This window comes from Ceratotherium simum, chromosome 33 (genome assembly GCF_057802395.1).
Source record: "Ceratotherium simum simum isolate JZ-2026a chromosome 33, ASM5780239v1, whole genome shotgun sequence".
Taxonomy (NCBI): domain Eukaryota; kingdom Metazoa; phylum Chordata; class Mammalia; order Perissodactyla; family Rhinocerotidae; genus Ceratotherium; species Ceratotherium simum.
In genome coordinates, this window is record NC_141932.1 from 22653535 (window position 1) to 22794412 (window position 140878).

At 53.2% G+C, this 140878-nt stretch overlaps 5 protein-coding genes across 10 annotated transcripts in view; 2 read left to right on the forward strand and 3 right to left on the reverse strand.

Moving 5' to 3' along the window:
• Positions 1 to 12087: 12087 nt before the first annotated feature.
• On the forward strand, positions 12088 to 14478 carry SYCN (syncollin). Its single transcript, XM_004441595.2, has 2 exons — positions 12088 to 12403; positions 14444 to 14478. Exons 1-2 carry the CDS (start codon positions 12088 to 12090, stop codon positions 14476 to 14478), a joined length of 351 nt encoding a protein of 116 aa, XP_004441652.2.
• Positions 14479 to 14688: 210 nt separating this feature from the next.
• NCCRP1 (NCCRP1, F-box associated domain containing) lies at positions 14689 to 18400 on the reverse strand. Its single transcript, XM_004441508.3, has 6 exons — positions 18092 to 18400; positions 17470 to 17532; positions 17334 to 17385; positions 16667 to 16762; positions 16059 to 16197; positions 14689 to 15928 (listed from the first exon to the last, which is right to left on the reverse strand). Exons 1-6 carry the CDS (start codon positions 18378 to 18380, stop codon positions 15788 to 15790), a joined length of 780 nt encoding a protein of 259 aa, XP_004441565.1. The 5' UTR covers positions 18381 to 18400; the 3' UTR covers positions 14689 to 15787.
• A 12998-nt stretch (positions 18401 to 31398) lies between these two features.
• Positions 31399 to 76527, reverse strand: PAK4 (p21 (RAC1) activated kinase 4). 6 transcript variants are annotated; one of them, XM_087421776.1, is made up of 12 exons: positions 76403 to 76527; positions 48623 to 48935; positions 43758 to 43831; positions 42304 to 42557; positions 39762 to 39851; positions 39034 to 39492; positions 38369 to 38815; positions 36879 to 37012; positions 36381 to 36507; positions 35121 to 35246; positions 32939 to 33073; positions 31399 to 32405 (listed from the first exon to the last, which is right to left on the reverse strand). In XM_087421776.1, exons 4-12 carry the CDS (start codon positions 42505 to 42507, stop codon positions 32250 to 32252), a joined length of 1878 nt encoding a protein of 625 aa, XP_087277902.1. In that variant the 5' UTR covers positions 42508 to 42557; positions 43758 to 43831; positions 48623 to 48935; positions 76403 to 76527; the 3' UTR covers positions 31399 to 32249. The 6 variants fall into 6 exon arrangements, with proteins under 6 accessions (XP_087277902.1, XP_087277903.1, XP_087277901.1 ...); XM_087421777.1 differs by lacking the exon at positions 76403 to 76527 and adding an exon at positions 52566 to 52718; XM_087421775.1 differs by lacking the exon at positions 48623 to 48935.
• Positions 76528 to 84273: 7746 nt separating this feature from the next.
• On the reverse strand, positions 84274 to 97689 carry ACP7 (acid phosphatase 7, tartrate resistant (putative)). The gene is made up of 12 exons (XM_004441505.3): positions 97423 to 97689; positions 92306 to 92506; positions 91820 to 92002; positions 90797 to 90920; positions 90503 to 90565; positions 90291 to 90405; positions 90093 to 90200; positions 89947 to 90004; positions 89792 to 89859; positions 89608 to 89679; positions 86579 to 86716; positions 84274 to 85457 (listed from the first exon to the last, which is right to left on the reverse strand). The coding sequence occupies exons 1-12, from the start codon at positions 97541 to 97543 to the stop codon at positions 85392 to 85394; spliced, it is 1317 nt and encodes a 438-aa protein (XP_004441562.1). The 5' UTR covers positions 97544 to 97689; the 3' UTR covers positions 84274 to 85391.
• A 348-nt stretch (positions 97690 to 98037) lies between these two features.
• The window catches only part of FBXO27 (F-box protein 27), a 48278-nt gene continuing 5437 nt past the window's right edge, over positions 98038 to 140878 (forward strand). Inside the window, exons 1-3 of the mRNA XM_087421782.1 lie at positions 98038 to 98741; positions 139681 to 139858; positions 140299 to 140676. Of these exons, the coding sequence (XP_087277908.1) occupies positions 140325 to 140676 (352 nt within the window). The 5' untranslated portion in view covers positions 98038 to 98741; positions 139681 to 139858; positions 140299 to 140324. The remainder of the gene's footprint in view (positions 98742 to 139680; positions 139859 to 140298; positions 140677 to 140878) is intronic.

Consider the following 140878-nt stretch of genomic DNA (forward strand, 5'->3'; position numbering starts at 1 on the left):
AAGAAGCGAATGTTTCAATTCGAGTCCAAAGGCCAGAAAACACTGATGTCCCAGCTCAGAGTCAGACAGGAGAAGTTCCCTCTGATTCAGCCTTTTTCTTCTATTCAACTGATTGGATGAGGCCCACCCATATCAGGGGGAGCAATGTTCTTTACTCAGTTTCTCATCCAGAAGCACCCTCAGAGACACACCCAAAATAATGTTTGACCACATGACTGGCCACGTCGTGACCCAATAAAGTGAACGCATGAAGCTGACCATCACACTCCTTTTCCAGGGAGTCCATTTGTCCAAAGAGTTGTCTGCATCACTGTCTCCACTTCCTCTTCCGTGTCTCTTTTGATGTGTTCCAATAAGGCTTCACCCCAACCACTCCGCAGACTCAGCTCCTGTCCAGACCACCAGTGACCTATGTGTTGCTAAACCCAACGGTCGCTTCTCCGTCCACTCTTTCCTGATCTTTCAGCAATAGTTGACATGGTGATCATCCACATTCTTCACTGGCTCCCACTTGCCTGGTTTTCCTCCTCTCTCTCCGGTGGCTCCTGCTCAGTCTCCTTTGCTCATTCTTCTTCTCCTCTCCCACTCCTAGACATTGGGATATACCAGGGCTTGTCCCAGCCCTTATCTCTCATCCATCTGTGATGGATTTATTTATTCTCATGGCTTAGAACCGCCCCCCCGTGGTCATGGCTCCAGTGGCAGATTGAATTCTTGGTGCAAATTTTCCCCCTCCCTGAACCCATACCCTTGTCATGGCCTCGCTGAAGGTAGAGTTTACTTCCCTGACCCCTGATTTTGGACCCAGCCATGAGCCTTTGTCTAGCCAATGATATCTTTGTCCAGAAGTGACAACGTGCTGGTTCTCAGTCTCAGCCTTACGAGGGCTCATGGGTTTCGCTTGCCCTCCTGGACTTTGGCCACAGCAATGAGAAGAGCTCCCCTGGTTTGTTGCTATCTTTCAGCCTGGCCTCAGACCTGAGCCAGCCAGACCCACAGCTTGAAGCAGAGCGCCCCAACTGAACCCAGTGGCATTAGCCAACCCCAGAGGTCAGGAGAGCCACCCCTGGCTCATCTGCTGATGCCTGGGCTAAGTAAGTAATTATTGTTGTGCTTTTGAGATTTTTGTAGTTGTTTATTACGCAGCACAAACTGACTGATACAACTCCCAAACTTAGACCTCACCCCTGAGCTCCAGGCTTATACATCAAACTGACTCCTGACAATTCATTTGGATGTCTAATTGGCTCCTCAAATTTATCATGTCCTGCTCTCTCCATCCTAAACCTGTTCCTTCTATAACCTTTCTCATCCCAGTAAACAGCAGCTCGGTATTTCCAGATCCCCAGGCAAAAACCCTGGATCACCCTTGGCTCCTCTCTTTTCTGTCATCTTCCACGTCCATTTAGCAAGTCCTGTTGACTCTGCTTGTGAGTATATGCTGAATCTGACCATTCTCACTCCCTCCAGTGTCTCCACCTTGGTCCTGTCTGCACTCTCCCACCTGGACCATGGCGCAGCCTCCTCCCTGGGTTCCCCACTCATGCCCTGAACCCCCAGTCTGTTCCCCACGTGCAACCAGAGGGACTTTGTGGACACCTGAGTCAGGTCACGTCCCTCCTCTGCTGGGAGCCCTCTCCTGGCTCCACCTCACTCAAAGTAAAGGGCAAAGTCCTTATGTAAGACCCTACACGACCTGCCCCCTTGACCTCTCTGACCCCATCTCTTCCCTTCTCCTCCTACCTCTCTCACTCTGGCCACACATACTCCTTGCCATTCCTCAGATCTTCCTTTGCACAGGCTGTTCACTCTGCCTGGAATGCTCTCCCCTCAGGATTGCCATGGCTCCCTCCTTCCCCTCCTCAAGTCTTTGCTCAAATTCTTCTTCATGAGGCTGCCCTGGTCACGCCATTCAAAATTGCTTCCACCCTACTCCATCCTCCCTGCCTGCTTTGCTTCTCTCCATAGCCCCATGTCCTGCTGTGTGGCATTCAATCATTTCCTTTATTTTATTTTGTTTATTGCTTGCCTCCCCAACTGGAAGGTCATCTCCAGAAGGGCGGCATTTTTTGTCTACTTTGTGAAGTCACTTATCTCCCCCCAAAATGTGAGTGGTATGACGTGTTCTTTCCGGACCAAAGCTTTAAGGGCCAGTGCCCACTGTGCCTGCTTTTTCCTGTGACCAGAGACTGGCAATGACCCAGGTCTTGGCTGCTGTCACCCTGGGTGAGGACAATGACAAGCAGAGCCCCAAACTGACCTGCGACAAGCACATGGGGTGAGAAGGAAATGAGCCTGTGCAGGTGTGACCCCCGGGGTCTATTTGTTGCTGCAGCAAAACGCAGCCCGTCTTGACTGACAGGCTCATTGTCACCATCCCATCGAGTGTCTCTGAGAGTAAATGAGAGCACGTGTGTAAGGCCCCTGGCAGGGGAGCCGGCACACAGTCAGGGCTCAAGAAGTGGTAGCTATTATTGGTATTAGTTTCAATGCTACTGTTAATTTCGAGTGTATTGACACCAGTCAGTCTAATCCATCCCTTGCCTTCTAGAAGTTCCCTCCCCCAGCTCCCCATAATCACTCTTTTTTGGTGAGATAATAATTGACATATAACATAGTTATATAGTTTCGGGTGTACAACATAATTATTCGATATCTGTATATATTGTGAAATGACCACCAAATCAGTCTAGTTAACATCTGTCACCACATATTGTTACAAAATTTTTTTCTTGTGATGAGAACTTTTAAGATCTACTCTCTGAGCAACTTTCAAATATGCTATACAGTATTATTAACTATAGTCTCCGTGCTGTACGTTACATCCCCGGGACTTATTTATCTTATAACTGGAAGTTTGTACCTTTTGATCCCCTACACCCATTTCACCTGCCCCCCACCCCTGGCCTCTGGCAACCACCAATCTGTTCTCTGTTTCTTTTTTTTTTTTTTTGTGAGGAAGATCAGCCCTGAGTTAACATCCATGCTAATCCTCCTCTTTTTGCTGGGGAGGACTGGCTCTGAGCTAACATCTATTGCCAATCCTCCTCCTTTTCTTTCCCCAAAGCCCCAGTAGATAGTTGTATGTCATAGTTGCACATCCTTCTAGTTGCTGTATGTGGGACGCAGCCTCAGCACGGCCGGAGAAGCGGTGAGTTGGTGCGCGCCCGGGATCCGAACCCTGGGCCGCCAGTAGCGGAGCGCGCGCACTTAACCGCTAAGCCACGGGGCCGGCCCTGTTCTCTGTTTCTATGAGTTCGTTTTGGGTTTTTGTTTTTTTTATATTCTACATATACGTGAGATCATATGGTATTTGTCTTTCTCTGACTTATTTCACTTAGCATAATGCCCTCAAGGTCCATCATCTTGTCACAAATGGTGAGATTTCCTCCTTTGTTATGGCTGAATAATATTCCACATTTTCTTTATCTATCGATGGAAACTGAGGTTGCTTCCATGTCTTGTAAATAATGGTACAATGCACATGTGGGTGTAGATATCTTTTTGAGTGACTGTTTTCATTTTCTTGGGATAAATACTCAGAAGTAGAATTGCCAGACCCATAATCATTTTCATTCCCTGCAAGACTTCAGTCAACATTCGATTTCTCAAGGAATCTCCTACCCCAGTCACATCTCCTAGGGAATATGGGAGTTTTTAGGGCAAAGTCACTGTATTCATTTCCTATGGCTGCTGTGACAAATCACCACAAACTTAGTGCCTGACAACCACACAAATGTGTTCTCTTATGGTTCTGGAGGTCAGAAGGCCAGCATGCGTCTTCAAGGACTAAAATCAAGGTGTCGGTTGGGCTGATTCCTTAGGGAGAACCCAGGAAAGAATTTGTTTCCTTGCCCTTTTCAACTTCTAGTGGCCGCCTGTGTTCCTGGGCTTATGGCCCTTCCTCTAGCTTCAGAGAACATCACTCCAATCTCTCCTCCGTCTCCTCTGTCGTCAGCTCTCCTTCTGCCTCCCTCTTAGAAGGACACGTGTTTCCATTTAGGGCCCACCCAGATAATCCAGGACAATTGCCCCAGATCCTTAACTCAATCACATCTGTAAAGTCGATTCGCCAAATAAGGTCACATTCACAGGTTCCAGGATTAGGACCTGGAGAGCCTTGGATGCCGTTATCAGCCTACCACAGTCAGCCCTCTCTCTACCCTACCCAGGTGTGGAAAGGCTGGATTCCCCCCTTTTTTTTTTCCTGGATATCCATGTCCTATCTCTGTCATCCCTCAACCTGCCTCTTACCCAAGCTTTGTGACAATACCTCAATATCTGTTCTCCCTTCAGTAATAGGAACCTTGATTTTTCACCAAGTCAAGACTCAGCTTCTTGTGACATCGTGTGCCTGCCTGTAGCTAAGGTGACAGCAGGGTGAAGACAGAGTATCGCGGCATTTCTGGGAAGGGATCTTAAAGGGTGAGGCATTCCCTTCTTCTTCCCTTACTCCTTCCCATTCTCCACCTGTTGTCCGAGATGTGGATGTGAAGGAGGGAGCTCAAGCAACCACCTTGGACCATGAAGAGGAAGCCACATATGGATGATGGGGCAACAATATAAAAAGAGCTTGGGCCTTGACATTGGAGCCCCAAACAGCTTGAGTAGCCACCTTTCTTCATATAAGAGAGAAGAATACTTCTCATTTGTAAAAGCAAATGTTAATTTCTGGTAGACAGAATAATGGCCTCCGAAAGATGTCCATGTCCTAATCCCCAGTCCCCGGGGATATGTTATGTCACGTGTCAAGAGGAAGTTAAGGTTGCAGATGGAATAAAGGCTGCTAGTCAGCTGACCTTAAAATAAGGAAATTATCCTGGGTTATCTGGGTGAGTCCAATGTAATCACTAAGATCTTTTAAAGTGGAAGAGGGAGCAGAAGAGGAGGCCAGAGTCAGAGAGAGAGTTGAAGATGCTGTGTTGCTGGCTTTGAAGAAGAAAGGGGCCATGGGCCAAGGAATGCAAACAGCCTCTAGAAACTAGAAAATTCCAGGAAATGGGTTCTCCCCTAGAGCCTCCAGAAGCAATGCAGCCCTGCTGGCACCTTGATTTTAGTCCACTGAGACCCATTTTGGATTTCTGATCTCCAGAGCTGTCAGATAAGAAATCTGTGTTGTTTTATTTATTTATTTTTCGGGGGTGGGGGGGGTGGGGATTGGCCCAGCACTAACATCTGTTGCCAATCTTCTTCTTTTTCTTCTTCTTTTTTCTCCCAAAGCCCCAGTACATAGTTGTGTATCATAGTTGTAGAGTGGTAGCTCTTCTATATGGGACACTGCCTCAGCATGGCTCGATGAGCAGTGAGTAGGTCTGCACCCGGATCCTAGCCGGAGAACCCCGGGCCGCAGAAACAGAGTATGAGAACTTAACCACTACGCTGGCCCTATGTTGTTTTAAACCACTACGTTTGTAATCGTTTGTTATGGCAGCAATAGAAAACCAATGCATCATTGATCCAGGCTTCTTCCCCTGAATCTTTGTCTTTAAGGCCCCTGATTAATAATAATAATCAAAACCAACATCAACATTAATACTTAACATACTGAGCACTTCCCGTGTGCCTGACACAGTCTCAGCCTGCTGCTTTTATTGTCTTATGTAAGCCACACACAGTCCCACCACGGATGTGCAAAGCCTTAAATACAAATGTGAGAAAACAAAAAAGGCTGAAAATTCACCAGCTAAACATCTATCTCACATGTTAGGATGAGAACAGCACACACAATAAACTCAAAGAAAGCAGAATGGAAGAAAGAATAAAAACCAAATGCACAATAGAAACTAACGCTATTTATTATTATTAACGAAAGAAGATCAAATCAAAGAAAAAACAAATATACAATAGAGAAGGTCTAGAGAGCTAAATGTTGGTTACCATCAGTAAGTTGAAAAGACTAATAAAACTGTTGCCATTATATCTTTTTTTGTGTGTGTGAGGAAGATCAGCCCTGAGCTAACATCCACGCTAATCCTCCTCTTTTTGCTGAGGAAGACTGGCCCTGAGCTAACATCTATTGCCAATCCTCCTCCTTTTCTTTCCCCAAAGCCCCAGTAGATAGTTGTATGTCATAGCTGCACATCCTTCTATCCTTCTAGTTGCTGTATGTGGGACGTGGCTTCAGCATGGCCGGAGAAGCGGTGCGTCGGTGGGCGCCCGGGATCCAAACCCGGGCCGCCAGCAGCGGAGCACGCACTTAAGGGCTAAGCCACGGGGCAGCCCGCAATTATATCTTAAAACTGATTTTTTTTTTTTTTTTTGGTGAGGAGATCAGCCCTGTGCTAACATCTGCCAATCCTCTTCATTTTTGCTGAGGAAGACTGGCCCTGGGCTAACATCCGTGCCCATCTTCCTCCACTTTATATGGGACTCCGCCACAGCATGGCCTGCCAAGCAGGGCGTCAGTGCGCGCGTGGGATCGGAACCAGTGAACCCCGGGCCGCTGCAGCGGAGCGCACGCACTTAACCGCTTGCGCCACTGGGCCGGCCCCCAAAACTGATTTTTTAAAAAGAGAGAATGTACCAATGACAACATAAGCAATAAGAGAGGAGATGTCTCTTAGAAGCCTCAGAGCGGTAACTAGCTTTTATGTGTATTATCCCCACTTCACAGAGGAGGAAGCTGAAATTGACAGAGGTTGAGTAACTTGCCCAAGTTCACGCAGCATGTAAGTGGCAGAGTCGGGATTTGAACCAGGGGTCCAGCCCGCCAGAGCCAGCGTGATGAACCTCTGTGCTATGGCGCCACCTTGCGGGTGCTTCCAGCCTCCCCTAACCCGCTCGGCGGCCAGCGAAACCCGGCCGCCTCCGCCGGCTCAGTTTAGGGTTTCCACCGTCCCCGCCGCAGGCACACCTGGGTGACAGCTGTTCCAACCACTAGGAGTTTCACACTCAGCTTCCTCCACAGGCTTCTCTCTGAAATTTCACTGGAGTTTCTCTTTCCGTCTCAACCACTCCCCTGCTGTGCCCCCTGGCCCTGCTCACGTCTGAATTCCTGCCACGCCCTGCTGGTGGCAGGTTCCCTACTGAGAGCTGCATTCTTGCTGTATTCCTGGCGGCACCTGGGAGCTTGTAGGAAAAGCAGAACCTAAATCTTACCCCAGACCTGCTGAATAGGGATCTGGATCTTAACAAGACCCTCCCTGCCCCACCCCCAAGAGATCTTGGGCACAGTGAAGTTGAAGGCCCCCTAGACCACAAGGGGCCTGTGGGACCCAGGGAGCTTCGAGACAAGGGCCTCACCTGGGGCAGGTGTATCTGAGAAACCCGTCTTCAGCCATGACCCGAAGCTAGGTGATGACTAATCTTCGGTCTCTGTTGGAGAAAATTCAGGTTCATTCCGGGCATTGGGGTTCTAGGTACTGTCTTCTGAGACCACCTGGGACCTGAAGAGATGTCCCTTTTTCTTTTGCTCATGAATTTTTTTTAATCACGAAAACTATATGAAATAAGCTTTACAGGCGCTGAGCAAATTGAGGTATCAATACAGAAAATTCTAGATGCCATAAACATCCAGTGCCATATGAAGCCTTAGAAGACCACAGTCTTAACCAAGTGGTTCTCAACCCCAGTGTGCATCAGAATCACTAGGAGAGCGAGTTAAAACTCAGATTGTCGGCCCCACCCCTGGAATTTTTGATTCATAGAATGGCGGTGGGGCTGAGAATTGGCATTTCTAGTAAGTTCCCAGAGGATGCTGATGCTGTTGGTCCAGGGACCACACTTTGTGAACCACCGTTTCCAAACCACAGTTATTCCTGCTTTGGACGGTCATATGAGCCCTTAAGAATTATATAGAAATAATCCCATCCAGTAATTTATCTTCGCAGAGGTATAATGAGTTCTGATGATCCAGTGTGAACTTAAATGCTGATCTGAATATTTTCTCATATTATGCAACAGATTTAGCATTTTCACTTAAATTATGTGCCACCTATACCATCGTCTGTGTTCAGGTACTGCCTTGAGACAAATACTCTCTTTTTTCTTCTAGTGTCAATTTCATATGTATACCAATCTCCTTTTTTATGGTCTGGTGAAAAATGTCGAATCAAGGTTGTGAGATCTGAAAGGAGGATTTGTTTCTTACTCTATGAATCAAAATATATCAGTGGATAGTTAAAAAAAAACACCCTTGCTATTCTTCCCACTGCATTCCCAGAGTCCTTTGCAATGCCCTGTTATAACTCTTCTCACATTGTGTTTGAATTATTGATTTCCCATCCAATTTTCTCAAGGGCTTGTGGCTTCCTCAAGGGCAAGACATACTTCCATTTGAAGAAACAAAATAGGTAGTAAGGAGATGTTTATTTTCTTGCTGCTTGTCCAGTTTGTGTTAATAAACAGTAAGGAAGTTGTTTCTGGGTGAAGATGCCTGTGGATGCTCATGTGGGCATGTCAGATATGTGTATAAGGTTTTGCAGATTTTTTTTTCTTTTTCGTTTTTTTTGGTGAGGAATATTAGCCTTGAGCTAACACCTGTTGCCAATCCTCCTCTTTTTGCTGAGGAAGATTGGCCCTTGGCTAACATCCGTGCCCATCTTCCTCCACTTTATATGTGGGACGCTGCCACAGCATGGCGTGATAAACAGTTTGTTGGTCCAGGCCCAGGAAGCGAACCTGCGAACCTAGGCCACTGAAGCGAAACTTGCAAATTTAACTGCTACAACATCGGGCCAGCCCCTAGGGTTTTGCACTTTTGAGATTTCCTGGGGTGTAGGGTGGGCGTGGTTGAGGGCTGGGGGCTTGTGGGTGGTGGGGGGGTGTGATTCTGTTGGGGGGGCATTGTCTGGGATTGTGTATCAAGCATGTTTCTACACTCAATGAGTGCAGTTCTCTAGAATTCACCAATGAGAATCAGTGGCCTTCAGTGGCTGACTGTGAAGACGTGTCCCTACCCCTGCCCGTGTGTGTCCCTGGGTTGCGATGCTGTGCCCACGCCCTGGGTCTCCGTGGGTTGTCTTTGACGCTGGCTGTGTGGGTCCTGTGTTCTGTCTGCGGGTCTGCCTCCCTCTTAGAGTCTCCTCGCTCTCCCACGTTGCCATCCGGGTCTGAAGCTCAGGGCCCTCCTGGCTGAGTGGGGCTGTAGGCGACTGTGCCCATCTGTGCCACACTTCCCTGGCTCCGTTCCTGAGTCCAGGGCCCTGGCGGAGCTGGGAGGGGGGGGCTCTGGGAGGTCAAGTTAGCGGCTGGAGATTAGATTTCATGGGATAATGAGAGGAGAGGAGGGAGAAGATCCAGCGCTGGTCTGGGGCAGGGCCAGGCCAGGGTCCAGGGTCTCAGAGTGATGATAAGAACAGTCATAATAGCTCCCGTTTATGGGGCACCTACCACGTGCAGCCACTGTGCTTGGAGCTATATAGATTTATATTTACACTATTGTATTTATTCAATATTATATATTAAGTATTTATATTATATTTATAAATAACAATTGTGTGAATTATTCCTAAGGTTTATGAATAATACTTTATTATATTTGTTATAAACTATTAGTAATTTTTTTATTATCATTTTCTATTATCCCACTGAAAGTAGGAGGAAACTGAAGCTCAGAGGTGAGTTCACTTGCCCAAGGTCACTCAGCAGGGGGACAGAGTCAAAATTTGAACCCACTTCCAACTGTTTCCAGCCTTTGGCTCTTAACCACTGCATCCCTCTGTCCAAGGGGTAAGACAGCATCAGTGGGGGGGCCAGTAGAGCATAGGGTTAGCTGAGCAGCTGTGGATAAGAGCAAGTTGTTGGTGTTGTGTTATGCTGGTTTACGTTTATTGCGGCCTTACTAGGTGCAGGCGCCATGCCCAGGGCTTTCATAATAACAATGACGGCAAATGCTCTACAGCACCGAGCAAGGGCCCTACTGTGTGGGCTGTTAGTGAAGCCGGTACCTGAGGGTTACTGTAAATATTCAGTAAGAACATGATTACCCTTCAACCTTGTTCCCAACACAGACACAGATGAAAAGAAGTTAATCTTGTTAATTTGCTGTTTTCTCGTTTAACCTGAGGGATAACTCAAGGTCACAAGGATTTATGAGCTTGTTTTGCAGAAGAAAAAAGAATGCCTGTAAGGAAGTTACGACCAGATAACCAGCCCCCAGCTGCCCTTGACGCCCAGAAGTCTGACTGCCCTGGGGCTTATCTGGAGTGAAAGAAACATGGACTTCCCCTTTTCTTTCTCCAAAATCCCTCCTGCCAAGCCCTTTAGCTCTATAAAGACACCCTCCTCTGGCTTTTTTCACTTGTTAAGGTGGATTTCAAAGAACGTATCCTCCCGCCTTCTCCTTTTGGCCAATTGGAATAAAACTTTCTCCCTCTCCAAGCACCATTGACTCAGGGATTGGCTCACTTCACATGGGCACGTGAATTTGAGATTAAGAGGTTCGGTACCACCATGTGCCTTCATTCATTTACTCCTCACACCAGCATTCTGAGGTGGATACCGTCATTGTTTCTGTGAGGCCCTGAGGTGAACTCATGGCAAAGGCTCATGAGGAAGCTGGGATTTGGCACCAGTCGGCCTGGCTCCTAGGCTGTTCCTTTAATCCCTGCACTTTCTTTTTTTTTTTTTTTTTATAATTTTATTTATTTATTTATTTTCCCCCCAAAGCCCCAGTAGATAGTTGTATGTCATAGCTGCACATCCTTCTAGTTGCTGTATGTGGGACACGGCCTCAGCATGGCCAGAGAAGCGGTGCGTCGGTGCGCGCCGGGTATCCGAACCCAGGCCGCCAGCAGCGGAGCGCACGCACTTAACCGCTAAGCCACAGGGCCGGCCCCCTGCACTTTCTATTATCCCTTGTAATCTCCACCACAACACTTAGTGTAGGAAGAAATACCACCCATTTTACAGATGAGGAAACTGAGGCCTAGACTTGGACTCACCCACAGAGCCACAGACTTGAACCATTGTCTGTCTGATCAGCTCATCCACACTCTTGACCCTGTTCTCTTCTGGCAGGAGGCCAGAGATTCCAAAGAACCTGTGAAGGGCCTTGGCCAGGCTCCCAGGTGCCCGGGGCCCTGTCCTCCCCTGAAGTCCCCGTTCCCTCCCCTTCCTGTGCTGCTCCTTAATTTTTCCCTTGACGTGTGTCATTTCTGCTTGGTGATCGGTGAGCACTCATTGTATATTACAAGAATTTCCTATTTTTCCCCAGGTTAGGTTTTTGTTTATGTGTTTGTTGCTATACAAAAGGTTTAAGTTTTATACAGTTCAACAGGTTTTATACAGGTCCTCTGTTTATTTCATAGATTCAAAATTTCCAACCTTGGTTAAGAAAATCTGGCTCCTGGGGAGTGGGAGTCTGGGGGGGCGTGGGGGCAGCCTCTTCTTCTCTCCCTCTCCCCCTCCCAGGCTTGTCCTTCTTGGAGTGGGGGGGGGGTTGTTTGATGTCTTCTTGTTAATTTGTAAGCACTCTTTATATATTATAGTTATTAACTCTATGCTGTTCCAAGTGTTGCAAAGTTTTCCCCAAGCCTTTTGTACATTGCCTTGCAACATTTTTTAAGTATTAAGCAAATATGTTTATCTCATGTTTCCCAGATTCTGGGTTTCCAACCCTGGTTAGGAAGATCTCCCACTCCTCAGGGGGCATGGGGGAGGGGAGCTCTCTCCCCATCTCCTCCCCGCCTCTCCCTTTCCCTCCAGGGCCCCTTTCTCCTTATCTCCAGCTTCTACTTTCGCAAGGTCCTGCCTCTAGGCAAGGGGACCCGCCCAGCCTGGAGGTGCAGCCCCCCTCTATCCTATAAGCCTCTGCTTATTTGGAATTGGGGTTCCACTCCTTGCCAATTTTTAAGCATTCTTCCTACCTATAGCTATTAGCCCTATGCCATCCTCTGTATTGCAAGCGACTGGTCCTCGAGTCTTGTAATTGGCTTTCTTTATAATGCTGTTTGCCACATAAAATCTTAAGGTAAATTTTATACAAATATGTCCATCTTGTATTCATCCTTGTGGGTTTCCTTGGTTAGGAAGGTCTCCCTGCTCCTGGGGGAGGGGGCGCCCTCCCCTTTCCTCGTATCTCGCAGCTTCTCGGTTCCCACGGGTCAGGCGCGTAAGAGCGCGGGGGCGCGGCCCCGCAGTGTCGCCATGTCCCCGCTGTGCCCGCTGCTGCTGGCCCTGGTCCTGGCGGCCGTCTCCGGCGTCCGAGGCGCCTGCCCGGTGCCCGGCGACCTCAAGAGCGCAGACGAGCCGCGCGCGTGCGCCAGCCTCTACGACGAGAGCGACCCCGGCTACGAGCACTGCTGCGCGGGCGCCCACCTGCCCTTCCTGCCCTCCGGCTGGGCGAACACGGCCTCCTCGCCTGTGGCGGCCCAGCGCCGCGAGCTCACCCCGTGGTCCCAACGCCGCACGGCCGGCAAGACGCGCGAGGTCTCCGCCGACGCCTACCCGCGCCTGGAGGACCGCCCGGCTCCTCGGCCACTGGTCCGGCTCCATCTCCGCGCTCTGCGGCAGGGGCCCGCCCGCCCGGCCGCGCGCCAGGCTGCAGCTCCGGACCCAGCACCCAGGCCTCAGGGCTTGTCCAGACCCCTGAGTCCCTGACCCAAATTGGGAGTCCTGGTTAGTCCTGGAGGTCCCCCTTCTCCTCGCCCGCACCCCCTCCCCCAAGTCCGTGCTCCTTGGATCTCTCAGACCCAAATCTGGGATTCCCACGCTCAGAAGCTGACCCAACCCCCCAGCCTCCATTCTGGGAACACCCTCCGGAACCCTCCTGAACCCCACACCTGCCTACCCACCCACAGCTGCACTTCCCAAGGAGGGCCCACCAACTCTGGAGTGGCCAAACCTAGCTTGGGGATGGGGAGACATAAACCCCCTCCCCTTGGAGCCCCCAGAACCTAAGGCGGTCCTTCCAGCCTTCCCCCTCCCCCGACCACCCCAGATTATCAGATCCCAGTGCTCCCATACTCATCTTGGGATCTTCCAGACTCTAAATCGGACCCAGATCTTAAGACCCCAGACCCAGTTCTAGGAACAGCCTATCTAGCTCTCATGCTCCCCACCCACCTAGACCCTCTGGATCAGCCTCAGCCCGGGGAAACCAGTCTCAGAGCCCTTGTTAAGATTCTGGAGCCCCCAGGGGACGCCCCGTGGCATAGTGGTTAAGTGCGTGGGCTCCGCTGCTGGCAGCCCAGCCAGGGTTCGGACCCCGGGCACGCACCGATGCACCGCTTGTCAGGCCATGCTGTGATGGTGTCCCATATAAAAAGTGGAGGAAGATGGGCACGGATGTTAGCCCAGGGCCAGTCTTCCTCAACAAAAAGAGGAGGATTGGCATGGATGTTAGCTCAGGGCTGGTGTTCCTCACAAAAAAAAAAAAAAAAAAAAAAAAAAAAAAAAAAAAGGTTCTGGAGCCCCAGACCCAACTTTGGAGGCCCCTGAGCCCACCCTGCACTCACGGATCCGCTCACAGACCCTGGGACCCTAGATCTAGCCTTAGTGCCCTCCAAAACCACCCCCTCCCCAGCTCTCTTTCCGAAGAGCACCAAGAGTCCCCAGCCCCAAACTCCTGGGCCAGGATACCCAGCTCCTGAACTTGGAGTGCAGCCCCCGCCCCCAACCCCTCTCAGGCTTCTAGAACCCTCCACACCCTGGATCTCTGAGTCCTGGCACCCCCTGGTGATCAGTTTTGATTCTGTTGCAGGTGCTACTGATGCCCTGGAGGGGCCTCATCTCCACCCCCCAACAGCCTGCTGAGCCCCTCCCCCAGCTCTGTCCCTGGGGTCTGCTCCAGGCCCCAAGACCCAGGAGGAGGGAGCTTCCTGCCCACTCCCCACCCTGCCTTCCCTGCAATACAGCCCTTGTGAAGTTGTCCCTGTCTGCCATCTGCTTGTGCCTGGGACCCAAGCCCACCCAGAACCCTGGCGGGATGGGGGAGACGGCAGGGTGGTCAGGCCTGGGTCAGCCCCTACCTGGGACAATGCTGGGGATGGGGACACACCCATGGATCCTGACGTGGATTTAGGTGTGCACAAAGACACACACCCGCAGGACATGTGTGTGACACACAGTGCTACCAATGGCTGATGGTCAAACATTGAAATGCTCCCCATACTTTTGGGCAGAGAGCCCTTCCCTGAATATCCCCAGCTGTCCTGGCTTCCAGGGACCTCAGGACACCCTCAGGAATCATGTGTGGGACCATAGGAGGCCTTCAAGGACTGGTCCCAGGGTCTGTGTGGGATCTGGCCAGAGCTCAGGACTTAAGGGTCGTTAAATACTTTCATTCCCCTTCCCCCAACACATGAGGACACTTTAGCTCAAATTTGCATATTTCTGCAAATTCAAATTTGCATTCTGTCCCCCCACCCCCAGGGAGGAGAGCCCTTGATGGATACCTGGGTTTGGGAGTTCTGGAGGAAGAAGAGAAGAAAAATGAGAAGTCTCAGGGGGAGGAGGTATGGGGTCAGCTCGGGGGGCAGGGGATGACAACTCGGGGTTGCAGGGAGGAGGGGAATTTGGGGAGACTCTAAGAGTTAAGAGATATGGGAGAAGAGGTAAGTAGAGATGCTAAGAGGCCATAAGTTGGAGACATGTGAAGAGATCAGAGGTCAAGGGAGGTGCAAAAGTTTGGGGGGTTGTGAGGTGCCAGAGAAGCAAGGATTAGGGGATGTGTGAGTGGGATATGAACTGAGTGGTGTTCTAAGGAGCAAATGGCAGGGAACTACTCAGCACCCTTGGGCACGTGTATGTATTCATTCAATCAACAAACATTTATTGAGCACTTACTATCTGTCAAACACTGACTCAAGAATAAGTGGCCTCTGCCCTCAGAGAACTCGGAGAGTGCAGGGGAAATGCCAAACAGTCAGACACTCAAGGATGTGGGAAGGTGTCAAATGTGGGTATGTGGGGAGAAGCCAAGGGCCAGGCAGGAGTGAGGGGCCTAGGAGGTGGTAAGTGGTTAAGAGAAGCTGAGGGGTCATGAAGGCATTAAGCAGCAGGGAGGTGCTAAGGGAACATGGTGGAGCTAAAGGGCCTAGGAGGTGCTAAGGGTTAGGGATTTCTAAGGATCAGGGAGGTGCTATGGGGTCAGAGATATGCTAAGAGGTCAGAAGTGATCAGGGAACAAGGAGGTGCTAAGGGGTCAGGGAGGGGCTAAGGACAGAGATGCTAAGGGGCCATGGATGTGCTAAGGGTCAGGGAGGTGCTAAGGGGTCAGGGATGTGCTAAGGACCAGGGAAGTGCTAAGGGTCATGGAGGTGCTAAGAGTCAGGGAGGTGCTAAGGACAGAGATGCTAAGGGGTCAGGGATGTGCTAAGGGTCAGTGAGGTGCTAAGGGCCGGGGAAATGCTAAGGGCCAGTGAGGTGCTAAGGGCCAGGGAAGTGCTAAGGGTTAGGGAGGTGCTAAGGGTCAGGGAGGTGCTAAGGACAGAGATGCTAAGGGGTCATGGATGTGCTAAGGGTCAGTGAGGTGCTAAGGGCCGGGGAAATGCTAAGGGCCAGTGAGGTGCTAAGGGCCAGGGAAGTGCTAAGGGTTAGGGAGGTGCTAAGGGTCAGGGAGGTGCTAAGGACAGAGATCTAAGGGGTCATGGATGTGCTAAGGGCCAGTGAGGTGCTAAGGGCTGGGGAAGTGCTAAGGGTCAGGGAGGTCCTAAGGGTCAGGGAGGTGCTAAGGGTCAGGGAAGTGCTAAGGGTCAGGGAAGTGCTAAGGACAGAGATGCTAAGGGGTCAGGGAAGTGCTAAGGGCCAGTGAGGTGCTAAGGGTCAGGGAGGTGCTAAGGGTCAGGGAGGTGTCAAGGGGTGGGCAGATGAGACAAGGGGTCAGAACAGGCCCGGCGTCAGCCAGTCACTCCTTGAGCTGCACAGACACAGAGGAGTCGGTCACCCTGGTCCGCCGCAGCCCGCCAGGCTCCATCCGGTTCTTGGTCTTGTGCAAGAAGTGGACGAAGCGCACGCCGGGGCCGTACTGGCGGAATACGTGGGACACCTGGGGCAGCAGCGGGTTAGGAAGAAGTGATTATTAGGGACCCATGAACCCGGCTCTCCTCCCTTCTCCCTGTGAGGTCTCAAGACATGAATACCCATCTGGGGCCGGGGGACGGAGCAGCAAGTCTCACCTGGACCCAGCGGCCAGGGGGGCCCCTCCCAGAGGTCCGGGGGGCCACGTGGTGCTGCGCGATGACCGTGCGGCGGTCAGCTGCCAGCAGCCAGACGTGCAGCTCATAGACACACACGTCCAGCCGGCTGTCCTCGTACCTGGGGTGGGAGGGGTCCAGGCCTTCAGCTGCCACTGCAGCCCCAACATCCCGGCTCCCATCGCCATTCAACACACACTGGCACCCATTCTGTGTGCCTGGGCTGGGTGGTGCTGGCAGCACAGTAGTGACTGAGACAGCCCTGTGCCCTTCCCTCATGGGACTCATAGTCCGGGGGGGGGGGGCAGACCCGTCAGCAGGCGGTGACGACCGGGAATGGTCAGGGCGGGGATGGGGGAAGTCCAGGGCACTGGAGCATCATGCATCTGACCTAGCTGGGGGGCAGTCAGGGAAAGCCTCCTGGTGGAGCCATGTGTAACTGACCCCTGAAGGATGCGGAAGGACGCGTCTGGAGAACAGAGGGCGGCAGGCAGCCAAGGAGGAAGGAACAGCCTTGGGCCTGGCAGATTTCAAAAACTAAGAGACTCAGAGAGAAGGGGGCGGAGAGCGGGCAGGGCAGAGGCACGTACCAGTCCATGACGGTGATGTCTGGCTGCTCGTCATCAAGCAGCTCCTCCCACAGGCCCTGGGCCAGGAGATCCACACACTGCTGCTTCACCGTCCAGCTGGGAGAGAGGGGAGGTGGGCTCTGGGACCTGGGGGACTCTTGGGCGTCTCCCAGGTCGGCCTGACCCCAGGGAGCAGGAAACCCCATCACAGCACTCACTCAGCCCCTTACAGTCTCAGCGCCCATGGGCTCCTCTGAGGGAGATGCTTTCTGAACCTCGTGTTGCAGATGAGGAAACTAAGGCTCAAGCAGGGAAGGGACTTGCCCAAGGTCGAGCAGCAGAGACGTGGCAAAGCTGGGATTCCAATCTGAGTCCCTGAGTTATGCCATCTCGCCCGCCGTGCAGAAGCAGGGCCAGGTTTAATGGAGGATAGATGGCGGCCTGGGTGACCTGCCCCTCCCAGGGAAAGAGGTTGAGAATAGGAACAATATTGGCTCCTATTTATTGAACACCTACTATGTGCAAGCCAGACCTAGCCAGACCCTATGCCTTGTGTTGTACGAGCATTCTCTCCTATGACTAACCCTGTTGACAGAGCAGGAGACCGAGGCCCAGAGAGGCCAAGACAGTTTCTCCAGGTCACACAGCGGGGAATCAAATGCCGGCCACACGGGTCCCGGGCACTCACCTAAGGTTCTGCTGGAGCCGCTCAGTCCTGATGGACCACCCGCGGAAGTTGCCTAGCCGGTGGAGGAGCAAAGAGTTAGAGCCTGCCCCTTCTCCAGGCCCACCCCCTTCCTCCGGGACAACCACCAAGAGTTTACCCAGAGTCTCCAGGGGCTGCTGGGTGGGACCAGTAGAGGGTGCTGGTTCATAAATGTTGATGCCTGGAATTGAGCAGGTAAAGGGAGCCTCAGGCTGGCGGAAGCTGCCCCCTTCCGCATACTCCCCCTCCCTACCCGCCCGGGCTCCAGCGGAAGGGCCAGGCCGGACCAGCCTAGCAGGGACGAGTCAGTCGGGGTCGGGGAGAGCCCTGAGAATGTCCTGGGGGAGGGGGACAACGGCAGAGGGGGAGGGCGTTGTGGTGACACCGAGACAGAGGGACAAAGAGAGGCACCAAGAGAAAAAGACACAGATTATAGGCAGAGGGAGAGAGAGAGACTGAGACACAGGGTGACAAAGAGACACAGGGAGAGAGAGGCACACATGACATAGAAAGAGACAGAGAGAGAGATGGAGATGCAGGTGGGACAAAGAGATGCAAGGAGACACACAGAAGCACAAAACAGAGGAAGAGACAGAGAAGGATGGAGAGAAAGAGGGACAAAGAGACAGAGATATAGAAACAAGGTAGGGAGACAAGGAAACAGACGGAAAGAAGAAGAGACAGACGGTCTGAGTGATGGACTCTGGGAAGAAGACGGAGACCGGGCGGCCTCCAGGCACCTTCGGGGTTGGGCGAGCGCAGCAGGTTGCGGTAGAGCGGCCGCCGCAGGAAGAGCAGCTTCCAGGTGAGGCGCGGGGGCAGCTCCAGTCTCCCGCCCAGCGACCCCCACTCCTGCAGCAGCAGCTGCCGGGCGAACGCCTCGGTCGGCGGCTCGGCCGGGGGAAGCCCGGGGGCCGCGGGCGACGGCGGCGACGGCGGTGGGGGCGGCGACGGGGGCTCCTGGGGGCTCGCGGGCTCCTCGGCCTCCATCCCGCCCCCGAGCGCGTGTGCGTCCCGCACCTCCTCCATCCCCCGGGTCTGGGCGACTGTCCCGGCTCCTCCGCGGGGCCCGGGGTTACCTGGGGGCGGACGGGGCGGGGCGCTCCAGCCGGCAGTCAAGAGAGGGGTGTGTTGGGGGGAGGATCTGGGCTCCCAGGCCCTCCTCCCTCAGACCCGGGAGTCCGGGCCCGTCCCTCTCTCAGAAAGCAGGAGTCCAGGTCCCAAACCCTCCTCAGTTTCCCAAACCTCCTGCCCCAGTTTCCCCAGGGCCAGGCCGAGGACCCAGGGACCTCGGGAGGGGGTGTGACAGATGAGCTAATGCCAGGGCTCCGTGCTCTCTAATGAGGCCCATCCACCTCGTTAAGACCAACATGGCAGGATTAAGAGGTTGATTAGTGAAGACCCCCTCTGCAGCAGGGGCGGTGGGGGTAGGAGGGGGTCCCCCTCTGCTGCTTCCTCCTTTGCCCCCACCTGGGACACACCCTCGGGACCCTGACATTCCCTGTTCTGGAAACCAAGGTGGGCGGTGGAGGGCAGAGAGAGACCGGGAGCCGGAGATGGGGAGTCCCAGAGATGGGGGACCCCAGGGAGACACTGAGGTAGCAGCAGAGGGGGACACAAGAAGCCCACCTGGGTTTTCAGGGTGCCTGCACCCTTTCCTGGGGCTGGGGCAGGGACACAGGCTGCCGAGGCCGCCTCCCTCTGAGGTCACGGGGAGGTTGGAGTGAGGGACAGGGGCAGGAGGTCAGGGCGCGGAGGAAGTGTGGTGGCGGAGGAACCTGTAGGGCCACATCTCACAGCCGCCCAGGCAAGCATGGGCACAGAGTTCCACACGGATCACCAGGACCGACCGCCACGGTGAGGGCTTCTGCCTGCTGGGTGCTGTTCTGAGTGCTTCCGTGTTCATTTCATCCTCTAATGACGGTAAGGAGGCAGGTGTTACTGTTATTGGACTTTTCTAGGTAAAGGAAAGATAACAGCAAACGCATGTGGAGGCCTGGTCCCACCCCGCCCCAGATCACCCCGCATGCTTCCACGGGCGCTCCCTGGCCCGGATTCCTGCACGATGCTGACAGACACGTGCTCCCGACCATCCGAGCTGAGCTCACGCCCGAATGGTGATGCTCGTGTAGTTGAGGGCTGCTCATGTGCCTGGCATTGTTCTCAGTTCGTTAGTGGAGTAATTAATTCAATCGCCACGTCCGCCCTAGGAAATACATGCTATTGTTAAACCCATTTTGCAGATGAGGCACAGAGAGGTCTAGTAACTCCTCAAAGGTTGCACAGCTGGTATGTGGTGAGTTGGACATGCAGAGTCTCAGATGAGATACACAGAGACACAGACTCAGATCCCCCCAGGGAGAAACAGCAGCTCACATAGGAGCAGACAGGAGGTAATCATTACATTTATTGAGTGTCTTTAACGCATTGAACCCCACAGCAACCCCGGGAGGTGGGAACGGGTAATAGTACCTCCACTCACAGATCAGGGAGCTGAGGCAAGAGAGGGGGAGTGAGCTGATCTGGGAAAGCTGGGAATCAGCCAGGGGCCTGGGGCGCAGGGAGGGCCCATGTGAGGGGCAAACCAACTAATGCCCTGGGGAGCCACAGCCCCAAAGTGGAGACACTCCCCCGGCCGCCACAAGTGCAAACACCCACACCCATGTCTGGCCGCCTGCCCACCCGCCTCATTGGAGGAGGAGGTAAGAGTCAGTGGAGTCAGAGCTGTCCCCAGGTCAGCATCCAGGGCAGGGAGTGGCCCGGAGTCAGAGACCCAAAAGGAAGGGCAGGGAAGAGTCTATAGAGTGGAGATCAACACCCCTCCTCTGCCGCCCCCTGGCCTGCTGTGGTTTCCACTTCACACACACACACACACACACACACACACACACACACACACACACACACACGGCAGCAGCCAGAGGGGTCTTATGAAAGGCCAAACCCAAGCAGTCACTCCCCCACTTAAACCTGCCTTGGCTCCCCGGTGCCCTCAGGAGAGAAATCCCAGCTCTTTGGCCGGCACCCGAGGCCCTGGATTTCTGGTCCAGCCTCTGTGACCTGGGATCTCCCATCTCAGGGATTGTGCTCATGGAGTTCTTTCCCCGTGGAACGCCCTTCCTTCTCACCCACACCCCATACTCAGTGGCTCCCAAACTTTAGGGCACATCAGAGTCAACCAGGGAGTGTATTAAAAATGCCTATTTTCTGGAGTCTGATTCAGTCCTGCTGGGCCCCGGAATCTAAAATTTAAGAAGCGCCCCACCCCCACATTCCATACTGTGAGCAATGTTTTCCTAAATCTGAGGGGTCGGCGGCCACAAGGGAGGCCCTGCAAAGCCAGTGGCTTTCAACAAACGTTAGGTCTCAAACGTCCCCTCTCTCTGCCTTCCGAGCGGCAAAGTCCCCAGTGTGGGGACTCAACCTCCCAGAGGCTGTTTTCCAAACAGGCCAAGGCCTGGGTGACCGACACGGCCCCCTCCCCAAAAGCCATCTCCCATGTGTCCTGAAACGTTAAAAAGCATGAGCGATGGTGGGACCACTTTGGAAAACAATTAGACAATCTGTTATAAAACCGAATATGCTCTGACTCTACTGCCCAGCGAGCCCACGCCTGGGATTCAGCCATAGACAGGTGAGTGGATAACGCAGCCACCATGGAACACTCTTGATAAGAAAAAGGAATGAACTTTTGAAATATGCGACCACGTGGATGAAACTAAAAATCGCCACGCAGAGGGACGAAAAGCAGGCAAAAAGGAGCACAGACTGTGTGATTCCATTTGTATAAAATTCTGGAAAAGGCAACAGTAATCTAGAATCCAAGAGAGCAGGTGGGTGGCGGCCTGGGCTGGGGGATTGACTGCAAAGAGGCCTGGGAGCAGGCTTCCCAGGGTGAGGCGAAAGCCCCTGTGGGGCTTCCGGCCTTGTGGGGCGGGGGGATGGGCTTCAACAAGTCAACGAGTAACTAGTTAATTGACAAACAGCACTAAGTGCTTTGAAGGTGAAGAACAGGCCACAGGAGCAGGTGGGAAGCCTGTTTTAACTGCGGTGGTCAGGGAGGGCTTCTCAGAGGAGGTGACATTAGAGCAGAGACCTGAAGAAGGGGAAGGAGCGGGCTGTGCAAACAGCTGGGGGAGGAGCGTGTCCAGGCAGAGGGAACAGCAGGTGCAAAGGCCCTGAGGTGGGACTAAGCTTGGTGTGTTCAGAGAACAGCAGGGGGCCATTGTGGCTGGAAAGGAGGGAATAAAGGGGAGATGAGGTCAGAAGGACTGGGGCAGCTCTGTAGGATTAATCTACGTAATAAGTTCTAAGTGGAACTATGGGGAAGGTTTCAGCTGGGAAGCGACTAGATATAACTGACCTCCGGCTGAGTGGGGGAGGGCAGGGAAACAGCGAGGAGGGAGGTGAGGATGGACAGAACCGGGCTGGGACCATGGAGTGGCTGGCAGACGACAGACTCAGGACCTCTTCTGGAGACAGAGAGAAAGGGTGATTGGCCTCGAGCAATGGTTTGAGCAGCAGGCACAAAGTGGCACCATTTGCCAAGAGGCGAAGATGGTGGCCAGAACAGATTGGGGGGGAGGCACAGGAGATCAAGCATTCCATCGCAGACGTGCTGAGTGCTGGTCCTCCAGAGGGGCTGTGCCAGGGGGCGGCTGGATGTACGGGGCCGGAGTCCAGAGGGGTCAGGGCTGAGACGCAAATCTGAGAGGCATCCCCCCATCGACGGCTGAGAACTGAATGATATAATAACAACAACAATACTAGCAATTATGGAGCACCTACTGTGTGCCAGGCCCTGTTCCATGTGCTCTGTGCGTATTAACCAAACACACCTTCTAAGGTAGGTGTTATCATTAAACCTACTTTACAGAGGTGGAGACTGAGGCACAGAGATGGGAATTCACTTGCCCAAGGTCACACAGCCAGGAAGTGGCAGGGCTGGGATTTGACCCCCGGTGGGGTCTGCATCCGCAGGGAGGGTGGCCCAGGGTAGGGGCCATGCTATATCTGACTCGCAGGGGGATCCCTCTCACAGCCGTCCGACCATGGCTCTCCTCTCCTTAACACGCTTCCCGGCTCCCCAGAGGCCTCAGACCAGCTTCCAGTTTGCAGCCCAATTTTTAAGTGGTTGAATTGGCCCGATCCACCTCGACAGCGCCCCTGCCCCTCTCTTTATGTCCCAGCGGCTCCAAATTCCATTCCACAGAAGAGTCAGAGCTCTCAGGAAGAGGGTGGGATGAGGCTCATGCCAGGCGTGAGACGGGAAGCGGGTGGGCTCGGTCTTCTGTTGCAGGGGCAGTGGTGTGGGGCCTGCTGGTCTGTCTGCGCCACTAGACAGTGTGTTCGTTTCCTGTGGCTGCTGCAACCAATTGGCACCAACTGGGTGACTTACAACAACAGAAAGGTGTTCTCTCACGGTTCTGGAGGCCGCAAGCCCGGAGTCAAGCTGTCGGCAGGGCCACACTCCCCCCAGAGACTCGGGGAGAGGATCCTTCCTTGCCTCTCCCAGCTTCTGGTGGCTGCTGGGGATCCTTGGCTTGTGGCCGCCTCCCTCCAATCTCTGCCTCCTTCGCTCTCAAATTTCGCGCTGCCTCACTCTTATGAGGACACTTGTCATTGAATTTAGGGCCCACCCTGAGAATCCAGGACGATCTCCTCATGTCAAGGTCCTCAACCTAATTATATCTACAAAGGCCCTTTTTCCAAGTAAAGAAGCATGCACAGGTACTGGGGATCAAGGTGTGGACATATCTTTTTGGGGAACATCATTCAGCCCACAACTGAGGATCCTCCCTCAGAGGATGGGAGCAAATCTTGGGGAGGCAGCAGGGCCTGGCTCAGAGGTTCTCAGATTTGACTGTGTGTCAGAACCCTCTGAGGGCTCGCTAAATGCACACTGCCCCCTCCCCACTCCGCCCCGCTCCAGTTTCTGATTCAGCAGTTCTGGAAGGGGGAGGCGCCCAGGAGGTGACGCTGACGCTGCGGGTCTGGGCTCCCACATTAGGAACCACTGTCGTGGTGGTTAAGAGCATAAGGCTGCCTGAGCCCAACAGGCCCTACCCTTACCCTGCGTGTCCCTGGGCAAAGGACTGTCCTTCCCCAAGCCTTAGTTTCCCATCTATAAAACAGGGCTATATGGGGCCGGCCCGGTGGCATAGCGGTTAAGTTCATGTGTTCCGCTTCAGCGGCCTGGGGTTTGCTGGTTCAGATCCCGGGCATGGACCTACTCACTGCTCATCAGGCCATGCTGAGGTGGTGTCCCACATAGAAGAGCTACAGCTCTACAACTATGGTACACAGCTATGTACTGGGGCTTTGGGGAGAAAAAAGAAAAAAAGGAAGATTGGCAACAGATGTTAGTGCAGGGCCAATCTTCCTCAAAAAAAAAAAAAAAGCCTATCTCCTCCCCACGGTGCTGCCCGAGGTGGCCCACACTCTCCCCCTCACTCATGTTGTCCCATATTTTTGCTGGTCCTTGACCCTCCAACTTCCTTCCCACCTCAGGGCCTTTGCACATGCTGCCCCTTCTGCCTACACGCTTCCTCGGCTGACTTCCTTTCCATTCAAATGTCCCCTGTTTGTAACCCACACACCCTCTTGCTTTATTCTACCTGACAGTGTATCTTGGTGACTGTTCCCTATTGGTCCATATGAAGCAACCGGGGCCCTCCCCAGCCCAGGTCAATTTCCCACCCACTGCTATTCTCTGTCACCACACCCTGCTCTTTCTTTCTTGAACTCAGTGTGATTTGTAAATACCTCTGCCTATGTGGGTATGTTCACTTGGTCATGAAGCATGTCACCCCGTGAGAATGTCAGCCTCACCAGGGCAGGGGTGGGGCCGGTTTGTTTGTTCCCAGCTCAGGGCAGACACAGACTGGTTGCTGAGTTTGCTGAGCAGAGAGGGCAAGAAGGCTGTGGCCCTGGCCCGTGGCCACTCCGCCCGAGTCTAGCTCCCACCGCTTCCACTGCAAAACCAGTACCACCCCCCAGGAGCGTCAGTGCGTCCCAGGCCCAGGCCTGCTGGTAGAGAGAGACGTGGGGGTCCTGGAGGCCGGGCTCCTGGGGCTTGGAGCAGCAGCTCATGGGTTCTCCACTAGGGCTGCAGGGAAGGGGAAAGGCCAGCCAGGTCAGGTTGGGAGGGGGCTGGAGGTGGGAGGAAGGTGGGCCTGTTGGGTGCAGCCTCCCCCAGTATAAACCACAGGGGTGGGGGGTGCGGTGAGCCAGCTTCATCCTGCAGGGGGCGACAGAGAGGCAGGGATGAGTTGGAGAAGGAGGGAAATGAGCTGGGGCAGAGGGAGAGAGAGAGGGAGAGGAGGAAGAGGAGAGAGGGTGGTAGGGAGGGAGACAGAGATGTAGAGACAGACAGACAAAGAAAATGAGCCAGACAGAAAGAGGTAGAGAGGTATAGAGAGCCTGAAGCATAGAGACAGAGAGAGAGAGACTTACTGAGACTGGGCTGGGGTTGATCAGAGCCAGGGAAGGATCCAGAGGGTCAGAGAGACCCAGAAGGCATCACCTGGGGTAGAGGGCAGATGGGAGTCCCGTGGCTGGGGGGGAGGAGGCAAGGCAAATGCATTCCGGGTAAATTTGTCCTTTTGCCAAATATAAAGTATGTGCAAGATCTCTCCGATGGCATTGTTTAGACAGCAAACAACCACGAGCTTCCTGAATGCCATCACAGGGCCGTGTCAATAAATCATGGTTCCTATGCTCTGTGGAATACTACACAGCCATGAACAGGAGTGAGGTTGGTGTTTATGTACCAACCGGGAACAACCACCAAGATACAGCGTTAGGGAGAAAAAAGCAAGGCGTAGAAGGTTGCGTACATGATGCTAACATCTGTGCAAAGTAGGATGGAGATCTGCATATGCGTGTAGCTATTTCCTGGCACATGGGTACATTTCTGGAAGGAGATACAAGATCTTGTAGCAGTGGCTGCCTCCTGGGGGGTGGACCGAGAGGCTGGGAATGGGGAAGGAGGGCCATTGACTTTGCAATTTACCCCTTTGGAATCTTTTACGTTTTGTACCATGGGCTTGAGTTATCTATTCAAATACTAGATAAGATTAAACAGAGATGAGAAAGTCAGAGATAACAGTATAGGGAAGAGAGGGAGGGAGGCAGAAAGGGAGAGAGAGTTTAAGTGTTTAACCCAGCGGGCCCCAAGCTTCTGTAGATGCCTTTGGTCTTCCGGGAAAGGCTCTGAGCTGTCCCCACGTCCCCAAACCACAGGGCAGGGCCCTATCTGCTACCTCGTCTCATCTCCCATCCCAACACCTCTCAGCCCCAAGTCTTCTCCTGGAGGAACTCTCTCTTCCAGAGTCCCCTTTTGGGGGCCTGGCCCTCATGGAGTTGGCCGGCTGTCTCGGAAGACAGAGGTGGACGCTTCTCGGTTCAGACCTGTGGTCCCCCAGGGGCGTAGTGAAGGGGTCCCGCCCAATTCTTCAGTGGTTACCTGCGGAGACGCCCAGGCCAAGTGCCTGGGTTCAGACCCTGCCCCCACCACTTTCCTGCTGTGTGACCTCAGGCTGTGACTTTGTGTCACTCTTCCTCAGTCTTCCAGCTGTGAAATGGGACAAGGAAGGAGCTTCCTCAGAGGGCTGCTCTGAGGGTTGTGTTAATTTCTTAGAGCTGCTGTGACAGATTGCCACAGACTTGGTGGCTTAGACAGCAGAAGTGCCTCTCTCACAGTTCTGGAAGTCGAAGTCCAAAATCACAGTGTCACAGGGCCGTGCTCCCTCTGAAGCCTTTTCGGGAGAGTTCTTGCCTCTCCCCGCGTCTGGCGGCTGCCGCTGTTGCCCATCTTCACACGGTCTTCTCCTGGGGGTGTCGCACATCTCCCTCTGCTTTTCTCCCTCAGGCCACTGGTCACTGGACTTAGGGCCCACCCAGATAAGCCAGGACATCTCATGACAAGATCCTCAACTTAATCACATCTGCAAAGACGCTTTTTCCAAATAAGGTGACATTCACAGGTTCCACACGGACATATGTTTTTTGTGGGGGGCACCATTCACCCCACTTTGGGGTTAAATGGGGTAAAACCAGGAGCTCGGCAAAGCCCCCGACACAGCGACAACTTGATGAATGCTACCTGTCACCTTGATTTGGCTTGGCCCACACGATATGGTTCAGTGTTCTGAATTAGTTGCCTACCTTTAAGCTTCAAGAACTGTCACATGAACATGGGGCTTTCTGGAGGAAAATCAGAACATTTGGCATCCTGGGGCCAAATTCTCACAGGGCCACAGTGGCCTGAGAAGTGACTGCCCTTCAAAGGGGCGTGTATGTGGCCACTTCCCTGCTCCTGATGTCGCCTGCCTGGCCCCTGGGGCATGGGAGTTCGAGCCTGCTGGAGCATGTCTGTCCCGCTCACTGTTGCACAGAAAGCCAGTGAGGGACCCAAGGCTTCAGGCCTGGCCCTGCTAGGGCGCGTGACCCTGGGCGAGGCCCTCCTCCTCCATGGACCTCAGTCTCAGCATCCGTGAAACGGAGGAAGGCCGGAGATGATTCTCCGGATCCTTCTCCATGTGGGGCGTTGGCTTGGGGTCTGAGGCCAGTGACTACTGTGGCAGACGCACTGCCACCCTCCTGTGGTCAAGCCTGGCTACACGTTAGGATCAACTGGATAATTTTCATTTTACATACCTGTGACTGAGCCCCAAGCCACACCAAAGGGGGTTTGCTCTTTGCTTGTAGAACAGACCTTCAGCATGGCCTCCGAGGCCTTTATTCCTCCCAAGACCCCTCCCTCGTTCTTTCTTCTTTTCCTCTATCCCCCTCTCTCTCCCTTCCTCCCCACTGGGAGCCATTCTAATATATAAATGGGTCTCTCTTTTTGGTCTTGCAAAATGAGGACTGTTTCACGTCCATCATTTGTCATTTACACCCCGGCCTGGTATTATAGATGTTAATTTTACTTGTCCATGTATCACTGGTTCAGCGCCCCCTCCCCATGGGCACACTTGGTCCGTGGCTCCTGAAGGCTGCATAGGAGTCCTCGGCACACCCCGTCTGTTTACCACTCACTCCCCTGGGGTGGACCCCCGGGCCGCCTCCTGCTCCCACTACAGCGACCATCCCCACGCACACTCCCTCATGGCTGAGTGAGAGTTCCTTTGGGAAGTCGCCCAGCAGTGGAATTACTGGAGACATATATGTGCAATACTTCATTTGACTAAGCCAGATGTGCTATTTTTTACCAGACTCCTGGTGTCAAAATGACGGCTCATTGCTGGAATCTGCCTTTCTCTGATTACTAATGAGTCTGAGCACCTGTGCACACCCTCCACGGCCTCTTGGATTTTTTCTTCTGTAAGTTACCTGTTCATATCTTTTGCCCATTTCTCTGTTAGGGCTGCTCTTTTTGTTGTTAAAAAAACATCCTAGGGCCGGCCCCGTGGCGTAGCGGCTAAGTGCGCGCGCTCCGCTGCTGGCGGCCCGGGTTCGGATCCCGGGCGCGCACCGACGCACCGCTTGTCAGGCCACGCTGAGGCTGCGTCCCACATAAAGTAGAGGAAGATGGGCACGGATGTTAGCTCAGGGCCAGTCTTCCTCAGCAAAAAGAGGAGGATTGGCAGATGTTAGCTCAGGGCTGATCTTCCTCACCAAAAAAAAGCATCCCATCAGTGTTAGACTCTGCAAATATTTTCTCCCATGCTGAAACCCGTCTATTACATTTGTCCATGATGTTGTTCCTCGAACAAAAATTTTTAATTTTGATATAATCAAATTTTTCCTTTATAATTTGTTCCTTTGGAGTTTTAAGAAGTCCTTCTCTTGCATTGATACCCTGTCAGTTTAGATTTATAGAAACCCACATTAGATTAAAGGAAAAAAGCCCTTCTCTGCCCCTAGGTCATCAAGTATTTTCCTCTATCAGTTTTCTGGTTCATCTTTCACAGGGATGTTTAGTCCATCTAGAGAAACCAGGTCCAACAGAACCGAGATAACGGAAAGGTGTCACATCTATACTGTCTAATCCATAGCCACCAGCCAAAAGCAGCAGTTGAGTGTGTGAAATGTAGCTTGTGCAACCGAGGAACTGAATGCTCAATTTTATTTCATTTTAATTTAAAATTAAATGGCCACACGTGGCTAGTGGCTGCTGTACCGGGCAGCATAGATGTAGGACTCCCTTTTGTTGTGCTAACAGGGATTTGGTTTTCTTTTTTTCCACAAAATGAACCAATTTCTCCAATGCTATTATTAAACAGTCTGTTCTCCCCCACTGATGTGTGGGGCCATCCTTATCAAATGTTAAGCTCCTGCATACACTTGAGTCTGCCTCTGGGGTCTCTGGGGAGAAGCCCAGAGAAGCTAATGAACAGCAGGGGTGGAGCTCCAACCATGATTCTATATTCTATACTAATAGAATTTCCAGCTAGACACACAGTCGCCCAGAATAAGGACTACATTTCCCAACCTCTCTTGCCACGGGGTGCAGCCACGTGACTGAGCTCTGGCCAGAGAGGCAACAGTGCGACCTCTGGGTCATGTCTTTGAAGGAAGGGCAGTGCCCTCCTCTTCCCCTCTTCCCTTGGACCACCTGAGGGAGGGGCAGCAAGATGAAAGGCCGGGCCCCCAAGGACTGCGCAGGGCTGAGTCCCACCCTCCTGGGCCTTTTACAGAGAGCAAACCTGAGCAGGCGTCGGAATCCCCTGGAGGGCTTGTTACAATGCAGATTTCCGGGCCCCACCCGGAGTCTCTGATTCAGCTGGGGTGGGGCCTGGGAATTTGCATTTCCAGCCAGTTCCCCGCGATGCTGCTGGCCGGGGAACCACACTTTGAGAACCACTGGTCTGACTTGTCTCAGTCACTCCTTTTGGGTGTCTGTAAGCACGCCTCTGATCTACAGGCTGAGACATCCCTCTCTCCCCCTCCTGGGCCTTTGCGGTTCAGGACGTCACCCACAGAGCAGCACCTCCCGCGGCAGCCGAGGCGACCCTCAGTCCCTGTGGACACTGCGAGTGGGTGCCACGGTGCTGCTGCTCAGCCACACCTGTCCCTCTGCGTGCTCCCTCGTTCCGCCGAGGCTGGAAGCCTGCGAAACCTCCTGGGACTCAGTAGGGTCCTGACAGGAGGAGGAGGCACTGGAGTGGGAGGAGAGGGCGGGGGTGGGGGGGCTGGGAGAGCCACTGTGCTCCGGCCGCAGGAGGCAGGAGCAGACTCCAGGTTTGGGCAGTGGTGCACCGACCCCTTCTGTTCCTCCAGCCCCACGGGGGCGCCTTCTTGCCTCTAATGATCACTGGCCCCCTGGCTCCTCCAGCCTTCACAGTGCCTTTGTAACCCCCCGTCGCCCCGGATTAAACGCCCTGCTTGTAACACCTAGAGGGTCTGACAGATACTGTGGGAGCCCCTTTTGCAAGGGCAACGGCAGACCTTGGGGGTCTCAGGGAGGAGTTCCCCCATGCCACCCAAAACCATTCTATTAACCGCAGTAATCGTGACTAAAGGCGACAATGACAGCCGAGTCACCAAGGAGCCAGACAGAGCTGCCTCCACAACATGTGATGTCATGTGACCGGGAAGTGACTTCCCGTCTCGAGCGGCCTCTTCACCTGGCGAGTGGCGCCTCCTGGAGCCGTCCCAGGGCCCATGGGACCAGCGCCCTTGGGGGCGGGTGAGGCTCTGTGCTGTTCTGTCCTCGCCGCCCTCATCTGGTTCTGGAAGCACGGGCACACCAGCCTCCAAACACGAGTCGGGCAGCCACCCACGTTTTCTGTTTTCTGGAACCATGTGTACAAGGTAGGAATTACCTGGTCCTTCAGTCTGGTAGAACTCATTTGTAAAAGCATTCAAGCTTGAAGCTTTTCTTTCCTTTTTTTTATATGTGTGTGGGGGGTTATTTCGGTCTTATCTTGTATTTCTCCTTACTCCAATTTTGGCATATTTTTTCCCAGAGATGTATCTACTTCACCCAGGCCTCAAACACATTCACATGCAGTCATGTGCCACACGACGTTTCGGTCAACGACGGACCGCATATACGACGGTGGTCCCATAGGACTGGAACCATGTAGCCCAGGTATGTAGTGGGCTGTACCGTCTAGGTTTGTGTGAGTACACTCTGTGATGTTCCCACAATGACAAAATCCCCTAACCATGCATTTCTCAGCATGTATCCCCGTCGTTAAGTGATGTATAGCAACAGTTGCTGGCACTAGTATGCTGAAATCTCTGATTCTCTCTCCAGACCACGCGTGTACTTCGTCAGGCTGTCACAGGAGCAGAGCCCAATTCTTGGGGGAGCTCAGGGCCTGTGGAGAGGTGTGCTCCGGGGCGAGACAGTGTGGGGGTGACATGGAGAGCGGGGTGTGGGCTGAGCTGGACTCTCCGTCCACACCACACACTTCCCGCCCACAAACCAGGCTGAGGGCCCTTGTGCCAAGGATGCCTGGAAGCTGCTGGAGAGGGGCTTCACTCCTCGCTCTCCCACCTGTCCCCACCAGGCTGCTGCTGCCCCGACACCTCCCAGGGTGCTGGGGAGGGCGCACCAGTCAAAGCCCACACTGGCCTGGGGTGGTCAGAGCCGAGATCGCAGAGGCAGCGTTGTCACCTCAATGTCTGCCAGATCCCTGCTGAGACCCCACTCAGCCCCCCAGGGCCTTGGCTTGGAGGGAAGGACTCAGCTGCCATCCCCCTCAGCTGATCCCCCGAAGGCCCATCTGCCTGCTAACCAATTTACAAACATCAACTCACCACGGATCAGTTCCCACCCGCTGAAAACGCTGAAGACAAACATCCTTTAAAACAGTTTCCAGCAAATCGCAGGTTTGGTAAACTGGTCACCACGGCACAGGGACCCTGGTAAACTGGCTCCTTCCCAGCCTTCGGGGTGTCACTCCTGCCCCCACGGGGGGGGAACATTACCAGCTGCTTTGACCTGGAACTCGCCACGCACCCACAGATGTGGCCCCTGCCCTAAGCTGGGCTGAATCCTGGAGTAGCCAGGCCTCCCTCTCAATCCCAGACCCTTTCCCCCAAATTCTCACCCCAAGCCGCCTGGACAGGGAGGGCCTCTACACACACCACAGGAAACAAGAAAACGTTTTAATTGTAAAACTAACTTGAGGGAGGGGAGGGCGGGGCTGCACCAAGGAGGCAGGAACCTGATTCTTCAAGCAGTGGTTCTGTCCCGGTGCCACCCCGCAGGACAGGGACCATCTGTCCCCAGGTGGGGGCGAGGGCTAGTGTTATAAAATGACAATATAAATAGACTTCTAGAAAAGAGGAGGCTGTCCAGGTGCAGTAGTCATTTTCTGCAGAGGCTGGGGGTGGGTGGGAAGCCCTAACTCCTGTCTCCCCATCCAGCTACAGAAAGGGGGTACAGGGCAGGGAAAAGGCCACTCTACAGACATTCATGATCGACCCCCGCAATGGCTCAGGGGGGAGGGGCTGTATGTTAGGCAGGGTCTCAGAGACACCCACCTGCAGGCTGAAGGACAGAGGAGCTGGACCTTCCACACGTGGGCACGCATACACACACACACACACACACACACACACACAGGCGTACGCGCGCACACACACACACACCTCTTCCATAGTGTTCTCTCCACCCCCAGCGGCCCCCACTGCAGACTTCCAGTGATGGGAGGGCCGCCTGTCCTTCCTAGAGACAGGAAAACACAGGGAGGGCCTGTCCTGGAGGGTGGGGGGGTCCCGGGAGCCTCACTTGCTCCCACGAGTCCCTGTGTTTTTTGAAAAGTCACAAAATCCAAACCAGAGTTCAGTAGTGGGGCCCGCACACCCCCACCCCCAGCCAGGAGGGCGGTGCCGCATGGAGTGTCTCCTGGGCTGGGAGGAGCGGGGGCGCCCCCTGCTGGCCTCCGGCAGGGCGGGGGTGACCCCAGGGGCTCTTTGGTTCAGGCCGGGCGCTGCGCCTCATCTGGTGCGGTTCTGGCGCATGAGGGGCACGATGCTGGCGGGCGGGCCCGCTTTGGCCAGGAACGGATGCTTCAGCAGCTCGGCCGCCGTGGCCCGCTGCGCCGGGTCGCGCACCAGCAGGCGGTCCAGGAAGCCCTTCAGAGATGGTGACACCTGTGGGGGCGGGGGAGCGGGTCAGAGGAGAGGGTCCCGGCTCTGGTCTGAGTGCCAGCTCCACTGCTCACGCGCCGTGGGGCCTGGGTTTCTTCCTCTGTCAGACGCACTGACGTCATCTAATGCCCAGGGACCAAACAGACGTCCCAGCTGTCCAGAGCTTGGCCCCAGCATCGCAACGAATCCAAGGGCCCCAAGGGCTCGTTTCTCCCCATTTTCGAGGTTTAGCAAGGAGCCAGTGGCAGCTGGGCCCTGCAGGCACCCCCTTCTCACCAGGCGATCCCCGCCACCAGGAAGGCTCCCCTCCTGGACCCGGCTCTCTGTTCAGCCAGGCCAGCCTAAGCACAACCTTTGTGGAATGGTGAGGGCACGGGGGACTCGGGTTTACCCAGACACTCGAGGCCGGGGGCGGGGGTGCGCCATCCCAGGTGCCATCAACACCCCAGTCACTGCTTGGGTGCGAGGCTGCCTGGCGCCCAGCCGCCCCACCCGCCTGTGCGTCGTCTCCCTCACACCTGTGGCGAGGGGCCCACCTTGTGCAGGTTCTTCAGTCGGGGTGGCAGGTTGTCCCGAATCATCTTCATGGCTTTGAGGGGTGGCTCGTTGAAGTAGGGGGGCTCCCCGTCCACCATCTCAATCACCATCACCCCCAGAGACCAGATGTCCACCTGCGGTGGGGGCAGGGATGGGCCAGTGCTGGGGGAAGCCCATGGAGGGACGACCCCCAGTTGCCTCCTCGCTCTCGGAGTCCCTGGGCCCAGAACACCCTTTCTGATGCCCAGCCTGCTGGACCCCATGCACCCCTCACCCAGGGAGCCCTCAGAGGATCTGCCCACCCAACTTCCAGCCCCCTTCTCTTGCTGACCAGCCCCGGTTCCTCTGGTGGAGCCCCTCCCTCACTGTGCGTCCACAGAGCGTCTGGTGGGTCTGTGACCGGGTTCCCCAGTCAGCAGGGTTGGGACACAGTCATTGGCTCAGGGGTGGGCACGTGACCCAAGCTGAGCCAATCAGAGTCAACCCTGAGACTTGAACCAAAATATCCAGGAAAACGGTGGCACTCAAAGGCAGGGAGACGTGTCCCAGAGCTGCCAGGGTCATCTCTGCTCCCAGAGGGGAGAGCCTGGCTGAGTGAAGACTACATGGAGAAAATCAGAGCTGGGGAGGGACAGAGCACCTGGACAGCTGGGCTGGAAGCCTGTCACCCCCTACCTTCACAGCTCCAGGGACCCACAGCTCTCATGCTAAATCTGTTTGAGCTGGTTTTGCCATTCACAGGCATCCTGATTGAGATGTCCCCTCAGAATCACAGCAGCCTCCCCTCCTAGTATAACCCCGCTCCAGCTTGAGGTCCCGCACAACATGGTTCTGTAGGGGTGCCAGCCTACGTGCCCTGTAACAACCATGTGTCCTTCTGGGCAGGACGCCCAGCTGCTGGGGTTTGTAATGATCGGGGCCCGGCCAACTCGGATCTTCACTTATCTCACTCAAAGAACACCACATCTTAAAGGAACACAGAGCCCCTCTAACATGAACTACTGTTCCTGGCAACACTGGTCATACCAAGGACAGGCCCTCTTGGCGAGCACATAATCTCTGTCCTCCTGCCTATATAATAGCAACCCCCTCCCCACCCACGGTAGCAGTAACTCTGTCCAGCCAGCCGCCAACGGACACTCGAGCAGGTGCACAACTCTATTCAGCCAGCCACCACTGGACATTCCCTGTAAGACCTAGTAAACCCTTATGTCTCATACACCGTCTCCGGGTCCTTTCTTTAGTCTCTCCATAACCTATCCCACACTGGGTGTGCGGCCAGACAGCTTCCCAGGGTGCTTTTCTCATGGCCAGGCACTGGGTCAAGTCTTGTTGACTGACTGTGGAGGAATCCTCAGGGCCAGGCAGGTCACGGCAGTGAGCGAATCAGGTCAGTGTAGGCAATAGGGATGGGTGAGGACTATGGCCAAGACGACGGTGCCCCTGCCCTTTCTAAAGCAGGGTGGCCCCTCGGTGCCTGCTGACTGTTGCCATGTAGAAATTTGGCCTCCATGTGGCCCGATCTCTTGGTTTTCCAAGAGAGAATGTAAATTTAGACTTTTATGTGAGAGGTCTCTTTTTACTTATTTGTTTATTTTTTTTGAGGGAGCTTGGCCCTGACCTGACATCTGCTGCCAATCTTCCGCTTTTTTTTTTTTTTTTTTTTTGCTGAGGAAGATTTGCTCTGAACTAACATCCGTGCCCATCCTCCTCTATTTTGTATGTGGGATGCTGCCACAGCATGGCTTGATGAGTGGTGCAGGGGTCCATGCCCGGGATTCGAGCCTGTGAACCCTGGGCTGCCGAAGTGGAGTGCGTGAACTTAACCACTACGCCACTGGGCCAGGCCAGAGAGCTCTCTTTTTAAAATGCTTCCAAGAGCATCCTCAGACCACGCTAGCCAGGAGCCTGCCAGTTTGTAGCCCCTGCACCAGGCCGTCAGGCAGGGCCATGGCCAGTTCTGCTCAGCATTCTGTTCCCATTGCCAAGCCCTGGGCCCGGCTCTGAACTAGCACCTACCAGTGATGCACGTGTGATGCGTGTCCACCTCTTCTCCCACAAACCGTCCCTGGCGACCCATTCCCAGACCGAGCCCACCTCATCCCCAGCACTCCGGCTGTTCTGACTGTCACAGTGTAAACTGGTGGTGACAGTGAGACAACCGGGTCGCCTCTGGCTCACCTCTGGCCCGTAGGGAAGGCGGGAGATGAGCTCCGGGGCCATCCAGTAGGGCGTGCCAACCAGTGACTTCCTCCGTGGCACCTCCTTGCTCACCTGGGCGCAGAACCCGAAGTCTGACAGCTTCACCTGGAGCAGGGCGGGGGCAGCGGGGTCAGAGGGGCCGGCAGGGGCAGGGTGAGCAGAGGTGTCCACCTCTTTAATTCCCTGGCCGCGGATGCAGTGGCTCTCCACTGTGCAGCCCAGAGGTCAGAGCCAGAGCACTGGGAAGCTCGCCACCTCCCGGCAGGGCCCTCAGGTGTGTCACCTCCTCAACATCACTCCATCTGCCTTCCTTCTGCACCGGGGCTCTGGGGCGAAGTGGCCTGAGTCCCACAGGTACCAAAGGCTGGGCGGGGGCTGAGACTGGGGTGGGCTCCCAAGCCCATGCCCTGGGCCCCTGCTTCCCTGGAGGCAGCACGTCCTCAGCTGACAGGTGTGAGGGGGACGCAGCACTGCCCAAGGGGTAGAGGGGACACGGCCCGCCTCTGCAAAAATCACGTCCCCAGAACCAAGGATTTACACCTCTTTTGGAACCATGGGCCCCTTTCAGACTCTTGAGGTAATTACAGATCTTCCCACCCCAGGAAAGCATCCCCACACGGTGTGCAGACAAGGCTCACAGATGTCCCCAAACACATCTGTGGATATCTTTAGGTGTTCATGGGCCCCAACTGAGATTCACAGGGAAACAGAGCCCCCGCCTCGCCTCCGTTGGCTGGCTTAACTTTCCTGGGGGAGGACAGGAGAACCGCGAACAGGAATTTGGTGACAGTCAAGGGGCCCCTCCCACTGAACAGCATGTCCACTCTTGGAACGTAAATGCAGGTTCTGGGCACCGTGAGGCTCATCCATGGATCTCAGATTCAGAACTTCAGTCCCGAAGATGCGAGATGGGACGGGGCCCACAGCCCACCCCTGAGTGCTCAGCTAGAAACAGGTTCTCAGTGGAGGGAGAAGCATGTGGCCGAGAGCTGTGGCCAGCTGCCCAGGTGCGTCCTCCCCCTCCAGGCCCAGGGCTGGACTATAGCTCACAGCGCCCCGTGCTGAGGGCAGAGCCCTGCCAGCCTGAGTCCCTGACGACTGCACGAACAGAGCCCCCCGCTGACCCGGACCCTGACTCCGGACTGCTGCACGAGCAACAATCAACTCCCTGCTCCTCAGGCCGCTGGCCTGGGCTCAGAGCCTAACAGCAGAAGGGAGCCCGGGCCACCCCCTCCTCACCCTGCCGTCGTGGGTCAGCAGGATGGAGTCGCTCTTGATGTCCCGGTGGATGACACCCTGCGCGTGGAGCACGGACAAGGCCTGCAGCACGGCCAGGCACACGGCGGCTATCTGCTCCTCGTTCATCCTGCGCGGGCGGGGGTAAGCACCAGGGGCAGACAGGGCCCCGCCCTGGGAGTCTAGGGGGACACGCCACTGCCCTGGGGACCCGAGGGGGACAAGGCCCTGCTCTGGGGGATTGAGGAGAATACAACACTGCCCTGGGGGTCTGAGGGGGACACACCACTGCCCTGGGGACCTGAGGGGGACAAGGCCCTGCCCTGGGGGATCTGCAGGGGACACAGCCCCGCCCTGGAAGATCGAGGGGGACCCGGCCCTGCTGGCTCTGAGACACGGCCCCACCCCCAGGGGTCTGGAGGGGACTAGTCCTGTCATGGGAGAGGGGACCCAGGTGCACCCTGGGGAGACAGCAGGCTGGCTCCAGCTGCCCGGCAGTACCTGGTGTGGGTGACGATGTCGGTGAGGGCGCCTCCCTCCAGGAACTCCATCACCACCCAGAGCTCATCCCCGACCAGGTAGCTGTTGTACATCTCCACCACGTTCTCGTGCTGGTAGTCCCTCATGATCACCACCTGGGTGTGGGGGGGTGGGGGGGACGCGTCAGCGCAGCGGAGGGAGGACCGCCAGCCCCTGCCTTCAGCCCTCGCTACCAGCTGCCCTCCTGCCTCCCTCTCCGGCCCGGGCTCGGGCCCCGCCACGCCGCAGGCCCGGTTCCACCTGTCACTCTTGCTCATCGGGGTCACCCTGGACCCCTGCCCACTGCCAGAGCCGACAGACCTCAGAGGCAGCCTGAGGCCAGATGCCGGCGTGTGGGGGTGCTCCCCACCCTGCACACACGGTTTCTGACCCGGATCTCTGACCAGTCCTGGGCTGGTCCCTGCGTGGCCCTGACAGTCAGGCTGGCGTTGGGAGAGGACATGGGAAGAGAGCGGCTAAGCACAGGGTGGAGATCAGAGGACGAGCAGGCATCAGCCGAGGTCAGAATCAAAGGGGGTGGATTTCAGGGGCAGCGTGGCCGAGCCTGGAGGACACGGGCACACGGGGTTCAGGGGCCACGAGAACCGGACGCTCGCGGTGCAGCTGGAGCCCCGTAATACTGAGGGACAGCGGACGGCTGATGGGGCACAGCCCGAGTGCTGAGACTGGGAGCTGAGAGACCTCCAGGCCTGACGTCCTCCTGGGACTCTGGCATCAGAGCCCGGGGGCTGCTCCCAACACGGATTCCTCTGGGCAAGGAGCCAGGAGTCTGCCTTTGTCACAAGCTCCCCAGCAGAGGCCACCAACGGCCAAAGCCCAGGGCAGGCCACGACCAAGGGCCTAGATGGGGGCCGCATCTCCAATGCCCAGCAAAGGGGCCAGGCCTTTAACCTGAGGGCACCAGGGGGCGCCACAAGGGTCAGAGGCAGGCCTGCAGTGTGGGGGAATGCCCGGGGAGGGGGGGCCGCCCAAGACGGGAGGCCACGCAGGGCCCAGTGGGGGAGGATGGGGCTGCGTGGGGATGATGCTGACAGGCTGCGGCTGGGGGACAGGGAGGGCCCAGGGTCTGGCTGGAGACAGGGTGGATGGGCCTCTCTGACACAGGGAACCAGAGGAGATGCTTTAGGGGCAGTTTGGGACTCAATGGGTATGTGAGGGGCCTAGAAGGCATGCAGAGGGCAAGGTTCTGTGGCCCAAGGGAGCGCGGACTGGGGGCTCGGGGAGAGGCCAGGGCTGGGTAAGACAGAGACGGTGGGTGCTGTCAGCACAGAGGGGACAGCCTGGGGAGGGGCGAGGAGCCAGGGAAAGACGGGCCCAGAAGCCAGCCCTGGGAACCGCGGCCTGAAAGGACCTCCTCCCATCGCCACTCCACCAGGCCTGGTGCAGAGCGGGCCTCCTGGAGGCGGAGCAACGGGAGAAAGCTGAAATGGAGACGGGGACGGCAGGCCCACCTCGTTGAAGAGCAGCTCGCGCCTCTGCTGCTTGCGCAGGTCCATCTTCTTGACGGCCACCAGCCGGCCCGAGCTGCGTACAGTGGCAATGCACACGATGCCCGTGGAGCCCTCGCCGATCTTGATGAAGTTGTCCAGGTAGGAGCGAGGGTCCCCAGGGTCCACCACCAGCTGCAGGGCGGCCCGGAACTGCTCGTGCGACACTCGCTGGGGCTCCCGCTGAGGCGAGCGGGGGCCGGGGGGCCCGGGGGCGGGGGGGACGGCAGGGGCGGCGACGGTGCGGGCTGCAGGGGCCAGCTGGGGCTCAGAAGCGTGGGGGCCCAGCACTCCAGGGCTGGGGGTGCCGCGGGCTCGGGTGGGAGGCCGGGAGGAGGAGGAGGAGGAGGACTGGGGGACAGCCAGGCTCCCTGCTGACGGCCCATTGGGGGCCAGGTTGTGAGGGTCCCCCTGAAACACAAAAGAGAGGCGGCTGTCAGCGGAGGGGCTGGGGGGCCGGCTCTGCCCTCTGAGAAGGACAGGGGCCCCGGCTGAGGGACAGACACATGGCGGTCAGGATGGAGACAGACAGCGGGCTGGGCACGGGGTGGAGCTGGTAGGTGGGGCACCCTGGGGAAGCTTTGGGCCAGGGGACGATAGGGGGGTCCTGGGGCAGGGGGATGGGTTACCTGGGTGCCCCGGGACGGGTGGTCCGTGTCAGCCCTCGGGTACGTGTTAAAGGGCCGGCCAGCTGCCACTTTCGCCCCACTGGCCAGACTGGCAGGCTGGGGGGTGCCGACGTCAGGCCCGGAGAGGGGGCGCTTGTCCCGGGAAGACTCCTGGGGGCCCCCTGAGCCCTCCCTGGAAGACTTGGGCCTCTTCTCCGGCCCCGCCCGCCGCCTGTCACCACTGCTGCCACCCCCTTCGCTGCGACCGGCGACCCGGCCATGGCCGCCCGCCTTCTCCGGGCCCCCTCTGGCCGTGGCAGCCTGCTCCGCGGGCATCCCGTTCTCCTGGCGGGCACGGGCGGGTGGCGGCGGGCTGTCTCTCCGCAGGGAGTTGGAGCGTGTCACCGACATGTTCTCAAACTCGTCGAGCAGCAGGGTGAGGGCCCCATCCTTGGCGCCTTTGCTGCCCCGCACGATGGTCTGGGGTCCGGGGCAATGGCGGGGCGAGGGCCGGGCAAGGAGGAGGGGGAGACAGGACGTGGATCCGACACACATGGACAGGACAACACAGCACACATAGAGACAAGACAGAGACGGAATGAAGAAATGCCATGGGGTGATGATGGGGGCGGGTGGGGGCGGTACCAGGGAGCCCCTGCAGTCCCTCCCCCAGCACCCCGACGTCAGTCACAGGTCAGGCTGTCGTACCCCGGGCTGGATGCCCCCCTGAGAAGCTCCCTGTCTCTCACCTGCTCTCCGGGCTGGGGGAGGTCCCTGCCCCATGGGGTGGAGGGGAAGGAGGGCAGAGGCCATGCCACCTCATAATCAGCCCCGGAGAACTGCAAATTACAGGATGCTGGGGCCAGGGCATAGCTTGGCACGTCTCTCCCCCGCAGCCTGCCAGGGTTGTTAACCCCCAAACCACGCTCTGTTCCCCTGGAGGCTGAGGGTGGGGTCCAGGGAGAGGGCAGGAGGATCCCAGGCGCAGGGACGGCAAATGCGAATGCCCATGTAAAGTGTCCCGAATCCACTCAGTCTTCACCCACCATGGCCACCACCCTGACTCAGCTCATGGCCATCTCTTCCCTCGAGTATTGAGTCATGGCCTCCAGGGTCCCCCTTGCCCCCCACTCAGCTCCAGCACACAGGCCTGTCCTCACTGCTCCTCAAACACACCAGGCCTGCTCCCACCTCAGGGCCTTTGCACTGGCTGTTCACTCTGCCTGGAACATCTTCCCCTAAGTGTGCCCATGGCTCCTCCCTCCCCTCCTTCAGGTCTTTGCTGGAAACTCAGCTTCTGAGAGGAGGCTATCGCTGACTACCACGGTCTAAAATGCCGCCCCGACATCCCTATCCCCTCTCCCTGCTTTCCTTTTCTCTAGAGCTCTTAAACCAGCTGACACAAAGCGTGCATACAGCTGTCCATCGCCTGCTCCCCAGTGCAGTGTTCATGAGGGCGGCCACTGTTTCTGCTCTGTTACGTCTCAGCACCTAGAATAGTGTCTGGTATGCAGAAGGTGCTTAATAAACATGTGCTGAACCAGTGAGTGAGTGATGAGGCTGACTGGGAGGAGGCGCGGGCAGCAGAGAATGCGCCCCCAGCCCTCTGCTATCATCGCTGGCATGCAGCGCCCGGGCCCAGGCTGCCAGACATCCTGAAGCCAGAACTGCCTCTAACGTGCAGAAAACACTGATCCCGTGAAACCTGCCTGCAGTGCCCCTGAGGGGCCCGCCCCTGCCTCTGCTGCTCCTAGGCCTTGGCTGCCAGCCTGGAAGCCTGGCCTTGCCCAGGGGCCCAGGGAAGCAAGGGAGACCGCTGGTCAGACTCCGTGCGGGAATAAGAGGTCGAGAAGTCCCTGGGGTCGGGGGAGGGCCTGGGAGGACTGGGGAGATTCAGCAAACACGAGTGCCCACAGGGTCCCAGGACAGCGCCAGCCTGTGGGGACCTTTGTGTGACTCTAGACGAGGTGGCCCCTCCTCCTGGTGGACACGGCCCCAGTGAGGGCTCATGGCTGGCAGGCCAAGCAAGGGCTGGATTTAGGAGGCGCCCTGGTGAGGGCACAGCCAGCACGCAAGCAGCCCCGGGGCCAGGCAGGGCATGGAACTGAGGCGGGCTGGGTGGGGCCTGTGGGCCCGGGAGAGCCAGGGCCCCGTCTGCAGAGGCAGCGGCCACTCGCCTCCAGCCGATTTGTCAGGAGAGGCCAGAAACACAGACTTGGATGGGAAGTCTCGCTTTTTTAAGCAGTGGCAAAGAATTCAAATATTCAAAAGCACCCTGCATGGTGCATGAACGCCTCAGTGGGCAGCCAGACTGAGACCCTGGTGGGAGAGCGGCCACACTTATGTCTGCGCCCACCTTGCTGGCCACCCGGGGCCTCCCCCCGCCAGGCCTGGGCTGGGCCGGGAGAGGATGAGTCAGCCGCAGGCCTGCCCCCGGGCGCTGAGCCTGCAGCCTGGCACACCCATCTCCACCCCTCGGAACAACCCTGGCCAAGTTCCCCTGGCCCGCAGCCCTTCCGGGTTCCCACTGCCCTTGGGATAAAGTCCAAAGCTCCAGGACTGGCTTCCCAGGCCGGGCGTGGCCTCCCACCAGCCTGGGCACCTGGACCACGGAGACAGGAGAGGAGTGGAGAGGAGGGGCCTTGGGAACTGACCTTGGCTCAAATCCCCACTCTGCCCTTATGCTCAAGATGGCAGGAAAAAAATAACCCCAAACCCCAAAACCCCCAACGCTTCCCACGGGCCGTTTCCTCCACTAAAAGCCCTGCCCCCGCCACTGGCCTCCATGACTCTTCCTCCTCAGCCCTCAGCCCTGGCGTCCCCAGCTCCAAGAAGCTGGCCTGGACCTGGGGCCTGGGTCAGGGGCCTCCTCTGGGCTCCCCCAGCCCAGCCTGACCACCGGGGGCGGTCAGCATCTGGGAAACGGCTGTCCCTCCCCCCGCGGGGAGCTCCGTGAGGCCCAAGAACAAGTCTGGGGCAGGGGCAGAGCTCAGGGTGTGAGGCTCCAGGAGAGGGGCTAGAGTTGGAGGCTGTGTGGGAGCTGTCGGGGGGCTCACGGGACTTGTGGGGTTCTCAGGACCAGGGCTCAGTGTCAGGCAGGGTGAGGGGTCCGTGGGAGGAGAGGTGGGGGAAAGGCGAGCGTCAGGGGCAGGATTAGGGTGGAAGGTGGGAGTGTCTCTGTCTGGAGGTCAGCGAGGAGGTGCTGGCACAGGCTCAAGGGTGGGGTTAGGCGCTCGGGTCCCTGGTGGGGGTCGGCATGGGTCAGGAGAGGCGGTGGGGGCGCTGACATACCTTGGGGGCCCCGGGCTGGATGGAGGTGATGCAGGCGGGGTCAATGAGGGGCTTGGGCCGGCGGGCCGACTCCTCGATCAGGCTCTGCCACTGGCGGGGCAGCCCCGTGAACTTCTGCTCGTGCTGGTCGAAGCCCGTGTGCACGCGGTGCTCGAAGTTGGACGGCGCCGAGATCTCAACCCGCTTCTTCTTCTTCCCGAACATGGCGCCGAGGCTGTCAGCGCCCCGGGGGCGCAGACTTGGGCTCCTACGGCCTGTGGAGGGGGCCGCTCACCAGGATCTGCCCATGTCTCCCCACTCCTCTGGCCCTGCCCTGGTGCTGTCTATCCTTGTCTCCCCGCCCCCACCCCTCCACAGTCTGTCCCCCATGTGCAGCCCAAGGGACCCCGTGAACACCCGAGTCAGGTCCCTCCCCCACTCAGAGCCTTCCCATGGCTCCATCTCACTCAGGGAAAAGCCGAGTCCTCCCCGTGGCCCACCCTACACGACCTGTCCCCATCATCTCTCTGCTCCATCTCCCCCTCGCTCACGTTGGCTTTCAAACCCCAGGGTCTTTGCACCAGCTGTTCCCTCTGTGTGGAACACCCTTCCCCAGTATCCACCCATGTGAGTGGAGGGATTCCCCTCCTTTAGGTCTCAGAGTCGTTGGTGAATCCTTTCCTGATCACACAAGTAAAAGGGCCCCCACGCCCCACTGTCCTTCCACCACATCACTTCATGGTACATTTACTTCTGGAAATTCTGCTGTTGGTTCTTGTGTTCACTAGCTCAGCGTCTGCACCCCATCACTAGAAGTCAGTGTCCCGGGTCTCAGCTGCCCAGTTCCCGTGTCCCACCCCCTGCCCAGCACAGAGCCTGGTGCCCCATGTGCACTCGGTGACGAAAGTCCTGGCCACAACCAGCCCTGCCTTTGCAGCCCGGACTCTGGGCTAGGAACGCCTCATCCCCTCGGTTACTCGTTCAACAAACAGTTCCTGAGCCCCTGTCCTATGCACGACCCCAAGCAGCCTCACTCGACACTCCCACTTTATAGATGCGGAGACTGAGGGTCAGAGGAGGGACGGTCCTCAGCAAGACCATGCAGTGTGGAAGGATCCACTTCAGAACAGACACTAACAGACAAAGCAGGCCCCGTCTTTGGGGTCTGTGCTCCAGTCGGGACTCAGGACAGCACCAGGACAGTGCACACTCAACAGAAGCTGGTCCAGAAGCCACAGGGGCCGGAGTGGGGACGCACTGACGGTGGTGTCCCACAGGGAGACCAGAGAAGGGATGGGAGGGCAGCCAGACGGCCAGAGTGCAAACTTCTCTGCCACTTATGACATGCGACCTTGGGCAAGTGACTTAACCTCTCTGTGCCTTGATCAACCACGTGTGCCACGCCAATGATCAGGATCACCCCGAGCAGAGTCTGAGCTTGAGGGCCCCAGGTCCTGTCCCCCTGTCCCACAGACCTGGTTTGATGCTGGCTGTGCTAGAAGTGCCTCTGGGCAGGCGAGGTCTCCTCCTGGGGCTTCGGGTTACTCATCTGCAAAATGGGAAGAAAATGCCATTCGCCAATTCATTCGTTGGTTCATTCATTTGTTTGTTCATTCATTAATTAATAACTCATAGGGGCACAGCGGTGACCCAGACAGCCTCTGTCAGCCTAGAGTGGCTGAGGCTGGGGTCAGGGAGCGCAGACAGCCTGCAGGGATGGCAGGGTAGGGTTTAGGGGAGGCTCCCCAGAAGAGGGGCCCTGTAAGCTGAGACCCACAAGACGAGGGGAGACGCACTGGTGGGGACTTTTGTCTGGCTCATGGCTGGCTCCCCAGCGCCTGGCCCAGGGTTGGCTCAGGCTCAGTAAGTGTGTGACCCAGTGAGGATGCTCACAGCGTGTCCAGGACATGGCCCCTCCAGCCCCTGGCTCCCCTCCCGGCTCCTTTCCTGTGGGAGCAGCTCTGTGAGGCGAGGACAGGCCACCGCCCCTGGCCCAGAGGGAGGACCATCATGGGCAGCCATCCAGGAGAACCGGTTTAGCAGTGGGAGCCCAGTGGGAGGTGGGTGGGGACCCAGCAGCCAACCTGTTTCAACTGGTCCAGGCCTCCTGGCCAGCAGGTGGCCAGAGCCAGGTCTGGCCAGGCTCCCCCAGCGGCCCAGTTTCCCTGCTTGCTCTGGCCCCCTGCCCCCCGCCTGGATGTGGGGTGGGACAGCCCTGGCCAGGACCAGGCCCCTGTGCCTCCGCCTCAGCCCCTTCTCTGACCCCAACCAAGCCAGGAGCCGCCATCCCAGCCCCCTGAACAAGGTCCATCCCTCCCTCCCGGACTTCCCTCCCTGCCCACCCACCGTGGCCCTGACCCACCCTGTTCTCTCTCCAGAGGCTTCTCTGGCCTCAGCTCCGTCTTTCCAGTTCCAGCTCCTAGCCTTGTCCCTGCACCCAACCCTCCCCCACCTTCCCTGCTCTGCCGCCCCAGGTCTTCACCCTGTCCTATCACCTCCACTGTCTCCCAGACGTGCCCCCGTGCGGCCCCAGGCCCAGCCTCTCTCACTCTTTGCCCTGCCCATCCTCCACCCCCAGCCCCCAGCCTGGGGGCACCAAGTCAGCTCAGGCCTCTGCAGGACAGGATCAGCCACGTGACCCTCACTAAAGCCAGCAGAGGGCGCGGCAGACCCCAGGTGGGAGGCGCTTAGGGTCAAGATGGGGTGGGCCGGAGGCAGCCTGGAAGATGGGCCAGCCGACTCAGCACCCTGACCCATAGACGCCCAAGGCGCCTGTGCTCACTGCAGCCAGCCCCGGCCCCGGCCCCGGCCCCGGGGGACCCTGCAGAGGAAGGGGGTGTAGGGGCACACCTCCGGATCTTTGCCGGGGCCACCCCTTCCCTCTAGGCACCACACGGAGCGCAGGACAAACAGAGGAACTGCCCGTGTTTATAATGACCAGGCGGGGGCCCACCCTGGGCAGCTCCCAGCACTGCCGGCTCCCCCTCCGGGCCTGCCCTTCCCACCAAACCCCCAGCCCTGACCCCAGGGGGCTCAGAAGGGGAGGGACGGGAGTGGCTACGTAAAGGTAGGGGCCTGCGCCAGAGCAGGGGGTCCTGGGAACTCGGGACTCAGACGGCCCAGGGCCCCAAACCCTGGCTCTGCAGCTCCGCGCTGTGCCACCTAGCTGCCTGTACCTGTGAGGTGGGACGAGCCACCCCACCCCAGGAGCTCACTGCGGCCCTGGGCCACAGCTCAGCCGCTCTGTGCCTAGTTTCCTCCTCTGTTCACAGAGGGCGATGACAGGACCAGCTCCTGGACTTCTTACGAGGAGCCACAGAGAACAGGGCACTGCCGGCCTGGCCCCAGGGCAGCCGCACACGGCCAGCAGGTGCTCAGTCAGTCAGTCAGCATCACAGGAGCAGCCCACACTCACCGAGCACCCACCGTGTGCCGGCCCCTCTTCCAAGCGCGCTACCCAGAGCCCCTCGCTTGATCGGCGCACCTGACCCCGGAGGAAGGGCCACTACGAGCCTCGTGTTACAGACAAGGAAAACGAGGCACAGAGAGGCAGCCCGCTTGCCCAGGTCACACAGCTTGGTAGCAGAGTGGACGTGAGACCCCAGGACCATCTAACCCAGAGCCCGGCCCCGCCAGCTCCCGTAAGGAACAGCAGCTGCGTCTTCAGAGATTCCCGTGTGCTGGGCCCACTCGGGGCCCTCGGTGTCGAATCCCAGTCCGTCCTCACGACCAGGCTGGGAGACAGGTACTCTCATCACCCCAACTCACAGGTGGGGAGACTGAGGCTCAGAGAGGGGAACCCCTTGTCCAGGGTCCCCAGGATTTGAACCCGGGCAGTCGGGGACCAAAGTCTGGGCTCTTACCGGCCTGCCCGGTCCTGGTGGGCTGCGGCACTGATATTGCTTTTGTCATTATTATTATCACCACCATCATCTCCAAGGCTGGCCCCGGCCTCGGTTCCTCTCTCCCTCCCCAGCCTCTCTGTCTGCACCAAGACACTGTTCTTCCTCTCCTGGTGCTGAGGGTCCCGACCTCCGGCCTGACCTGCTCTGCCCCCAGGGGTAGCGGGAGGCAGCACGAAGTGGCTCCTCGCCCACCTTTTCCACAGGCCTCTGGCATGACACCCTGCAGCGGAGAAGATGTCCAAACACCAGTCCCTGCCACCACAGGCGGCTTCCGGAAGCTCCGCCCCAGGACTTACCCCCCCTACCACCAGGAGGGGACCCCGCGCCTGTGCAGATGCCAACGCCAAGCTCAGTGACACCCATGACCTCAGCAGAACAGCTCTTCTCATCCCCATCGTGCAGGTGTGGAAACTGAGGCACACAAAGGTGAAATCTCTCGCTAAGGTCACCAGGCAGAGCTGGGCCTGGAAGACGGTCCAATCGGCTACAGAGTCGACATCCTTAATCCCTTTGCTGGCCCCCAGACTCCTCGCCGTGGCCCACGGGCCGTGTGCGGTCTGCCCATCACCTCTCTGCCCTCCTCCCCTCCCACACGCCCCTCGCTCACTCCGCCCCAGTCACACGGGCCTCCTCGCTGTTCTTCAAACCCCAGACACGTCCCACCTCAGGGCCTCTGCACTGGCTGTCCACTCCACCTGCTGGAACCGTCTTCTCGCTGATCTGCACGTGGCTCCCTCCTCCCTCTTTCCCTCCACACTTGCCTGTGCTCGAACGACCCTGTTCCTGTCCTGTCACCCTCGATGCCCCTTTCCTGGCTGTATTTTTCCTCAATGCACTTACACATACACCGTGTGTGTGTAATTCTTGAGTGTCGTCCTCTCCCACGAGAACGCCAGCTCCACAGGGGCAGGGCCGGGCCTCCCTCTTGCTCCCCCGTACCCCAGTGCCTACCACACTGCCCGGCCCCAAGCAGGCACTCAAGGAACACCGGGTGAGCGAACCGATTCATCTGCACCCGCTACACTACCCCCGCTCAGACGCCAAGACGGCCGGGCAGGACTTGTGAAACTGGCAGAGAAACACTGGGAACCCAGAGGCAGGGGGTGAACCAGCAACCCCAGAGAGATGGAATAGGGGAGCGCGTGCAGCCCATGGCCACTGGCCAGGGCACAGACAACTCTGAAGCCCAGCGTTTGATCCAAACACGCGGGCACATTTTGCATCCTACTCTAAAATGTTGATTTCAATTAAAAAGAAAGCCTTTGAATTATTCAGCACATGGGACAGGCAGTTTCCAATCTGTCCTAGCAGAAGCCTCGCGTTATCCAGTCACCTCTTGCACCGACTTGTTCTACCCTCTGACCCCTCATGAGAAGAAAATTGCCCCCCCCAACTCCCCCCACCAAGGAAATCAGCCCAGGGCGAGAGAAAGACCCATCTGTGTGACAAAGCCGTGCGTGCGTGTCTGTGTGTGTGTGTGTGTGTGTGTGTGTGTGTGTGTGTGTGTGTGTAAAAGTCCGGCCCCCTGCTGCCCCGGCCCCCCAGAATAGAGCTGCTCCCTGCAGTGGACAGAGGAGGGAGCTGACCCAGCCAGACGCGGGGCCCAGGGGCAGAGTGGAGGACGTGGCAGGGGCACAGCTATCCCTTCACACCCAGCAGAAGGAAACCCGCAATCAGGAAGGGGAGGTGAAGGAGCGCTCGCCACCCCCAGCCTGCCCACCATGCTTCCACCACCGGCTCCCACTCACGCTCCTGCCAGGATCTTTACCTACCAGCTCCCGGAAGCCCTTCCCTGCCTCAGTTTACCCCCTACCTCCCTGGGCTGTGCTCTGACAACGGAGGGGGAGTCCGGCCTACCACCTGGCCCACAGCAGGCTCCTCACCGCCCCCCTTACCGCCCCACACCCCCCCCCCAACACAGCTGTGCTCAGCTTTTGCTGCCCACCTGCACAGCCCCCACTCGTCCCACCCAAATCTCTCTTCAGGCCTCCCACCCTGAGCCTGCTTCCTCCAAGGAACCCTCAGGCACCTGTCCCCAGACCCCGCCTCAAGCTCTGGAACTGACATGTCCCCAAGCCCCCTCCTTGGCAAACATCTACTCTGCCCACAAACGACCCCATTACACCCACCCACCCACCCAATTACTGATGGCCACGGAGGGCTGATCCCTGCCAGGCCCAGGGCCAGAACAGCCAGAAACACCCCAGCCTTGGCAGAGCTCACATTCTAGGGGCAAGGAGACAGCCAATAAACGAGATCAGAAAAACAGAGGAAGTAAGATGATGAGGCTGAGGAGAGAAATAAGGCAGGGATCAGGAGTGTTGAGGGTAGGGGGGGTTGGAATTTTCAATGAATGGGTCAGGGAGAGCCTCACTGAGAAGGTGACACTTGAGCAGGGACCTGAGTGGGGAGGGGAGAGGGAGCCACGCGGGTACCTGGAGGAAGAGCGCCCAGGCAGTGGGAACAGCCGGTGCAAATGTCCTGAGGCGGGAACATGCTGGATGTGGTCACAGAGCAGAGAGGAGGCCGACTGGTGAAGAGGAGGCAGATCGTGTGGGCCCCTGTGGGCCACGGGGAGGACGCGGGCTTCCACCTGAGTGAGACGGAGCCACGGGAAGGTTCTGAGCAGGAAGGGATGGGGCCCAACTCAGGTGTTCACAGGTTCCCTCCGGCCGCCTGTGGGCACAGACTCAGGGGCAGGATGAGACGGTCCAGCAGGAGACGAGGGTGGACGGGACCACGTGGGGCCTGTGGAGGCGGAAGAAACGGGCAGGTCCTGGGCATGCTGTAAGGTCGAGAGGGCAGGACTTGCAAGGGCCCGCACCACCTCTCGTACCGGCTGGAGCGGGGGCGGGGGCCTGGTCTGGTCTTGCCCATCACCGAGCCCCCAGCGAGCGCCTGGCACATTCTGGACTCGGTCCACCCTCTCCCGGCCTGCAGCCTCGCCTAACGTGTCAGATAGTTCCGAGCACGTCTATGGTTGTCTCCCGCTAAGTTGGCCGCTCAGATCGGGAACCACGGCTCAGCTGGTCACGGCTGGGTCCCAGCGCCTAGAGGTCGCCCCTTCGCGGTGGCCAAGTGGATGGAGGGGACGTGCACACGTTTCCAGCGCTGACTCTGGCTTGCAGACCAGGCCACACTGAACCCTCTGAACAGTTCCTGGGTGAGTGGGTGGGTGGAGAGTCCTCTTCCTTCCTGTTTCCCAAACCAGGAAACTGAGGCCCAGAGGGAAGTCACTGCCCAGGGCCGTCCAGGGCCATCACAAATGCGTCCACTCTGACCCACAGAGAAGGCCTTTTGATGCCCCATCAGCCTCCTGCTTTCCAGCAGCCCCGGCCCCAGCCAGGGCCTCCACTCCAGATAACGGATCCAGAGGTTTACGGGACAAGAGCAAGGGCAGAGACAATTCCACTGCCGCTGTGACCTAACAAGGCCCTGCCACCTCGGGACTCATCGCCTCCCCGCACTTCACTCCAACCAATGCTGGCCTCCTCCTTTTAGTCTTGGACACGTCAGTCTTGTTCCAGCCTCAGGACCTTTGCACCTACTGTTCCCGCTGCCCAGAGCCACATGGCTCACCCTTTTTTGATATTCGGATCTTAGTGCAAATAAAACCTCCTCAGAGAGGCCTTCCCTGACCCCCTGAGAAAATCTGCGCCCCTGCTTTATAGCTCTCCACACATACACTTGCTTACCGTCAGGCCCCCTCCTTCCCTTCCCCAGTGGAGTATCGGCTCCCCGAGAGCAGGGGCCTTGTCTGTCTTGTTCGTGCTGTGTCCCTGCATCTAAAGCAGGGCCGGGCACACAGTGGGAACAAACAGTGATGCCACCTGAGGAGGCGAGGTGGTGGGGCCAGAGGACAGACAGAGTCCCCGAGGCCCGTCCCACACTGCCTGGAAGTCTGACCCCGACACCCGAGAAGGAACTAGGGCCCAAGTCTTTGGAGACGCAACCTGGCGACTGAGTGAATAACCCAGTGTGTGTTCCAATTACAAGAGGGGCCCCACTGTGAGCCCACCCCAGCCCTGCCCACCACGGGGAGGGCCACCCAGCCACGCGGCCCGGGCTGGAAATTTGAGGAAGTGGCAGCCTATTTTAGTTACAGGCAAGAGACAAATTATACAGCAGGGGATGCTGCCGGAAATCCATGAGTCCCTACCATTTATGGGTGAAATCTTATAAAAACACACAGGGCCGGGGCTCACCCTGGCCTTGGGCAGCAGGGCGTGGGGTCGTTCCGGCCAGACGCAGCGCCATCCTCCCCCGGCCAGGCCTTCGCACAGACTCTGCCAGGACGAGGACTCAGCAGGCAGCTGGTGGCTAAGAGCAGACTGCCCAGGCTCAGGCTCCAGCTCCACCACTTTCGAGCTGTGTGCCTCTGAGCAAGTGACTCAACCTCTCTGGGCCTCAGCAGCCTCATCTGCAAACTGGGGGTAATAGTAGTCCCTGTCTCCTGCGAATGTCCGGATGATCGAATGAGATGACATGTTGCAAAGCATTTAGAACAGTGCCTGGTGCCCAGCGGGTCCTTATTACAGGTTATTGCTGTTATTATTACGGCCGTTGTTGTTGCTGCTGCTGAATGAATGAATAAAGGAGGCAACAAATAAATGAAAGAGGATGTCGGGCCCAGTCTTCTCCTGGCCAGAGGAAAATTGTCTGTTGAGTCTTCCTTTCTCCGGGGCTGGGACGGGGGAGCACAATGGGCTGCCACCGTCTGAGGAGAAGTCTGCCCCTCCTGCTGGACTGGGAGCCCTGGAGAGGACAGGGCCTGGGGCCATCTCAGCCACGCTGCATCCTCAGCCCGGGGAAGGGCACAGTGCAGAGTGTGTGGCTGAATGAAGAGATGCTGCTTCCTTTACCAGCTGGGCCGGGCCACTGCTCAGAGCCCCCGGGGAGGCCAGGCGGCTCCCCAGGCTCGGGTGCCCCCTCCCCACCTGGCCGGCACAGCAGGGCCCCGACACAAAGGGCACTGTTGGTGTCGCTCCCCGCCAGAGGCGCCCAGGGTGGGCATGGAGGCCACGCAAACCTGAGAGTGTGGGTGAGCCCAGAGGGACTGGGAAATCGGAGTAGACTTCATTCATTCCTCCCCGCGGCAGGGCGGGAGGGAGGGAGGGGGTACTAGGCAGAAAATAGGATCCGAACCCCCAAGTCCCCTGGAACCCAAGCCCTCCAGGCCATGCAACTGCCCGCTAGACAGACAGACAGACACACACACATACACACACACGACTACATGCAGACACTGGGAGACACACTACACAGCAACCAAGCCCACAACACACACTGCCCTCTCATGCACGGATCTGAAACCTAGCAAGGAGCACAGCGACATGCAGTAACACATACACAAGAGCCCCAGACACAGAAGCACGAGACAACACTCCACAGTGCACAGGCTGTCTGCAGGGACCACGACGTGGACAGCGCGTGGACACCCAGCCACATAACCAGAGACGCACAGGAACACACACAGCGGTCCCTCAGAAAACCCCGAGTAGCAAGAGACGGCGGCAGCCCCCCAACCCCACAGCACCTGGGCACCCTGGCAGCAGCTGACAGGAAGGGGGATCCCACCCTGAGCCTCGTTCCCGCCTCTGGAGCACAGGTCCCGCAGAGCGTGCGGAGGAGCTGGGAGGCATCAGCGGGAGAATGTGGGAGCAGCAGCTGAGAGAGGGGCCTAGCTCAGAGGAAGCTCGCAGAATGCAGGGCCAGGACCATCGGACAGCCCACGGCTGTGTCCCTGAAGAAGCCACAGACCCAGGACCCCCTCCACAAACACTGTAAAGACCCCCACACCCCTAGAGATGCAGGACCTCCAGAGAGAGACCCACAGACACACACCGATGACACACACTGTACAGATCTCAGCTACCCCCTGGAAACAGAGGCACATGTGTGCACACACACGATCCCACAGACGCCCCATGACTGCCAGACTGACTGAGAAAGGTGTACCCCAGGACCCCATACACGCCCAGGAGTACACCCTGAGACACAGAGGTAGACCACAAGATCCGCACAACCCCAGATCCACACACAGTAGGTAATGAGACCCCCGACAGACCCAGGCACACCCACAGCCACCTCCAGGGTCACCAGAGTGACCAGTGAGGCAGACCCCTGAGAACCGCCCCCACGCCCACCAGAACCAGGAACGTGCTCCACTGGGATGCTCAGGGACCCGTGCAGAGACACGTGTAAGGCCCAGCAGACAGACACCTGTCACCATGACACACGGAAACACAGTGCCCCGCCCCGGCCCCAAGCAAGGTGTGGCCCCTGGAGCACACTGCTTACACTGGCTCCAGTGGCTCTGGTGGCCAGGAGGCAGGACTGCCCTCCCCTCCCCTCCGCCTGAGGCCCGGGCCAGCTCACCTGGGCCATCCTCTTCCCTCGGTCCCGGGCCACCCTCAGGGGGCGGGCCAGCGGACAAGAGGCTGCCAGCCGGCAGAGCAGGGAGCGGGGACCAAGGCACTCCCCGGGCCCTTGATGCGGGCACCCACCGAGGAGAGCCGGCCGGGCTGTGCGCCCCAGCCTCCCTGGCAGCGGGCGGTGACGCGGCCCTGCCCTGGCAAGAGTCGAGCTCAGCTGTGGCTCCAGCCCTCCGGGGCGGAGGGCGGAGGGCTGGAGGGAGGCGGGGCCACACAGCCCACACCGCCCTGCAGAGGGAGGGGCAGGGACACAGGAGCAGGGGACCCCAACCACAGCCCTTGCTTCAGCAGGGTCATACCCCACACGCACACGCACACGCACACTCCCATCTCACTCCCCGTGCCAGGCTAGGGGATTGGGGCCAGGGAGGCCACACAGCATGGGGCTGAGGGCCTGGGAGCCGCTGGCTGGGCGGCTGGTGGGGCAGCCCGGGCGGGGGGTGGGTGGACTGTGACATGGAAGGGTGGCTGGAGACCTGGGGCTGGCTGCAGTGCCCTCTCTCCCACGCCTAGGCTGTGATCCCAGTAGGAGCTCTGAGAGGGCCTACCCCACTCCCCCATTAGGACAAACCTGAGACCTGCAGCCTAACCAGGGAGGGGGCAGGACGCGGGGAGATCACGGTGAACCCCCACGTTGCCATCTCTAGGCGTGGGAGCAGGGCTGGGGGATGTGGCTGGCAGGAACAGAGAGAGAGAAAGGTGGGGAGGGCTGGGCCTTCGGAATGCCTCGCTGGATCTGTCTGATCAGGATGCTCTAACCCTTCAGAACATAAGTGGCTGAACTTTCCGGAGAACTTACTCTGGGCCAGACCCTGCTCTCAGCATGGACACGCATGAAGTCGCTTTACGTCACCACTGCCCTAAACGGACAGGGACTTTATCAGGACACCATTTTACAAGGGAGTAAACAGGCCCAGAGAGGCTGAGTGACTTGCCCAAGGCACCCAGCAGGGAGGGCAGGCCATCCGTCCCAGTGCCTGCGCATGAGGCTGGCTTGCTCAGAACCCCCATTCCAGAACAGAAGAAACAGATGCTCAGAGGGGGAATCCAGAATGGGCTATGCCGGCACCACGCATCTCAGCCTCACACCTCCTCCCCCTTCAGACCTCACTTCCTCTGCAGAGCCTTGGCTGGCCCAGGCCAGAGCTCCCCAGGTGAAACTGGTTCTTGCGTGATTGTCCGTCTGTCCCCCAACGACCGGCTCGGGGGACAGGGGGTGGGGCTGCCTGCTTCATTCCTGTCCACCCTTCGGGCCCTACCTCAGGCACCTCCTCCTGCAGGAAGCCTCCCTCACCCCCAGGCTGGGTCAGGTCCCTCCTCTGGGCTCCCTCCCAGCGTTGCCCCCTCCAGGCTGTCACTGTCTCTGACACGTCTGTCTACCCCGCCGGTTCACACATTGGCTGAGCTCTTGGCACACCCCAGGCAGGCCTGTTGGAGGCCCTGAGAACTCAGCAGTGGACAAACCAGACAAAATTCCCTGTCCTGGGGGCTGACACCCAAGTAGGACTGCTCCCCCACTGGAGGGGGGATCCTGTGAGCAGCAGGGACCGGATTCGCACAGGTGGCCAGGCCCAGGGCAGGCGCCTAGTGAGCGAGTGGCCCAGGCGGGCAGGTGGACAGAGACGTCTTGTCCTTCCCACTCCCTGCTCTGGCGCCCGCAGCCGCTCCTACAGTAGCCAACTCCCCAAGGACTTTACCACTTGGAGCAGGAGGCCTGCACTGGCCCCAGGGCCTGGAAATCTCACCCACACGCCTCCTGTCCCCCACCTGCCCACCATGCCAGGGCCCCAGTGGGGCAGGTCTAGGGGACTCCACAAGTCCCCGATCCCAGGCCACCCCCTCCCCCACCGGGGTGGAGCACCTGTCAGGCAGCCACCCAGAGAGGAGCCAAGTGGGGCGGGCTCCCCAAACCGGACAGGCTGGTTTGGGTTCTGCTGGGGGAGGAGGTCAGGCCCGGGCAGTTCTGGCCGGCCTGGGAAACTAGGTCCAGGGGGAGGGCCTGGGAGAGGCAGGCGGGGGTTGGGGGGGGGACCCCTCCTCCAGAAGTCTCTGGAAACAAGGGGTCTGCCTGGGGACAGGCCTCACGGGCAAGGAGAGGTCGGTCTAAGCTCCTCTCATACCGGAACGGACCTCTGTTTTACTATAAAACTTTTAAAACACCCCAAAATAGAGACTAAGCCAATGAACCCTCATAAAACCATCACTCACACCCTCCACTGCTCACACTCTCCCACCTTTGGGCTCCGTCTGCCCCTTCCTTTCCTCTCCTTCTCTCCGTCTCGGGCTCTGTCTCTCTAACACGGGCACACGGTTCAAAAGCCAGCGACACCAAGGTTAAGCGGTGCCAGGAAGGCGCCTCCTGCCCTCCCCCAGCTCAGCCCTGGGGGCGACCTCCACTACAGGTGCTTCTGTTTCCTTTTGGAGAGAGCCCACGCATGCGTGCGTGTGTGCGCACACACATGCTTACACGTTTTTTAAAAATACCAGAAATGCAGCACACCACACACCATGCTGCCCTTGCTCTTCTCCAGAACGCTCCTTGGCTCCCCTGCGCTGGAGGAGAAGGCAGCAGCCAGTGGGGGAGAAGACGCGGCCTCGGGACCTGGCAGCGCTCTCCCGGGCACACACCCGAGCAGCTGCGCCCCACGGACAGGCAGGGGAAGGCTGACGCAGCACAGCCTGAATCGGCCAGAGACTGGAAACCAGGCAAACGCTTGTCCGCCGCAGACGGACACTGACCTGAGATCTACCGGCTCCACGGAAGAGGACACAACAGCGAGATTAACGACCCACAGCCACACGCGGACACACGTCAAAACTGATGTTCAAGAGAAGCAAAATACAAAATGACACATCCTAGGACTTCGTTTAGAAAACGTTCAAAACCAGACGACACGAAATACGCTGCTTAGGGGCGCATACAGAGGTGGCAAAACCAAAGAGAAAAGCAGAGACTGTCACAGCAGCAGGGGAGGGGCTCTGGGGGCTGGAACCAGGCTTCTTCACCTGGAGGGGGGCCATGCGGTCTCTCTTCATGGTAACTGGTTATGCTATACATTTATGCTTTACGCACTTTCTAGCATGTATGCAACAATTTTAAATTATGATTTTAAAGAAAAAATTCTCTCTCTCTCACATGCATGCCTGCATCTCTGCAAAGCGGCCTCGCTACGTCAGCAGCTGCGCGCAAGGGCCGTGATGCCAGAGCCAGTCCCCAGGGGCCAGGCCGGTGGTTCCAGCCTTTTGCTCCTGCAGCTGTCACTTCACAGGTGTGCCAGCGCGTCTGTGGCCAAATGCCTCGAAGTGGAATTGCAGGCAAAGCTCTGCAGTGCCAAGCTGCCCCGAGTGAGGGCCGCCCCACCGGCAGCCCCTTGGCCTCCCAGCCCAGGGTGTGGTCACACTCTGACCTTCATCAGACAGGGGAGTCTGGCCCCTCACTCTCAGCCTAGTTTTCACTGGCATTTTTCCACTTAGGATGTGCATCCTTTCATATTTATAAAAGCCATCAGAATTCCTTTTCTGCTAAGCATCTCTTCAAAGCCTTTCCTATTTTTCTGTGGGGTCGGGGATTCCTTTGCAAAACCCATGTCCCTTTCCTGCTGAAACCCTACTGGGGGTAGCACAGCTAAAGCCACCTCCTCCGCAGGGTCCCCAAGCTCTTCCCACCTCTCCCGCCTCATCTCCCCACCCGCTCCTCCCCCATCATCAGCTCAAGCGGCATGCAGCTTCCTTCCCACTGTCATGGATTCTGTCAATCCACGACTCCCTGTCCACCACGTGCACCCAGGCTGGGGCGGCAGTGCAGCCTGGTCCCTGCCCTCTGGGGCTTCTAGTCAAGGATCACACAAATGAAATCTGGCTGGAGGGACGAGAGTGTGGTGCAGCCAGGCCAGACAGGGGCAGGAGCCAGGCCATGGGGGAGCCGGGGGAGCCGAGGTGGGACGGGGGAGATGAGGACGGGCCTGCACGTGGAAGAGGTACCTCTGGCTGCCTGGTCTGTGGAGGACGGGACAAGGGGGCCTGAGTGGGTGTGGGGACAAGAGACAAGACCAGAGCACTGCTCCAGGAACCGATGAAGGCACCCCGGATGGCCGGACACAGAGAGGGCAGGACAGACCGGAGCTACGTCTGCCCAGAAAAAGCATCACGTGGTATGAGTCAGATACGGGGGCTGAGGACGAGGCTGGGGCCAAGGCAAACGCAGCGCCGTCTTCACACAAGGAGCCCAAGAGGAGCCCACAATGCCGGGCCCCAGGCCCCAGAACAGCTCAATTCTGAAAGAGATGGATAAGTGGGAGGACCCCCTCTCCCCGATGTTCAGGCCTGCTACACGGCTACAGCAATCGAGACTGTGGACAGACACACGGATCAGTGAACAAAACAGAGACTCCAACACAGCCTACACCCAACAGGTTTTTAAAACATCGATTTTTTCCTCGTGGTAAAATATATATAATACTTACCATTTTTACCATTTGTAAAGTGTATAATTCAGTGGCACTGAATACATATACAATGTGTAACCACCATCACTGTTGATACCCAAAACTTTTTCATCATTCCCAAAAAACACCCTGCACCCATTCAACCATAGGTCCCCATTCCCCCTCCCCCAGCCCCTGGTACCCTCCACTTTACTTCCGGTCTCTATGAGTTTGCCCATTCTAGGCGCCTCACGTCAGTGGAATCTTACAATATTTCTCCTATGTCTGGCTTATTTCACTAAGCATAACGTTTTCAAGGTGCATCCATATTGTAGCATATATCAAGATTTCCATCCTTTTTATGGCTGAATAATATTCCATTGTGTGTATATACACGTTTGCTTATCCATTCATCTGTTGATAGATACATGGGTTGTTTCCACCTTTTGGCTATCGTGACTAATACAACTATGAACACTGATGTGCAAACATCTGTTCAAGTCTCTGCTTTCAATTCTTTTGGATGTCCCCTTAGGAGCAGAATTGCTGGGTCATAAGGCGGTTCTACATTTAACCTTTTGAGAAACTACCAAACTGTTTTCCACAGCGGCTGCACCACTTTACATTCCCACCAGCAATGTACGAGGGTTCCAATTTCTCTACCTCCTCACCAATACTTGTTATTTTCCATTTTTTTGACAACAGCCATCCTGGTAGGTGTGGAGTGGTATCTCATTGTGGCAATTTATTTTTGACAAAGAAGCATAAGCAAATTCAACAGAGGAGAGACAGCATTTTCAACAAATGGTGCTGGAACAAGCGGACACCCATATGCAAAAAAAATGAACCTTGATCTAAACCTCACTTTGCACACACATTAACTCATAACACAGATCACAGGCTTAAATGTAAAATGTAAAACTATAAAACTTTTAGAAAACAAACAAACAAATCTTTGGGATCTAGGGCTAGGCACAGAGTTCTTAGATTTGATACCAAAAGCACGACTCATAAAAGGAAAATTTAATATTGTACCTCAACAAAATTAAAACCTTTTGCTCTGCAAAAGTCCATGTGAAGAGGATAAAAAGCTACAGATTGGGAGAAAATATTTGCAAACCGCATATCTGACAAAGAACTACTATATAAAAGAGATAAAGAACTCTCAAAATGCAACAGTAAAAAAAAATCAAACAATCCAATTAGAAAATGGGCAGAAGACATGACATTTCGCCAAAGAGGATGCACAGATGGCAGACAGGCACATGAAAGGATAGTCACCGTCATTAGCCATTAGAGAAACGCAAATTAAAGCCACACTGAGTTATCACTACACGCCTATTAGAACAGCTAAAACAAAAAATTGTGACACCACCACATGCTGGTGAGGATGCAGAGAAAGTGGATCTCTCATACACTGCTGGGGGAATGCAAAATGGTCCAGCCACTCTGGAAAGCAGTTTGGCAGTTTCTTTAAACATGCAGCAGCCATACTGACAAGCAACTGCACTTCTGGATATTTGTCCCAGGCAAACAGAAATTTATCTTCTCACAGAAACCTGTATGTGACTGTTTATGGCAGCTTTATTTCTAACAGCCAAAAAGTAGAAACAACCCAGATGTCCTTCAATGTGGTGAATGGTTAAACAAACTGTGGTACATCCATACATGGAATACTATTCAGCAATAAAAAGGAATGAACTAATTTTTTATATTTATTTATTTATTTATTTATTTTTCCCCCAAAGCCCCAGTAGAGAGTTTTATGTCATAGCTGCACATCCTTCTAGTTGCTGTACGTGGGACGCGGCCTCAGCATGGCCGGAGAAGTGGTGCGTGGGTGCGCGCCCGGGATCCGAACCCGGGCCGCCAGCAGCGGAGCGCGTGCACTTAACCGCTAAGCCACGGGGCCGGCCCCAGGAATGAACTATTGATACTGGCAACAACCTGGATGAATCTCCAGAGAATTATGCTGAGTGGAAAAAAGCCAACCCCAGAAAGTCACACATGGTATGATTCCATCTACATAACATTCTTGAAATGACAGAATTATAAAAATGGGGAACAGATAGATGAGTGGTTGCCAGGAGTTAGGGATGGGCCAGGGAGGGGAAGTGGCTATAAAAAGGCATCAGGTGGGATCCTTGTGATGGAATGTTCTGTATCTTGACTGTATCAATGTCAATGTCAACATCCTGGTTGCGGTCTTGTACTAACTATAGTTTTGCAAGATGTCACCAGTGGGGAGACCGGGTAAAGGGTACAGGGGCTCTCTCTGTCACTTCTTACAACTGCAAGTGCTTAGATGTCTCCTCTTCCAGGAAGCTTTCCCTGATTTCCTAGGCTGAAGCCAGGGCCTCCCACAGACCTCTGGGCTTCTCCCACCACAGCTGTGACATCTGGCCTGTGCTTTCCCGACAGTCGCTCTGGGCTGTCACTGCCTGGTGTTGTGTCTGTCTCCCTTACTGGACCACAAGTTCCATGAGGGCAGGGCCTCGGGCTGACATGTCACCAGCCTGTCCCAGGCATCAGCCTGCACAGGGCTGGACTCAGAGGAGGTACACAGTGAAAATCTACAAAATGCACGAGGGAATGGCAGTAAGGGCAATAATACTCACAGCTAGCACTAAGAGGCTTCCATGTGCAGCTCTCCTTTGAGTATGTTACGTGGATGAAGTAACCTTTATACAACCCCATTTTACAAATGGGGACACTGAGGCCGATGGGGGGAGTAGCACCCCGTGCCCAAGGTCACCCAGCCAGCAGGTAGCAGAGCCGGGTGGCAAACTCAGCCTGCCAGATTCAGAGCCTTGGAGAGCAATCTCCACCCAGAGGGCCTCGCCATGAAAGGCTGGATAAGCCTGGCTAACAGGGCCCTCAGGGAGTGCGCCGGGGCAGAGGGGGCAGGGAAAGTGCAGTGACCCTCCTGCCCCCAGCCCCCAGTGCACTCCCACGTGGACGGGGGTCCCACCCTTCTCCAGGGAAGGCTGCTCCGTGGCACAGACAGACTGGGATGGTACAGAGCCCCCTGCATACCTTACAGGGGCTCAGGGAGGGTCCCATACACGTCAAGGGCCTATAACTGAATCCCACCTGGCGACCTGGGAAGGCAGCAGTGCCCTCCGTGGACAGGAAACGCCCACTTCCACCTGAGGCAGTGGTTCAACGCGGCTGGAGCAGGGGGCTGCGGGCCTGGGGCGAGAGGAGCCGAGCACCCCGAGGCTCCACCAGGGCAGGGCCGCTCTCATCTGGTTGTGGGGGGCGGGGCCTCTGACCCATGCTGCGGGGCATTCCTCTCAGCATGGGGCTTCATTTCTCCCCCTGCAGAAATCGTGAGAGCGAAATATTGAGAGCGAGCTGCAGCCAAGAGCTGGCAGCCTGGTACTGTTCACGCAGTTCACAAACCCGTGACAGCACGGGATCCTATTCAGGGAAGCGACGGGGGATGGCAGAGAGCCCCGGGGACCTGCGGAGGGACCCCCGGCTCTCACCATGCAAGGGCGCATTCTCTCTCAGCTGGACAGCCAGCCCAAGGGCGTTATCAGGCAATTCCCCATTCTCTTGCAGGCACGTGAAATCTTCCATCATTCACCAAAAAAGAGACAATAATTTAAAAAAGAGGGTTGAAGTTATTTGATAACGCTAGAAAGAGCACTATCTACAAAGGGCTAGAAAGTGAAGGAGGGGGCTTTTCGGGCGCCGACAATGCCCGTCTTCTTGATCTGCGTGGTCGTTTGGTGGGTGTTTGCTTTATCACTATTCATTAAACTGAACACGGAGGTCTTAGGCACTCTCCTGCGCACGTCATACTTTACTCCCGTGCAGGAAACACCAGCGATAGCAGTTCTGATATCTGGAAGCTTCCTCTAGACGTGCGTGTGCCTGCAGACAATCTCCTTCTCTGTGCAAAGGCTGGAAGTGCGAGCGCAATCAGAGTAGCGGTCCTCCGCGGCCCCTGGCAGCTCCCTGCCTGCTTCCTGTGAGGAAGACAGGCCTGGAAGCAGCCAGCGCCAGAGCCCCTAGACTCGGCCACAAGCCCGGGTCTCTCCACGTCCCGGGCACTCTCGTGTCCTGCGGGACTCACACCTCCAGGGAGCCTTTCTGGCAGCGGGAACATACCCACCCACGGCGCCCCTGCCTGGGGCACCACAGCAAGCCACACAGAGTGGAAGGAGGTGATCTGGTAGAGAGTCCCCACAGCAGGGCCAGCCCTGCTGGCTCATCTGTGCCCTGCGTTGGACACACGGGATGCCAGGGAGGCCAGCTACAAAGGGTTATGTGTGGGCACCAGGCCAGTGCAAAACAAGGCAGTGAGCGGTGTGCTGTGAATGCCCCCATGTTGCAGAGGAAGAAAGTGAGGCTCAGAGAGGGGAGGTGCCAGCCCAAGGTCACACAGCGTGTATGAGAGCCAGGATTCCACAGCAGGTCGGACGCAGGCCAAAGTCCAGCCACAGGCCAAAGTCCAGCCACCTAACTATGTTCATTCTCTCATTCGTTCACACACTCAACAATTATTACACACTCTGTGCGTGCCAGGCTCTAGGACACAGCAGTGAATAAGATAGGCCCTCCTTCCTGGAACTGACATCCCAGTGGGGGAGACAAGACGATACGCAAGTCAACAAAGAAGTATATGACAAGTGGGAGAGGGGACAGAGAGCAGCCAGGGAGGTCTCAGAGCAGGTGGCATCTGACCAAGACCAGTGGGAAGGGAGGGAACCTCGTGGGGATCTAGGGACGAATGGCCACTCCACCAAGGCCTGGAGCCCGCCTGGGACATTCCAGGAGGTGCGAGGAGCCAGCGTGGCAGGGAGTGAGGGCCGGCGGGCAGGGAGAGCAGCAGCTGAGGTCAGAGGTCGACTGAATGCAGAAGAACAGCAGCTCCAGAGCACAGCCGTGCACCCCACCCTCTCCTGCGGGTCGCTGAGTCCTGACCACAGCCCTTCAAGGGACGTGCAGTCCCACCCGCCCCCCACCCGCCCCTGTTACCGAGCAGGAAGCAGGTGGGGATGGGAAAGCCTCCCGGGGGGCCCAGCTGGCCAAGGGCAGGGCCGGGGCAGGAGTCCAGCTCTGTCCCTACAGCTTAACCACCAGGCCAGGCTGAAGCGGGCAGAGTCGAGGATTGGGGTGCGGGTCGGGGACGGCTCTCAGGTGGGGCCTACGGTCCTAGCAAAGCAGGAGCCCAAAGCTGTGCACTTAGGACACGGTTCGCTGGAGGCTAACACAGCCCTTTGCTCCCAGGCCCCAGTTGTTCCCAAGCCTCAGTCCTGCAAGTCCCTCCTGCCCCATTTCTGCTGCATCTGGGTACCAGCCTTCCTAGGAGCGACTGAACAATTTTTTTCCCAATCTACCCTCTATTTTTTTTAATTAAATTAAATTTATTTAAAAAATCCCCCAGACACTAACGTTGACATCATGTTCACATATAGCACCACCTATGAAAAAAACTGAACCTGAACATAATCGAGCTTCTAGACCTAAGTCTCAACTTACAGGAAGCACAGGGGACAAAGGAACACGTTAAATGACACCACAAGGATGCGTCCGCCAGAGCCAGACTGGAAAACACTAGAGGACAGAGGGCCAGGGTCTTTGACAGATAAACAACCCAAACCACGAGCACAGGAGAGCTGACGGGGAACCCGACAGCCGACAGAAGACTTGAGCGTTATCAACCCCGCGCAGAGCGGGGACCCTGTCTGGATCCAAATCAAACAAGCAAATTGGAAAAAGGATGATAAGACAGCTGGGGAAAGGGGAGGCTATGAAGGAATTACTGGTTCCTTTCTTCCTGAGACAATGGTCTGTGGGTTTTTTTTTTAAGACTCCTTATCTCCTATAGGAGAAAAATCTGAAATATTTATGGCTAAAGAATATGACGCTGGGGTGGCCAGCCCCGTGGCATAGCGGTTAAGTGCACACGCTCTGCTGCTGGCGGCTCGGGTTCGGATCCCAGGCGCACACCAAGGCACTGCTTGTCAGGCCATGCTGTGGCGGTGTCCCATATAAAGTGGAGGAAGGTGGGCATGGATGTTAGCCCAGGGCCTGTCTTCCTCAGCAAAAAGAGGAGGATTAGCATGGATGTTAGCTCAGGGCTGATCTTCCTCACAAAAAAAAAAAAAAAAAAGAATATGACGCTGGGGAATTGCTTTGAAATCATCGGGGGGAGGGTTCAGATGACAAAGCCTGGTCGTGGCTGGTACCTGCGGAAGCCAGGGACAGGGACATGGGGAGGGCATCCAACCATCCTTCTGAGCACGTGTGAACATTGCCATCATACAAAGGTTCTAAACCTTTTACAAAAGGAAATGTGAGCTAATCAAAACAGCAAAGAATCATGGATCGCTCGCCCCGTAAATCTGAATTACTAAATCCAAGCACACCCCTGCCTCTAATAACTATCCCGGTAATCGCGGCAACAGTAACCCTAATGACTAATGACACGGTGATGGCAGCCCTGCGCTGGGTGTCACACACAGGCTGACTCACTTCATCCTCCCAGCAAGAACCCTTCTCCCCCTGCTCCAGATGAGGGGACCAGCACAGAGCTCTGGGGGGCTCAGCGCCTAGCCCGAGGCCACAGAGGAAGCTTTGCTGAGCTGGGGGAGGCCCAAGGGGGAGCTGGGCACCCCAGCCCTTACCCGGAGGGGTGGGGAGAGGAGGCCGGGGAGCCCTCGGTGGGCGGGGACGCACGGGAGCACTGGACTCTCGTTCCCCTCATTCCCATCAAACAATCAAGGGTCCTGCAATGCAATCATCACATCTTAGTATAAACTTCTGCTGAGGGGCCGGCCCCGCGGCTTAGCGGTTAAGTGCGCGCGCTCCACTGCTGGCGGCTGGGGGTTCGGATCCCGGGCGTGCACCGACGCACCGCTTCTCGACGCACCGCTTCTCGACGCACCGCTTCTCTGGCCATGCTGAGGCCGCGTCCCACATACAGCAACTAGAAGGATGTGCAGCTATGACATACAACTATCTACTGGGGCTTTGGGGGTAAAATAAATAAATAAATCTTAAAAAAAAAATAAAAAATAAACTTTTGCTGAAATGAAACCACTGGCCACCCCACGGGAGCCTGGAATGGTAACTGGCAACAGACGTCACCACCAGATTCTTGGGCCACGGAGGGGTCTGGGGTCACAGGATCTGTCAGGGTCTGGCCCCCTGGATAGCGCTCCCTGCAAGGTTGCAGAGTCAGTCCAGTACCCTCGACCGTCAGTGGGATGTGTGTCCCCCACGTTCCCCCCACACCGGGGGCCAGAAGCATCCTGCCCATCCTTGTCCTGGGCCTATAGAAACCGTCTCCCCTCTGTGGCTTCGTGGGATCCTGGCTCTAAACAGGGAGGCCTGGGAAGCTCCTGCCAGGGCAGGAGGGAAGCAGAAATGGAAGGTGGGAAGGAGGGAGAGAGACAAGAGGCAGAGACACGGAGAGAAAGAGAGGAGCAGCGTGGAGGTGGGGAGACAGACAGAGAGCCACCCAGACAGGGGCCTTTCCCGGGCCTCGGCTGCCTCGTCTGTAACACGGGAACGCTAGTCACATCTTCCCAGAGTGAGTGTGGCTGTGGGGTGACATGACTTAATCCTGCCACGTCAGAAGCCTAGAACAGTGCCCTGAACATCACAACAGCGAGTACATTTGCCATCGTTTCTGTAGGCCAGTAGCTTTCGTCCTAGCTCAGAATCCCACTCAAGTCAGCCAGGGAGTTAAAAAAAAACCCAATGTCAGGCCCTAGAGCCAGATATTCGGACTCAAAGGTCTGGCTTGGGCCCCTGCATGGACGCCCCCACCAGGTGACTCTACTGTGCAGCCGGGGGTGAGCACGGGATGGGGGGGTGTCCCCCACCCCTGAGTCCTGGGGGAGGGGGTGTAAAGTGAGACAGACTGATGAGGCGGGGGGAGGGCGAGGGAGGGGTGGGGTGGAGAGGGCAGGGCAGTGCCCAGGAGGCCCCTCTTGGCCTGTCCACCCTCCCCCACCTTGGGCCACTGGGAGTCTGGGGCCTGCTGAGGAATGCGAGGAATGAAGCCAGGCCTGGCACGGCCAGCTCCGGTCCCCTCCCCCTTCACAAGCTCCCAGGAGCCCATTCTCTGTGTCCAGACAGCCGCCTCCTCTGGGAAGGCCTCAACCATCACTCAGTTCTCTGGGTCTGAACCCCTTCTCCTCTTGGGTCCCCCCCAACTCAAATGCTGGACCACAGGGCGCAGCCCAGGTGTCCCCCTCATGAAGCACTTATCAGTGGTGACGAGTGATCCTGACAGCCGGCAAGGGGTGGGCAGCACTTATCACCCGCTCTGGACCTGCTCTGGCGGGTGGGGGGTGTGGGGCCTAAGAAGGCTTCCCAGAGGCAGTGACCTTCAGGCCAAGCGCCAAAGAACACATGAAGTGGGAGCACTACACAAAGGCCAGCAGGGCTGCAGGCAAGCAGAGGGGGCAGGCCTGGACCAGGAGGCACTGAGTCCCGGCCCCTCCCTGGGCAGTGGGAGCCACGCGAGATTTCAAAAGCAGGGAAGGGACCCACTCTGACCTCAACCGCATCTGCTGCCCTCCACTTCTGTTCTCCCACAGGGATGGAGAGCCCCAGCTGGCCCACTGCGGGGGCCGAGGTACCCCCAGATCCTGCCACCCCCACGGGGAAGGGCTGGGCCCTGGCTCCTTCCTGCTACGCTGTAAGGAGAGACCTCACCAGAGCTGCTTCCCGCATCCCTGAGCCTCTGCCCTGATAATTAAACCGTGAGCTGATTAGTCAAGGAAAACCTTTAATTAGCCCTTGAAATCATTCAGGAAAATTACAACCTCCTCTCCAGGCGCCCTGCCCGCCCCGAGCCAAGGCCCAGGGCAGTGCCAGAGAGGAAGCAGGGAATGGGGGGGTGGGCCCTGCTGCTGCTGCGCTGAGCCTCACCCCGCCAGGCCAAACCCAGGGAGCAAGGCGCCTCGTGGTGGGGGGCACAGGCTTCCTGCCACATCACGAAGGACCGAGGAACAAATCCAGCAAGAGGTGGGCAAGGCCCCTGCTGGCAAGTAGGACACTTTCCTGAGAGCCATCAGAGGAGACATGAATAAAGGGAGAGACACGCCACGTTCATGGACTGGGAGACCCAATGCCGTGGCCGCATGGTGACAGAGGCTTCTCTAACATTTAAGTGGAATTACAAAAAGCCAAGAATGGCCGACACTCTTAAGAAGAACAAGTGGGAGGGTGTGTTCAGCCCATGATCAAGACTTATTATAAACTACAGACATTCGGACCGTGTGGTGCTGATGCGAGAATCAACAAAGAGAGAGAGAAAGGAAGAGAGCACCCAGGAACAGACCCGCTTACGCAGAGACGGGACTTAGATAACGGTGGCAGGCAGAGAAGCCAGTCTGATTTAAGAAATGGTATTTGGGTGATTGGGGGCCCCGGCGGAAAACATGAGAGTGGATGCCCACCTCACATCATACACACACAATTCCAGAACAAATCAAGACCCAATGAGAGGAGCAGCACTATAAAACTATACAGGAAATGAGCGATAAATGTGACTACGCTGAAATGAAGTGCTTCTGTTCATCAAAAGACACAAGAAAAAGTGAAAAGGGAAGCCGCAGATTGGGAGGAGATAGGGTATCATCTCAGATACAAACAATCTAGGATTTAACTCAAAGAAGCAAAAATAAAAATGCAGGCCGCCCAATGGAAAAAAGGGAAGTGACCTGAGTGGGCTCTTCACAGGAGCGGAGCTGGATACTGTTCAGATGTTGGAGAAACAGGTGAAATGCGGCTCCACCTGACTGGCCACCCGGGACATGCAAAAGAGCACCGCCCCTCCTCTGTGAAATGGGTTGAGTGGGCATGGCCATCCCCTGGGATTCCAGAAGGACTGGGCAGGACCAGGGGAGGGCCTCGCAGGAACTGGGCCAGGCAGGCGCAAACCCTCCCTTAGTTTCCCTGTTAATCAGCCGAGGGAATAAGGACTCCCCAGGCCCAAGGTCACGGCAGGCCTTCTCCCGCCTCCGGGCGGGGTGCCCCAGAAGGCTGAGAATCACGAGACAGGCTCCAGATGGGGAGCAACCGGGTCTGCTTATCCACCCACCACGATGTCCACGCAGGCCACGACGGACCAGCACTCCAGAGTATTTGTGGGAGAAGAACTAAAACAACCACATTCACATTTATATGGCAGGCCCCGGGAAAAGTCTGTTAGGAGCAGAACCTCAGAGGGGCCCCAGAACACCCCAAGCTGCCTCAATTCTAGAGAAGAAGAAAATGACATGCAGAGGCCCAAGGGGCTGTCATGATTCCAATCCAGACCCACCGGAGAACGGACACTGGTGTCCGTCTCCCCTCAGTTCCTCAAAGGCCCTCGCGCCCTCCCGCCTGGGACCTGTGCACAGGCAGCTCCCTCAGCCACGAGCACCCGTGCCCGCCTCCTCCCGTAGCTAACTCTGCCCACCCCGCAAGCAGCACTTCCTCCTCTGGAAAGCCTGCCCTGTACTGCTCACCCAGGGCAGAGCCCCCGTCACACGCTCTGGCAACGACACTCACAGCTTATTACAGCCCATTCGTTCATTCATTCACCCAGTCCACCAGCGTTTATTGAGTGACTAGCAGACATCAAGCTGAGGATCTAGCAAGGGACACAGTGAGCCCCCCACCACTATGAAGCCAAGTTGTGGCGGGTGGGGAGGACAATAAATCATGATGTAATGTAAGTACCAATGATGAGGCTACAAAAAAAATCAAGCAGGGGAAGGTAGGAAGAGAAAGCGACAGGTCACAGAGGGAGCAGCATGAACAAAGGCCCTGAGGCAGGACCCAGCTTGGAATGTTCCAGAACAGTGCCGCAGGAGAGAAGTGAAGGCTGCCAGGAAAGCCGGCCAGGATCTTGTGAGGCCTTGGAGGCTTTTCCTGAGAGAGATGAGGCCACGGGAGGGTCCACAGTGGGCAGGGATGCGATCTGGACCAGGCTCCCTCTGGCTTCATGTGGGGGCAGACTGTGGGGGGGCAGTGGGGGAGGGGAGAGTAGGAGGCTGCCAAAATGGTCCAGGCAGGAGATGAGGGTGGCCTGAACTAGGGTGACGAGGAGGAAGAGTGGGAGGCGCCAGGTTCTTTTCTGAAGGCAGAGCAACAGGCTCTCCCGACATCACAGATACAGAGGAAGAAGACGAGTGGAGAGACGATGGAGAGGATGGATGGGGTGCCATCAACGAGACAGGGTCACCAGGGGAAGATGGGGGCTCGGGAGTCTGGCCTATTTTACCTGTCTCCGTGTGGCTCTCTGGTCGAGGCCTGTGTCCCCCAGACTGAGCTCGGAGAGGGCCGCCCGCTGTGCTCACCTCTGGGTCCCACAGCCCCAGCACAGGGCTGATCACAGCACGAGCCCCGGACTCCCACTGGTGGATGGGTAAGAGCCGGTGTGGACAGGAACGCGGAGAGGAGAAAGCAACAGGGGTCTCGTCTCCATGACAACAAGCACGCGCGCTACTTTTACAGAACAGATTATAAGATGCTCCAACGTCAATTAAAAAGTCTGACAGACCAAGTGCTGGTGAGGATGTGGGGCAGCTGCTGGGCATGGACACAGGTGCACCACGCCGGGAGGCTGCGTGGCAGTGTCTACAGCGTCTACTGAAGGTGAGGAATATCCGACCCTCTGACCGAACAATGCACTGGATGTGTGCCCCTCAGCAGCGCGTGCACACACGCCCAGTGGACGCTTCAAAGAGGACACTCACACACGCCCAGCAGGAGACGGAGAACTAAGTTGTAGTTTGTTCACACAACAGAACACCAGCCAGCAATGAGGGCGAATGGAGAACTAACACGAGTGCCCACAGGGAGGGAGCCCGCAGACTAGGGATGATAGAAGGCAGACACGTGGGGACACGCCAGGGACTCCACAGATGTGAAGCACAGAAGCAGGCGAGGTGGAGTTCCACAATTCATGGATGCGCACCTGGTAAAAACTCTCCGGAAAAGCAGGGACACGGTGACCCCCAAGGTCAAGGGAGTGATCGCTACTGGGGTCGTGATCAGGAGGGCGATGGGGGGCATCTAGGGTGCTGGTCCTCTGTCCTCACCTGAGTGTGGTGAAGCATCCGTGCACTCACAATCATCGGCTCTACTGACACGCGCACTTGGCACTTTCTGTAGGCACATTACACTTCCCGATCATTAAAGGTTTACAAGGAAGCGGAATTATAAATGCACATAAATATATATATATACATCACACACACACGCACACACACACACACACACACACGCACACACGGCATTTCAGAGTCAAATAATCTGGGGCCAGGCTGCTGTGGAAGACGTGGGGGAAGGGAGGACGGGGCCGGGAAACCGCTGTGGGCAGCACAGGAGGGGTCCCTAGGGAGAGAGGGGACAGGACTGCCTAGGCGGTCCTTAGGTGGGGGACCATCTAGGGAAGAGCCCTGCCCTCCCGCAATGTCCTCCCTTCTCCGCATTCCCAGCACTGGCCGTGGAGGGGAGCGCAGGAGGGCGGGGAGGGAGGGGGGGAGGCCCAGGAGGGCAGGCGCTTCCCGTTGTGCGGGCGTGGCTGAAACTAGCCTGGGGAAGCTGCCAAAACCGCAGCACAATGCCGCTTTATCAGGAGCTTCCAGGGCCAGCCTGGCACCTGGCAGGGGAAGCAGGGAGGTGCTCCATGGGGGACCCTCCCAGCGCCCCCACCTGTCAAGGTGCTCCCCTCCAAAGCTGTGCAGCCTGCCTGCAATGAAGACACAACAGAGGGGCCTGGGGAGGGAGAGCCCGCCACACCCCCAGTTACGGGGGTGGCAGGTAGGGTGCCATGGTGGTTAGGAGCCAGACTGGCAGCCGCCGCCTGGGGCCGAATCCCAGCCCTGCTGGCTCTGTGACTCCAGGCAAGTCTCCCAGGCTCTCAATTTCCTCCCCTAAGAATGGGGAATAATAGTAACACCCACACCCTGGGGGTCTGGGAGGATCCAATCAGTCAGTTCACAGAGAGCACGCAGAACAGCACCTGTTCATACTCAGAACAGAGTAATCCTCTGAGGACCAACACCAGCAGCTCACAGTCTTGGAGCACTTACTATGCGTTTATATCCTCAAAACCACCCTAAGAGGAGGTACCATTATCATTCCCACTTGACAGATGAGGACACCCAGGCACAGAGAGATGAAGTGACTTGTCTGGGCTCACACAGCTAGCAATGGCCAAGCTGGCTCCAGAGCCCGTGCCCTCAGCCTCCACTGCGGCCCACAGGTTAAGAGCTCCAGAATGGAGCCAAGTGGGCCTGGGTTCGAGTCCTGGATCTGCCACTTACTTGCTGTGGCATTTCCAGCCTGTGCCTCAGTCTCCCCTTCTCAGGAAAAGTAAAAATATCATGAATAGACAGCTCTCAGAAAAGGAAGCCCAGATGGCTTTCAACAAGCACAAAGACGCTCCACTTCACTCATACTAAAATCAGGGCCACAGTGAGGGCCATTTGGCACCCATCTGACTGACAAAGGTCGAAGCGTCAGACAGCAGCCTGTCCACGCAGCCAGCACGTGAGGAAACCGGGGTGCCATCAGACATGGGGGTGCGGGTGTAAAGAGGCGCACGCTCTCGGGCAGGGCACACATCTCAGAGCCCCGAGCCCCCCTCCAGAGATGTCCCCAGTGTGCACAGCCCTGTTTGGAGGAGGGATAGACTGGAAGGGCTCGGATGGCCATGGCGGGAACACGTGCACGCCACGGCACGTTACGAGGAAGCACCCTCGGTCCTGAGCCAGCATCTGGGAGTGAAAATGCAGGGGCAGGCCAGAATACAAACAGGGGAAGTCGGCTCCATTTGACAAAAAGACCTGGGGGAGAAACTGCAGGAACAAATATCGCAGAAGGAAAAGAAACTGGCACAATGGCTGCTCTGGGAAGGGCCCGACAGCGGGGTGGGGAGACTTGCTCGTCACTGGCGACCCTGCTGCACTGGGCGCACTTTGCAGTGATTATTTAGGGGAATAGGGAACACATGCGCATGGAGCAAAATTGTGCCTTCTTAGAATTCGAATGCAAGACAAGAGACGCGAGGTTACTGAGCCACCTCAAGGTCTCGGGGCAGAGCCACTGCGATGACGCCCAGGAGGCACAGATCGGGCGCCTGGCACGCGGGAGCTGGGGTTAGTGCAGCACCACTCGAAGCTGGGAGCAGGCGAGGAGGAGGCTCCGCCAGAGGGGACGCCTACCACGAGCGTGTGTGCCAGGCAACGGGCTAAGCGCTTTCCAGCACAATCCCCTCCAACCCTCCCGACAGCCCATAACAGGTGAAGAACGTGAGGCCAGGGAGGCTCCGCTCTTCCCCAGGGGTCCCCGCTGGGGGACAGGGACGTGTGTGGACTGTGTGGCCCTGGCAGGGAAGCTGCCATGGCCGCCGAGGACGGTGGCAGATGACCTCGCATCCCGGGGAAGGTCAGGGCAGGACCAGAGGCCCCAGGAGACAGGCTGCAGTGAGTGGCAGCTTCTGTCGCATCTGCCATAGCTGGCTCCCCTGGGACCTGGGAAAGCCCCACTTCTGACCCTCCTCGGCCCCCCTCCACCTTCCTGTGGGCCAAGGCAGCGGTCAGACAATAAGCGCCAGCCCCGGATGGGTGGCTGGGGCGGGAAGGGTCCCACTTCCCCAGCCGTGACTTGTAAGGAGGCTGTTTCCTTGTTTCCTGCTGGCAGCATCTGCGGCCCCGGGCTCGGTGATGGGAGAAACAGCTGCTGGGGACACCCCAACCGGTGTCTGGCCGGGAAGTCTGGCTCACCGTCAGCCAGCAGGACGAGGAGGGGCAAGGCAGTGGACAAGAAAGGGAAGGACGATGTGGGGGACCCTGAGGGAGGCGGGGACCTGGTGCCCAGAAACTACCCAGGCTGAACAGGCCCCCGAGGTGCTTCCACCTGAAGAGGAGCCTGGGTCAGAACCAAGTGGACAGGAAGCGGCCTTGTCTTATCAAGACCACTTGCAGATCACGGCAGGGCAGCCACGACAGGCTGTGACTGGAGCTCGAAGGCCTGGAGTTGGGGTCCTGCCTCTGCCACTGGCCTGCTGTGTGACCTTCGGCACATCACGCACCTCTGTGGGTCTCGGTTTTCCCATCTCTAAAATGGGGTTGACGACAGTACCTACCTCGCAGGTTGTTGTGAGGATCAAATGAGTTCATACGGATAAAGTACTCACGATCTTGGCCAGCACCCTCCTCCTCCATTACCGCCACCTTGTCCTGTCCACCCTCTCCTCCCGCCTGGACTTCACAGCAGCCTCCCCACGGGTCTGCCTGCCGTGGCCCCTCATGATCTAGTCCCCACGTGGCAGCCTGAGCAATCTTTATAAAAGGGAAACCAGATGTTGTTCACAGCGCTGCGATGACTCCCCAGTCACACAGAATGAAATCGCCAGTCCTCACTCAGCCCCTGCTGTAGCTGCCACATCCTCCCCGCCAACCCGCCTCATGGCCCACTCTGCCACGCTGGCCTCCTGGATGGTACTTGACCATCCAAGCTCATGCGGACCTCAGGGCCTTTGCACTTTCCGTACCCACTACCTGTTCTATTCTTTCCACCTCCTTTCTAGGCCTGGCTCACTCTTTCTCATCAGTCAGATGTCTCCTTCCCCAGAAGGCCCTCGCTGGTCCCCCAGGCTGGGTCAGGCGCCTCCTCTGGATTCCTACAGCCCGCGCCTCCCCCATCCCAGCCAGGAGCCCTCTGCTTGTGCTTCCCCATGCTGGCCCTGACCGCTCTGGGCTGTCACCATCTGGGGACGGGTCTGTCTCCTTCAGTGGACTATAATCCACGAGGGCGGGGCCAGGGCTGCGTTGGTTGCCCCTGGGACCACTGGTCAGACACACAAGTGTGACAAGGCCTTGCTCGTCCCTTCCCAAACTTCCTCTCCCTCCCCGCCCCCTCCTGAGGAGGCTCGAGTCAGTGTAGTTTCCTTTCCCAACTGTCAGCCCTGGGAGATGACCCCCAAGGAGAGCTGGGTCAAAGCTGCCGTCCCCGTCTCAGGTGCCCTAGAGGGCAAAGGTCGAAGCGTCCCCAGCCTGCCTCCTCCTCTGGGTGTGGGGGCTTGGCGGGTGTCAGGCCCCAGCTAAGCCCATCCCATGAACCATCTCCCCACCGTGCCCCACCAGCCTGGGGGGCCACACACCTACCACCTCACGGCTGAGGAAATCGTTTCAGCAGGGGCCACACATCTGCCCAGAGCAGGATGTGGGGCGAAGGGCACCCGCAAGTCCCGCAGGAAAGCCATTAGGACAACCGCTCAGGAGAGCAACTGGGAAGGTCCAGCATGTCCACTGCAAGGCATATGTCCCAGAGAGACTCTGCCAGAGCACACACGGAAACATATTCTAGAATGTTCATTGCAGCACTGTTCGTTCCAGTCCCAATGGGAAACCACCTAAATGGCCACCAAAAGGTGAATGGATAACTGCTGTGTGGCACAATCACAGGAGGGAAACGACTGACCTGCCCCAGACCTATACACATCCACACGGAGAAATACCCAAACTCCAAAGTTGAGCAGAAAAGGCAACTTTTTTCTTTACTGTGATCCCATTTACGTGATCTGTAAAACTGTACAACAGTGCTGCTCAGCCTGGCCGGCCATTAGAACCACCTACTGATGCGGGCCCCGCCCCGGACCAAGTGAAGCCAAGTCAAGATTCTCTATGCCGGGCGCAGGCGACAATATCTCTGCAAGCTCTCCAGCTGACTGCGAGGGGCAGCGATGTGCGGCCAGGACCGAGAGCGACTGCTCTATCGTCTGAATACGTTGAAGGACAGCAAAAGTATGCAAACCTGCGGAGGAACGCTGGACACCAAACCCTGCCAGTGGCCCCCGCTGGCGGGGGCGGGGGGCGAGGGGGGCCCTTAGCTGGATCTACTGTGTGTTCCGTCCCAGGCCCGACGCTGGAGGCGTGGGTGTGTGTGACATTGAAAGCTCTACTTTTGTCACTCGTCTAAAATGTATCATCAGGAACAAAGTTGGCAAATGAGAAATGCAGCCCAAGGTTGCACGGCTGGTAAGTGACGGGGCAGGAACCTGAATGTGGGCCTCCCGTGACAAAGCCCTCTTCCCCCTTATCTGTGCCCGGCCCCGAGATGCTCGAGGGAGCTGGCGCCACGAGGCCGGGCGGGCCTCACGGGGCTGCCTGGCACTGTGCCCCCTCAGTGACCCTGCCAGAGCCAGGTGGGGTGGGGCGGCTGCTGCAGAAAGCCAGGAGGCAGGGGAGAGAGGCCCCTTCGGCATCTCAGGGGCCCTCCCTAGGCAGCAGTAGCAGCTGCAGCATCAAGACTAGTGCTTACACAGCACCTACTGGGTGCCAGGCCTTGGGCCAAGCCCTGGACACTGCGCATTCCCACAGCAATTCTATAAGGCGGTCACTATCATTATTCCCATTTTGCAGAGGAGGAAACTGAGGCCCAGAACAGTTAAGCGACTTGCCCATGGTCACACAGCCTGTGAGTGATGGGGCTGGGTGTGAACCAGGCATCCTTGCTCCCGCATCCCTCTCTGAACCACCCCCAGCACTGCTCACAGCTCCACAGACACAGGGCAGCTACGCATGGCTCCCTGCTCCACGCCCCTCCCAGGCCGGGCACCCACGGGGCAGAGATGGAGCCATGTACACCGGCTGGGGGTCTGGTTCCAGTCTGCTCCCACCAAGGGACACTGAAGCCGGCAGAGGCCAGGGGATCTGTGTGTCCTGTCCACTGCTGTCCCAAAAGCCAGCACAGGGCCCCACATTCCACCCCCACCAACCAACTCAAATGTCGGCCAGGCAGTGAGAGAGGTGGGGATTCAGGGAAGGAACAGGGAGAAATTCCTGCCCGTGAGGGGCCCGCATTCTAGCAGGGGAGCAGACAACACACTGCGCCCTGCTAACCAAGGGAAAGCCGGAGTGAACAACTGGGAGAAAACCAGACAGCGAGATAAAGCGTGTCTGAGGGCCGGAGAGCTAGGGTGGGCCTGGTCGGGCTGTGGGTGAGGGCCACGAGAGCGAGAGGGGGCAGGGCGGGGAAAGGATTCCAGGCAGAGGGAGCAGGAAGGTCGAAGACCTGGACAGAGGCGTAAACCTACAGCATTGAGAACAGCAAACAGGCCAGCGTGGCTGGGCCGCCGGGAAGGACGGGGAGAGCAGCAGGAATAGGTGGGAGCGACTGAGGCCCACGATGAGAACTTGGGGTTTCAAGTACAGACAACACCCAACTTTGTACAGGGTACCACCCAAGGACGCCCTCCCCAGCCAGAAGCCCGTCAGACTCCCTTGGACTCTGGGCCACCCACAAACACCCCATCCCATAGGCCCGTGGGAACCTCTCCTCCCAGATCACTCCCTTCCACCGAGGCCAAACAGACAATCCGCTCCTGCCCAGGGAGCGGCCCCGCCTTGCCCGGCCCCCTGCTTCCAGGAACAGACCTCCGCGATCCACAATGTGGCGACCAGGGGCAGGAGCCCTGGAACTACCCAGAGCCAGCTTGGGCCCTGCCTCTGTCACTCAGCAGACGCTCTCTGAGCCTCCCTTTTTCTGCCTGTAAAGCGGGTCTGTCTAGCACCCACTTCACAAGATTGTGGGATGATAAGACCAGGCACACAGGGCGCTGAGCACAGAGTCAGCCCTCGTTAAATATTAACTAACATTATGATTACTTGCAAGGCAGCAGAGCACAGAACTCTGGGCCCAGAACTCCCGAGTTCAAATCCCAGCTGCACAACTTACTCATGAGGTGACCCTGGGCACATCACTGCGCCTCTTAACAATGGCACCGACCCCACAGAGCTGTGGTCAGGATTAAATATACGTAAAACGTGTAAAACAGGGCCTGACACATAGTAAGTGCCCCCTGCCCCATCAACATGTCCCACTTGGGTCCTAACTTCTGACCCCGGGGAGCATCATCCGTCCGGCCATCAGATTCTGATCTTTGCCCCCGTGGCCACGCCCCACCGCTGATCCCATAAAAGATGCCCCCCAACCTAAGTCTCATTCACCTGCTCCGCTGGCTGCTGCCTTCAACCTCCAACCCGCCGCCCCCAATGGCTGTGTCCTCTGACCCTCGTAGGCGCATCCTGCCCTCAAATTATTAATTTTGACCCCCCTTTCTAGACACTCGTCGTGACCCGCTCGAACGCACCCCAACTTCAAATTTCGAACTCTGCGCTCCCCTTCGCCACACCCCCTCCGCGAGTTTGACCTCTGACTTCCTCTACACCTCCCTCCTCCCCAGCGTTGACCTCCGACCCCTCGGACGCGACCCTTCCCTCCACGAGTGAACTTTGACCCGAGCGGCCCCGCCCCCGACTTGCGTGAAAGCTCTCCCACCGCCATAGCCCGGCGCGCCGCAAGCCCCCGGCCGGACCGCTTATCCTACCGGCTCGGCGCCGCAGTCGCTCGCGGCCTCGCTGCTCGGCCCGGAACTCGGCGCCCTCGCGCCGCCCTCAGCTCTCTGGCGCCGCCGCCACCGCGGCCACTGCCGCCGCCATGTTGAATCCCCAACGAACATCCGGGGCTTTCCCCCCTCGCCGCCCACCAGTCCCCATAGCAACGGGGCTGCCCGCGCAGGGGGCAGGGCCTGTCCGGGGGCGGAGCTTGGCGCACGCGAGCGCCCGCTCCAGCCTCTGATTGGTGCAGAGGGTCCAATCAGCGACCTCGGGGCGGAAAATGCCAAGCGGGGATTGGAAAATTTGGAAAGGGTGCAGGGAGGCTGGCTCCCGGCCCAGTGGGGTTCTTAAAGGGGAAATAACCATCGTCTTGTAACAGTCTTTCCCACCTTCCCCCAACAGGAGTTGGGGAGGTGGAAGGCGATAAATGGGTAATGATGGCCAGAAACAGTTCTTAAGCACTTACGGTGTGCCAGACACCCGGCCAAGTGCTTTACTTGCATTGTCTCCCTGAATACTCACCATAACCCTATTGTATTAATACCCATTTTTCAGATAAAGAAACTGAGGCTCAGAGGGGCGAACTACCTGGTTCAGGATCACCGGAAGTAGATAATGAGTTTTGAAATACAGTCTCTCTGCGTCCGGGAACTTGACCCGGAACCAAGACCCTATTTAATCTTCATCTTTTTTGTAAGTTTTTAAAAAGTAACTTATCAAAAAAATTGGAAAATACCAAAAAAACCCATATACTACTAAACTCGGACATCTTCCATGATTTCACTCACTGGGCTCCAGCCATCTTGCTCTTCCAGAAAAATATCAAGGGCTCTCCCTCCTCAAGGTCTTTGCATTGGCTGTTCCTTCTGTCTGGAATAGGCTCTTCCCCCAGGCATCCTCATGGCTCCCTCCCTCCCCTCCTTCAGGCATTTACTACTCAAATGTCGCCTTATCAGCGGGACTGTGCCCGCCCACCCTAATTAAAGCAGCACACATCCCTCTCACGGGCGACTAAACCCCTTCCCTGGTCTGCTTTTTCTTATTTTCAGTTGCTCAGGTCGCCTTCTAACAGACTAGATAACTAGCTAATTGTGGTATTGGTTTTGGTTCTCTCCCCGCCAGAGTGTCACCTCCACGGTGGACTTACGCCTGTTTTGTTCACTGCGCATGCCCAGTGTCCTGGCACTCTTGGCATATAGATGCTTAATAAACATCTGTTGAATGGATGGTTGATGAGTCGTAACTTCACCCCCTCAGAGACATTCTTAAATATTTAGTGCGTCCCCTCTGACCCTGCACAGTGTCTGGCACATAGTAGGCATTTAATTAATGCCTGTGGAAGCAAATGAATGAATGATCACATGATGGGTAATTTTTTTCTGTACATTTACCTACTTTTTTTTTTTTAACGGAATCGGAGACACACATTTATAAAGAACTTTGTATCTTTTCAAAACAAGATTATAAATATCACCGTATCTTTCCATGTCATCAAGTATTCTTCACGAACATTAATTTTAATGGCTGCATAAGATGCCATCTTGTCAATAAACTCTAATTTTTTAAACACCCTTTCTTGTTGAACATCTAAGCTGTGATATTTTACTATTATAAATAATTCCCCCCCCCCAAAATCCAAGCGGATAAATATTTGTGCACATGTCTAATTCTTTCCTTGGAATAGATTACTACAAATGGAACAGCTGGGTCAAAGGAAATGTACATCTTTAAGATTTAAAAATAGTAACAGTTCCCACGTTTCAAGCGTTTCTAGGCACCATGCATGATGCTAAGCCGTGTAATTTTAACGACGGAGGCTACGATTATCCCTGCGTCGCAGAGGAGGAAACTGAGGCTTAGAGAAGTACCTTCATTTGCTCCAAGTCGCACACGCTGATGGGGCGGGGCCCGGGCTAGGGCTCTCGCTACCTGCCCTCTGCTGCCTCCCCACGGCCGGGGACGCACATTGCCAAATACAGGGACCCAATTCACACTGCCACCAGCGTTCAGAGGGAAGACGCCCTTTAAACTATCCTCGCCGGCATTAATCATTCTTGGTTTTGGTGCTCTTTTGAAATCTTTATGCCTTACACAGTCTCCATTTTAAAAAAAGCGAGTCTAGTATCTGAGATGACTGCACTTTATTCAGGTCACAGTAAAGGAAGGAGGGCCAGATACAGCCTTTGTCTCTTTAACGCCCTGCACAAATTGCAGGGCGTTGGGCTCTAGAACCTACGTGTGGGGAAGCCCTTTTGTAACTTTATTGGGGGTCTCAGTCAGAGATCAGACCCCGGGAACAAGCCTAGTGGCAGACCTGCTGCAAGGGCTTCCTCGGGATGGGCAATCAGGACCTCCTACTTTGGGACCCCGGGAGAGGAAATCAGACAAAAGAGAATCCTACAGAGGGCTTCCTGGAAAGGATGGTGAGGAGATGACCCCCAATAGATGGAAACAAGTGAGGAGAGTGAGGAGGATTTGGCCTCATAAAAATGATAAATTTCAGTACATCAAGGAAAAAGATAACTGGCAACATATAGATGGCAAGCAAAGCTCTCTGTCCTTCATATGTAAAGAGCATTTACAAATCAACAAGAAGGGTGAACATACACAGAAAAATAAACAAAAGACATGAACAAAAATTAAAAATACAGACAATAAACAAGAAAAATGGAATTGATGAACAAGAAATTAGTGAAATGGATATTAAACTATTAAACAGATCCCTTTCTTCCTTTTGGTGTCTCAGAAAAATATTTTTTTAATATTATAATCAGTGCTATGAGAATACAAGATAACAGCCACTCTCCTATGCCACTTATAGGACTGTGATCTGGGGCAGGCTTTTGGCAATATCCATCCAGAGACTTAGCAGTGCCGTCTACCCTCTGTACAGCAATTCTACTTCTAGGAATTGTTCTTAAAGGGAAAGAAAGAAACCAGATATTATTTAATCCTCACCACTTATCTAGAAGATGGGATTCTTAGCCCCATTTAACAGATGAGGAAACTGAGGCTTGAGAAGAGGGTGGGAAGCGGAACAAAGTCCCACCACTTGTAAGCAGCTTTGCTGGAATTTTAACCAGGAAGTCTGACTTCAAAGCTGATACTCTTAAAGACTGCTCAAATTCATTCACTAGATATATTCATCTGCGTGCCAAGCATGTTGAATAATAACCTTAAACATTTATTGACCATCTTCTATATAATATGCAGGCCCTGGGCTAAGTACTTGACATATACTACCTCATTTAATCCCCACACCACCTTATGTGCTATTGTTATCCTCATCCTACAAATGTGCAAACAGAGGCACAGAGAAGTTAAGTAACTTCTCCAAAGTCACACAGGCAGCCTGGCTTCAGTCTAGGCTTCTAACCATTTCTCTTCTTTTTCGGAGAACAAATGCTTGAGAGAGAGAAAATAAACACACAGACAAACAAAGAATACAAAATAAGGTGATGAGCAAAGCTTGAAACGTGTCACGGAATACATCTATCGAAAGAATGCGGAAGACGCAGGACCCAGCCATCCCGCTCCTAGGTGTTTACTCGGGAGAAATGAAAACACATTCACACAGCGACTTGTACAGGAACGTTCACAGCAGTGGTTTTGATAACCACGGAAAACGGGAAACAACCCAGAATGTCTATCCGGTGGCAACAGACAAATACATTGCGGCACATGCAGCCCCTGGCCCACTCGCTACTCGGCAATAAAAAGGAAGGAGTAATTGACGAGCAGCACCGCACGGCCGAATCGCAAGCGTGTTAGGCTGGGTGGCAGGAGCCAGTCTCCAAGGCTGCATAGCACGTGGTTCCACTGACAGCGGTCCGGGAAAGGTAAATCTAACCTGTAGTGCCCGGCAGCAGATTCGTTGTCGCCCTAAGCTGGGGGACACAGGGAGGGCTGGAACCTTCAGGGGCTGGAAATGTTCCGCGTCTTGATTTTGGTGGCAGTCTCATGGGAATACATCTCTGTCAAAACTCATCAAATTGTACACTTTTAAAAGGGTCCAGTTAATTGTATTGTTACATCTCAATGCAATTATATTGAAAAGTTTTTTAAAGGCAGTAGAATGAGGGATGGCCTGCAGTTAATAATAACGTATCAGTATTGGTTCACTAGCGGTAATAAATGTACCGTATTAAAGTAAGATCTTAATAATAAGGGAAGCTGGGCGTGGAGTTTATGAGAAGTCTGTATTATCTTTGCCGTTTTTCTGTAAATCTAAAACTGTTCCAAAATATAAAGTTTATTTTTAAAAATGAAAAAAAAAAAAACCCAGCCTGGAGATGATATTATGCTCATGTTAATTTATGCGGGAAAGAAAAACAGGTTACAAACCCATCCGTATCACATGCTAGTATTTTCATTAAAAAAGAAAAATCAGGGGTTATGAGGAAAAATATTAAAAGTTCGAAGCTGTTGGGAACAAGACAGCTGGGAAATTTCTGGTTCCACTTTATTCTTTTTATTTTTTTTAACAATGAGTGTGTTACTTTTGCCCCGGAAGTCAAATAAGGATGTTATCATTTTTTAAATTTGCTGAAAAGAAGCAGCAAACTTCTTTGCTGCTTTAATAGGGGAGGGAGGTCTGGAAAGGGAGGAAGGGGCTGAGATGAGGGGCCGCCGCCCAGGGAGTCGGGACCCCATATGAGAGAGGCCCCGGCAGAACTCACAGAGCATCCTGTCTCCTCACGCGTGAGTGCGGGGTCCGAAAGGAAATTTTGCCCTCTCCATGTCCTCCGTCCTCATCTCCCTCCGCATTCTCCCTTGCTCATTCCTAGGGTTGCAATAAAAATTGAGCCAATAAGAATATAGGATGGCCAGTTAAAATTGAATTTCAGACACACCTCGAGTCATTTTTTAGTATAAGTATAACCCATGCAGTATTTGTGACGTACTTACACTAAAAATTTATTTATTATTCATCTGAAATTCAAATTTAACTGGGCATCATGGATTTTATCTGGCAATTGTACTCACTCCACACCAGCCACGCTGGCCTCATGGCTATTTCTCAAACACACAGGCTCTGTCCTGCCTCAGGGCCTTTGCACCTGCTGGTCCATCTGCCTGGATCACTCTTCTAGGTCTCTGCTTTGACTGGTTCCCTGTCCTTTGGCTCAAGTGTCACCTCCTCAGAGAGGACTTCTCTGGGCACCATATCTAAAGCACCTTTACCATCCCCCACTCTAGTGCCAGTTTTCTCCACGGTGCCAATCACCATCTAGAATTATCACGCAATAGCATTTTTGTTTCATGGTTTCTTCTCTACCTCCCACAGTAGAATGTAAGCTTCACAAGGGCAGAAATGTCATCCTGGCCACCACGGTATCTCCAGCGCTCGGAGGATAGTAGGGGCATAGTTCCTTCATGCTTCTCCATTGCAATCAACAGAGGCCATTTCTGGCTGATGTGAGCAATGGAGGACTTTAGTAAATAAACATTTGTTAAGGAATGAAATCCAGAGGCCAGCAGCTGCCTCCTTCTGCTCCCTCCACCGACCCCCAGCCGTCCCACGAGCTCTCCCCTGCGCCCCGCTGCCCTTGCTGGGAGCGCTCACCCCCAGCCTGCCAAGCGGGTGTCCGTGTGGCCTCCACAAGCCTCGCTCAGCTTTGCCTCCCAGAAGCCTCAGGGGCTCTGTGCCACTTCAGGGTCCCCACTGCAACCTGTCACTTCCTGTGTGTGTCACAAGTGTCACAATCAGCCCTACGTGCCTGTCCCCTGTATACTGGCGGTGGGAGCCCCAAGGGCTGGGCCTTTCCTTATCTGATTCACCTGATCCTTGTCATTCCTACTGTTTGTCACCTGTTCCCTCGGCCCCACCTGCCGTGTTAAGCATTTTACCTGTATTTCCCCTCCTTCCCTCATTCATTCGACCTGTGTTTATTGAGCAACTACTATGTAGCGGGTACTGGGGCTACAGGGGTGAACAGAACTGGGGGAAACCCTGCGCCCCAGGAGCTCCCATTCTGAGGGAGGAGACAACGAATAAATAACGGCACATGTCTATACAGTAGGTCACACAGTCGGGGTGCTCTTGAGGAAAATAAAGCAGGGAGAGCGGCTGGGAGGTGGGGGGTGGGGAGGTGGGGCTGCTGTTGTAAATAGGTGGTCAGGGAAGTCTCACCGGAAAGGTGAGATTTGAGCAAGGAGCTGCAGGAGTGGAGGAAGGGGGAAGGCGTGGGTCCCTGGGGGCAGCGTCCCAGGCAGAGGGAACGGCCAGCACCAAGGTGGGAGGGCGGCCTGACATAGCTGAGGCCAGTGCGGCTGCAGCAGAGAGGACAAGGGCGGGCAGTGGGAGGTGAGGGCAGGGAGGTGACGGGCAGGTCATGCGGGGTGGGCCACAGGGAGGACTCTGGCTTTTATTCGGAGGGAGATGGAGCCACAGGAGGGCTCAGCAGAGTGGGGACGAGATCTGACGCAGGGGTCCACAAGTCCCTCTGGCTGCGTGTGGGAACAGATCATGGGGCAGGGACGGGAGTGGGGGTGAGACCAGGCAGGAGGTGAGAGGCAAAGCGGACAGGACCAGGGTGGGGGTCTTGCAGGCGGGAGAAGGGGACGAATTCTAGATAGACTTTAAAGACAAAGCCAGCAGAATTTACCAGCTAATTGAATGTGGGGCATGAGAAAAGGATGACACCAAAGCTTTCAACCCCATTTAATCTCAAGGCAACCCCACAAAGTGTAATCATTCTTTTGTCACAGAAGAAGAAACAGAGGTTCAGAGAGGGCTGGTGACTCCACATCGCACAGGAAGACAGAGCTGAGATTCGAACCCAGTTGCTGTCTGGCTGCAGCCCAGGCCTTTGCTCTCTGTGGACCCCGCTGCCTGGGTGTGTCCACAGCCCCGTCCAGCCTGGGACGGAACATGCCAGGCTCACACGGCGCCAGCTCAGCCTTTGGCCACTGTGTGCGATGCATGACTCCCCGGCTGGTGACATCTCGGGCTTGGTGCAGTCTCCAGGTCATTCCTTCATTCTTTGTCACCCGTGTTGGGTAACCGTGCTTCCCTGCCTGCCCGCGAGCTCTCACAGAGCCAGCCTGGGGCTGATTCCGCATTGTCCCTGGTGTCGCCCGGCCAGAGCCTGGCATGTGGCGGCCCTCATTAAGGCAACAAATAGTTATTAAGCTTCTGTCTTGTGCTGGGCTGCGCTGCAGCGAGCCCTGGGCACTGCCCTCTGGGGCTGACAGGCCTGTGGGGAGACAGACCCCCCACCCCCGACAGCGACGGCCCAGAATGGGCGGGGCTGCGATGGGGGAGCCCTGGGCCCCAACCCCACCCGAGAAGGGGTCTGGGAGGGGTTGGTGGAGGTGGTAGACCCCTGAATGAACAAGGTGGCTTTGGTGTCCACCCTCACAGGGGGCACACTGACCACTGAACACGTTAACAGATCAATCAATGAGAGAATTCAAAGAGCTGGAAGTGAGGTAACACAGGATGGGGCAGAGAGCGACTGTGGTGACTTCAGCTGGGGTCATCAAGGGACGGCTGAGACCTGAGGCTAGGAGGTGCCAGCCCGGGGTGAGCTAAGGAGAGGGCACTCGGAGGACAAAGACCCAGTGCACGGGCCTACAGGGAGAAAGAGCTGGTGTCTTCAAGAAACTGCAAGGAGCCGGAGGGTGGGAATAAGATGTGAGGAGCAGAAACTGTGCAGCCCGATGGAGGAGCCCTCAGCCCTGGGGCCAGAGCCCAGCCTTTGCCTAGGACTCCTGGAGTCAGATCATGTCCTTCACCAGCTCACAGCCCTCCTGTGGTTCCTTGTCACTCAAGACGAAGGCTGAGTCCTCCCCGTGGCCCATGAGGTCTCACACCATCTGCCCCGTCCCCTCCCTGCCCTCATCCCACTCTGCCCCTCACTCGCTCTGCTCCAGCCACTCTGGCCTCCTCACTGACACTCTGACAGGGCTGGCCATGTGTTTCTGTCTCAGGGCCTTTGCACAGGCTGTTCCTGCACCTGGACAGCTTGGCCCATGTGGCTCCTCCCTCAGATCAAATGTCACCCTCTCCGTGAGGTCTCCCAGACCATCCTCATGGAAAGTGCAGCTGCCCCCTTACTCTCCATCCCTCTTCCCCGCTTTTTCTGAGCGCTTATCACCATTTACACTGTTATATATTTTACTTATTTATTGTGCCTGCTGTTCGATCCTCTGGTTGGCATGTCAGCGCCATGAAGGCAGGGACCTCTGTCTTGTTCAAGGCTGTCTCCCTGGTACTGAGCACAGGGCCTGGCACACAGTAGGTGTGCAATAAATAATCGTTGAGTAAGTGAAAGGAGATGGGGGGAGGAAGGGAAAAGAAAAAGGGAAGAAAACAGCAGGTTTGTGAGCTCCTGAGGCTCGTCAGCCGCCCAGCTGGGAGGCAGGAGTGTTAACACTTCCCCCCTTCCAGGATACGTCGGTGCCAGGCTGGGAAACTGAGGCACAAAGGGACACTGGTTAGCATTCCTCTGGCCATTGGAGCCAGGCCTGGGGTTGGCCTTGGGGGCTGCCTAGGAGGAGAAAGTCACCAACGCCACCTGCTGGACAGTGGTGTCATGACAGCCATGCCCACCCGCTGACTTGGGACCAGCGATGCCCTTGCCCCTGCGGGCAGGAGAGGCGATGGCCCAGCAGGCACCCCCAGCAGACGTGCAGAGTCCACGGAGCCACAGCACGGGCCTCTTTATTCCCGACGCCCCAGGGGCACCCCGCCCAGCGGTGCTATGCAGGCGGCAGGGCCGTGTCACCCAAGACCTGCCCAGCTCCACTGTCCTGCACACGTGTCCTCCCGACACAGCCAGCCGGGACCCCCGCCTCCCCGGGAGGGGAGAGCTGCCCCAGCTCCCTCCGGGCTGCATCCTCCCCCACACCGGGCCTCCGGAGGGCAGAGGACTTGAGGCCCGCCTCGACTCCCCGCCCAGGGCCTGGGCAGTGTCAGGTCACACCAGCCAAGGCAGCAATGCCCATGGTTCCTGATGAGAGCTGCCCTCATCCCTAGAGGTACATCATCCGGCCCAACAGGGGTCTCACCACCCAGATGTCATCCACAATCTTCCCATCCTGCAAGGGACAAAAACAGAGGAAGTTGTGGAGGCTGAGAGCCCAGACTCTGGGGCCAGGTGGCCTGGGTTCAAATCCCAGCTCTGCTTCTGATGGGCTGTGTGACCTGGGGCAAGTTGCTAGACATCTCTGAGCCTCCATTTTCCTCATCTGAAAAGCGGGGATGATAGTAATAGTACCCACATCATAGATGTTGTGGGAATTAAATGAGATATTTGGGAAGGACTCAAAAGGGAGCCTGGCACACGGCAAACACCGGGTTAGTGTCGACTATTATTATTAAAGCACAATCTGGAGTCAGACAAACCTCCCTTTACACCCCAGCACAGTCACTCTGAGCCCAACTTCCACGGTCTATAAAGTGGGGAGAACAGAAGGAGATAATACACACAGAAGCCTGTCCCTGGTGCATGCACCACTCAATAAATGCTAGTTATTTATAATAAAAAGAACATGGTTCTCTGGGGTCAGATCCCAGCGCTGCCACTCTCCAGCTGTATGACCCTGGGAAAATTACTTCCCCTCTCTGAACCTCAGTTCTCTCATCTGTAAAATGGAAAGAAAATCCACCCCATGGGATTGTTGTGGTGATTAAAGAGCTACTAAATATAAAGTCTTGCCCAGGGTCTGGGACATAATAGATGCTCAATAAATCATAGTTACTATTATTATTCTAAAATTACAAAGGCCAAAATAAAGAAAGATGAGCCATGATTATTTGGGTCCATCTAACCTTCAGCCATCCCTATCACACACACATCATATTGGCTTCCCTCTATCTATCTCCCAACACCTGCCTTTTTCTTCTCCTGCCTCATGTTGCTAAATATCTATAGAATTTACCATGTTTTAGAAACTGTTCTAAGCACTTTATATATAATAAGTCATTCAACCCCCATATAGTCCTATGAGGTAGTAACTATTAACGTTCCCATTTTGCAGATGGGAAAACTGAGGCTCAAAGAGGTTAAATGAGTTGCTTGAGGCCATCCAGGTGGTAGGCAGCAGGGGCAGGATCGGAACCCAGGATCCTGGCTCTAGAGCCCAGGTTTGTAACCACTCGGCTCCAGAACACCCTGGGCATGGTTACTCGGGCAGGTGATTGGGTCCCCCTCACTGACCTGGTCGTCAGACACCTGCTGGATGTGGACGTGGGTCCCATTAAGGATGTGTAGCCGCGTGTATCCATACTCCTTCACACGTAGGGCGCTCCAGGGCCGGGGGAAGAGGGTGAAGGGGGTCAGCCGCTCCTCACAGCCCTGCCGGAGAGAATCAGAGAAGCATTTAGACCCACAGCGGGCCGAGGCAGGTGGAGGACCCGCAGGGGAGCAGAAACTACTAGCCAGGCCAGGACCCTGCCGCCTCCAATGAAGACAAAGTCAGTTAAGACTTGACCTCAATAATACTCACAATTGAGTGTTTTGACCCCGCCAGGCTTCCTGTGCCCCGGGTCTTTGGCTTCTAGAAAAGTGCATGGCTGTGCCAGACTGTCTACTGCAGCATTTTCCAAAAAAAGCCCTGAGCTGGAAGCCACCCAAATGCCCATCAGTGGGGGGTCAGTTAAATAAATTATAGCACAGCCATCACAAAGCAGGGTGATACCGAAAGCCAGCCAAGACTTATTGTTGAGGGGAAAATGCAATTCACAGAACAGAAGAAATCGGTGGGTCTCAACTCTGGCTGCACAGTAGACTCTCCAAGAAAGCTTTTCAAAATCTCCAATGCCTGGGGGAGAGAGAGTGCTCATCCTTGCAATAGGAAGCCAGGTGATGTAAGCAGAGAGGATGAGGAAGCTAGAAAAATCACCATTTTGCAGCCATCACTGCAGTAACTGATTGAAGCACAAATCATCAATGGACGGTAAAGCTAGTGGTGCATGTTTGAGGAACAGGATATTGGTGTAGTCTCAATTTCTCTCTCCCGGAGACACTTGTTAATTACAAAGGGGAAAAGAGGAACCTCCGATGGAGAGGCCGGGCAGACACCACCTCAACCAGGCGATCAAAGCGAACATCGTCAGTAAGGAGACAGGGCCATACCACATTTACAGGGTGGGAAACTGAGGCTTAAAGGGGTTCAGAGATACCACATGCCTCCCAGTCAGATGCACGGGGAAGAACTCAGCCTCACTTTTGTGTATTCCTACCCAAAATGCATAACTTCAATCTAATCATGAGCAAACCTCAGAAAAACCAAAATTGAGGGATATTCTACAAAACGACTTGACCGTACTCTTCAAATTTCTCGAGGTCGTGAAAAATGAAGAAAGAGCGGGGAAAGGTTTCCGATGAAAGGAAGCTAAAGAGACAAGACCCCGAAATAGAACATGTGACCTTAGACTAGATCCTGGGCCAGAAAAACGAAAACTCCTTGCTTTAATTTAAAAGACACGCACGGGACCGTTGGTTGAATCTGAGTGAGGTCTGTAGATTAGATAACAGTAGATATCAATGTTAACTCCTTGAATTGGATTATTATATTGTAGTGATTTTTGCAACTCTTCTGTAAGTCTAAAATAATTTTAAAATTTAAAATTAAAGAAAAATACAAATCTGTGCTGATCAAGGTCAGACTATCGATCACCTGTGGGCCTGAGGAGCCAGCTGGTGCTGAAGACATTCTGTTTCCTGCGCCAGGTGGTGGCTTCACAGGGACATGCATTTCCAGGGCCCCGCCCTCAGCGATTCTGGGGCTTGCTCTGGGGAGGGCCCAGGCAATGGGCTTTAAAACCTCCCCAGGTAATTCTAACGGGCACCGAGGTTGAGAACCGCTAGGGTGTGAAGCAAGGCGAGGCACATCTCTATCGATTCAAGTCCCCCCTTTGTATACGCAGACAACATTCTCAATTGCCCCCTGAGACGTAACAGCTGAAGGGTGGATTAAGATGGGGTGTGGGCAGCTGGTGTTCATCTCCTGCCCTCCGCACTGTTTGAATTTTTATCACAAGAGGTTCTTACTTTGACCTTACTGATTTGTAAGAATCAGCTTGAAAAATAAGCCTTCTCTACTTGCAGAGGTGAGTGATGCCAAGCCTGGGGCGGGGAAAACACAGGCTGATCCTGGAGCACCTTTTGGTGCCGAAAAGTGAGGTGCTCACAAAACGACAGCGGCTTGTCAAAGGGACGCAGGGGCCAAAGCTGGAAAATTTGAGCAGCAACATAAATAACAGTAGCGTTGGATTATAGCCCAGAGAATAAAGTGATTACCCATGAGTTCATATGGTATAAATCAATAACTAACTAACCAAATAGATGGGGCAGTGCATAACTTCCTCACAGGAGGGTTCTAAGGAACAAATCTAGGAGGAACGAGGGAAATAGAAAATCCCCGTTCAAACACCACAGTAATCATCATCGCAGACAAGACCCACTGACAGATTCAAAAATTAGCGGGTGGAAGTTTCAGGGGAAACAGAACATTTGCATGGTCTAAAACTATCCCCTCCAAGATATTTATTAATTAAATAGGGAAATATAATAACTTTACGGTGGAGGAACCCAGCAGACACCTCCGTAATCAGGGGATTCAGAGACACATCCAGAAACGGGACACATCGACGTCAGGTACCTCCTGTCACGAGGCACTGAAAAGGACACAACATCACTTCTGCGATTGTCTCGCCCAAAATGCATAACCCGAATTCCAGCACAAGAAAATGTCAAACAAACACAAATCGAGGGGCATTCTGCAAAACTATTGGCCAAGAGTCTTGAACGGTCTGAAGGAGGAAAGACAGGGAAAGACTGAGGAACTGCCACAGATTGGAGGAGATTAAAGAGAAAAACTAAACACAATGTGGGATCCTAGAGCAGAAAAGGGTCGTTAGTGAGAGAGCTGGTGGAGTGTGAATAAAGTCTGTTGTTCAGTTACTGTAATAATAATCAGCCCTCTGCCCCTGGATCCATCCAGTAGACCTGGGCAACCCCACCCCTGCCACTTACTGACCCTGAGACTTTGAACACTATTTCACAGTCTGAGCCTCTGTTTCTGCATCTGGACAATGGGCATGTTACTAGGGTACCTAAGCTCTAGGGTCAAGGGTTAGTGGTAGCGACTGTATAAGGCTCACAGCTCCCGGGCTGGTACAAGTTCAGCCCCAATAAATAGCAAGAGAAGAGAAGCCGAAGGCGCCCTTCCCCGCCCTGCTCACGGCAGATCCTGTGATGATGTGGACAGGGCCTCGAGGGTTGGTGTAGGGCATCTCTTGGCTGCCGTTAAACACCTGGAGAGGGGGACAAGGGGGAGGAGCATGTCACACCCGGCCATGCCCTTGGGTCTGACCAGGGGTCCACTGACGCCAGCCCTGTGGGCCCTCGGCCCTCCCTGAGCCTCACCTGGTAGTCGTAAATTGGCCACAGCCGTTCGTACGAGTGCTCATGAGCCCACAGCTGCAGGTCAACCCCTGAGACAGAACAAGCGGGGTCAGGCCCCTGAATCCAGGAGAGATGGGGGTGGACCTGGGGCTGGGGAGTCCCCCCAGGGCACTCACCATATTTGTAGAAAAGATCCTCCAGCCCATAGAATTTGCCGTGGAGGCCTTTGCGGACCTGGGCAGGACAAGCGAGGGGGGGAGGGGTGACTCAGGTGGGTCCCCCATGTGGCTGTCAGCACCCCGCCCAGGGAGGGGGGCCTCACCTTGCTCTCATGCCACGTGCAGTCATCCAGGTCAGCATTGGAACAGTACATGGGCCGGTGACCCATGGTAATGATCCACGGCCGGGCTACACGGTTCCTGTTGGCTTCCTAGAGAGAAGGGCCCAGAGTGAGGGGGAGGGTGGGGGAGGGGCGGGGGGGCAGGTCCAAGAGACGAAAGGGGGCCTCCACCCAGGTTACCTGGAGGTCCCTTTCCAGCCAGTGAAACTGTCTCTCTACCAGGTGGCGGCCGTAATGGAGGAAGAAATAGACCTCGGTGGAGAAGGAGATGATGTGCGCCGGGCCCAGATCCCAGCTGGAGGGGTCAAAGGGCAGGGATCAGAGGTGGGGTCTCCTCTGCATCTCCCATCCTTCAGGGGAGAGAGGTCAGTCGCCCAGGTCCCCCAGATTACCTGTACCACAGGCCTTCTGTGTTCCCCGGCATGCTGAAGCGGGCCTTATAGTTAGAGAAGTTGCTGGATAAAAGGAAGTGAAAGGTAGGGGGAGAGTCTGGGTGCCCCCGCCCCACCCCTGCCTCCCCACTGTCAGGACAAGTCTGGCCCCTCGCCCATCCTTCCTCTCCTCTCCTCTCCTCCACTACTACAGATGAGCAGCTGCAGTAGGAGAGACCAAGGCGAGACCCTAAGCAGGACACATCTGTTTTCATTGCCCGGGCCCTCGCCCACCCTGGAGCCCTCGGCCCTCACTAGCGTTCTTCGTGGTTCCCAGGGCACGTCATGTATGGCAGGCTGGCGGCCACAGGTTCAATGAGCCGCATGAACCTGTCCCCGACGCGAGCGTTGTTCTGATCCATGTTGTAGGCAAAGTCTCCTGGGGGGCGGGGGGCAGGGAGAGAGTGAGGATGCAGACCCGGCTCTGCCTTGACCAGCATTGAGAGACTGGTTGCTCACATGTGGGCTGTGCGACCCCTGGCCTCCGAGCCATTCAGGTTCTCTGATCCCTACCTCACACCCACCCACATGTGCACTTGGAACTGTTTCCTGAACCTCTGGTCCCTGAGACCCCTGCAGGACCATGCTAGTCTCTTGTGCTCGGTTCAGCCCCCATCTCTGCCTGCCGTCTTGTCCCCTCCCAGAACAGCAACTACACTGAGACCAACATGTCTGGTACTGTTTTGTACCAGGCACAGTGCCAAATGCTTTACATGCTTGATCGCGTGAATCTTCAAAACATCCTCTGAGGTGGTGTTACTATTCTCTCCATTTCAAATGAGGAAACTGAAGCCCAGAGGGGTTAAGTGTTTGCTCAAGGTCACAGAGCTGTTAGTGGGATCTAGGAATCAAACTCTGGGATTCTGATTCCAGAGTCTGCGGCTTTGAACCGTATCAGCTCAATCTCCATCTCCCATCTGGTTCCCTGTCCCCTCAAATAATAACAGTAATGATAATAACAACTAACACTTAGGTAGCACTTACAGTATGCCAGGCAATGTCAACTTATTGAACCATCACAACAGTCCTGTGAATTCTAAACTAGTCTCAGCTCCAATAATAATCACACAGAGGAGACAGCCAGGGCACATCACTCTAAGTGTTGGAGTCGGGATTTTGCCCTGGGCAGTCTGGTTAACCAGACACCATCTCCAGGGCCAGTCTCATCCCCCATGCCTCCAGACCCACGCTAGCCCCAGCCCAGCCCCCTCCACAGAGCTAACGTTGCCTCCCACCCAGCCCCCTATACCTCCAGGCGCACCCTTGCCGATGCCTCACCTACATGGAGAACAGCATCGTACATGCCCTGCTGGGTGTCCCTGCGCAGCCGGGGCAGGGCCTTCGGGTTGTCAGCCCCCAGGTCCCCAAACACAGCCAGACGGGGGCTCCAGTGCGGTCCATTCTTTAGGGCCCTGAAGCGGAACCGACGGCTCCAGCCCTGAGCACTGCCACAGCGGTAAACTGAGGGGAAGGAAAAGGTCACGGTCAGCTGGGGGCACCCCAGGACGTCCCCTCCACCCCCATCCATCTTCACTTGGCGGGGCAGGGAGTGGAGATTGAATGGGTCTGACTCATGCCCCTTCTGTCCACCTCGCCCCTGGTCCCCAATGCCTTCCATTTTCATCCCAGGGTCTCCTACAATGGGCTTGCAGATAACCAGAGGAGGTGCCAGCCCAGCCTGAGCCATCGGGAGCGGTAGCATCTCGTCCATATCCACTCCTCTTCCCATCCCCCCTCAACACTTCAGCCTGCGACCCCTCTCACCATACTGGACCCCCGGCAGCAGCCGCCGCAGCGTGACCCTGTGTATGTAGAACTTCCTCCGGAGAATGCCCCCGTCCACGAAGGTGCTGACGGTGCCCTGGGCCCGGAGGGGCAGGGGTCCCAAGGGCTGCATCCCGAACTGCACTTCAGAGCGGGTTGGGACCCATGTGGTCCAGGTTACAGTCATGGAGCCCGGCTCCCCTGGGGAGAAAGGAACACAGCGGGCTGGGCAGTGAGGCCTGGGCAGGGCCGGGAGGGCTGCGCGGAGAGAGTGAGGGGCTCTCACACGTTTAGTGGTTAAGGACACATGTTCTTGGGCCGGCCCCGTGGCTTAGCGGTTAAGTGCGCACACTCCGCTGCTGGCGGCCCGGGTTCGGATCCCGGGCGCGCACCGACACACCGCTTCTCCAGCCCTGCTGAGGCCGCGTCCCACATACAGCAACTAGAAGGATGTACAGCTATGACATACAACAATCTACTGGGGCTTTGGGGGAAAAAATAAATAAATAAAATTAAAAAAAAAAAAAAACATTAAAAAAAGGACACATGTTCTGGAGCCTCCCGAGTCCAATCCCAGCTCCGCCATTTCCAAGCTGTGCTTTCCTTAGGCAAGTCACTTCCCCTCTCTGAGCCTCAGTTTCCTTATCTGTAAAATGGAGTAATAATATCTACCCTATGGGGTTCTTGTGAGGCTTAGATGAATTAACATAAGTAAAGCACTTGAAACAGTGCCTAGTACAGTCAGGGTTACATGAGCGAATGAATATTATTATTAATATCATTATTTACTGTGTGCAGGCCCTGTGCCAAATATTTTACAGACATCATTTAGGGGTTGTCAACTCAGATGTCTGGAGGCCAGCTAGGGCACGTAAACGGGGACAAGGGCCAGCTGTAAGGAGTAAGGCAGCAAGGAGTCGTGGAGTGTGTGCAAACCGCAGACCCCGCCCTGTCTAAATGGGACAGCCAGCGCTCAGCTCTGTGACAGCTGCCATGCAGGTAGCAGGCCCAGCGCCACCAAATCTGTCACCTTCTAGCGTAACTCTTTACACGGTGGTTTTTATATCCCAGAGGCATATACAGATATACAAACCCAGACTTTCACGCGATAGCTCCCAATTCATAAATGTTAGCAACCAAATAAAAGTTTTAAAAATCCCGTGTGGCATCCTGTAATGCTAAGAGCATGAGTTCTTCCTCCAGCAGTGCGAAAATGCATGTGCCCGTGGTTATTCATTGCAGCACTGTTTGTAATTGCAAAATATCGAAAACAACCGAAATGCCCAGCCTAGGAGAGTGACTGAACAAGCTATATAGCGTCCGTACAACAGAGCACTGGGCAGTGGTGACAACGAAACAGGACAAGCTCTGGGAACTGACACAGAACAATGTCCAGGACATACAGTTAAATAAAAAGAGCAGAGTACATAAGAGTATCCAGAGTCAGCTGCTCTGCATTAAGGGGATATAAAACAACACCCTGGCATCCCTCATTTGTACAAAAGAAATGCAGGGAGGCTACATCAGAAACTAAAGAGATGGATTCTGACATGGAGTGGATGGGAAGGGGGGAGAAAAAAGAGGGAATGGGGTTGGAGTAGTAGGAACGAGGAAGGAGGACACTGTTCTGAGTCTTTTTTGGATAATTCTGACTCCTAGAACGATGGCCATGTTTTGTATTTCCTTCACACACCCAAAAAATAAACCAACAACCAAAACCACACAGGATGGGAGTGAAGCCTATATAGAATAGAAACACTAACAAATGGAGGTAACTATATTAAAAAATGAATAGTGTAACCACACTGAAGGGGGCGGGAAGAAAAGTAACCATGGGAAGTAGCATCTTGACTGGGCATGACTGCACAGAAATGCCATCATCTAGTAAGTGTCCCTCACAGGGAGATGGGCAAACAATTCTGACACTGCTTTATGCCTCTATGAGCATTGAACAAATAAGTGAGTACATTGCAGACAGTGGGAGCTAAGTTTCTCAATGTTGGAGAAAGAAATTACAAATAAGGCAAGAAGAAGGTTAAAATAAACCCTTGCTGTTGGACTGAAATTAGAGGTATCACTATGCTCTCATGGTATTTCATATATATTCAGGTAGATTCAGAAATATAGATGTGTGCATATGCATGTCAACATACACACACGCATTGCCTAGCTCTGCTTGTGAGCGGGCCTAGAAGCAAGGATGCCTCAGTAGCAATGAGCACACCTCGTGCTCAGATCTTAGTTTCTAAATACCCATTCTTCAGTGAAAGGAACCAGGGCTCCTTGGAGACGCAATTGATTCCAGAGATGGGGCAGGAAATATACAAGATGAGCCTGGAATAATTTGTGGTGCCAGAAAGTGAGGAAGTCCTCAAAAAATGATGGGGGTTTGTTGGAAGAGCACAGAGGCCAATGTGCAGGAATTTCAAAAGACCAAATCTGGGAAATTTGAGCCTCAAAATAAATAACGATAGTATTGGACTTTTAGCTCAAGGAATAAAATAAATATAAATATCCGTGAGTCTGTACTGATATAAATAAGTAATTGAATAAATAAATAAATGGAGAGGGGAGGGACAGCCTTTCCTTACAGTAAAATTTCAACTAGATGGAGAGAGGGAATTAGAAACTTAAAAAATCACGATTAGGCAAACACCATGCTAATAATTGTTGCAGACAAGATCCACCAACGGATGCTAAAATTAGTCGGTGAAAGTTTGAGGAGAAACATGATTTGTACAGTCTCAAAGAATCTCCCCCAAGATATTTATTAACTACAAAGGGAAGAATAATAACTTTACAGTGGAGAAACCCAGAAGGCACCACTTGAACCAAGCAATGAAGGTCAACACCACCAGCAACAGCAATACGCCATGTCAGCATCGTGAACCCTCTGATACCGTGCACCGAGGGGGACACAACAGCACATCTGTGATAGTCTGGCCAGAAAAACACAAAACAATTCCAATCACGAGAAAATGTCAGACAAACCCAAAAGGAAGGAGAGCCTACAAAACAACTGCTCAGTCCTCAAAAATGTCAAGATCACAAAAGATAAGGAAAGACTGAGAACCTGGCGGATTGGAGGGACCAAGGAGACACAACAAGTAAACGCAAAGTGGGATCCCGGATTGGATCCTGGAACAGAAAAAGGACATTAGTGGGAAAACTGGTGAAATTCAAACGAAATCTGCAGTTTGGTCCATGGCGTTGTACCAACGTTCATTTCCCAGTTTTAACAATTGGACCGTGGTTACGTGAGATGTTAACATGAGGGGCAATTGAGTAAGCTGGGGATGTAAGAACTCTGTAATATTTTTGCAAATTTTCTGTTAAATCTAAAATTAGTACAAATTTTAAAGTTTTAAAAACATATATCGTGGGCTCTTGAGCCAGCCTGCCTGGGTTCAAATTCCAGACTGTGTGACCTGGGGTCAGACTCTTCTCTATGAGCCTCAGTTTACTCTTGTGAAATGGGAGTAACAATGGTGCCTCCAGCTGAAGGTCCAATATGAGGCTAAGTGAGTTATCCGTCTGAAGCTCTTAGTAAGAGTATATTTGCGATTATTATCGTGTAGTCCAAACAGGGGCAGCTGAGTCCTCATGGACTTTCACAGCAGCCCCACGAGATGGGTTTTATTGTTCTATTTTATAAAGGCCTCGGGGCAAAGCGCCATGTCCAAGGTCACTCGGCCAGCAACCGCCAAAGCCAGTGCATTCAGACAGTTTCCCATTCCACATTGCAACTAGCCTTTAAGAAAGCGTCTTCCTTAAGTGTCAAGGACACAAAAAACAAGGAAAGACTGAGGAACTGTCACAGATGGGAGGGGTCTAGAGATGTGGCAACTGGATGCAAAGAGGGACCCTGGATGGGACACTGGATTAGAATGAAGGCATCATGGGAAAACTGGCGGAAAGTGACTAGCGTCCACATTCAGGTAGTGATATGACACCGTGTTAATTTCTCGGCTTTGGCAATGGTACCACGGATGCAAAAAGATTAACATTGGGGGTCGCTGGGTGGAGGGGGTACAGGAACTCCGCTATCTTTGCAACTCTTCTGTATGTCTAAAATTATTTCAAAATAGAAAGCTAAAATAATTTTAAAGAGAAACTCCAGTGTGTTGAGTTTTCGGTGCAGTATCAAAAAGGAATGGCCACAATTATCTGAAACTCCTATTAAATTCCTCCTCCCTGTTCCAGCCACACGTCTGTGTGAGACCAATCTTTCCTCATATACATCATCTGAAGCAACATATCGAAACAGGCGTAAGCAGAGGAGATGTGCGGAGAAGCTGGCTGTCTCCGATTCAGCCAGACGTTAGAGACTTAAAAGATGTAAATCAATGCCACTCTTCTTACTAAATTCCTTTTCTTTTGTAGAGTGTAGTCATTTTTCATGAAAAGTGTCATTTACTTTAATACAGAATGAGTTTCTTATTGTTCCTTTTAAACGACAATATTTTTAAAGACGTCAGCTTTAATTTCTAATACGGCAAATATTGCTGGATGTAACACGTAAACCAAACCCCTTTGAGGTGCTCCATAATTTTTCGCAGCACAAAGGGGTGCTGAGACAAAATCGTGTTAGAACCACTGCTACACGCCAAGCTCCGTGTTGCCACTTCACAGGTAACATCTCATTAACTCCTCACCATGAGGTCACACTAATATTACCCCATTGTCCAGATGAGGAGGACGAGGCCAGAGAGGTTAAGTCATTTGCCCAAGGTCACACAGCAAGTAAGGCGCAAAGCTGGGATTCAAGCCCAGGAAGTCTGGGTGCAGAGGGTCCAGAGTCCGAGGTCTCATCCCACAGTGCACCACCACCTCTTGGTCAAGAGCAGGAGGCAGCCTCACGGGGATACAATGAGCAGTGACACATGCGTAAGGACAACAGCAGCCCCCTCTGGAGAGCGCTTACAATGGGCTAGGCATCAGAATCATTTCCCACACGGCCAGATGCACCACTGCTCGTAATCCCCATTTAACAGAGATGGACAACTGAGGCTCAGGAAGATCAAGCCGCCAGCCTAGGGTCCCACAGCAGTCAGGGTCGGATTCCTGAGTCCCCCACCTTGCTGGGAAACACCCAGGGCGGGGTCACAGCCACTTACCTGGGTAGGACAGGTGGACTTGCTCGGGGGCAGCGCTGGGAGCCTCTGGGGATCCCTGGATTCCCAGGGAGAAGAAGAGGAGCAGACAGCAGCAGGACCAGCAGGGACGAAGGGGGCGCATGGTAACCGGATGGTGGGGGCAGAGAGGGGAAGGGTAAGGGTCCGGAGTAGATTAGATTCCGTCAGGAACAGCGGGAGGGGCGGGGAGGGTGGAGAATGGAGGGGGATCAGGCAGTGTCCCGAGGCAGGATGGAGGTCTTCAAGGGGTTGGTTATCCGGATGCTGGAGAGAAAAAATGACGATCACTACAGAGCGGCAGATGCTCTCTGAGGCTCACTCCAGATGAGCGCTCTGCATAGATTAACTCCCGGGAGCCTCCCAGCATTCCTCTGTGTGGTGGCCACTGAGATCATCACCCCAAATCACAGGTGAGGAAAATGAGCAACCCAGTGATTCAGTGGCACCACTGGGATGTGATGGAGCCGGGATTGGTACCCAGGGGCCCTGGTCCAGAGTCCTTGCTCTTAACCATGCTCACTCTCAGTGAAAGAGGTCTGGGAGTGGGGTGGGGGGCTCAGAGCAGAAAGTTGCTTTTGACAGCTCTGTCCCCAGCATTCCATCTTGCTTTTAGTAACCCCCATTTCTTCTACCTTTCTGTCTAGGTCCGCAGCATTCCACTCTGCCCTCAGAGACCTGATTACTACTCCATCCTCCAGCCTTCCATTTTGTTCCTAGTGACCCCAATCTCTCCTTTCCATCCCCAGATCCCCCCAGAATTCCATCCTACCTGGAGAGGCCCTGTTTCCTCTGCCCCTTCCCCAGCATCCCATCCTGCCTCAACCCCTCGCCCACCATCTCCACCTGTCTCTGCCGGCCCTGCACCTGCATACCCACTCCACTTCTCCCCAGCCCTTCCCGGCCCGCTCCTGCTCCCCGAGGACCTGCCCGGGGCGAGCAGGGCCGGGATCGGCAGCCCGGAGGTCGGGAGCTGGGGCAGGGGGCACCCTCCCGGTCCCCAGCTCACCCTCGGGGGCGCCACCTGCCCGCGCGTGCGTCTCTGGCCACCTGCGCGGCAGCGGTATTTATGAGTCTGCAGGCGCCGAGGCATCCCGCCGCCCACAGCAGTCCCAGCCCCGGAAGAGCCTGCTCTCTCGAGGTGACGGGCTCCCCAGACAGCCGGGGCCCCGGGTCCCACAGGTCCGGCCGGTCTTGAGCGCCACCCGCCCACCCCTCCAGGGCGGGGCCCCGGAAAGGGGACCCGGGACTTTTTGGTACGTCGCCGCCGCCGTCTCCAAGCCACCAGGTGAGCGCCCGGACAGGTAAGTCTACGCTCGTCCCCCAGGCGCCCCACCCCGCAGCTGCGAAGCCCCCGGGGCACAGACACCTCCTGGCCCTGCCGGGTCCCGCCGTACCCAGCTGTGCTGGCACCGGCGCCTGCCAGCCGGGCATCCCCCGTCCCTTCCCGCCGCGCCGGCTGCATCTGCCTCGCAATTCCTTCCGCCTTCCTCCTCTCCAAGCTCAGCCCACTGATTCCTCCCCAGACCCCCGGGCGGAAAACAAAATCTAAAATCCACGGCTGCCAGCGCCGCTTCTGAGCTGTGCGCCCTCGGCGGGTTACTCGACCACTCTGGGCCTCCGTTTTTCACCTGTCAAAAGAGGGTGGTAACAGGACGTACCCCACGGGATGTTGTGAGAATTAAACAAGTTGACGCATGAAATTTCATGCTGAGAACGCGGCCTGGCCCAGAGTAAGCGCGGGATAAATGTTAGCTGTTGTTTTTATTATTATTAACGCATGAACTCCAGAAATGGCCCCCGGCTCTAGGCGGGAGCAAGTGAGAATGTTCCCTGTAAAGCTTTGGGAGCTGTCTGAGGTTGTGAGTGGTGAGCTTGGGGGTTCTGGAACAGCAGGAAAGTCTGAGGGTCCAGATTCTCAGTTGTTCCCTCTTCCTGTCTGCAAATAAAATGACCCCACGACTTGGCTTTGTAAATTGAAAGTACAGCAGCGTCTGCAGGTTGGGGACACAGATGTCGGAGACCGACACTGAGGGTGGGGGGGGGGGTTCAAGAGGGGCCTTTTGCACTGTTTGGATTTTTTCCCACCTTCCAGAGTCTCCATAACAGCTTAAAATGGAAGAGAAAACAGCTCTCTTAGCTGTACTCAAATACCCTCCAGACCTCCCCACCCACACCCACCCCATCAGTGGTAACTTCCACTTAGTTTTAGTTTTTCTGGTTATCTTCCAGAATCTGAGGTTCCTAAGGTTTTTGTGCTCAAAACACCTATGGCAGGCTGGTGAAACCCATCTCAAAATCGTGTTTTTACATGCATAAAATAAATACACAGGATTACAAAGGAAACCAACACTATTGAAGTACAGATATACAAATATTTTTTATTGACGTATAATTGACATACAATGTTTTACTAGTTTCAGGTGTGCATCATAGTGATTCGATATTTACATGCATTACAAAATGATCACCACAATAAGTCCATCTGTCACCATACAAAGTTATTACAATATTATTGACTATATTCCCTATGCCATACATTACATCCCCATGACTTATTAATTTTATAACTGGAAGTTTGTATACAAATATTTTTAAAACAAATATGTGATACGGTAATATATGTGCTTTTATTAACGCATTAAACTTCAAGATCTAGTGACAGGTCCAAAAATTATGGTAATTGAGAAGTTGGGATGAGAGTATAGCAGATGTTTGAGGGTCCTGCTGTGGGATTTGAAAATATCTGTGATTTCTTCTCCTGGCAAAGCCAGAAACCTGCTAACAGTCTTGTGGTCCATTGCCACCCCTGCCTCATGACAGAAGGACGTGCTAAATTTCAATTATATCAGCAGTTCTTAAACTTGATCCTCTTAAAAATTATCGAGGACCCCAAAGAGCTTTTGTATATGTATATTTTGTATACATATATTTTATATATACACATATATTTTACATATATACATATATTTTACATATATAGATTTTATAGATATACATATATTTTATATGTGTGTATAAAATAAAACCAAGAAGCTTTTATTTATTTATTTTTTTTTTAAAGAAAGCTTTTTTTTTAAAATTATTTATTTATTTATTTGTCCCCCAAAGCCCCAGTAGATAGTTGTATGTCAAGCTGCACATCCTTCTAGTTGCTGTATGTGGGACGCGGCCTCAGCATGGCCAGAGAAGCAGTGCGTCGGTGCGTGCCCAGGATCCCGGCTGGGCCGCCAGTAGCGGAGCGCGTGCACTTAACCGCTAAGCCACGGGGCCAGCCCGAAAGAAGATTTTAAAACACGAGAATACACACGCATGCATTCCATGAGCCATCAGGGTGATGTGTCATCACAGGGCAGGCAGCCTTTGGAAAGTGAAAGTGACAAATACAGCTTAGTACTATTATGAAAATAATTTTGACCTCATTAACCCCCTGAGAAAGGTCTTGGGGACTCGCAGGGGTTCCCAAACCATATTTTGAGGACTGCTGAATGAAATCAAAGAGGTCATTGTTTTTCCCATCCAAGTTCACGCAGCCCCTGAAGTCCATCCACCAACTCAGGTTAAGAAGCCCCATGGAGCCCGGCCCCGTGGCTTAGCGGTTAAGTGCACATGCTCCGCTGCTGTCGGCCCCGGGTTCGGATCCCGGGCGCGCACTGACACACCGCTTCTCCGTCCATGCTGAGGCCGCGTCCCACATACAGCAACTAGAAGGATGTGCAACTATGACATACAACTATCTACTGGGGCTTTGGGGAAAAAAAAGGAGGAGGATTGGCAATAGGTGTTAGCCCAGGGCCAGTCTTCCTCAGCAAAAAAAAGAGGAGGATTAGCATGGATGTTAGCTCAGGGCTGATCTTCCTCACACACACACACACACAAAAAAGAAGCCCCATGGAATTGGACCTGTTGGTCCCCGATGTGGTGGGTGAGGGCTCATAGCTCACTTGTGGCTTCTCCCCTCCTCTCAGGACAGCCATTGAACTATTTCTAGTTTCTCCTTTTAGATACCATTGTGTTTTGTGAAATCTACTTCCACTTCTCTATTTCTCATTTCATTCCTCGGAAAGAAGAACTTGTGGGGGTGAACAGAGCATCTACTCTGGGGCCAGGTGGCCTGTGTTTGGATCCAGCTCAAGCATTCACCAGCTTAGGCAAGTTATTGAACCTCTCTGTGCCTCAGTTTCCCCATCTGTTAAATGAGGAAAATAATAGTAAGTGTCTCATAGGGTTGCTGTGAGGATTAAATAAGGTAGTAGATATAAACCACTCAGAACAGTGCATAGCACAGAGCAGGTGCCACCCACATCCCTCCCAATCATTATTATACCCAAAACATCTAGTCCACTGGGTTTGTAAGATAAGGCTATGAAGAACCTTCTTTTCTAAATCATTTTTAGATTAAACTTTTTTGATTGTGAAATAGGACACGCATACAGAAAAGTATGTGAAACATAAACGTTCCACTTAATGCCTTATGACAAAGGGAACACACCTGTGTAACCATCAACCAGGTGAAGAAACAAATCTTACCAGCTTTCCACAAGCCCCCTTCTGCCTCCTTCCAGACATTACTTTCTCCTTCCCCGTGAAGGTACCCACTTTACTTTTACCTGATTTTGGTTTCAACACTTAAGTATGCCTCTTTATATACAATAGTTTTATTTTGCCTGTTTTCCACATGATATAGATAGAATTATACCCTATGAACTCTTGTGTCACATTATGATTGTGAAATTCATTGAGGTTGGGTGCATAAGTGCAATCCATTCCTTTGTGTGAATATACATGATTTATTTATATACCAACTGGTGGTGGAAATTTGAGTTGTTTCCATTTTTTGGCTCTTGCAAATAGTATTGCTCTTAACATTCTAGTATATATTTTGTTCTAGTACATTCACAACATAGTGTGAACATATATACACGTTTCTCGTGGGTATGAACACGAGTAGAATGGCTGGGTCATAGGGAATATATATTTTTATCTTTAGTAGATACTATCAAGGAGTTTTCCAAAGTGGTTGTAATAATTTCTTCTCCTCCCTCCAGCCATGTTGGAGCATTTCCATTGCTCCACATCCTCACCAACAGTCGGCTGTGTCAGGCGTTTTACTTTTAGCCATTCTGTAGGGTGTGTAGTGCTAGCTCATTGTAGTTTTAATTTGCATCTCCCTGATGAGTAATAAAATTGAACATCTTTTCATTTGCATATTGGCCTTTTGACCAAGCCCTTTTTTGTGATGTGCTTGTTCAAGTGTCTCTCTCAGTTTTCTATTGGGTTGTCCAACTTTTAAATGGATTCATTCTTGGGCCGGCCCTGTGGCTTAGCGGTTAAGTGCTTGTGCTCCGCTGCTGGCGGCCCGGGTTCGGATCCTGAGCGCACACCGACGCACCGCTTCTCTGGCCATGCTGAGGCCGTGTCCCACATACAGCAACTAGAAGGATCTGCAGCTATGACATACAACTATCTACTGGGGCTTTGGGGGAAAAATAAATAAATAAATTATAAAAAAAAAATAAAATAAATGGATTCATTCTTTATATATTCTGGACACCAGCCATTTGTTAGTTGTATGTACTATGAACATCTTATCCTACTCTATGGCTTGCCTTTTCATTCTCTTAGTGGCATTTTTCAATGAACAGAAGGTCTTCACTTTAGCACAGTCCAATTTCTCAATCTTTTCCTTTGGATGGTTATTTTTGCATCTCATTTAAGAAATATTTCCATGCCTCCAAAATGCGTTGATATTCTCTTCTGTGATTTTCAAAAGCTTTGTCATTTTGCATTACCTTTAGGTTGGCAGTCTATCTGGAACTGATTTTTGTGTATGGTGTGAGGTAAGGTTTTAAATTTTATTAAAATAGTACACATGGCTAATAAAATAAACAAGTCTACTTTCTTAAGGAGACTTCTTTTTAAAGTATGTTGCCGTTATGAAAGCAAATCATCTTATTACTGAAAAATAAGTAGAAAGAGCCAGAAAAAGTTTAACAGCTCAGGGAACTGACAAATCTGAGTCTGAATTCTGGTTCTGCCACTTCATGGCTGGGTAACATTGGGCAAGTCCTGCCCTTCTCTTAGCCTCAGTGACCTAGTCTCCAAAATGGGTATAGCAGCACGAACCTCACAAGTACCTGGAAAGATACGGCATGTAAAGCCAGTCTTACAGGGCGGGGCACAAAGAAAGAGCTCAACTAATAGCAGCTGTAATTATTAACAAAGGATTTAGTTTAATCACTCCGTGTCCATTTACCCCTAAGCCACCACTGGTAACGGTGGGTGCACCTCCTTGAAGCATTTTTTCTTAGTCACCAGATCTGAGTTAATTCGTGATCACACTATAGTCCAATATTATTTTTGCTGGACTGTTCTAAACATTCTTTTTCCTGGCTGCATGATATTCCATTGTGTGGCATACTTCACCAACTCTGAGGAGAAGAGAGATGGCATTAATGGGTAAAAGTCAAGGCTTTGGAGCCAGATGGTCCGGGTTCAAACCCAACTCCAATATTTAGCAGCTATAAGTCCTTTGCCTCTCTGTGCCTCAGTTTCCTCATCTGTAAAATGGGGATAACATACCACACTGCATATTTGACATATTTTAGAGAGTCGCTGTGAGAATTAGGTGAGTAAATGGAAGTAGTGAATTAAGAACAGTAACAAAAATAGTGCTTGTTGTAAATTTGTAAAATGCTTTCAATTTTCCCTGTGTTTGAAATTTTTCATAATAAAATGTTGGGAAAAATACTCAAGGAGATCCACGTAGCTGTTGTTGTTGATGGTCGTGGTGAAAACAGAGCAATTGGTTCCTGAGTGCTTGGCATGTGTCAGGCACCCTGTGTATGAAATAGTCACTGAATGGCCCTGAGAATCTTTAATGCAGACTTTAGGAGGCCCATTTGTCAGAGAAGGGAACTGAGGCTCCGCAAGGCTTAGCACCTCATGGTGCGGTCTTCAGGTCGCTGATGTGGCGGGGGGCAGAGGAGGAGAGTGAGATCCAGATGAGGGCAGTGGCAGAGGGACAGCTCCCTTCCAGGAGGCTGGCATACACCTCAGGACAGTGACCTGGGCCGACAGGTCTTGGAGTCCCCCTGGGGGATGACCCTCACTTCTCAGCCGCCTTGTATGGAGCACTCTCCATGGGCCAGCATCGTTCTGCGTGCTTTGCGTGAATGACCTCATTGATGCTGCACCCGGATTATTAACCCCGTTTTATAGATGGGGAAACTGAGGCTGAGAGAGATTGAGCAATTCAACTACGATCACACAGCTGGTATGTAGTCAAGCTGGAACTAAAACCCTGGCGTGTCTGATTTGAAAGCCTGGGATGTGAACGCTTTTAGGAAAGACTTTTCCCCACTTGGGATATTATCTATTGAGAAATCCTGTCAGCTGCACCCTCAGATTTACCCAGAATCTGCCCACTTCCCTCGCTTCCTCAGCGTCTAGCCATCATCCCCTTCCTGGACCATCTCAGCAGCCCCTCTCTGGACTCCCTCCTCCTGTCCTGCTCTTGGCAGTCTTCCCCACAGGCAACCAGAGGGACCTTGTGATCGCTTCAGTCAGATCATGCCTCTCCCCGGCCCAGAGCCCTCCTGTGGCTGTATCTCACTCAGCGTAAAAGCCAGAGTCATCCCCATGGCCCACCCCACATGACCTGCCCCTGTCACCATTCTGTCCTCATCTCCCACTACTGACCCCCTGTTCACTCTCCTCCAGACACAGGGACTTCCACACTGTTCCTTGAACACAACAGACACATTCTTACCCCAGGGCCTTTGCACTGGCTGTTCCCTCCACCTGAAACATTCTTTCCCGATGCCCACATAGCTCCCTCCCTCTCTCCTTCAGGCTTTACCCAAATGTCACTTTCCCAATGAGGATCTCCTTGACTTTCTAACATAAAATCACAATCCACCTCCACATTCCACTACCAATCCCCTAAGCCAGGGGTCTGCAAACTTTTTCTGTAAAGGGCAAGATATTAAATAGTCTTTGTGGGCCATCTGGTCTCTGCCACGGCTACTTGACTCTGTGTTCATAACACAAAAGCAGCCATAGACAATCTGTAACCCAGTGAGCATGGCTGTATTCCCATAAAACTTTATTTATGGACACTGAAATGTGAATTTCATGCAAATTTCATGTGTCACAAAATCTTCTCTTGATTTCCTTTTCCCCACCCTTAAAAGATGTAAAAGCAAGTCTTAGCTTGGGAACTGTAAGAAAACAAATAATGGGCCAAATCTGAGCTGCAGGCTGCAGTTTGCTGCAGTTTGCTGACCCTTGCCCTAAGCTCACCCTGCCCAGTATTTTCACATAACATTCATCACCTTCTAACAGAACGTTTATATAGAACAGTAATATTTATGTGTTGTTTACTGTCTAACTTCCCCACTAGACTGTCAGCTTCAGGAAGGCAGAGATTCTGTCTGTCTGGCACATGGTAAGTGCACAGTGAAGATTTGTTAAATGAGGGGCCGGCCTGGGTAAGTGGCGCAGCTGGTAAGTGCACGCGCTCCGCTTTGGAGGCCCGGGGTTCGCAGGTTTGGATCCCGGGCACGCACTGACGCACCGCTTGTCAAGCGGTGCTGCGGCGGCGTCCCATATAAAGTAGAGGAAGATGGGCACGGGTGTTAGCCCAGGGCCAATCTTCCTCAGCAAAAAGAGAAGGATTGGCATTGGATGTTAGCTCAGGGCTGATCTTCCTCACACACACACAAACAAGATTTGTTCAATGATTGAATGCATGAATGAATCCTAACGACCATCGCAAGCATGAACCCTCTCTCCTTCCATACCACCTTCCTCATCAGGGGTAACCATGGCCAGTGCCCATACCTGAAGGCCCTGCTGCTTCAGGAGGAACCTGGCTAAGAGCTGGGTCCAAGAATTTGAGATTGGGAGGAAGAGGCAAGTAGAGAGCCACTTCCTCTCATCCCAACCTTTGGGCTCCATGATTTCTTGTTGACTGTGATGTCATGTGTCAGGGGACCTGTGAGCCACCGGAGGTGAGGGGCATGCCCAAGGCACAGCTCACCTCCTGGGAGATGCCACCCTGCCTCAAATTATGGCAGGAAGGAAGGGTGACTCACCCCCTCAGATATGGAAGCTTCCTGTGACAGACTCAGGGCCGCCCCCCCGGATACTCAATCTCCCGCCCACCTGAGGCCTCATCCTTGTCATCATGGTGAGCCATGGGTGCTCACTATGTGTCAGGTACCACAAGTGTGATTGTGTGGCTTCCATACCCATCCTCACACCTCCATTTTCTAGAAGAGGAAACTGAGGTTCAGAGAAGTGAGCTCAGTTACCTGAGATCACACTGTTAGTAAGAAGAGCTGGGACTCGTTCCCAGGGCCCTCTGCCTCTGGGGCCTTAGCCATCGGGCTCCCCTGTCTCTAAGTCATCCCTCTGCCCAGAGACATTGGCCATCACATCCTGGATTTTAGGCCCCAAGTCCAGTGGCATCTCCCAATAGTGTCCAATCACGGGGTGGGAGTGATGGTTCCATAAGATCCAGAATTGAGGCCTGGGACAGAGTAAACCTCAACAAATGTGAGCTCTCTTTAGTATTTGCCCGACTATTTATTGCACTGTTGTTTGGCTACATTTTCGCCTTGAGGGGTGAGGGAGGATTTCAAAGTCAACATATAAGAGTTAAAAGCAGATATTATTTTAAATTACCTTTAAAAAAAAAACTCTTCATATATCTTCAAAAAGAAAATATCTCCAGTGGGTACCAGGGCACCATTCTAAGCACTTTACACATCCTCATAACAAGGCTGTGAGGTAGGGATTTCATTATACCCATTTCACAGATAAGAAAAGTCGAGCATAAAGTTCCTGTCTGGGTAAACCACCACACAGACATCTTGGTTTTCCTCAAATGTTGGAGTTGATCACTGAACGGTGGTTTGGATAAAGCTTGAGTTGAGGTTAAAATCTGAGACCAGTGAAAGAACACCACTGAACATGGTTGACTTGCATTTAGGGTCCGTGATATCTTAAAAATACATATTATTATATACGAGGATCACAGTTACCATGAGAAAAATGTTCATACTATGAGAAGGAACAACAAAATCATGAAACACATGCTTATAGAATGGAATAGCCTCTAGGGAGCTGGTTTTGTTTTGGAGGGAGGATTTTCCCTGAGAACACAGAATTGAATGCCTGGGACGTGTGTGTTCACGCTGGCTGGGAGTATCATTGGTGGTAGTAGATTACAACTAGGCCTTGCATAAGACGTTGCCCAAATATTGTATTCTGTTTCATACAACACAGAATAGAGTATAAAACCCAGATGTACAGCTTAAAGAATAACAATTTAAAAACCTGTACACTTACCACCTGGGTAAGGAACGAGCTCATTATCAGTGCCTTAGCACCAGCTGTGTGTCCCACCCAAGTCCTCTGTAACCATTATCATGGCTTGTGTGTTCAATATTCTCTTGCTTTTCTTTACAGTTTATCGCCTATGCATGAATTCCCCCAACACCATAACGGTTGAGGTTTCTTGTTAATATTTTATTTTGGAATCATTTTAGATTTACAGAAAAGTTGCAAAGATATTGCAGAGTTCCAACATACCCCGGCCCAGTTTTCCCTAATGTTAGCATCTTACAAAACCATGGTGCAGTTGTCAAAACTAAGAAATTTATGTTGGTACAATGTTGCTAATTAGATACAGATTTTATTTGGATTTTACCCATTTTTCCACTATATGGTTGAGTGTTTAAAAACCGATTAGAGAGCAAGGACCATTCTATCTGTGTAAGGAAAAGGCAGACTGGCCACTCTCAAGTGGAGGCCCCTGGGAGAGGATGAGCTGGACCATATCCAGCTCATAATCTGGTGTCAGCTTCCCTGCGAGTCCACACAAACCCCTTCTGGAGAATCCAGTGGGCGAGGACATGAGTGAATCTTAGAAAGCATATGGATAACCATAAATGAGGGTAGCTGTCAGGGCTGAAATGTGGGCCACATCCTGCATGACCAGCAGGAATGTGGTCAGCTCTGTTTTCTACTTCTGAGAACACCTCAGCCTTCCATAATCTCTCGTGAGTGGGAGCAAGCAGCACATTTACTAGGGGGAAAATGAGCATCCTCAGTGGCTCCAGCACCCCGTCCTGGAGGGAGAGCGGGATCTCTATCGTGATTGAGACTAGTCAAGTACAGACAAGAATGTGGTTCACATTCACCCAGCCATTCTCCCCTCATGTTAGAGGAAAGCAGTACAATGGCAGTTGGCATGCTGGTGATGACAGCCCTCAACATAGGTGTCTCTTGGGTCACGTGGTCCTCTTTGGACTGGTTGACCTCTAACCTTGATACTCAGCTGCCATGTTGGGATTTTCCCTCCCTTCCTCCTGTGTTGGGTCCCCTGTGTCTTGGATTCCAATTCTTCCTCTTTCTTGGTGACGCTCTCATTTTGGTGGAGCACATCCTATAGCTTCTTCTTTTTTCTCTCTCTCTGTAGCTTCTTGAGGAAAGTTTCCTGGGAAGTAAATTTTTGAGAGCTTGCACATCAGAAAATGTCTTCAACTTCCCCTCTTACTTGGTTGATAGCTTGGCTGGCTATAGAATTCAGGGACAGAAAGTAGTTTCCTTCAGAATTTTGAAGGCATTTCCCCCTTGTCTTCTTGTTGGCAGTATTGTTCTTGAGAAGTCTAAAGTCCTTCTGCTTCTTGATCCTTTGTTGATGATGATGATGATAATGATGCTGATGATGATCTGCCACGCCACTCCCTAAACTTATTAAATCTTTTTGTCCCCAGAGTTCTGAAATTTCACAATGACATAACCTGAGAAGGCTCTATTTTTATCAACTCTGGTGGGCACAAGCAGGAGGCACATAGAAGCAGGGAGACCAGCGAGGGGGCTGCTGAGACAGTCCAGGCAAGAGACGAGAGTGGACAGGACCAGGTATGGGGTGGGGAGCATGGAGGTGGTAAAATGTGATCATGTTTCAGATAGATTTTGAAGGTAGAGCTGACAGAATTTGATGTCAGATTTTAAAGGATGAGAGAGAAATAGAAGACTCAAGGACCAACTCCAAGACTTTTGGCTTGAGCAACTGGAAGGATGAATTGCCTTGCACTGAGATAGGGAAGAGAGAAAAGATTTGGGCAAGAAAATCAGAAATTCGGTTTTCAGTGTATTAATCTGGAGATGCCTATTAGTCATCCAAATGGAGATGTCAAATAGGCAGTTGGATGAGGAGTCTGGTTTTCAGGGGAGAGATCAGGCTGGGGAGAGAAATTTGCAAGTCAACAGCTTATCAATGGTCTTTATGGCCATGAGATTTGTTGTGAACACCAATGGGAAGGGGTGAGGGCCGAGGACCGAGCCTTGAGAGACTGAGAAGGAACAGCCAACAGACATGGTATCCTGGAAGCCAAAGGAAAAAGGAAGGCTAGAGTCCTTAACCATGTCAAACGCTGCTGGTGGACCAAGGATATTGAAAGACTTGAACTTTGGATTTAGCAACATGGAGGTCGTTGGTGACTGTGACGAGCTGTTGATAGATTTGTTTTTCATGGCTGCACATCGGGCTGTGTTGGGAGTCCCATGATGTATTTAACCAATCCCCTCCTGAGGGATATTTGGATTGTGCCCAACTTTTGTTATTTCAAACAGTGTTGCAATGAAGAACCTCACACACACGTGTTTTTTACTCTCTGCTTGTGCTGTTCTCCTACACATGAATTTCTGGGTCAGAGAGGAGGTACATTTCTAATTCTGACAGATGTCGCAACTGTCCACCGTAGAGATTGTGCCAGTCGATGCTCTCACCAACGTGTGCCGTTTCTCCTGGGATGTTGCCAATCGTTTCATGCTTTACCCATTTGTTTTATTAAAAAGTGGTATCTCAGTTGTTTTAATCTGCATTTATTTTACTTCAAGTCGTGTCTTATATCTTTGCATATATTTAAGAGCCATTTTTATTTCCTTTTCGAGGAACTATCTGTTCATATTCTCTGTGCATTTTTTTCCTGCAGGATTGTTCTTTTTCTTACTGATTTGTAGGAAATCTATGTATGTATTAGGAAAATCAGCCCTTGTGAGTGATATGATTTGTGAGTATTTTTCCCATTTTTTTAGTGTTAATTCTGGATTGATCAAATTTAGACATTAGCTATTGACTCCTTGTTATGAAAGATGAAGATCTGGATTTCTCACCCCACCATCCTGTTTCTCCCTTCCCTTTAATTTCTGATATTAGAACCAATTTTACCCTATTTCATCTTCTTGCAAACACAACTTCTGACCTGCAAGCTTCTTCGAGAAAGCCGGGATGATCTAAACACATCTGATAATGTTGCTGTAAAAGAATCAGAAATTATCAAGAAAATGATGTGAAAGGCAGATTTACATCCACCACCATCAGTGAAACCTTTGCCCTCAGCAGTATTATGCCAAAAGATGGGCGATCACTTCGAAAGTCTGGCAACTCCTGTTTTAGAGTGTGTTTTTCCAACTTTTTCTTACTACAATTCAGAATAAGAAATGGGAGCCATAGCTTTATGGAATTATTCCCTGTGGTCTCCATTTTCTTTGCTGCATGCTGCAAATAAAATTTCTGCTTTATGAGGCAACAAAAAAGGGGCCAGCCTGGTGGCGTAGTGGTTAAGTTTGGCATGCTCTGCTTTGGTGGCCTGGGTTCGTGAATTCAGATCCCAGGTGTGACCTACACATTGCTCATCAAGCCGTGTGTGGCAGCACCCCACATACAAAATGGAGGAAAGATTGGCACAGGTGTTAGCTCAAGGACAATCTTCCTCAAGCAAAAACAGGAAGATTGACAACAGATGTTAGCTCAGGGCGAATCTCCCTCACCAAAAAAAAAAAAAGAATAAGAATGTATGCACATCACAACCCAGCCCGCACACACATATCTGTGTATCTATTATTCAGTTGCAAGTTTTATGTAACTTGTGCAAGAGTCACAAAGCAGCACTTATCCATTTGGCACTGGCTGTGATTGTGTATTCTGTTGCGTTTTGCTTTTGTTCTTAAATTCCTGTCAAAATCCACTGAACCGAGTTCAAGGTCTCAGCAGGCCCAATGCCTCCTTTCTATAACAAGTATATACTTTTCAATTTTCCTACACAGATATTTTTAAATTTTTGTTTTATTCAACTTGAATTTACATTACAATTACAATGAAGTGCTCCCACTTTAAGTGTGCAGTTTGATGAGTCTTAACAATTGTATGCCATCCCAATCAAGGTAGAGAACATTTCCGTCCTTCCAGAAAGTTCCTCTGTGCCCCTTTTTAGTCAATCCTCTCACCATCCATCCCCCATACCCCAGGGTAATTGCTGATTTTTATCACCATAGATTAGTATTATAATCAATATTTTTATATGCTCCCTTTACTACCCTGAAATGAAATTTATGGATAATGTAACCTACCCACACACAAAAAAAATTTTTAATCAAGATAATGTCCTTATTGTAATATAAAGGAAGAATGAAAGGAAAGTAATTTGTAATACAACAATGAAAGACTCAGGCCTGATTAAGCTGCAAGACATAATGATGAAGTTAGGGTCTACACCAGGGTTGGCATCTTCGTGAATGCTGTCTGGAATGCCCCAAATGAAGACAGACACGGGTAATACCGTGTTTGCGATTCAAAGAACAAAATGGTGAGCAATGAATAAAGTTCCCTCATTTTACCCAGTAGATGCATTCCTGGAAAATTTTAAATTTTGTTTATGAGCAAGATGGAGCTGAGTGCTGGGCTTGGGTAATTATAAACAGGTTCTTTAACTCCACAAAGGTGTCGTGGGACGTAGTGTGGGACTGCCTGTCTGGGGCACTCATGGGACATTTGGCATCCTGGTCCCCTGCCCAGGAAGTGCCGGTGGCTCCCCCCATCACCAAACCTTCCTCCAGTTCCCCGAACACCACCCGGGAGCAGTAACCATTCCCAGAATGAGTCTCTACTGCAATTCCAAAAGTGTTGCTTTATAAAATAGTCCTGGGCCGGCCCTGTGGCTTAGCGGTTATGTGCGCGCGCTCTGCTGCTGGTGGCCCAGGTTTGGATCCCTGGCGCGCGCTGATGCACCGCTTCTCCGGCCATGCTGAGGCCGCGTCCCACATGCAGCAACTAGAAGGATGTGCAACTATGACATACAACTATCTACTGGGGCTTTGGGGGAAAAAAGAAAGGAGGAGGATTGGCAATAGATGTTAGCTCAGAGCCCATCTTCCTCAGCAAAAAGAGGAGGATTAGCACGGATGTTAGCTCAGGGCTGATCTTCCTCACAAAAAAGAAAAGAAAAGAAAAGAAAAGAAAAGAGTCCTTCCCACATTTGGGGGGTGCTGGGTTTAAATGTTGGGCTGCCTGAGCTTTGTGGGGGGTGCAGTGGAGCAGCAATGAAGGTGAAAGCAGCCAGCTGACACAGCTGCAGCCCCTGATTTCAGCTCCCCTTCCCACTTACCACCTGGCCCCTCTGTTCCTCTCCTGGAGGACCTTCCTGCGGGTTCTGGGATAGGGCCCCCTCTTGCTGTCCCAGGGTCAACAGCTTCCCAGACAAGTTCCATCTTCAGGAAATATGTTGATATTTCTTCCCTTTGCATGGTCTTCCTCTGAGTTCCTTTCCTCTTCCGTTGGGAACTTCCCTCCTTTTATTCCTTTACAGGCATTTCAGTGGAATCTCCAGATGGTCCAAGGATGCAGGATGCAGGCCTTCGGGCCAAATCTAATCATGTTTTCTCTGGTCCAGAGAGTGGGCCCCAGTGGTGTGGCCAACTTGACAGTGGACATTTGAAGCAGTCACGCCAAGGAGTTAAGAACTCCCGCATTTATTAGGGTGGCTTTGGGTACATTTCTTAACCCCTCTGGACCTCCATTTCCTCAAAGAAGAAAATGAGGATGGTGATCATGCTTGTGCAGAGAAGAGTTAACTCAGTGGGCCTGAGTTGCCCAAACCCTGCATACTCCCAAGAAGGGCCTGTTGTCATGTCTGGTCCTCAGCCAGTGCCTGGGAATTGAGCTCTTCGAATGTGCTGATAAGAGTGTTTTGCACACTTGGGGTCTTGAACCACACTGTGCCAGTTTGTCTAGATAGTTTGTGCAAACAACGTAATTTGTGGTTGAACATCAGCTTTCCTTCTGGGGGTCTGGAGCTTCAGTGACTATGGCCAGTCATCCAAGGACTGTGTGCCTATGTGATGGGGCCCCAACAAAAACCCTGGACTCCTAGGCTCAAGTGAACTTCCCAGGTAGACAGCACTTTGCACGTGTTGTCACACATCATGGCTGGAGGAATTCAGTGCATCCTGTGACTCTACCAGAAGAGGACTCGGAAGCTTGCCCCGGTTTCCTCTGTATTTCTCCCATGCACCTTTTCCCTTCGCTGATTCTGCTTCATATCTTTTCACTGTAATGAACTATAACTTGAGTATTACAGCTTCCGAGTCCCACGAGACTTCTGGTGAATCGCCAAACCTGAGCGTGGTCTTGGAGACCCCCAACACAATACCCAAGATGCTTTGAGATGCAGTAAAAGGAAATCCAATTCCAAGAAGCTTTGAAGATAAGAACATATGTTCTCCATCATAACCAGGAGGGCAGAGGCAGAGCCACACCTGGGTTAGTGTAATGGTTCAGCAATGGCAGCAAGGGACATCTCTGTCCATTTTTCTCCTCCATTGTCCTCAGCATGTTGGCAGCCATCTTGGGACTTGTTGCCTCATTGTCCTAAAATGGCCTCCAGCGCTTCCTGTATGATTGTTTCTTCACTCAACCTCTGCTACGGAAAGGAAACATTTTATACAATACACACACACTGTAACATACACACCAAAAAGCACATAAATATACAGTATAAATGAATGATTACAGTGCAAACACACATATAACCACCAACCAGGTCAAGAAAGAGAACATTGTCTCACCCTGAAGTCCCCCTCATCATGCTCCCTCCCAATCATAGACCCCTCAACTCTAGGAGGTGTATGGACCTCATGGTTTTTATCGAGCAGGATAAACTTCCCCAAATCCCCTCATCATTCTCCCCACAGACCTGGACATCTCTCCCCCAGTGAAACCAGTTCCCTGAGAATACTGCTGTGAGGGTTCCTGGACACAATTCCAACGTGTGTGTGTGTGTGTGTGTGTGTAGGCTTCCCCACACCCCACACCAACAAGCAGTTCTAGGGCCGGCCCCGTGGCTTAGTGGTTAAGTGCACGCGCTCCGCTGCTGGCGGCCTGGGTTCGGATCCCGGGCGCGCACTGACACACCGCTTCTCCGTCCATGCTGAGGCCGCGTCCCACATACAGCAACTAGAAGGATGTGCAGCTATGACACACAACTATCTACTGGGGCTTTGGGGGAAAAAATAAAAAAATAAATAAAATTATAAAACAAAAACAAAAACAAGCAGTTCTTGGACACCAGTAGGGTGTTCAAGAATTCAACTCAATTCTGACACTACCTACCCAGAGATAGAATCAGACTCCACAGGTTAAGGGCTCAGTCCCACAAGACCACCCCCCACTGCAGATGCCAATAGGAAGCCCAGGTTGTTACCTGTGCTTCTGACTGACAAGATACAAATTGGAGGTTCCAATGACCCCCTCCAACTCAGGCTGCCAATCACAAGTCCAGGTTGTTACCTGTGCTTCTGATCAACCGGCTGTAAATCGGAGGTTCCCACGACCCAACTCCTTGCATTTGACTACTTTGCTAGAACGGCTCACAGAACTCAAGAAAACCTGTTTACTCACTAGATTACTGATTTATTACAAAGGACATTAAAGGATACAAATCAACAGCCAGATGAAGAGACACACAGGGCCAGGTCCGGGACAAAGGAGCTTCTGTCCCCATGCAGCTTGGGGCCCAGTCTGGTGGCACATGGAAGCATCTGGTTCCCCAATGTGGAAGCTCTCTGAACCTCCTCCTTTTGGGTTTTTATGGAGGCTTCATTACATAGACGTGATTGGTTAACTCACTGGCCATTGGTGAGTGATTCAACCTCCAGCCTCTCTCCCCTCCCCAGAAATCGGGGTGGGACTGAACGTTCCAGCCCTCTATTCATGGTTGGGTCCCTGGCAACCAGCCCCCACCCTTAGGGGCTCTCCAAAAGTCACCTCATTAACATAAAGCCAGCTGTGGTGGAAAGGGGCTTGTGATGAATAACAAGACACCCATTTCACCTTTATGGCTCTGAAGTGTTTTCAGAAACTGAGGACAAGAGACCAAATGTTAGGAAAAAAGATGCTTCTATTGCTCTTATAGTTCAGGAAATTCCAAGAGTTTTGGGAGCTGTGAGCCAGGAACTGTGGATCAAGATCAGATATATCTGAGAAATAGATTTGGGTCATCTGAATGACCAAATGTGTATTTCTTATAAATCACAATATCACAATTGCCCTTTGTACCTGAACAAAATTGGGGCTCTATGAGCCAAACTTGGGACAGGCGACATGTCCATTAGTTCAGGGGGGAGAAGGTCTACCACCTGTCATAACGTTGAGCATCAAGTGAACCCCATTTCTTCTGAATCCTCCAGCGGCTTCCAGCCCTGCCTTTGATCAGGAGAATCCCTTGTCATAATGGGTGTTTTGTTTGCCAAAACCCTTTTTTACGAAAAAGTTTCAAATCTACAGAAAAGTGGAGAGAATAGTATAATGAACACCGCCTATTACTTCCATCTGGATTTAATAGTTGTTAATAATTTACTATGTGTGCTTTGTCCTCATTTTTTCTGGAACTATTTGAGAGTGAGTTGCAGACATGGTGACTGTTCTCCCTAAATACTTAAACACACATCTCCTAAGAATCAGGTCGTTCTCCTACCGAACTGCATTACTATTATTCCACCTAAGTCCATAATCTCTTCTGCTTGGTCCATCTCAAATTTCCCTAATGGTCTTGTTACCAAACCAAGTTAATTTTGCCTGCCGCGTGATTATGCGAATCACTGAGAGGATGAGTTTGCAAAGAAAGGATTTAATCACACGGCAGCCAAGTGAGGAGGCGGGAGAATCAATCTCAGATCCACCTTCCCAAAAATGGGGACCCAGGGATATTTATGGGGTAAGGGGCAAGGTGGTCTGAAGTGTGGGAACAGGTGATGGGAGGTGAGGACGAGTGAGGTAATTGATGATCTGCACAAGCGTAGTCCAGCTACATTGATCTTCATAGGACGCATGTTCACAAAATGCCAGCATTCCCATGATCTGAGGGTGGTGTTTTTAGTTTCTTGAAGTCAAAGGGTCATTGATCGGTCATCCGAGCAGGTCCAGTTGAGGAGTTGGTGGTCTCAACCGGCCTGAACCTGACAAGGGGTCTCAGTTCCTGAAAAACCACTCTTAATCACTCCACTGATAAGATGGTGTCAGTTGAACTAGTCCTGGAGGGCCCGAGGTTACATCTCTATCCCTAGCTTATTGGTTTCAAGCACTCAAAGCATTTCATATCCCTTATCTCACTTAGTTCTCACAGTGCAGGAAATAGATTTCCTTATTAGTCATTTACAGATGAGGAAACCGAGGTCAGAGAGATTAGGTATGATGAATAAATGACAAGCACTAGGATACATTGGAGTATGTGAGGAAGGCACTTGGTTTAAAACTAATTCGGCCTGACCTTGTTTTTCCAGAAGGGCCTGACGTGGCCTGTTGAGCATGTGTTGTACATCTGCTTTAAATATTTACAATGTCCCAAAGCCAAGAATGATGCCCTTATTATTATTGGGTTTTTTTTGTTTGTTTGTTTGTTTGCTGAGGAAGATTGGCTCTGAGCTAACATTCATGCCCATCTTCCTCCATTTTGTATGTGGGACGCCGCAACAGCATAGCTTGATGAGCGGTGCGTCGGTCCGTGCCTGGGACTCGAACCTGCCAACCCTGGGCCGCCGAAGTAGAGTTCGAAAACTTACCGACTATGCCACTGGGCCAGCCCAGAATAATGCCCTTAAAGATAGGGATGTAGCTTCCCTCCATATCAGCATTTCTTTAAAGATAAGCATCTCTTCCTGGAGACTAAGGATCGATTATCAACCTGCTGTGCTCACCTTGTGACCACTTACCTGCTGTGTTGGCAAAGCAATCTCATGACTGTTGTAAAAGGGACATTCCTGTCATATGTGATGTATGCTGTTTGTTCCAAGATGGGATAAACCGCTCTGTATACCCTGCTTCTTTGGTGCCCTTCCTTCCTTGGGGAAGGAAGCCCCCCGGGCTATAGTCCTCAGACCTGGTTCATATAATAAACTCACCCCAAATTTGACTTATAAATTTATTATGGATTATTTGCGTTGACAGGTAGCTTGTCATATCACATGGCTAGTATGTGGTGAAGCCTGGACTTGAACTCAGGTCTCTCCCCTTCCACATCTTAACCCAACACTCCGTAACCCTTGGCCCCACCTCCGCCCATCCTGGGGCATTAATAAACACGAGTGTGGGCATTACCCGCACGTGCCACTTCAGCAGAGGTTTCCCAAAAGTCCCAGATTACTTTGCATCATTATAAATGTAATCTGTTTGAAGACTTCTTTTTTTTTTTTTTTTTTTGTGAGGAAGATCAGCCCTGTGCTAACATCCGCCAATCCTCCTCTTTTTTTGCTGAGGAAGACGGCTCTGGGCTAACATCTGTGCCCATCTTCCTCCACTTTATATGGGACGCCGCCACAGCATGGCTTGCCAAGCAGCGCGTCGGTGCGCGCCCGGGATCCGAACCAGCGAACCCCGGGCCGCCGCAGCGGAGCGCGCGCACTTAACCGCTTGCGCCACCGGGCCGGCCCCTGAAGACTTCTAACAGAGAGATATGGCGGCTTGGTGACAACCATCAACTCTCACTTTGGCCAGCTAGGTGCTGGACACCAGGCATATGTGCAGAAGACCCAAGAAAGAAGAAAGGTGAATTGTGAGCCCAAGTCACACAAACTGGGGGCCATCATCTGAGGGAAAAGTTGTGCTGGGTTTCTCTAAGACCAAGTTTCCCAGACCTCAGTGGTTCATGTACCAGTTGAGATTTTTAGCCATAGTCAAGGGCTACTTGAACTATTATTTACTTAATACTTCTCTTCAAATAATTTTTAGACTTAATTTAGATTAAAAGGTAACTTTATGTCACTACTTTAAAGGGAAAATCAATACCGCTTAACATTTTTTCAAAGGCAACATGGAGCTATTTATATAACGAAGGTTCATTTTGCGTACCACCTAAAATCTCGCTAGCATGCTCCACTCTTTGGGAGATGCTGTTCTGAGAGGAAATGAATGACAATTTCCAGACAGATTGTTTGGTCAAAGGTGGGAAACTGGCCCTGAGATGTAGAAGAGGAGACAGGGATGATGGGCTGGGTGTCTGAGGGGTGGTAACAAGGTCAGAACCCCCCAGGGTTGGAGATGGAAATGTTTGCTGTTGTGTCAATGGTGTTGGGGAGATTGGGCTCCTCTGAGTGTCTTTGAACAACATCTTGGAGTTACCCATCAATCAGACTATTAAGCTGGGCTTCCCAGAGATCTGTAGCGTTGGGTGGGGAAAGAGGTCTGCTGGAGAGAATACTCGCTTAGGGGGCTCCGGAGTGGGAGAGAGGCCAAAAAAACACTAGTAAAAACAGCCTGTGTTCAGAACTCTCAGAACCCACCAGCACTTCGGGGAGAATGTTTACACACACACACACTCATACACTCACACACACATACACACATGATCTCCATATATGAATGCTTTGGGCTGCAAGTTACAGGAAGCGTACAGAGATTTGTTGGTCTGTACAGATGCTCAGCAATGTCATTGGCACCCCAGGTTCCTGTTTCTCTGCTCTGTGGTCTCTAGTTTCAGCTTCATCCTCACGTTTTGGGAAGGCTGCCAACACCAGTGCAACATGCCTCCTTGTTTGAGTTCAGCAAGAGAGAGGGAGAGAGACAGACAGACAGAGACAGACAAAGAGACAGAGAGAGAACCTGTGTCTTCCTGGGGGACCCTCCCTGAAGAGTGAGGAGGGTATTGGTGGGGTGTTCAGGAAGAGCTAACCTAATAATACTGATAAACAATTATCTGCCACTTTCTGTGCTACAGGCACTGTTCGCAGCCTTTCCATACGCTTTATTTCATCAACTCTGAGATGCCCTGTTTGCAAGAGACATCTTAGAAAAAACACTGCTAATTAAACCATGACAGGCCATCCATTTTAACACCCGTCCCAATTCCTTAGATCAATGAAACACCCCATATTAGCTCATTTACTCCTCACCACAACCCTATGAGGTAGGTAGTGTAGGAGTGGAAGAATTTTCCTCTACCCTTCTAGGTTCTTTGGCTGGCCTAATAATTAAATTGACATAAGACAGATTAACAAGAGAAAAACAAACAAAAGCTTAATAACATTGTCGGGGATCAGAATTCGCCATCCCAACATGTGTCTCTCTAGCTTGATTACTTTTAACAAAAGACTTTTAACCTCCCCCCTAACTTCCTAAAAGAATTTAGAATAGAAGGCCTGTCCCAGGAAGGAGCTATTACCATAGATAGCTCTGGGTGCAGTAGACTGGGAGGGTCCTTGCTAAGCTCGTTTCTCTCAAAGTTCTATCTCTCGGGTCATATTACCTACGGATGGCCCAGCAAATATTTGTTTATCAAACATTTGCATTTCCATCTCCATGTGAATTGCCTTCCTCCCTTTTGAAGTACCAAACCACTACCCCCAACATCCTCCTTTGTCTTTAGCTAAAGATGGTATTTAAGGCAGTGGCTTCTGCCATTTTGGTGAGCTACTCAGTTTTCCTGGGTTTCGCCTATGTGTACATGTTATTAAACTTTATTTGATTTTCTCCTGTTATTCTGTCTCATGTCAATTTAATTCTTAGGCCAGCCAGAATAGTTCTTCCTCCCCAACAACATGTATTCATGGGAGAAACCCGGGAAAACTGGGTAACTCTCCAAAATGGCCAAAGCCATCACCTTAAATATCATCTCCAGCTAAAGACAAAAGAAGTTGGTGGTGGGGAGTCAGTTATGGGAGTTTACCAGGAAAAGCACAGTGAACAAGAATAAGGTTGTTATGCAGATTTAAATCGTCGCCTTCTCCACTGATAAGAGTTTCTAGAGGTTGACTCATGCCCCTCTTTCTGGTACAGAGAGGGAGACACCCTTACAAATGGAGATTTCCCTTGTACATGTAAATGTTTCTTACAAAGGGTAACTTCTACTGGGTTTTCAGAGCTTCTCCCATGTCTGCTGTTTCTTAGAAAATAACCAGCCTAAAATAATCCTCATGCCAAAGAGACATATTTTGGGGTGGCAAATTCTACTCCCCTACAGTAGCATCATCACCCCATTTTATACACGGAGAAACTGAGGTCACAGAGACTGAGTGGCATGAATAGCTGGTCCCCCAGCAAGTCAGAGGTGGAGGCTGGATTTGAACCCAGGCAGTCTAGCTGCAGAGGACTAGCTCTAATCTACACACCACCCTGCCACCCTATTTCCTGGCTGAGTTTGGAGCCATTTGATACACCCAGGAATCACACAGACAGAGATCAAAAGATCTGCTTGTTGGTAAGGCTTAGATGGGAGGCCACAGTGGGCTTCCCAATGCTCCTCAAATTGAACATACTGTCTGAAATGTAGGTTTCTCTCTGGCAGGATTAGAAGCACAAAGATGAACTCCAATAAACCATTTTTCCTCTTCGTATAGCCATGGGCCCTCTAAGACCAGTTCAACTGACCCCATCATATCAACAGAGTAATTAAGAGTGGTTTTTCAGGCACTGAGAAATGACCCCTTATCCAGTTCAGGCCAGTTGAGACCACCAACTCATCAACTGGACCTGTGCAAGTGCCTGATAGGTGACACTTTTGATGTCAAGGGGCTGAAAACTCCACCCCCAGATCATACTAACACCATGATTTTGTGAACATGTGTCCTATGAAGAACCACAAAGCTTGACTAGGCTTGCACAGATCATCAATTACCTCACTTCTCCTTACCTCCAATTATCTATTTTTTTTTTTTTGTGAGGAAGATCAGCCCTGAGCTAACATCCATGCTAATCCTCCTCTTTTTGCTGAGGAAGACCAGCTCTGAGCTAACATCTATTGCCAATCCTCCTCCTTTTTTTCCCCAAAGCCCCAGTAGATAGTTGTATGTCATAGTTGCAGATCCTTCTAGCTGCTGTCTGTGGGACGTGGCCTCAGCATGGCTAGAGAAGCAGTGCGTCAGTGCGAGCCTGGGATCCGAACCCAGGCCACCAGTAGCAGAGCATGCACACTTAACCGCTAAGCCACCGGGCCGGCCCCAATTATCTATTTTCACACTTCAGACCACCCTGCCCTTCATCCCATAAATTTTGCCCCAAGCTCTGCATCGGGGAGACAGATCTGAGAGCTGATGCCTCCTGTCTCCTTGAAGATCAATCTCACAATAAAGCTATTTCCTTTTCCCAAAAGCTGATGCTGTAATAATTGGCTTTCTTATGCACATTGGGTAGGAGAACCGCATCTTTGTGTGGTAACACTCCTGGAGGAATTGTGAAGGGCAGAGACAAACCCAAGCTGTTCTTCCCCTGTTTCTCCCCCCTAGGGAGTGAAACGGAAAACATTGCCCTTATTTGTATAATTTTATTTGTTTATTATTCTTTCCCCAAAGCCCCAGTAGATAGCTGTATGTCATAGCTGCACATCCTTCTAGTTGCTGTATGTGGGACGCAGTCTCAGCATGGCCGGAGAAGCGGTGCGTCAGTGCGTGCCCAGGATCCAAACCTGGGCCGCCAGTGGCGGAGCGTGCGCACTTAACCGCTAAGCCACGGGGCCGGCCCATCGCCCTTATTTGGTAACATGATGAGTGGGGAATGAGAGGACCCCTTTAAAAGTGGAGAGGAGGAAACAAATCTTTTCCACCACCATCTTAGGTTCTCCAATGGGGGCCCTGTAAGGTTGACTGGCCAAAGAGAGATTAATGAGAGAAAAACGAACAGAAGTTTATTAATATGTGCTTTGCGCATGTACATGTGGGAGCACCCAGCGATGAGCAAGCCAAAGGAGTGGTCAGAATGTGGGTTTATATGTCATCTTAGGCTAAAACAAAGGAAAAAGGGTTGGGGGCTTTTGGGAGGGGAGCCAAGTGAAGGGAAGGTGACCAGGAGAAGTAAAGTAAACAAGGTTTGTCCAGTAGGTTTGTCATGCATATTTAAACCCTGCCTTCTCCATTGATGAGAGTCGTCAAGAGTCCTCCTCTTCCTGGTAAAGGGTGACTTGTCTACAAACGTAAATTTCCTTATAAATGTAAATTTCCTTTACAAAAGGAAAACTTATGCCCTGTTTTCAGAGGTTTTCCTGAATCTGCTTGTTCTCAGTGTCCTTTACCTCAAAATAATCTACATGCCAAAGACGCATATTTTGGGGTGGCGTGTTCTGGTGCCCCTCAAAAGACACGTCAAAGAAGAGACCGTCTGCCTTAGTAGACAGATCTAGGTGTTGTGTGGGCTGCCATTTAGAGGAAATTACAATCCACGTGATGGTTTCCTGATTTCTTCGTCCTGGACCAATACTGTGATTCCCCTCAAGAGCATGTCATCAGCATCTTTGCAGATAGCTTTGCAAAATAGTGGCTGATCTATGGCTTGATTGTCAAGTCAACAGCCCACATCATTTCCCAACATTGTAAGGTTTCAGCAGACTTGCTGGCTCCATGACTTATGGTCCTACAGGAAATCCATTGTCTTTTACTTCACTCTGGTGCCTGTCAATACACACCTCTCAAGGAATGGAGGTGTGGTAACCATCCAGTTTGTAGGTGTCCTCCCTCATTCCTTCTTCCATGTTGTTCTAGTAAACCACAAACTCTTCTTAGGTCTGTGATCCTTTCTTCTGTAACATTTTCCTGGAAACCCTCCAGCAAATATCCCTTTGCACCCCATTGGCCAGAACTAGGCCTGGTGCCCATTCCTGAGCCAATCCCTGCCAAAGGAGTGGGGTTCACTGATTCGACCAGTCAGGACTGACCTCCCACCGCCCTGGGGGCTCCTCCAAAGAAAAGGAATTGAATGGATGTGAGGAGGCCTCCACAGTGCAACCACACTTAGATCTGGGGGTCAATGTCTGACGTCCACAGCAGGCTTTCCCATGTGCCGGCCTGTTACACCGGGTCCCCGCTGAGATGGACATGTCGGGGGATCCCCAGTGCCCACTCCACCATCTTGCCCGTGAGAGACCAGGAGCGTTTGCTCTGTGCTTAAGAGGCCCTTGTACTTATAAGGAGCTTCAAGGAGGCAATAGGAATAACAACAAGGAAGCAGACAGCCCTGGTTGACAACGGCCACCACCTTTGGTCAACGAGGAGACCGCTGGGGAACAGAACTGATCCTGTAAAGAAACAGGTGACCACAGGTGACAGTTTAAGTAACTGTTTTGCCTCTGCATGTTGTGAACTACCAGCGCCCCTTTACTATGGCAGTGGGGTTGATGATGTCTTTAAATCCAAGAGATCAGAGAATCAATTCCAGATCCCCATCCCTAAGGATCTGTTCTCCTAGAACCACTTTCAGCACCAATAACTATCAGTCAGGGTCCAAATATATCCAGGTCCCAAACCTATGAATGTTGCCTTCTTTTTTTTTTTTTTTAAGATTTTATTTATTTATTTATTTTGCCCCCAAAGCCCCAGTAGATAGTTGTCTGTCATAGCTGCACATCCTTCTAGTTGCTGTATGTGGGACGCGGCCTCAGCATGGCTGGAGAAGCAGTGCGTCAGTGCGCGCCCGGGATCCGAACCTGGGCCCCCAGCAGCGGAGCGCGTGCACTTAACCGCTAAGCCACGGGGCCGGCCCTGAATGTTGCCTTCTATGTGAAGGGGAGCAGAATGCACTGTCCCAAAATATGCCTCTTTGGCATAAGGATTATTTGAGCTGATCATTTTGAGAAACTGCAGACACAGAAGAAGCTCTGAAAACAGAGTAGAAGTTCCCCTTTCGTAAGGGACATTTACATTTATGAAGGAAATCTCCATCCGTAAGGGTGCCTCCCCCTCTGCTCCAGGAAGAGAAGGATGACTCTAAATCATAAGAGAATCTTATCAATGGGGAAAGCGGAGACTTAAATCTACAAACAACCTTTCCCTTGTTTACCCTGCTTTTCACTTCCCATAACTGGTCTACTCCTAACATCCTTCTTTTGTCTTTAGCTGAAGATTTAAGGTGGCGGCTGGGCCATCTCCGAGAGTTATTCAGTTTCCCTGGGTATCTCCTATGTATGCTTGAGGTATACGTGTTAATAAACTTCTGTCTGTTTTTCTTTTGTTAATCTGTCTTTTATTACAGGAGATCTTAGCTAAGAATTTAGGAAGGCAGGGGGAAACACTTGTCTTCCTCTACATATGAAAAAAGGATGTGATAAAGATGAGGATTTTGAAATGGGGAGATTATCCTGGATTATCCCGGTGGGCCCTAAATGCCATCACAAGTGCCCTTATAAATGAGAGGCAGAGGGAGGTTACACGCAGAAAAGGAGGAGGCAATGAGACTTCCAAGGCAGAGATTTGAGTGATGCGGCCACAAGCCAAGGAGTGCCGGCAGCCACCAGAAGCTGGAATGAATTCTCCCTTAGAGCCTCCAGAAGGAACGCAGCCCTGCCGACCCCTTGACTCTCACCCAATGAAGCCGATTTTGGACTTCTGGCCTCCAGAACAGTGAGAGAATAAATCTCTGTTTAAAGCCACCAAGTTGACCGGCCATTCTGGAGCAATGGCACAGGGACAGGTCAGAACACACAGGGAAGTCTGGAAAGGTGGCCGTGTCCAGTAGCTGGATGAGTGAGACCATGAAGGGGAGCTGGTGGAAAAGCCTATACAAGCTTCTGAGAAAAGCAGAGCAGGGTCAGGGGCCTAGAAAGGGTGGGGTGGTAATATAACATGATGGTCAGGGAAAGTCTGGCTGAGAAGCTTACAGCTGAGCAAAGACTCGAAGGAGGGGAGGGAGGGAGCCATGGTGAAACCTGGGGGAGAGTGTTCCATGGGGAGGGAACAGCCAGTGCAAAGGCCCTGTGGTAGAATATGCTTGATGTGGTCACAGAATAGCAAAGAGGCCCAAGTGGCTGGAGCAGGATGAGGAAGGGAGTGAGCGGGAGGCCACGGGGTCAGAGAGGTGATGGGGGCAGATCATGTGGGGCCTTAGGGGCATGGTGAGGACTCCGCCCTTTACTCAGAGCAGGATGGCATCACCAAGGGGCTCTGAGCAGAGGATGGACATGATCTGATGCAGGGCGAGGGAAGAGGGAGCAGGGGGACCGTGGACAAGCTACTCCAATGGTCCAGACAGGAGATGAGGGTGGGCAGGGCCAGATGGCAGCCATGGTGGGAGAGAAGGGGGCGGGCTCTGGGTGGATTTTACAAAGTTGGAGCCTGCAGGGTTTTCTGAGAGGTTGGATGTGGGTGTGAGAGAATGCAGAGTGGAGTATTGGACTTGGGGCCCTGGCAGCTCTGGGGTGTGGTCCACAGTGAGGTCGCCTGTCCCAGCACCACGGGGACCTCAGGAGCGTCTGAGTGCACCTGAGTCCTGGGAGTGAGGACGGGCCCACAGTGGCTGTTCCCCAGTGTCCCAGGCTGAATGGTGCCTTCCTTTGAGTGCCTCTCCGACCGGCCCTTGCATGCGGCCCTGGCAGAGCTGGGGACACCTGGGCCGCATGGGGCTGGCGCCAGCTGGGTCCAAACAATGCAAATAAAACAGCAGGAATGAGGCCCTGTGGCGCCGGGAGGCAGAGATGAGGCCCCTCAGCTTCCTGATTCCCTGAGGGAGGAGGGGCAGGGAAGGAGGGGACCTCAGGAAAACCTGGCCCAGGACAGGCAGGAGAGAAATGTTCCGTGAGCACACACGTGGGCTTGGACTCAAGGCCGACAGATCTCGGCTGCCTCCTCAGTCTGAGGCCTTGCGCAAGGTCTCTCTGAGCCTCTTTTGTTCCCCCTAAAAGGGATCAGAAAGCCTATTGTTGGGAAGACTAACTGGGATCATTCATGAACCACAGGCAGCACTAGGCCTGGTGCGTCGCAAATGCTTTAAAACAGTGCCTCCCGTGGGTTTGGGGCAGGCGGTGTCGCCAAGATGACTAGACACAAGGGGTTCACACCCTTACTCTGCGCCTCTGGGCTAACTTTTCTGAGCCTCAGTTTCCTAAAAAATTGGGTCCTGATTTCCCCATCCCTTCCCCACCAGTTTCTTCCCATCTCAGTAAACAGCAGAGCAGACTTTTCCATTCCGGGAGCAGAAAGCTTGGAGCTCACCGGGATTTTTCTGTTTCTCTCACACCCACCAGGAGCGTCCTTACACTGGGAAGCGGGGGCCCCGCACCTTGTTGCACTTTGCTGGAAATTCTCGAAGCCAGGGCTGCGCTGCTGTCTGGGCAGGGGACCCTGGCTTCAGATCAGGACCCGTGTGGGTCCCATCCCGTTTCCCCCCTTTAGGGCGCTCTCCAAGGCTCTTCCTCCACCCGCACCACCACCCCTGTGTGCACGGGGTCGGCTGCAACTCCAGGACGCTTGCCCTAACGGGGTCGTCCCAGGGCCTGTGGCTGGACCCCACTTCCAGGAGAGCAGCCCGGCAGGCTGGGGGCTCCCGCTGGCTGGCCGCCACAGCAGCGCTGGCACGCTGACTTTGGACGCCTCTCACCTGCTTACTCAGACACAGGACAAGTTCAGGGCTCCGGGTCATCCACTGTCCACCGCCATCCCTGGGCTGGAGCCGAGTGGGTGGGTCCAGGCATCAGTTCTCATGGCCACGCTGCCTCCAGTCCACAGCACCCAGGGCGGGGCAGGGGCGCACAGGTGGCTTTTACCAGCAGCCAGGGTGGTCCTGCCACCCCCTCCCCCACTGCTGGGCCAAGGGTCAGGCAGTCTGCCTGTCTCCTCCAAGGGCTTTTGTTTTTAAACCACATAAGGAAGGATTATGTTTTATTACTTAAAACATAATAACACATAGTCTGTGAGATCATAGAAAATACATATTGGTCTCTGCCCCCGGTTCCCACACAGGGCTCCTGAAACCCTTATAAATTCCTAGGTGATAAGAGCACTGGGAGCATCTCCTGTTCTAACAGGTGACTCTGGGTGGCTCCTGGATGGGGGCTGGTCACCAGGAAGACCAAGCCAGGATTAGAAGCTTGGAATTTTCAGCCCCACCCCCATCCTCCAGAGAGAGGAGAGGGGCTGGACATGGAGATAATAATTGATTATGCCTACACGAAGAAGCCTCCATAAAATCCCAACAGCACAGGGTTCGGGGAGCTTCCAGGTGGGTGAACACATCAACACTTGGAGGGTGATGCCCCCAACTCCATGGGGACAGAAGCTCCTGCGCTCAGGACCCTCCCAGACCTCGCCCTATGTATCTCTTCATCTGGCTGTTCATCTGTATCCTTTATTATTTGCTGTAATAAACCGGTAAATGTAAGTGTTTCCCTGAGTTCTATGAGCTGCTCTGGAAAATCAGTTGAACCTGAGGAGGGGGTTGTGGGAACCTCCAATTTGTAGCCAAATCAGACAGAAGTTGTGGGAAACCTGGGCACCTGCTACTTGCCGTTGGCATCTGAAGAAGGGGAGGAGCAGTCTTGCTGGACTGAGCCCTTTACCTGTGAGATCTGACGCTGCCTCCAGGGAGGACACCCAGCTGGTGTTGCAGAGAGTTGCTTGTTGTGGGGAAACACCTCCACGTTTGGTGACAAGAAGTGTGAGTGTTCTGTGTGAGAAGCAGAGGAGACACACAGGAGAGAAACACAGGAGAGAGAACTGGGTTTTTCCCTACATAGGAAGGAAAAATTTGTATATTTCCTTTACAAGTCTAAATAAAGCATCATCAAAATCCACCATACGCTTCTTGATCAAAATACAGATTATAAACGCTCGAGATGTATTCTGGTTCTTCTGATCTAAACGGCCTGTTATCTGAAAATTGTGTTCTCCCCAATTTTCAAGACCAAGGCTAATGACTGAGTAAACTTGGATCGACAATAAGGCCACATCTCTTCAGAGAGGAGTTATCTGCTTCTTTCTCTGCTATCTGTGATGGTGCCTCTATTTCTTCCACAGAAACTGTTATTTATGGCCTGTAACTCCAGCCGCCAGGAAGAGACACCAGGCTCTTAAAGGATTGGCCAGTCTCATCTCCGTAATCGGCAAATGGTAAGACCTCTTTCCTCCCAGGGCTATCGAGACCATGACCCCACAACACCTTCCAGCGATGGGCGACAAGATGCTCCCCTAGGTCAATCTTAAGCTGTGCTGGAGGCAGGGCGAACATGAAGCCACTCATTTTGCATCTTCATCCTCCCTGGGGCCGGTATGTGGAAGACAAGGGCGAGGTCAAGGTTGAAAGACTCCGGAACGCAGGGACTATGGCCTGAAGAGTGTAAGAAAGACCTGGTTGGAAGATGTGTTCTACAGTCACACTATGAAATTCCAAACATGACCATTTAACACGACCAGAAAATTCTCGCTCACATTTTCCTGCGTTCTGTGGTTAAGACTTGCATTTGTGGTCATCGTCAGCGAAGCCCAGTAAAATCTTCAAGAGTCACCAGAAGCCGGCATCCGTGATGGCACAATGGATGGGGCAGCATCATGGGTAACGATGTAGCCAGAGTTAAATAAATGGCATTAGGGATCAGGAGAGGCAAGGAAAACAGTGAGTAATCACAGCATTGCTGTCTCTTTTGTGTGATGAGGGCTATGAAAGAACATGAGGAGACCAGCCTTGGAAGCTCTGAAGAAACTCATGGGGCCCACACGTCTGTGGACAGCTGATTTTCAACAAGGAAGCCGAGAACATACAATGGAGAAAGGAAAGTCTCTCCAATAAATAGTGTTGGGAAAACTGGAAAGCCACATGCCGAAGAACGAAAGTAGACCATTATCTTACACCATACACAAAAATTAACTCAAAATGGATTAAAGACTTGAATGTAAGACATGAAACTTCTAGAAGAAAACATAGCCAGTAGACTCTTTGACATCGGTCTTAGCAGCATATTTTCAAGTACCATGTCTGACCGGGCAAGGGAAACAATATAAAAAAATAAACAAATGGGACTACATCAAACTAAACAGCTTCTGCATAGGAAAGAAAACCATCGACAAAACAAAAAGACCACCTAACAACTGGGAGAAGATATTTCCAAACCATATATCTGATAAGGGGTTAATCTCCAAAATATATAAAGAACTCATGCATCTCAACAACCAAAAAAACTAACAACCCAATTAAAAAATGGGCAAAAGACCTGAACAGACATCTTTCAAAAGAAGATACACAGATGGCCAACAGACACATGAAAAGATGTTCAACATCACTAATTATCAGTGAAATGCAAATCAAAACTACAATGAGATATCACCTCACGCCCGTCAGAATGGCTATAATTAACAAGACAGGAAACAACAAGTGTTGGAGAGGATGTGGAGAGAAGGGAACTCTCATACACTGCTGGTGGGAGTGCAAACTGGTGCAGCCACTATGGAAAACAGTATGGAGATTCCTCAAAAATTAAGAATAGAACTACTATACGATCCAGCTATTCCACTGCTGGGTATTTATCCAAACAACAGGAAAACACCAATGCATAAAGATACACGCACCCCTGTGTTCATTGCAGCATTATTCACAATAGCCAAGACTTGGAAGCAACCTAAGTGCCCATCAAGGGATGAATGGATAAAGAAGATGTGGTATACATACACAATGGAATACTACTCAGCCATAAAAAAGGATGAAATCTGGCCACTTGTGACAACATGGATGGACATTGAGCGTATTATGCTAAGTGAAATAAGTCAGAGGGAGAAGGTCAAATACCGTATGGTCTCACTCATAAGTAGAAGATAAAAACAACAACAAACAAACACATAGAAACAGAGATTGGATTGGTGGTTACCAGAGGGGAAGAGGGGAGAGAGGAGGGTGAAAGGGATGATTAGGCACATGTGTGTGGTGATGGGTTGTAATTAGTCTTTGGGTGGTGAACATGATGTAATCCACACAGAAATAGAAGTATAATGATGTACACCTGAAATTTATACAATGTTATAGACCAATGTTACCGCAATAAAAAAAAAAAAGAAACTCACTGGGCCGGGCTGAATGATGAGTGAATATGTAAGTACCTCTTGTCTACCCACTATTCTAAATCTTCATTGGTAAATCACTATACCTCATTTGGGTCTATGAATTTTGTAACACGTTTTTCAATCAAATCATTTCTATAGACAGGGACTCCACAAAATATATTTCCCTGGGGCCCCACACATCCTCAGTGTAGCTCTGCACCCCACACCCAATTCTCCAGCAGATCCCATGGGCCCCACTTACAAAGGTATCCAGGACCAGTCCACTTCTCCCTGCTCCAATGCCCCTGCCCTGGTCCAGCCCCCCTCCCCTCCCCACACCTGTATCATGGCAGCATCCTCTTCCTGTGCTCCCTGCCTCTTCCTGTTCCCACGTGCAGCAGAGGGCGCCAGTGAACACCTGAGTCAGGTCACTTCCCTCCCCTGCTGAGAGTCCTCCCCGTGGCTCCAACTCACTCAGGGGAAAAGAAGACATCCCCACAGTCTGCCCCCATCACCTTTCTGAGTGCATTTTCTATCACTCGGCTCTTTGCTCCCTGCACTCCAGCCACACAGGCCTGCTCCTTGCTCCTGCCACAGGGCCTTTGCACCTGCTGTTTCCCCCTTCCAGAAATGCTCCTGCCCAGATACTGCTATGACTTAATCCCTTATCCCCTTCAGACTTCAGCTCAAATGTCAACTTCTCAGTGAGGCTTCTGACTGCCTTGCCTGAAACTGCAACCTCGTCCCCTGTACTTTCTATGTCACTTCCCTTTTTATTTTTTAATTTTTTTTTCCATAAGACTTACCACCCTCCTATATTCTATTTATTTACATCTTTACTCATTTATTGTCTGGTTTCAGCTCCAGGAGGGTAAACACTTTGCCTATCTCATTCACTGCTGTGTCCGCAGTGCCTAGCCCGGGCCTGGCAAACAGTCGGTGCTCAATAAATGCTTGTGGAATTTGTGAGTGAATTTCGGCACTTCCTCACAGGGTCGCAGTTTCATTTTAACTAGATTCTGTGTGGGGCTGCTGAGTGATGACAGTTATGGGCCGTGTCAGGAGATCATTGCCCAACTCAGGGAAGAAAGGTGACAGCTTACATTTAATTTAGGAAGAAATTGAGAGCTTCTGACAAGACAAATGACTTGCCCAGCTCAGGGGGGCTGTGCTGGGCGCGTCTGACTTTAGATTGGTGCTCCAAACCCCAGCACTGCGCCGCCTCGGTGGGGGGATTGGTGTTAGTGTGGATGTTGTTGTCACTGCCCTGGGGAAGTGGGTTTCTGGAGGGGCTTCTTTCTCTGGCGTGGGAATGGGGAGGTCAAAGAGCTGGATTGCCCTTGGATGATGGCCAAGCTTTCTTGAATCCTTCCACCCAGGGAGCGTGGTAGCAATAATAACACCAGTAATAACAGTGCCCTTTCCCATCCCAGGCACTGTGCTGAAAGTTGTAAGAGTGTCACCCACAGAAATCCCTAAAACATTTTCCACGTCTAATACTTTGTTTTTAAGTTGTGCTTGCTCATAGGAATCAAGGCAGAACAACTGCCAGGTGGCCAAACGACAGAACCACTGCAAACCAGAAAAGTCCAAGATGGTGATGGGGTGCGGTGTGCAAGAGGAAATGTGTGCAAACGGTGCCGTGTGCAAGAAGGGAAGATCCGCGCATGCCCCAAATGCCCCCGCCCCGAGGGATGATGCAGAGTCTCCTCTCCCCTCACGTTGCATAAGAACCCTGCTCACCTCCCCTTCAGGGAGAAGGTGCTCTGCCTTCTCCCTGAGCATGAGCTCTGCCTCCTCCGTTCACTGATCAATGAATAACGTTTCTGCTCTGCTGTTCTGAACCTGGTCTCCTCCTATTGGCGCCAGAAGCTCCGGGGGAAAGGACCTACTTTCGGGTCACCGGTCCCTAAGGGCTCGCTAACAGGAGCACTATTTCGTCAACTCCCCTCAACTCCCCCTTGATGGATCTATCGCTCCCATCCCGTTTTGCAAGATGAGAAACTGAAGCTTGAGAGGGCAGCAGGCTGCCCAAAGTCACACAGCTGACCCGGGGCCATGGCGGGCTGGCTCCTGATGGGGGCATCTGGTCAGGGTGGCGACGGGATGAAGGAGTCCGTCTCAGCCAGGAGCTGGCTCTCCGGGCCAGGTGGAGGCGGGTGCCCTGAGCCCCGGGCCCTTCTCCTCCAGAACCCCGTGAACTTGGTGCAGAGCCTAGAGGAATTGCTAGAGTGCAGATTCCAAAGCCAAGACCGCCAGGCTTCAACCCCTAGCTCCGACAAACCAAACTCTCCATACCTCCCCTCCTCCAACCCCACCCCCAAGAACGAGCTTCTGGATTAGTCCATGTGGCTGCATGTAGGTCTTCTTGCGTGTCAATAGTTCACACTTCTTCAATGCCCTTCAATAAACTTTTATGAATTTTTTCGTAAAATATTGCATATCTTTTGTTGGATTTATTCTGAGCCACCTTAAGGTTTTCATTGCTGTTGTAAATGGAATTTAAATTATTTTTCAATTACAAAAATTCTTAATTGTGGTAAAATGTCAAATTTACTGTCCTAGCCATTTTTGAGTGTACAGTTCAGTAATGTCAAGTACGTTCACAGTGTTGGGCGACCAATCTCCAGCGCTCTTTTGCTCCTGTAAAACTGACACTCTGTACCGGTTAACCAATGACTCCCCCCCACCCCAACCCCCAGCAACCACCATCCTACTTCTCTATGAATTTGCCTCTTCTAGGTAGGTCATATGAGGGGAATGATACAATTTTTGTCTTTTTGTGACTGGCTTATTTCACTTAGCATACTGTCCTCAAGGTCCATGTTGGAGCAAGTGTTAGAATTTCCTTCCTTTGTGAGGCTGAGTAATACTCCCCTGTATGTATACACCACGTTTTGTTTATCCATTCATCTGTCAGTGGACACTTGGGTCACTTCCGCCTTTTGGCTGTTGTGAATAATGCTGGTCTGAACACTGGTGTACAAATCTCTCTCTGACCCTGCCTTCAGTTCTTTTGAGTAGATACCCAGAAGTGGAATTGCTGGATCACATATGAAATTTAAAATTTTTTTAACTTGAAGCTTTCACACACACAGAAGTAGAGAGAATAGCACAATAAACCTTCTCATCCTCATTGCCCAGATTCCATGGTCATCAGCTCAGGGCCAATCTCATTTTTTGTTTATATGTTTGTTTTAACGTTTGATTGAAGTGTAATACACACACAGGCAAGTCAACCTGAGCCCATCCATAACCAGCAAGTAGGCAGGGAGATAAGTCAGACCTGGCTTCTCGTGCCCCCAGGCTGATTACTATCCAGACTTCTAATATCATGATGGGTTTGTTCGTGAACTATATTAACGGGAATCACACAACACTTGCTTCTTCGTGTCTGGCTTGTTTCCCTTAACCTTAGGCTCCTCAAGTCCATCCATGTTGTTGCAAGTGGCTGTCCCTCCTTCCCTGTCATTGCTGCGCACTATTGATTTATCTGTCGGCTGTGGGTGGACTTTGGTTGATTCCTGGTTTGAGCCTATGATAAATAAAGCTGCAATGAACGCTCTGAAACCAGGGGTCAACTTGCTTTAACTGTACTCAGTTAGTTCTCTGTAAAAGTAGTTGGATAATGCATTACTAAAGCCCACCCTACAAATAATATCTCCAATGCGTGGGTCACCATGGTAATGGTGGGGAGTTTAAGTTGTTTTCCAGACACTGCGAGTTGATTCCTTGTCCAGTTCAGGCTGGTTAAGACCACCAACTCGGGGGCCGGCCCCCTGGCGTAGTGGTTAAGTGCGCGCGCTCCACTGCTGGCGGCCTGGGGTTCAGATCCCGGGCGCGCACCGAGACACTGCTTGTCAAGCCATGCTGTGGAGGAAGATGGGCATGGATGTTAGCCCAGGGCCAGTCTTCCTCACAAAAAAAAAAAAAAAAGACCACCAACTCATCAACTAGGCCTTTGAGAATGCCCGATAGGTGACCCTTGATATTAGACCCTTGATGAAAACTCCACCCTCAGATCATGCTAACAGCACCATTTTGTGAACATGTGTCCTGTGAAGAGCCATGAAACCTGACTACGCTTGCGTAGATCATCAATTACCTCACCTCTCCTCACCTCCAATCACCTATCCCCACACTTCAGACCACCTTCCCTCTCTATCCCATAAATATCCCTGAGTCCCCATTTTCAGAGAGGCAGATTTGAGACTTGTTCTCCCATCTCCTTGCTTGGCTGCCTTGTGAATAAACCCTTTCTCTGCTGTGAACTCATCATCTCGGTGATTGGCGTACCATATAGTGGGCAAAATGAGCCTGATTCAGTAAAAATTCTAGTATCTGTTTTTTTTTTTTGTGAGGGAGATCAGCCATGAGCTAACATCCATGCTAATCCTCCTCTTTTTGCTGAGGAAGACCGGCTCTGAGCTAACATCTATTGCCAATCCTCCTCCTTTTTTTCCTTCCCCAAAGCCCCAGTAGATAGTTGTATGTCATACTTGCACATCCCTCTAGTTGCTGTATGTGGGATGCAGCCTCAGCATGGCCGGAGAAGTGGTGCGTCGGTGCGCGCCCAGGATCCGAACCTGGGCCACCAGTAGCGGAGCACACGCACTTAACTGCTAAGCCACTGTGCCGGCCCCTCTAGTATCTATTTTTATGTGCACAGATTTCTTTTTTTTTAATAGAAGTGTGTTTTTTATTTTTGTGGTGAGGAAGATTGGCCCTGAGCTAACATCTGTGCCCATCTTCCTCTACTTTGTATATAGGACATCACCACAGTATTGATGAGCAGTGTGTATGTCCATGCCGGGGATCTGAACCTGTGAAGCCCAGGCCGCCAAAGCGGAGGATGAGAACTTAACCACTATGCCAGCGGGCCAGCCCCTGCACACATTTCTTATACCTGGGAGTGCAATTACACATCATGGCATAGGCATCCATTCAGCTCTAGTGGGCACTGCCAAACAATTTTCCAACACAGTAGTACCGTATCTCCACTCCACAGCCATGCAGCAGAGCTCCAGTCAATTGTTCCACACTCTCGCTAACACTGGGGATTTTTGTTTTTTGTTTTGGGGTGTGTTTGTTTCTTTAGTCATTCTGGTGGGTGCATCATGGTTTTAATTTGCATTTCCCTGATGATTAAGAATGTTGAGCACCATTTCATGTGTTTATTGCAATTTGTGGTCAACCTATTTTTAATCCGTACTTCCACCCGGTCCCCCACTGGAGCATTTTAAAGCAATCCCAGACAGCATATCATTTCCTCCCCAAATCCTTCAGTATGTGTCTCTAAAAGATAAGGACTCTCTCTCCGTCCATTCTTTTTAACAAAACCATAATTCCATTGTTATACTTAAAGAATTATTAATTTCTTTTTTAATATATGGGATTATCTTTTAACGACATTGTCTCAACGGGCAGCTGCCAGCATGCGGTCATGCTACTAGTTATGATACACTGGAGATATAAGAAGCTCCAACTGAACCCTTATTAAGAATGTTCAGGGGCCGGCCCAGTGGCGCAGCGATTAAATGCACGTACTCCGCTGCGGCAGCCCGGGGTTCGCAGGTTTGGATCCCAGGAGCCCACCGATGCACCGCTTGTCAAGCCATGCTGTGGCGGTGTCCCATATAAAGTAGAGGAAGATGGGCACGAATGTTAGCTCAGGGCCAGTCTTCCTCAGCAAAAAAAAAAAAAGAATGTTCACTGGTCTGCTATTCCAGCCAGACAGTCCCATGGGCTGCAGGTAGGGTGGATTCCTCTGGGAGGAGGCAGCCCCTCCCCTTCCTCCAGGCCCATCTCCCCCTCCTGGCCCTCCCACTCACCCCCCCACCCCGCCCCGTGGACCCTTCCTCCCCACTGCTCAACCTCCACGCCCTCCCCACCCCCTCCCCCTCCTTGCCTGGCCCAGTTCTTTCTTTTCAAAGCCTGCTAGGTGTGTACCCCCTCCAGGTAGGTTGGTGTTTTGATCTTTAAAGCCCCTTATTTTGTTGTCTTGTTTAACCTTGAAAACTGGCCCTCGCTGGAATTTTTCTTAAGGTCTTGATTACTCCTAAGTGTGGCTTCTGTAGGAGAAATTACTTCTGTAGGACAAAGAGGTTTCTGGGATTTGTGGCTCTTTTGTTTTTCACATGACATGCTGTTGACCCCCTGGAGGCTGGGTTGGCTGGGGAGCTGAGAGGGCTGACACTGATGTTCCTGTGTCCTCCCCCCAGGAAAGGTGGCGTTCCCGGGCTGAGTCATCTTGGGGAAGGAGCTCGGTTACCCTCACCCAGGGCTGGACAAACTAAGTCCCACCTCTTGAGAGTCGGCCTCTTTCCAAATCCCTCCCCAACCCCTGAGAGCAGAAATTTAACTATTTACCTTCTCCCTCCGACCTCCCTCAACACAAAGGGCCCATTTGCTGTTGAGTTTCATTTCCTGGAATCAAAATACAGCCACGCAGGCCACTCCACTGCTGTTAACAGTGGCCTCTGGGAGGAGAGCCGGGGCCAGGGAAGCCGAGATGGTGGAGCCTCTAATGCCCTTGGAATTATTTGTGCGGCCCACTTCTCACGGCCTCGAGGTTGAGGAATTTTTCTACTTCTGCAACCGGACTGGCAGGTTTTCCCCCAGCTTCCCAACCAAACCTCCAGTGCAGACACGCAGCAGCACGGCCCACTCAGCCCTTCCCTCGCCACCCCCGTTTCTCTACCCTGTCAGGGCCAACCTCCCATTTCTAGCAAACCATTTCTCATTACTGTCTTGAAATGAAATACTTCGAATGTTCAAAAAATGTTAATAAATGGCCTAACGGGGCTGGCCGGGTGGTGTAGTGGTTAAGTTCGTGTGCTCTGCTTCGGTGGCCTGGGGTTTGCAGGTTCGGATCCCACTGCTCATTAAGCCATGCTGTGGCGGCATCCCACATACAAAAAACAGAGGAAGATTGGCACAGATGTTAGCTCAGGGACAGGAAAAAAAAAAGGAATAAACGCCCTAACTATGTATATATAGTAGTTATACATAATATACATAATTATGTTATATAGATAATATACATAATATATACATATTATATACATAATGTAAAGGTGAAATAAAAGGAGAGAAATTTATAATTAAAAGAACATGTATTTCAATATGCAAATGATGCTTGGGCTGGATCCCTCTAAGATTCAGCTACTCAAAGCGAGGTCCACGGAGGGCAGCCATCAGCATCCGTCGGGAATCTGTTACAAATGCAGACCCAATTCAGTGCCTGCATTTTAAAAATCTCCCCAGGGGATCTGACATATCCCCAGGATGCTCATCGCTCTGTATGGCTCCCTGAAGCTCCCTAAAACCCACAGCCGGCACTGCCAGATGAAGAGATTTTGTGGTTTTCTGAACTGGAGCACAATTAGTAAAGTGGGAAGCCACTGTCCTGTGCGTGGCTTCCCAATCAGGCCACTGTAATAGTCAACCCAGGACAATCTTCCAGGTGACCCATTAGTCGCATTCCTGGACAATCCTGTGTATCTATTCACACACTTTACATTTATGTGCAAACTGGAATTGGGGTCTAGGCTCAGATTCGCAGGATTTCCTCCGCCATGAAAATGCACAAACACTGAATAGGAGGAGGAGTCCAGGAGAGTGCTCTGCTGGGCGCCACTGTCCTGTGCGTGGCTTCCCAATGGCACCCCTCATTACTGTGACACCAGCATGCCCCCATAACTTTCCCAAAAGGCCCCTGGGGTGTTTGCACGCCTCCTTCTCCTGGGACCCATCCTCTAATCATTATCTTCTAGGTGGTAGGCCCTTCGGGAACCCATTTATATTTATTTTTCTTTTTAATCAGAGTACAATGTGGGATGTAATTCCAGGAATTGACAGAGATTGTCTCTGAGGAGGAGAATTGAGGAATGAGAAAGGGAGCTGAGCTGTCAGTGTCTGCCTTTTATCCTACTTGAAGTTTTTAAACGTTTTTTCTTTTTTTTTTTCATTTTTTGAACTCATATAGTTGGGTCATAATCTCATTATCAAAAAGATTCCCACGGCTTACACATTACATTAAAAAATAATGTATTTTTGAGCCAGCCCTGGTGGGCTAGTGGTTAAGATTTGGTGCTCTCACCGCTGCCGGTTTCCCAGTGATGGAACCATACCACCCGTCTGTCAGTTGTCATACTGTGGCGACGGCTGACAGAAAGAACTAAAAACTCACAACTAGAATACACAACCATGCACTGAAGCTTTAAAAAATAATAATAATAATAATGGATTTTTACGGACAGAAGGATGTGATGTCTAAGATTTGCTTCAAATTATCTTTAGGAGCAAGTGGGTGGCAATAGAGACAAAACCAGATTGGCCAGGAGTTAACTGTTGGAGCTGGGTTCCACTTGTGGGTATGTTTGAAAACCTCAATACTGAAAAGTGTATTGAAAAGAAATCAGGCCAGTGTAATAGTCAACCCATCTCTCAGAATTAGGGGTCTCCCCACCCAGATCACTCATGCCTCACACCCGTTCTCTGCTCTCTTTTTCCATAGCATTAATCACCTCCTAACACACTATGTAATTTGCCTGTTATGTCTACCGTTCATCATGGCCCATGCACATTACAGTCTGGTTCATGCTTATTTAATAATACTCTTTCACTATTTTCCACATTTGTGGAGATGTTTGTTTGGGGTTGGTAGGAGATTTTATTTTTAATTATTTCCCCAACACTATATAATTTGCTTACTACATCTCCTGTTATCTGTCTCTCCCCCTGGAAGTTCAGTTCCATGTGGGCAAGAATCCATGTCTGGTTTTATTTGCTGATATATAAAATTATATGTGTGGCTCGCATTTTATTTTTATTGGCTAGAGTTGGTATAGAGGTTAAAAGCAGGGATTCTGGAAGCAGCCTGGCCAAGTTCAAATCCCAGCTCTGTCACCTACTAGCTGTGTGGCCATGGACAAGTCACTTGGCCCCTGGCGGCCTCAGTTTCCTCTCCTGTGAAGTGGGGCCATAACAGTACCTACCTCAGGGGCTTGCTACCCTGACTGGGAGTAAACTGCTCCATAAAGGTTGGTTCGTGTGATTACAGGTCAGAGCACTCATTTACGAGTCAAATAGAATTGCATTTGGCTCCTACCCGCGCCTGTTTTTTCCTATGACATGGGGACAACCCGGCCTTAGAGGTGATGGGAATTTTTACAGGAGTTAACGGATGTGAGCCCTCCCGCCCGGATTCCTGACCAAAATAACAGCAGTTGTCCGGCGCCAGGCGTCTTCCAGGCGGGTTAGGGACACTCCAAGGGGCCGCCTGTGCCGACGACGAGGGACAGACCCTGGAACCCGGCAGCCCCCGCCCCCTCGGCCTCGTCTGCGGCGTCAGGTCCGGTTCCGTAGTTTCTCCACATCCCAAGACAGCCGGAAGGGGGGGTTCTGGCGAGTATGGGGGGCGGCCGGGAGGGGCTGGCTTGCAAGTGGGGGCCCGGCGGGAGGAGGAGGGGCTAAACAGTAAGAAGGCAGAGGGGGGACGGGAGAGGGGGGCGGGGAATGCTGGTTATTAACAAGGGAGGGGCCGGCCAGTAACAGGGCGGGGGAGGGGATGGGGGCGCGTGAGGCCAGGCAGGGGGCCGCGGGCGAGGGGCACCGGCTGCGATCCCGGGTGGGACAGGTCAGCGAGGCCGGGGGGGGGGGGCTGGCTGGGGGGTGCTGATGGGGTCTGGGGACCGGCAGTCTTGGGGGTCGGCTGGCAGAGGCGGGGCGGGCGGAGGCTGCGCGCCGCGGAGGCTGCCAGTCCCTGACGCCTGGACACCTTCTCTCCCGCAGTCGCAGCCGGGCCTGGCGGGGGGACCATGGGCGCCTCGACCTCCAGGGGCCGGCCCGCCCGGGTCCCCGCGCCGGAGCCCGAAGCCGAGGAGACGCTGGACCTGAGCCAACTGCCGCCCGAGCTGCTCCTGGTGGTGCTGAGCCACGTGCCCCCGCGCACGCTGCTCGGGCGCTGTCGCCGAGTGTGCCGGGGCTGGCGCGCCCTGGTGGACGGCCAGGCCCTGTGGCTGCTCATCCTGGCCCGCGACCACGGCGCCCTGCTGCCGCTCGCCCGCAGCTGCCTGCCCCCCGCCCGCGACGCCAGGCCCTGCCTCCTGGGCCGCTTCTGCGAGCGCGCGCCAATTGGCCGCAACCTCATCCGCAACCCCTGCGGCCAGGGTGGGGAGCCCGAGAAGGGGGCGTCCTCCAGGGAGCCGGTGGGCGGGGCCACACTGGGGAGCCAGTGGGAGGGGCCTGGGGCGAGGCCACGTTGGGAGCCAGTGGGAGGGGCCTGGGGAAGGGCGGGGCCACACTGGGGAGCCAGTGGGAGGAGACCGGGGGCGGGGCCATACTGGGGCCATACTGGGGCCAGTAGGCGGCA

Bases quoted from the DNA above. Each gene is read 5' to 3' on its own strand.
- SYCN (XM_004441595.2), top strand. From the start codon at position 12,088: ATGTCCCCGCTGTGCCCGCTGCTGCTGGCCCTGGTCCTGGCGGCCGTC. The intron at 12,404-14,443 runs GCCCGGCTCCTC...TCGGGGTTGCAG, and splicing joins CTACCCGCGCCTGGAGGACC to GGAGGAGGGGAATTTGGGGA.
- NCCRP1 (XM_004441508.3), bottom strand. From the start codon at position 18,380: ATGGAGGAGGTGCGGGACGCACACGCGCTCGGGGGCGGGATGGAGGCC. The intron at 17,533-18,091 runs GTGCCTGGAGGC...GCTCAATTCCAG, and splicing joins GCGCTCGCCCAACCCCGAAG to GCATCAACATTTATGAACCA. The intron at 16,198-16,666 runs GTACGTGCCTCT...CTCCCACCCCAG, and splicing joins GACATCACCGTCATGGACTG to GTACGAGGACAGCCGGCTGG.
- PAK4 (XM_087421775.1), bottom strand. From the start codon at position 42,507: ATGTTCGGGAAGAAGAAGAAGCGGGTTGAGATCTCGGCGCCGTCCAAC. The intron at 39,852-42,303 runs GTATGTCAGCGC...TGTAATTTGCAG, and splicing joins TCCAGCCCGGGGCCCCCAAG to TTCTCCGGGGCTGATTATGA. The intron at 38,816-39,033 runs GTAACCCATCCC...TTTGTGTTTCAG, and splicing joins ACCCGTCCCGGGGCACCCAG to GGGGACCCTCACAACCTGGC.
- ACP7 (XM_004441505.3), bottom strand. From the start codon at position 97,543: ATGCGCCCCCTTCGTCCCTGCTGGTCCTGCTGCTGTCTGCTCCTCTTC. The intron at 92,507-97,422 runs GTAAGTGGCTGT...CTTTCTCCCCAG, and splicing joins AGTCCACCTGTCCTACCCAG to GGGAGCCGGGCTCCATGACT. The intron at 89,860-89,946 runs GTGAGTGCCCTG...GTTCTGTCTCAG, and splicing joins GGATCTTTTCTACAAATATG to GGGTTGACCTGCAGCTGTGG.